The sequence below is a fragment of the Nicotiana tomentosiformis genome, chromosome 10, assembly GCF_000390325.3.
Source record: "Nicotiana tomentosiformis chromosome 10, ASM39032v3, whole genome shotgun sequence".
Classification (NCBI taxonomy): Eukaryota; Viridiplantae; Streptophyta; class Magnoliopsida; order Solanales; family Solanaceae; genus Nicotiana; species Nicotiana tomentosiformis.
In genome coordinates, this window is record NC_090821.1 from 39,234,108 (window position 1) to 39,378,286 (window position 144,179).

The 144,179-nt window shown below is 39.2% G+C and overlaps 1 protein-coding gene across 1 annotated transcript; it reads left to right on the forward strand.

The window, feature by feature from the left end:
- The first annotated feature begins 61,420 nt into the window (after positions 1–61,420).
- On the forward strand, positions 61,421–62,397 carry LOC104091209 (uncharacterized). The gene is made up of 2 exons (XM_070186743.1): positions 61,421–61,844; positions 62,228–62,397. The coding sequence occupies exons 1-2, from the start codon at positions 61,421–61,423 to the stop codon at positions 62,395–62,397; spliced, it is 594 nt and encodes a 197-aa protein (XP_070042844.1).
- The last annotated feature ends 81,782 nt before the right edge of the window (positions 62,398–144,179 follow it).

Genomic DNA, 144,179 nt, shown 5'->3' on the forward strand with positions numbered 1-144,179 from the left:
GGGCATAACTCTCTCATAAGACCTCAAAATTCAATGATTCTTGTTGATATGGTTCCGTAATTATGATACAAATCTAATGTTTCAATACAATAACAAATCAAAGGTCATTTGCTCAATATGGTACCTTTTTATGTCAAAAGAAACGACGTTGAAACATCAAATAAGAGCGCGATACAACTTAAACACATCCGAGACACACCCGAGGTCCTCGGGACCCCGTCCAATTACACAAACCAGTCCCAAAACATTACACGAACCTTCTCGAGGCCTCAAATCACACCAAACAACATCAAAACCATGAATCGACGATCAAATCCTTCTTTTAACTTTCAAACATTCAAACTTTGACGAACACGTCCGAATTACACATAAACATTCCGGAATGACGCCACACTTTACGAACAAGTCATAAATCACGAAACGAATCTAGTCCAAGGCTCAGAACCCCAAACAGACATTGATAACACCAATGTCAACTTCAAACCAAAATGCTCTCGGACCACCCGATACTCAACCCAAACATACGCCCAAGTCCGTAATCATCATACGAACCTATTGGAACCTTCAAATCCCGATTCCGAGGTCGTTTACTCAAGAGTCAAACTTTGGTCAACTCTTCCAACTTAAAGCTTCCGAATTGAGAATTTTCATTCGAATCAACTCCGAACATTCCGAAATTAAATTCTAACAGTGCGTACAAGTCATAGAACATGAAGTGAAGCTACTCAAGGCCTTGAACCGCCGAACGACTTGCTAGAGCTCAAAACAACCGGTCGAGTCGTTACATTCTCCCCAGTTAAACATACGTTCGTACACGAATGTGCCAAGAACTGTTCTGGAGTTGTCCGAAATCAATGTATGACACCCCGTGCACCTACCCGTACCACCACAACCCACGTTAGCACATTAGCTCGAGTCACACTGAAGATCCTTCCTATAACCTTAGCTAACATGCCTTAGAACCAAATTCCAACATCCGTAATTCTCTACGAGAACTAATTCCAACATGTGAACACAGTAACAATCTCAACCCACTGTACCAAATAGGATCCTGCACTCATGCTGAGATCATACAATGCACCGCACAATTCGTATGTTCATGATAACATCCTCCCGACTACTATAGCTGCAGATTCAGGACACAGATGCCAGTAGTATATCCCATAACACATATAAGCCTAGTCTTAGCCCTCACCATATTGCAATGAGGAAAGAGATGTGCAGGAACTCATAATCACTTGACAGATAAAACAACTCATAGAGTTTCTCCGCTCGACAAAAACCATTACCTCATTCTAAACTGAATAGTAACATTTTCTCTTTAATATACATTACATAAATCCGATCGCACTGATTGCATGTCCACTAAACGCGTCTCACAAAGTACAAGCTGCTCAGGCAATAAGCCACCTCAAAAATAGACTAAATCCTATATAACGCTATCAATGCTCCAACAAGCTATAACTTGAATATGACACATAAGGGAGAACGAACTTTGTCAAGTAACTACCCAGCCCGCGTAACTAATAAAATGGTCAACATATGCTATGAACCTTTCTCAGAGATGAGGAACAAGACACACAAAAATAAGTATAGGGAACCATACTCAACATCTCACTGTTGCGGCGTGCAACCCGATCTACACATAACAATCAACAAGGAGTTACCCATCGGGCCAAAATGCTCATACCTATGTAATGCATGAATATCTACCACAAGCACGCCAAGTGCATAAATACGACCCTCGGGAGATGGACAACATCATGCGCTACAATAACCCAAGCACAACTAAGGTGGAATAAGGACAAGCTACACTGGACCACAACACACGTGCGAATAATCAAGTCATCTCACAACCCACATGGCATAATAGAGTACTACATAGGATAACTGACGACATGGCTAACATCCAATGTTCGAAGACTCCTCCATAAGTAATGCTACGCTGAACGAACACATCCGACCTGATGTATGGAATACATTCACATTAGATCTACTAACGGACCTCAAGCGGATTCCGATCATCCCATACTGGAACAATAACCTTTCAAGGACCCACAATGACCCTAGTTATGACACATAAAAGCAGTCATAAAATCCGGAACAACTCCCACAATCCGCAATCAAAGGAACAGAGCGCCTCTCAGTCATAAACTTTCCCATTGGCGATAGTACCAAAATCTTCATAAGGGTTTTCAATCTTTAACAATCGAATGACTAACACGTCACACTTATACGATCTTCCCGTGGGATATACTCCCACAACCTTTCGAATTGGGTAGAAAAATTTGAACATCAATGGCCATCGACCATGCTATTTCTGTAATGTCTGTTAAGAATCCACACATCAATGCACAATGACTCTTCCACAGAACTATGTCCTTAGGCGACATTAAGATAATGCCAGCTTACTCTGAACATCCTAATCCTTCCCCCGCTCCTCAGAACTTGAGACGTTCTTATCAAAACCGAGTCGTAACCTTGATCATCAACTTCCAATCTCCATAACCCCTGAACCACCAGTAGAATAACCACTTCGTCAGCTAGAACCCCTTTCACCCAACTCATTTCAGAAGAGAAATTGTAACACACAATCAAATTCCCATAACCGCAGAACCTTGCTGATTCAAGCGATAACTAACTGACTCAACTTTTCCCTAATTTACTCTTGACTTGCCTTTGGAATGATAGTCCTATTCAAACACATAATGGACCTCAAACAACACTCATCCCGAGTGACCCAAATCATGAGACCACATCCTCCCGATACCCATAATCCATATCAAACCCTCCTCGTGCACTCCATAGTATCTCCAAATGATACACCTGCTCAGAAAGACCTACTACGAATCCGAAGTTGTTTCTCAAATTTCTCTAACACTGCACCATGGACCCGATGATAACATAGAAATTCCCCAAGTATTCTTCACACTCTGCTGCAAAACCCATTCCTATGCCACATAACGGACCCAAAATCTTTAAACACCGCACTTTAATTTTTGAAGCCACTAGGACCATCATTAAGAGTCACGCACTTCGACCTGATCTCGAGCACATAACCAACCACCGATGCTCCGTTAGCACATGAACACTTTCAAAGAAGCAACCAGATGAATTCATTTCCTTGTACATCAAATCCACTAGAACCATAAACTTTGAGTCATCCCAACACCTGCACATGAATCGATAAGGTGAGAGGTAGCACACATTCTTCAGGTCCTTCGCCCGAATTACCCCTGAGGTTTCCTTTTCTTAGTCATAATTAGTTTACCAATGCATCGACAACCAGAAACTGCACAGGCACACCACCACATGACCCAATCATAAACGGTGGGATCCCCCACTTAGCTTTATGCTACAATTAGATAGATCCAGACTCCACAATGACTCTTCTGTCCAGTTACCATGATCCCACACCGTTGCTCGGAAACAATTCTCACAAGTTCTTGTTGCAACAATCATAACACACCCCGAATTATCATCCACCATCGCACGCTCAACCCCTTAACAGTCATACTCTCTTCTTCAAGAGATCCAAGCTCATATCGTAGTACATGCATACCATGTTGGGCCAAAAGTAGAACTTTTCGTAGGAACCTTATCAAAACCACGCAACCGTTAACTTGCTCACAGGAGATAGCCAACCTGTGTAACCTCATATCGACCTCCTCCAACGTCATTGTTATTGTTACATCCATCATGAAATTAACTAACCTCCCTGGGTCCACACTGGTCTGCCAGACGTAAGAATCCCTTCAATCCTTAACATCACCCAAAGGTTCAACAACGTGTTGGAAACGCGAAGCCGTATTGCACCCAAGACAATGATCAAATACCTCACTTTTTCCTACACTCAATTAAGCCCTACTTGTCACTTTCAAAATTCCTAAGCGTAGAAACCACCTCAGACATCATCTCTCTCGAACCATAAAACTGGAAATGCTGACTCGATCCTGAAGTCGTAACACACAACCATCCCTACTACCTTCCTCTTAGGTACCATCTCACAACACTGTGACCTGAGGCAACAAATGAAGATTGACATGCTGATGAGTCTCAATGCATTCAATCAAGGACGACGTCACCCCAAAACTCGGTGTCACAAGTGCATGGGGATCTACTAGGAAGTACAATAATAAAACATCATCTGTCTGGAATATAAGTTAGACAGGATAAAGTAAATAATTGTGATGGAAACTCTATGTGCTGTGAATCCTCGCGTGGAATACAGCCCACCATAGAGTCCCCTCAGTAGCTGCACCTCCGCGGCCAAGCGACCACGAAATGAACCTGTCCAAATCCTGCACATTTAGTGCAAAAGTGCAGCATGAGTACGTAAATCAACGTGTAACCAGTAAGTATCTAGCTGAACCCCGAAGAGGTAGTGACGAGGGGTCGACATTGACACTTACTAGTAGCCCAACAAATCAAATATAATAAGATAGGCAAATATGAAACATGGTAGGTAACAATGAGTACAGGTAAAGGCAAATAATACGGTCTACAACTGAACAGTTAACAGAAAGTCCTCGAACATCAGATACCTCTCAAATGAAGTACGTAATGGTCAATCCCAAATCAACAGTCACATCTCGAGTTTGGAAAATTCATCAATATGCGGACTTCTTATCAAGTATTTTCCACGATTCTGCCGAGGCGAGCGGTTCGATCCCATAAGAGTGGTTTTATAGAAATGCCGAGGCGAACGGCCTGATCCCATAAGAATATGATACATGATACTGCCGAGGCGAACGGCCCGATCCCATAAGAATATGATACTACTGAAGCAAACGGCCCGACCCCATAAGAGTATGATACTGCCAAGGCGAATGACTTGATCCTATAAGGAGACTTCCTCGCTCCGAAATCCTATAATTTAGAGGAGACTTCCTCGCTCCGAAATCCGATAAACGGTATAAACACCTAACTCACACCTCAAACCGATGCCAAACGATCTGAAATTTATCAAACAATGTGCAAACTAATCAAAATATATTCCAATACTCATAATTTAACTATTTGAAATAAATTCCCAACTCCTCAAGAAAAGTCAACAAAGTCAACCCCCGGGCGCACGCGTCCGGATTTTGAAAATTATTACCCATAACATATATAGTTTATAATCCGAAAATCATCCAATTACGTCAATAAATTGACCCTCAAATCAAGGATTTACCATCTCATAACTTTGGGGCTCAAAACCCTAATTTCTACAATCCAAACACGGATTAAAATGATAACCTACGAAACAAAATATAAAAAAACATTAACCTAAAGGTTATATATTTACCCCCTTGTTGGGACGAGAACAACGCCATAAAAATCACCTCAAATAGAGCTCTAGAGCTCAAGATATGCTCAAAATACTAAAATGCTCGGTCTGTCCATTTAAAACACTGTCCAGGCCATTTTTGTTCTTCGTCTTCGCGGAACACCTTCGCTTTAAAGAGCATTTTTTTGCATTGACCGGTCAACCCAAATTTCCTTCTTCGCATTCGCGGGACCTCCCTCGCGTTCGCAAAGAACAAAGTCTGCACCATACTCCAATAACAAATCAAATATTTTTTGCTCAATATGGTACCCTTTATGTCCAAAGAAACGACGTTGAAACATCAAATAAGAGCGCGATACAGCCCAAATACTTCTGAAACACACTCGAGGCCTTCGGGACCCTGTTCAATTACACAAACCATTCACAAAACATAACACGAACATACTCGAGGCCTCAAATCACACCAAACAACATCAAAACCATGAACCGACAATCAAATCCTCCTTTTAACTTTCAAACATTCAAACTTCGACGAACGCGTCTGAATTATACTTAAACATTCCGGAATAATGCCAAACTCTACGTACAAGTCATAAATCACGATACAAATCTAGTCCATGGCTCAGAACCCCAAACGGATATCGATAACACCAAAGTCTACTTCAAACCAAACTTAGAAAATTCTAAAACTTTCGAAATGCCAACTTTCCACAATAAGCGTTGAAATGCTCCCGGACAACCCGATACTCAAACCGAACATATGCCCAAGTCCGAAATCATCATACAATCCTATTAGACCATTCAAATCCCGATTCCGAAGTCGTTTACTCAAAAGTCAAACCTTGGTTAACTCTTCCAACTTAAAACTTCCGAATTGAGAATTTTACATCCGAATCAACTACGAACTTCCCGAAATAAAATTCTGACCACGCATACAAGTCATAGAACATGAAGTGAAGCGGACTCAAACTGCCGAATGACGCACTAGAGCTAAAACCGACCGGCCAGATTGTTATATTCTCCCCCACTTAAACATATGTTCGTCCTCGAACGTGCCAAGAATCGTTCCGGAGTTCTCCAAAATTACTGTTTGATACCTCGTGCACCTACCCGTGCCACCATAACCCACGTGAGCACAATAGCTCGAGCCAGACTGAAGATCCTCCCTATAACCTTAGCTAACAAGCCTTAGAACCAAATTCCAACATTCAAAATTCTCCACGAGACCTGATTCCAACATGTGAACACCATAACAATCTCAACCCACTGTACGAAATTGGATCCTACACCCATGCTGAAATCACACAATGCACCGCATAATTCGTATGTTCATGATAACATCCTCCGACTACAATAGCTGCAGATTCACAAACCAGATGCCCGTAGTATATCCCATAACACATATAAGCCCAGTGTCAACCCTCACCATACTGCAACGAGGAAAGAGATAAGCAGTAACTCATAATCACCCGTTAGAACAAAAACTCACGGAGTTTCTCCACTAGACAAAAACCATTACCTCATTATAAACTGATAGTGATATTTTCTCTTTAATATACCTTACATAAATCTGATCGCACTGATTTCAGGTCCAATAATCTTGTCTCACCCAGTACAAGCTGCTCAGGCAATAAGCCACCTCAAACACTAACTAAATCCTATATGACGCCATAAATTCTCCAATAAGCTACAACTCGAATATCACACATAAGGGAGAATGAACTCTTGCAAAGAACTACACAGCCCGCGTAACGAATAAAATGGCCATCAGATGCTATGAACCTTTCTCAAAGATGAGTAACAAGACACACAAAAATAAGTATAGGGAATCGTGCTCAACATCTCACTGTTGCGGCGTACAACCTGATCTACACATAACAATCAATAAGGAGATACCCATCAAGCCAAAATGCTCATACCTATGTAATGTCCAAATATCTACCACAATCACGCCAAGTGCATAAATACGACCCTGGGGAGACAGACAACACCATGAGCTACGAAAACTCAAGCACGACTAAGGTGCAATAACGACAAGCTACACTGGACCATAACACACATGCGAATAATCAAGCCGTCTCACAACCCACATGGCAAAATAGAGTATTACAGAGGATAGTTTACGACATCGATAACATCTAACGCTCGAAGACTCCTCCATAGGCAATGCTACACTAAATGAACACATCCGACCTAATGTAAGGCATACATTCACATTAGATATACTAACGGACCTCAAGCCGATTCCGATCATTCCATACTGGGCCAATAACCTTTCAAGGACCCACAATGACCCTATTCATGACACATACAAGAAGTCGTCAAATTCAGAGCAACTCCCACAATTCGCAATCAAAGGAACAGAGCGCCTCTCAGTCATACCCTCTCCCATTGGCGACAGTACCAAAATCATCATATGGGATTTCAATCTCTAACAATCGAATGACTAACACGTCACACTTATACGACCTTCCCGTGGGACATACTCCCACAACCTTTCGAACAGGGTAGAAAAATCTGAACATTAATGGCCATCGACCATCGTATTTCTGTAATGCCTGTTAAGAATCCACACATCAATGTACAATGACTCTTCCACAGAACTCCGTCCTTAGGCGACATTAAGATAATGCCAGCTTACTTTGAACATCTGAATCCTCCCCCCGCTCCTTCGAACTCGCAATGTTATTATCAAAACCTAACTGTAACCTTGACCATAAAATTCTAATCTCCATGTCACTCACTGCACCTATCATGCAGCTATGCAAATTTAATCATAACCCCTGAACCACCAGTAGAATAACCACTTCGTCAGCTAGAATCCCTTTCACCCAACTCATTTCAGAAGAGCAATTGTAACACGTAACCAAATTCCCATAACCGCAGAACCATGTTGATTCAAGCGATAACTAACTGACTCAACTTTTCCATAATTTACTCTTGACTTGCCCTTGGAATTATAATCCTATTCATACACATAACGGACCTAAAAAAACACTCATCTCAAGTGACCCAAATCACGAGACCACGTCGTCCCGATACCCATAAGTCATCTCATACCCTCCTTGTGCACTACATAGAATCTCTAACTGATACACCCGCTCTAAAAGACCTACTGCAAATCCGAAGTTGTTTCTCACATTTCTCTAATATTGCACCATAGACCCGATGATAACATAGAAATTCCCCAAGAACTCTTCACACTCTGCTGCAAAACCCAGTCCTCAGCCACGTAACGAAACCAAAATCTTTAAACACCGCACTTTTAATTCTTGCACCCACTAGGACCAATGTTAAGAGTCTGCCACTCCGACCTAATCCCGAGCACATAACCAACCATGGGTGTTCCGTTAGCGCATGAACACTTTCAAAGAAGCAACCAGATGAATTCTTTTCCTTGTACATCATATCCACTAGAAGCATAAACTCCAAGTCATCCCAACACATGCACATGAATTGATAAGGCGAGAGGTAGCACACATTCCTCAAGTCCTTTTCCCATATTACCCCTGAGATTTCCTTTCCTAAGTCATAATTAGTCTACCAATGCACCGACAACCAGAAACTGCACAGGCACACCACCATGTGACCCAATGATGTTTGGTTATAATTACATATTTTTAGTGCATTACTTACCTTACATTTTGGGGCTTTAATGCTAAACTATACTATATTTGTGCTTAATTGAGTCTATTTTATATGTAGGTGAATTGGAGATGAAAGTAGAAGAAAATGGAGACCTACAAGTCGAAAGCATGCGTAGGAGCAGTTAATGAGAGAACCCGGCGACGCCATGCTTGAAGCTGGCTTTAGGCTGGCTTTGCAAGGCTAAAGCCAGGCTGAAGCTGGCATTAAGCTGGCAACGCCTGGTCCGGGGCCTGGTACAATCCGAGTTTTGAAGACTTAATTTGTTTCCGGGTTTGACTAGGACTTGTCCTACACGTTTAGGTCTTTTCCTAGACATATAAATAGACCTAAAAACATACTTGGGGAGAACAGACCGGAAGAGAACATACTTGGGGAGGATATTTTTTTGAGAGGAAAACACAAGCACAGAGCCGTCGTAGAGGCCGAAATTCATTAAGTTCCATCTTTCTCCCACCAAACTTTGTAATTTTTATGTTTCTCTGTATGATTTGTTGTTTGGCTACCATATCTCTGTGGAGCTAAACTTCACGTTCTAGGGTTGTTGTTCTTTCATGACCATTATTATTCGGCTACCATCTCTATGTGGAGCTAAACTTCACGTTCTACCATATCTTGCGCTTAATTATTTAATTGCTTGATCACTAATTAAATACTATCTACGAATCTAGAATTGAACTCGAAAGTGGGAATTCTAGATTGCATATAGGATTGAGTAGGGCAAGTTCTTGAACTCGGGCATCGTGGAACAGATTCGTGGTTAGGATAGACATATACCTAATTGCCTTGCTTGATTGATTTACATGAATTATAAATGCGTTCTTGTTGATTCTAACTCCATAGACATATAGGCGTTAGGTTAACTTGAATAGGCGAGTAAGAACTCGACAGATTCTTATGAGCAATATTAATCCTGTCAACCAATAAGCTAGATAAATTAGTCGGTCAATTCAATTGAAGAACACAATAGGATTGTTAGATAGCCCATAACCCTAGATCGTTTTCATTACATTGATATCATAAAAATCTTCTCTTTCTCTGTTCAAAGTTCATTATTTATATTTTTTTATTTAATTAGTTTAGAATCAAATATTTTTAGGTTTAATTCTTGTTTAGATAATTAGGATAGTCTAGTTTAGTTAATAGTTAATCATAAATCCTCGTGGGTTCGACATCCGGCTTTTAGTCGCTTTATTACTTGACGACCGCGTATACTTGCGTGTGCGTTTGGCCGCAATAAGTTTTTGACGCCATTGCCGGGGACTTAGAAATTAGCTACTTGACTGAGTTAAGCTTTTTATTAGTTATTTGTTCAAGCTCTAATTTTTAGTTTACCTTGTTTGTGTTAACGCAGGCTCTTCTCTTAAATGCGGAGGAGTAGAAGCGCAAACAATCTCCTTCCTCTTGATCCTGAAATTGAACGAACACTTCACAGAGTGAGGAGGGAAGTCGAAGCAAGAACTAGAATAGAGGGAGAGTTGGACATCGTAGTTCAACCACAGCCAACAGAGATGGCAGGTAATGAAGACCGTGCAGTGATAGAAGCCGCAAGGCCCAATCTTGCTAATATGACTCAGGCTATTGTGAAGCCTGATATCACAGGGCATTTTGAACTCAAACAATACATGGTACAACTGATTCAGTCCACAGAGAAATATATGGGTTTATCTCATGATGACCCGCTGAGGCACATTTAGAATTTCCTGGAAATTATGGACACCTATAATTATCCAAATGTTTCCAAGGACTATGTGAGGCTGACACTATTTCCCTTTTCACTGCTAGGGGAAGCTAAGGAATGGTTATAAAAGGAGCCCGCGATCAATCCACACTTGGGATGATTTAGCAAGGAAATTTTTAATCAAATTTTTCCCCACTAAGAAGACAAAATCGTTGAGGAGACAAATTCTTGGGTTCCAACAACAGGATGGAGAGACACTTCGTCAAGCTTGGGAAAGATACAAAAAGCTACTCAGAGATTTCCCGCATCATTATCAGACTGATAAGGTATTGGGTCACACTTTTGTTGATGGTCTAGATGAGGCATCAAAGATGAATCTTGATTTAGCTTGTGGGGGTAGTTGCATGGCTAGGCCGTATAGTGAAATGCAACTCTTGCTAAATAACTTCACTGCTAATGACCATAATTGGCAAGGAGATGGGGACTCACGAAGAGCAATTAAATAGAAGGCAGCCTGATTGATTGAGCTTGATGACTTCTCAGCCATGAGAGCCGATATAGCAAAATTGGCAAATCAGATGAATAAAATGACAATGCAACAAACACAACAGATGCAACATGTACAATAGATGTCTATTTGCTGTGAACTATGTGGTGATAGTCATATGAGTGACACGTGCCCCACGAATCCTGAATCTATATACTATGTGGGGCAACAGAGCAGAAGTCCAATGAATCAGCATGCACAATATGGGAATACTTACCATCCAAATTGGAGGAATCATCCTAACTTCTCATGGGGCGGAAATCAACATAATCAGAATCAGTATAGGCCTCAAGGAAATTTCAATCAACCTCAGAAACCACCCTTACAAACAGAAGAGATTACAAATGACTTGCTGAAGAAGTTGTTGCTTGACAATCAACAGCTCAGGGCCGATTTCAGAAATCTTGAGAAGCAAATGGGACAGTTAGCAGCAAATAAAAACACTAGACCTGCATGCGCTCTTCCCAGTGATACAGTGAAGAACCCTCAAGTTAATGCAGTTACACTTAGAAATGGGAGGGAACTAGAATAAGTGCCAAAGAAGATAAAGGACAAGCCTATACCTGAGGGGGAGCTGATCCCTAAGGCAATACAAGAGTCAAAGAAAAATGATGTAGGTTCAGAGTCAGTGGAGGCTGCAAGGCCACCACCACCTTTCCCCCAGAGATTGCAGAAAAAGAATGATGATCGCATGTTCAACAAATTTCTCTCTATGTTGAGCTAGGTTCAATTGAATATTCCTTTAGTGGAAGTACTTCGTGAAATTCCAAAATATGCTAAGTACATAAAAGATATAGTGGCTCACAAGAGAAAATTGACTGAGTTCGAGACAGTTGCACTTACTGAGGAGTGCACTTCAAGGGTCTAAAACAAGCTTCCTCAAAAGCTTAAGGATCCTGGCAGCTTCACCATCCCTGTGCTAATTGGTAATATTGACGTGGGTCGTGCTCTTTGTGATTTGGGGGCGAGCATAAATCTAATGCCCTATCCTTGTTTAAGAAATTAGGTCTGGGATCTCCAAGACCAACCACTGTGATGTTGCAATTAGTTGATAGGTCCATAGCCTACCCTGAAGGAGTGATTGAAGATGTGTTGCTGCAAATTGGGAAATTTATCTTCCCAGCTGACTTCATTATTCTAGATTTTGAGGCTGATGAACAAGTTCCAATCATATTGGGATGACCTCTCTTGGCTACTGGTGATGCAATAATTAAAGCGAGATAGGGAAAATGATTATGAGGGTGGACAACAAGGAAGTAGTTTTTAATGTCTACAAAGCGATCCAACTTCCCCGCCACTATGCGGAGCTCTCTATGATATCTATTGTGGAGGTGGATGAGCAACTTCTTGACACGAGTGTATATCTAGACAATTCTCTAGAAAAAGCACTCATGTTGTTCGATAGCTTGGAGATTGATGATGAGGTTAAGGAGATGATGCATATTCTAGATGCATCATGTGCTTACATGCATGGAATACACCCCTTTGAGCCCCCGAATAGGCCAAGTGGGTCTCCTCTAAATCCGTCAATTGAAGAAGCTCCAAAATTGGAGCTTAAACCCCTACCCCCTCACCTTCAATATGCTTATTTGGGTAGTTCTGACACTTTTCCTGTTATTGTTTCTTTTGACTTGTCTAAATTGCAGGAAGCAAAGTTGTTGAGAGTGCTACGTGAGCACAAGCGAGCAATTGGTTGGATGATGTCTGACATTAAAGGCATTAGTCCAACTTTCTGCATGCATAAAATCCTCATGGAGGACGGACACAAGCAAAGTGTAGAGCAACAACGCCGCCTAAATCCAATCATGAAAAAGGTGGTAAGAAAAGAAGTGATTAAGTGGCTTGATGCAGGTATTATATTCCCAATCTCTGATAGCAAATGGGTAAGCCCTGTTCAATGTGTGCCTAAGAAAGGGGGGATGACTGTAGTGGTTAATGAAAATAATAACTTAATTCCTACAAGAACTGTCACTGGGTAGAGAATTTGCATAGATTATGGAAAATTGAACAATGCCACCCGAAAGGATCACTTTCCCCTCCCTTTCATTGACCAAATGCTTGATAGGTTAGCTGGTCAGGAATACTACTGTTTTCTAGATGGTTATTCGGGGTATAATCAGATTGCTATAGCCCCAAAGGACTAAGATAAAACCACATTTACGTGTCCCTATGGCACGTATGCGTTCAAGAGAATGCCCTTTGGTATCTGTAATGCACCTGCGACTTTTCAAAGGTGTATGATAGCTATTTTTACTGATATGGTTGAAAGATTTATGGAAGTGTTCATGGATGATTTTTCTTGTGTTTGGGTGTTCTTTTGATAATTGTTTAATGAACCTTGATAAAGTGCTTGCTAGGTGTGAAGAGACAAACTTGGTACTAAACTGGGAAAAGTGCCATTTCATGGTACGTGAAGGTATAGTCTTGGGGCACAAGGTGTCAAAAAATGGTCTGCAGGTGGATAAAGCAAAGGTGGAATTGAAAAATTGCCCCCGCCGACATCCGACAAAGGCATTCACAATTTCTTGAGCCATGCATGTTTTTATCGTCGATTCATTAAAGATTTTTCGAAAATTTCTTCTCCTTTGTGCAGGCTTCTAGAGAAAGATGTCGCCTTCAAGTTTGATAATGCATGTATGAAAGCATTTGAGGAGCCGAAGGGCAGGTTGGTGACTGCACCAATTATCATCGCTCCAGATTGGGGACAACCATATGAGTTGATGTGCGATGTAAGTGACATAGCAATCGGAGCTGTTTTGTGGCAGATGATGGATAAAATCTTTCACTCCATTTATTATGTGGGCAAAACTATGAATCCAGCTCAGATGAATTACACAATTACTGAAAAAGAGTTGCTTGCAGTAGTGTGGGCGTTTGACAAGTTCAGATCTTATCTAGTGGGAACTAAAGTTATCATCTACACAGATCATTCAGCTATCAGCTACTTGTTTGAAAAGAAAGACGCCAAGCCCAGGCTGATTCATTGGGTCCTCCTATTACAAGAATTTGACTTAGAAATCTGAGTTCGAAAAGGAATTGAGAATCAAGTAGCTGATTACTTGTCTAGATTTGAAAATCAGAACCATGTAACAGAAGCGGGGTTGATCATAGAAACATTTCCTGATGAGCAGTTATTAGCAGTCAGCTCAAGTGAAGCCCCGTGGTATGCAGATTATGTGAATTTTATTGCAAGTGGGGTGACACCACCAGAATTGACACCTGACAATGGAAGAAGATTCCTACATGATGTGAGGCTCTACATGTGGGATGAGCCATTCCTGTATAGGCAGTGCGCAGATCAGTTGGTGCGAAGGTGTGTTCCTGAGGAAGAGATGAATGCAATATTGCATGGCTGTCATGCTTTGCCATATGGAGGTCATCACGGTGGGGATAGAACTGCCCAAAAAGTGTTGCAATCAGGTTTCTATTGGCCAAAATTATTTAAGGATGCACATGCCTTTGTTAAAACGTGTGACAGATGCCAAAGAACCGGAACTATCACTAGAAAGCACGAAATGCCTTTGCAAAATATTCTGGCAGTAGAACTTTTTGATGTTTGGGGGATTGATTTCATTGGACCATTCCCATATTCTAATGGTCATAGGTAAATCTTGGTGGCGGTTGACTATGTTTCTAAGTGGGTGGAGGCCATTGCTCTTCCTACTAATGACGCAAAGGTAGTGGTAAGCTTTGTAAAGAAGCACATCTTCACGCGCTTTGGGACTCCAAGAGTTTTAATAAGCGACGGAGGAACTCACTTTTGTAACAAATTGCTGAATAATGTTCTTGCAAAGTATGGAGTTAAGCACAATGTTTCCACTGCCTATCATCCCCAAACGAGTGGTCAAGTAGAAGTTTCAAACAGAGAGGTAAAGCAGATTCTGAAGAAAACAGTAAGTGAAAATAGAAAAGGCTGGGCGGGGAAGCTGGATGATGCATTATGGGCATATCGAACTGCATACAAGACTACCATAAGTACTTCTCCGTATAGGTTGGTTTATGGGAAGGCATGCCACTTGCCCGTCGAGCTTGAACATAAAGCTTATTGGGCGATCAAAAAGCTAAATATGGATATGGACTCAGCTGGTGAGAATAGGTTGCTACAACTCAACAAGCTTGATGAGTTTCGATTGCACGCATATGAAAATGCCAAATTATATAAAGAAAAGACGAAGAGGTGGCATGACAAGCACATCCAACATCGAGAGTTTGAGCTGGGTCAGGAAGTTCTCTTGTTCAATTCGAGGTTGAAGCTATTCCCTGGAAAGCTTAAGTCTCGTTGGGCAGGTCCTTTTGTTGTGGTAAGTGTGAGGCCTCACAGAGAGGTGGAACTGCGTGATACGAGCTCAAGTGATACCTTCTTGGTAAATGGCCAGAGAATAAAACATTATTGGGGTGGTGACATTGCACGTCACAAGACCTCAGTGGACTTGGCAGATGTTTAAACACGTGTTGAGTCGTGCCGCGACGTTAAATCAGGCGCTTGTTGGGAGGCAACCCAACTTTACTACTTTCTTTTATTTTTATTTTTATTATATTATTTTGTAGTGTTTGTTTTGATTTTGTAGGATGATAAGCATAGGAAACAAAGTCATTGGAACAGTGAAAAATTGAGTTAGATGGTGATAACTAAGTGTGGGGTGCCCACACAAAGGACCATACTTGGGAGAAGTCTGAGTATCCCGTGAGCTGCTAATTCTTCGGCCTTCGGCCTACCAGGGAGTTTCTTTGTTTTCCTTCTTGTTATTTATAGTGTGCATTGAGGACATTGCACAATTTTAAGTGTGGGGTGAGGAGATTGTCTGGGTGTTTTTCTGTGCTATCTTAGCTTAGTTGTAGTACTCGCTCTTAGTTATCAAGAAAAAACAACTTTCATAAAATTTTTGACTTTTCCCGACGATGGATCTCATTCAAAAGTTTTCTTGAGGGATTTAAGTTGAAAAACAGATTTCCTTTTGTTAGGTAGTGTAATAATTCTCCCTTGGGTTTTCTTTGTGTCGCGGTTCTTTTTCAAGGGTTTTATTTGAACCGGGTGTAGGTAGTTTTATATTTTTTTGGAGTAGGAGACACTGTGAGATGAATTGAATTAGAGTAATATCTCTTAACTTTGTTATGCCTTGAGAATAGTGAGTACTTTAGGTGTGACGCTTAGGCTCAGTTTTTGACTCTTGTATAAGTAGCTTAAATCATATGATCTTAACTTTGCTTAATTGCTTTGACTAGAATGTCTTGATGAGTCCAATCCTAAGTGAGTTATGTGCCATGTGTGTGTGAGGTTTGTGTGTAATTCTGTGCATTGCATTTGATGTCTAGAACTTGCCCCGTGTGTTTGCAAAGCGAAATAGTAATTTTGTTCAGTCTTGGAAGTAATATTGGCGTTTCTTTGTTGAACCAGTTATATAATTTACCCTCTTTATTGCTATGTATCATAGTTAACCCCTTTGAGCCTGTAATCTTGTTTCTTTGAAAACCATATTACAGGCCTTACCTATTTGGTTAAATTAACCATCTATTTGAACCTTTTCACCTCTCATGAGCACTTGAATTGTTATGAACTTTATAAAAGTTAAAGTGTGGGGTGGTTGGTTTGGCTTTTGAGTGGAACTAATGAAATAAGGAGAAAGGTGCACTGTTTTGAAATAAAAAATAAAAAAATAAGAAAAGCCACTTGAATTGAAAAAGAAAGAAAAGAAATGAAACAATAGTTGTATTGCTGTGAAAAATATTCCTTGATAGTGGTGACTCTTGATATAATTGTGCTTAAAGAAGTATGGAGTTAATATATATTGATGTGAAGGTGGAGTTATGGTTTGACATAAGTGTGGGGTTAAATGTTAAAGTATATGTATTAAAGTGCTTAGGGAGGTGTAGTCACTCTTATATCCAAATTTATCCTACCGACCCGTAGCCTACATTACAACCAATTAAAGTCCTACTTGATCCTAGACTGAATAAGCTAAATTAGTAGAGTAGTACACTACGGGCAAGCCTATGGCGCATCTTTTGTGGCATATGAATGTTATTTCTAAGAGTGAGTGAATTTTTTCTATCTTGAGTTCCTAATTGTTCTTAAATTTTTATTGTGTGTGGAACTACTCTCTTTTGTTGTGTGAGGGCACTTGATTCATAAAGAAAAGGTAATGTCATTGACCTCTATGTTAGAGTAAGTGAGTGAGTTGTGAATAAGGCGTGGTACTTGTGAGTCAAATTTTAAGGTGAAGAGGTTATACTCTTGTGCTTAGTCTATTTTAAAGATTCTTGGTGTGATGAGTTAGGAAAATTGTTTAAAAAGGTCGTGTCTATATAAAGTGTAGTTTGATTGCTCGAGGAGGAGCAAGAGTTTAAGTGTGGGGTAGTGATGTTTGGTTATGATTACATATTTTTAGTGCATTACTTACCTTACATTTTGGGACTTTAATGCTAAACTATACTATATTTGTGCTTAATTGACTCTATTTTATGTGTAGGTGAATCGGAGATGAAAGTAGAAGACAAAGGAGACCTACAAGTCGAAAGCGTGCGCAGGAGCAGTCGGTCAATTCAATTGAAGAACACAATAGGATTGTTAGATAGCCCATAACCCTAGATTGTTTTCATTACATTGATATCATAAAAATCTTCTCTTTCTCTGTTCAAAGTTCATTATTTATATTTTTTTATTTAATTAGTTTAGAATCAAATATTTTTCGGTTTAATTCTTATTTAGATAATTAGGATAGTCTAGTTTAGTTAATAGTTAATCACAAGTACTCGTGGGTTCAACATCCGACTTTTAGTCACTTTATTACTTGACGACCGCGTATACTTGCGTGTGCGTTTGGCCGCAACACCCAATCCTAAATGGTGGGCTCCCCTACTTAGCTTTACGCTACAAACACAGAGATCCAAACTCCACAACGACCGCTTCTGCCCAGTTACCATGATCCCACACCGTTGCTTGGCCAAAATGCTCATAAGTTCTTGTTGCACCAATCATAACACATCCCAAATTATCAGCCACCATCGCATGCTCAACCCCTTAACAGTCATACCATCTTCTTCAAGCAATCCAATCTCACATCGTAGTACATGCATACCATGTTGGGCCGAAAGTAGAACTCTTCATAGGAACCTCATCAAAACCACGCTACTGCTAACCTGCTCACAAGAGATAGCCCACCTGTGTAACCTCATATCGACCTCCTCCAACATCATTGTTATAGTTACATCCATCATGAAATCAACTAATCTCCCAGGGTCCACACTAGTCCGCCAGCCATTAGAATCCCTTCAATCCTTAACATCACCCGAAGGTCTAACAACGTGTTAGAAACTCGAAGCCGTATTGCACCCTAGACAATGATCGAATACCTCATTTTTTCTTGCACTCAATCAGGCCCTCCTCGTCACTTTCAAAATTCCTAAGTGTAGAAACCACCTCAGAGATCAACTCCCTTATACTATCAACACTGGAAATGCCGACTTGATCCTGATATCGCAACACACAACCATCCCTGCTACCTTCCTATTAGGTTCCATCTCACAACACCGTGCCCTGAGGTAACAAATGAATACTGACATGCCGATGAGTCTCAATGCATTCCACCAAGGACGACTTCATCACAATATTAACAAGAATAGCACCAAATGTGGAGGTATCAAGTCTCGACCGTAGTCAATACCAACACTGGGCTGAAATGACAGAATATCCCATCACAAGGCGATGTTAATAGTCCGCCCACATTCGTAGGAAAAAATATCATGTACCGCATCTGTAGCATCTTCACAACTAGTCGGTGCCCAATTGATAACAAGCACTCCACACCGTATAAGAATGAGTACAAAGGAAATGAAGGCCTAAGGTCCAATGGAATCAAATCGCACTACGAAGAATCAAGAAGGGAAGGGCTCCTGACAGCCCTATAGCTTCTCGAAGATAAGTACAAACATCTCCGTACCGATCCGCAAGGCCCTAGACTTGCTCATGACTCGTGAGACCTAAGTGAACCTAATGCTCTAATACCAAAGTGGCATGACCCAAAACCCACTATAGGTCATGATGGTGCCCAACGTCGCCGTTAGGCAAGCTAACAGTGAACTACCAACTTAATTGTTCATTTTATTATTATTGAAATCATGAATCTTATTAGATAGAGAGATCAATGTATCAAAAAACGTGCATACGTATGATTTAAGTAAAATATAAAGTAGAAGTGTCTCAATGGTAAGCAAAATCATAAACAAATTCTAGAACACCCCAAAACCTGGTGTCACAAGTGCATGGGCATCTACTAGGAAGTATAACAACAAAACATCATCTGTCTAGAATACAAGGTAGACAGGATAAAGTAAACAATTGTAATGGAAACTCTATGTGCTGCGAATAGTGGCATGGAATACATCTCACAATAGAGTCCCCTCAGTAGTTGCGCCTCCGCGCCCAAGCAACCACCAAATGAACATGTCCAAATCCTGCAAATTTAGTGCAGAAGTGCAACATGTGTACGTAAATCAACGTGTACCGAGTAAGTATCTAGCCTAACTCCGAAGAAGTAGTGATGGGGAGTCGACATTGACACTTACTAGTGGTCCAGCAAATCAAATATAATGAAATAGGCAAATATGAAACATGGTAGGTAACAATGAATACAGGTAAAGGCAAATAATACAGTTTACAGTTGAACAGTAAACAAAAAGTTTTCAAACGACCCGATAAGAATACGATACTACCGAGGTGAACGACTTGATCCCATAAGTGTGTTTTACAAGATACTGCCGAGGCGAACAGCCCGATCCCATAAGAATATGATATTGCTGAGGAGAACGACTTGACCCCATAAAAGTGTGCTATATAATACTGCCGAGGCGAACGAACCGATCCCATAAGAGTATTTCATGAAGTTTTCGAGGTGAACGGCCTGATCCTATTAGCATATGAAGCTTTTATGGGTCTTTGACCCTACTCACGAATATACATATGAGTTATGAGATTCAAGAAAACTTTCTGATCGATACACACAACACGGAAGAAATTAGTAAGGTAAGTACAAATTATACGGCTGAACAAGTAGCTTGTCAAGTATCTAAAATAGCGAGTCTATTACTTTGCACGAGTCTAGTCTCAGGTCATAATGCGAATTAAAGAAATTGAACAAGCAAGAATAACACACATAATACAATTAAAGCATGGCGAGAGTCTATGTCTACCCGGACATAATCAGGAATTCTAGCATACGCACGGACACTCATCACCTCATATGTGCGCAGCTCCCACAACATGTAGCACATAACAAATATAACACCTACGGGGTAATTGTCCCCTCACAAGGTTACACAGGAGACTTACCTAGCTCCGAAATCCGATAATCGAATTCAACGCCTTTCTAACACCTCAAACATATGCCAAACGATCCGAAACTAATAAAAAAATGTGCAAACCAATCAAAATATACTCCAATACTCGTAATTTAACAATTAGAAATAAATTCCCAACTCCTCAAGAAATGTCAACTAAGTTAACCCCCTGGCCCACGCGTCCGGATTAAAAAAATTATCCAAAATAATTATTACCCATAACTTATATATCTTATATTCCAAAAATCATCCAATTTGATCCATGAATTGACCCTTGAATCAAGGATTTATCATCTCATAACTTTGGAGCTCAAAACACCAATTTCTTCAATCCAAACACGGATAAAAATGATAACCAACGAAAATAAGCATGGAAAAACATCAAAATAAAACGAGAACAACGCCGTGAAAAGCACCTCAAATGGATCTCTAGAACTCAAGATATGCTTAAAATACTAAAATGCTCGGTCTGTCCATTTAAAACGATGTCCAGGCGATTTTTGTTCTTCGCCTTCGTGGAACACCTTCGCATTTATGGAACACTTTCGTGTTCCCGAAGAGCAAATTTTCGCATTGACCAGTCAACCCAAATTTCCTTCTTCCCATTCGCGAAGAACAAAGTCCGCACCAGAAACCAAAAATCTTTTCCGAAACAGAAATGTGCATAATTCTCTCATACGACCTCGAAGATCGACGATTCTTGTTGCTATGGTTCTGTTATTTCGATACGGAAAAAAATGGTTCAATCCAATCACAAATCAAAGTCCGTTTTCCCAATATGGTACCCTTTATGTCCAAAGAAACGATGTTGAAACATCAAATAAGAGCGCGATACAACCCAAACACACCTGATGCCATCAGGACCGTATCCAATTACAAAAACCAGTCCCAAAATATAACACGAACCTACTCGAGGCCTCAAATCACACCAAACAACATCAAAACCATGAATCGACGATCAAATCCTCCTTTTAACTTTCAAATATTCAATCTTCAATGAATGCGCCCGAATTACACTTGAACATTCTGGAATGATGCCAAACTTTATGTACAAGTCATAAATCACGATACGAACCTATTCCAAGGCTTAGAACCTCAAACATACATCGATAATACCAAATCCCACTTCAAACCAAACTTAAAAAATTCTAAAACCTTCGAATTTCCAACTTTCCACAATAAGCGTCGAAATGCTCCCAGACCACCCGATATTCAATCCGAACATACACCCAAGTCTGAAATCATCATACGAACCTATTGGAACCTTTAAATCCCAATTTCGAGGCCGTTTATTCAAAATTCAAACCTTGATCAACTCTTCCAACTTAAAGCTTTCGTATTTAGAATTTTACATCTGAATCAACTCTGAACTTCCCAAAATTACATTCTGACCACGCGTACAAGTAATAGAACATGAAGTGAAGCTACTCAAGGCCTATAACCTCCGAACGACATGCTAGAGCTCAAAATAACTGGTCGGGTCATTACACTCGAGTTGGTCCAGATTATGTTTATGGACATATTGGTATATTTGGACGGGGTCCTAGTGGCTCGGGTGAGTTTCGGACCACCTGGAGCATGTTCAAAGTTGACAGATTTTTTGCTGGTGCTAGTGTGCTTTGTGATCGCAAGGCAAGTCTCTTGTCTAGTCTTATAAAAAAGAACTTATCCCCGTAGGTATTCTAATTGCTACATGTTACGTGTTGTGGGTGCTAAGCACGTATGAGATGACGAGCATCCGTGCGTATGATAGATTCTTGATTATCCGGGTAGACATAGACTCACACCTTACTTTAACTATACTACATGAGTTATTCTTATCTGTTTAAGTTCTTCAATTTATGACTTAGCCTCAGACTGGGCTTGCGTAGTTTACCGAGCCTTGATACTTTAAGAACATAGCGGGATACTTGATTATTCATAGAGTTATTCTTTCTATTACGTATATATACTTTTGTTGTGCTTATTTGATTGGTAATTTAGTGATTACTTGACTCACATATTTTTTTGCGATTCGGTCTAGCGGCATGTTGAAAGTTTCATTACTCATATGGGATCGGGCTTTTCACCTCAACAATACTCTTATGGGATAAGGACATGCGCCTTGACAGTATCATATAATAACACTCTTATGGGATTGAGACGTTACCCTCGGTAGTATCATGTAATAACACTCTCATGGGATCAGGCCGTTTGCCTTGGCAGTATCATGTAATAATACTCTTATGGGATCGAGTTGTTTTCCTCGGCGGGGTCATGTAACACCATTCTTATGGAATCGATCCATTCGCCTCAGCACTGTCATGTAAAATATCTCGATAGGTAGTCCATGCATAGTTGAGTATCTTAACGGATTTGTACCTGTTTTCTTTTATTGAAATTCATGTTGTACATATTTATCTGATTTGCTGCTACTTGTCATGTCTCTTACATGACTATAATCTTTTATGCACATTGATGTTTGGACCACTAGTAAGTGTCTATGTCGACCCCTTGCCACTACTTCGTCAAGGTAAGACTAGATACTTACTAGGTACACGTTGATTTATGTAATCATACAACACTTATGCGCTAATTATACAGGTACTTCTGGTGGTCACATAGGCGCGCAGATGCATTTGTCGGGAGACTTAGTGGTGATCTGCGTTCTATGTTTCGGCCTGCAACACATACAGTCTCCTTCCTTTATATATACTGTATTTTGTCTATTTTTCATTTCAGACAATAGTTGCTGTAGTTTTGTATATTCTAGTAGATGATCGTGCACTTATGACATCCGTTTTTGGGGATTTTAGCAGATGTTCATCATTCTATTTGGTGTTATATCATTCAGATTTATGTTTTTGTTCATGCTTCGTACCTTAGCAAAGATATTGGCATTTTATCAAGATTTCTAAATCTATTTCTGCTTATTTATTTTCATTACTTAATTTTAAAATTTATGAGCAATCAATTATTGTGATGATTTATTATTCATTTGCCTGGCAGCAATATTGGATTCCATCATGACTTATGGTGAGAATTCGATCATGACATAATCATGTACTAACAGATGCCAAGAAACGAAGTGACGAAGAAGAGCAAGCTACAATGTAAAGGCTTCAATTTTATTCTTGAAAAGTTTTCCAAGGATCAAATCTCCTATGTTGTTATCTCTCTGACATCGGCATATCAAGCAATTATCTTCAACTATCAAGGATCCTAACTTGCTCAAAATCAAGTCTATAAAGGCAAAGAAGTTCAGAAGAAAGAGTTCCGGTCCAAGGCGAAATCGACTTCTCAAAGTTAGAAACCCCTTGATTTAGGCTCCACTCTAAAGAGTTTTCCTCTTCTAAAATTAAATTTTTGGATGATATCAAAAGTTCCAATGACAAAGCTTTAGGGAAACAGCCTATGGAATACCCGAATTTCTTGCCCACATCGTTGCCACAACTATTCTTCCTAGAACTGGCTCAATCTCTACATTATTTCAACGAGACACATTCTTGATCTACTGCTTGCTCACTAAGCACAAAGTCCAACTATACTCTTGGGTAATTACCTTTATTCTTGAAAGTACTGATGATTCATCTAGTCTGCCTTACTGTATAATAATCATTTATCTTCTAGAGACCCGCAATATCACTCTTTCAAATTTTTCTTTCCTCTACATAATGAAGTGCTACAACTCTACGGTGTTTGAGAGAATAGGATATATCTCTGTATCGGGGTCCTGGATAAAGAAGCATGAAAATAAAGCCAAAGCTATTTCTATAACACCCAAAATCAAAGCTTCTACTTCTCTAGGTTCTTAATTTAACTTGGTTGCTAAATTAGCCGCTATTGATGAGAAGCTGAATGTTGTTAAAGAATTGCTCAACGTTAATGGTTGAGAACATTAAAGACACCACAAAGAAAACATGTTCTGATGTATCAAAGATATGAGTCAAGCTAGAATGGATAGCACAAAAGGAAGTTGGAGCATTCTGGGAAGTCTGTGACAAGAATGATGGATTCTCAATCACAATGAATGCAAACTTCACTCGACTGAAGTATGTTGTCCGCAATACTCTTACTTATTTCCTCTGCTAATTTTATATTTGTGTTGGTTGTTCATAAAATTTATGACTTCTAGACTATTTTTTTGTTGTTTTGTTTTGAATTTAGGCCCAAGTAGACTAGTTGCACTCTTTTAGCCTTGGCTATCTGGTTCATAATCGACTTATATATCATTATTTTCCTTCTTCATTGTTAGTTCTGCATACTTATTTACACACGTTACAGATTCAGGGGGAGCTTCCATCCTCTGTATAGTTTCTATAGTTGCTATTTTCTCTGGATTTTTTCCTTATTGCTGATGTCAAAAAGGAGAAAGAAATCAAGCGGATATACAAATTCATGGGTAGTACGCATTCAGGAAGGAAAAGTTTTCAAATTTAGGTGAACTACACATGATCAGGAAAAGTACCCAAAATATTCAAACTGTAAATTTATTAATTGTTGTAATCATCAAAATATGAGAGATTGTTAACTTTCCATTTTAATGATGATAATTAAATAAGAATTGGCTCTTCTCTCTCGTCTCTCTCTCTCCTTCTCTCTCACTCTCTCTCCCTCCAACGGTAACAACCATTGTTGCAAATCTTTGTCTTCATCATCTCTTCTTGTCGACTACACAGCTAAGGTCCTCTCTTTCTTTCTTTCTTTCTCTATCTCTCTCTCACTCATTGTTTATCTTTTTTTCCTCTTTTTCTTCTTTTTCTTTGCTGGTCAGAGTCCGGTGTGGTCATTCTTGCCGGTTATCTCCTTCCTTCTCAACTTTTCCCGTACTCATTCTCCTCTATCTATATCTCTCTCTGTCTATCTCTCTCTATTGATGTATGTGTGTGTATTTGCGGCTGTGGGCATCAACAAGTCGGTCGAGCCAGATATAATCTGGCGAGAAATTAGTCATGCGCCAATGTATGTGCATCTGGACAACAGATTCCCAACGATAATTTCCCTCTCCAGTGGTCGCCTATTTAGATCGATCGGCCCCACCAATTTCTCCAGTCGATTCCAACGTGTTCCAGTTTTTTTCCAGCGAGCCTATAGTGAGCTTAACTATTATGATGACCTCCAGGTTCTATCTATCTTTCTCTGCTATATACTGTTACGCTTGTTTGTATTTTCATGCTTGTTCTATATTATTGATTCGTATATTTAGTTAGAATTGCCTGCCTATAACCTTAGAATCACCACTTGCTCTAGTTATTAGTCGTCTCTTTTTGACTCTTTGATTGTACTGTGATAATGCTTACTTAACATTCCTATAGTGGCAGTGGTGAACAATGGTAGAGTAAGGTCATATCCTCGGGTGGGGCTGGGGTTGGGGGCAAGGGTGGTAAGGGTGCCTCTAGGTTGAGGGTAGGGTCCTGGAACATAGGGACATTAATAGAGAAATCTAATGAGTTATCTAAGATTTTTTATAAGAGAAAGATCAATATATATTGTGTCCAGGAGACTAGATGGTACTCAAACGGCGTGAGGGGCATGCACAAGTTAGGTATTTGGGTTGATAGGGAACTTAGGGAGCTAGAGGTAGATGTTAAGTAGGTGAACGACATACTGATGGCTATTAAGCTAGTTGTTGGAGGGTGAACGATTCACATTATTAGTGCTTACGCACCTCAAGAGGGTATGGACATTGAGGTCAAAAGGTACTTCTAGGAAGAATTGGATGAGGTTGTGCTAGGGGTCCCACACTTTGACAAGCTATTCATAGGTGGAGATTTCAGTGGACCTGGGGCGACTTCTAGGGGTTATGACGAAGTGCATGGAGGCTTTGGTTTTGGAGATAGAAACGAAGGAGGAACTTTGTTGCTAGATTTTTCTAAAGACTTTGATTTAGTTATAGCTAACTTATATTTTTAGAAGAGGGAGCAATGTTTGGTCACCTTCCAAAGTATGGTGGACAAGGCCCAGATCAATTAGCTTCTCTTCAGAAGGTGTGATAGAGGTTTATGCTAGGATTGCAAGGTTATTCCGAGCAAGAACATCATGACCCAACATAGGCTCTTGGTTATGGACTTAGAGATTAAGAAGAGGAGGAGTAAGAGAGCGGTGTTTGGAAATCCTAAGATCAAGTGGAGAACCTTGGCTAAGGATTTATCCCTACATTTGGGGGAGATGTTACAGGCAATGGGGGCCTGGAGGAGTAGTGGGGACGCGAATATTATGTGGACCTCGACAGAAAATTGCATTCGTGTAACTACCCGACCGGTCGTTTTGAGCTTTAGCATTTTGTTTGGTAGTTTGAGACTTTGAGTAGCTTCATATGATGCATCATGACTTGCGTGTATAGTTACTTTTTATTTGTATAATTCTCAATTAGGAAGCCTTAAGTTGGAAGGGTTGACCAAGATTTGACTTTTGAGTTTACAACCTCGAAATCGGGATTTGATGGTTTCAATAGGTTCGTGTGATGATTTTTGACTTGCACATATGTTCAGATTTGAATTTGAATATTCCTAGAAGCTTATGGCCCTATTTTTCAAAATTTTGCAATTTGGGAACTAGAGAGTTCATAGGTTTGACTGGAATTTGACTTTGGTGTTATCGGATACCTATTGTGGTTTTGAGACTCTGGTTGGATTCATTTGGTTGATTGGAACTTGTGTACAAAGTTTGGTTGTAATCCGGAATGCCTAAGTATGATTAAGACGAGTTTCATAAAGTTGGAATGTTTGAAGTTAAGAGAATGATTTTATTTCCGATTCTTGCTTTTGATATTGTGTGTGGTGTTTTGAGACTTTGGATAAGTTTGGATAATGTATTGGGACTTGTTGGCATGATTGGACAGGGTCCCGGGAGGCTTGGGTGTGTTTTGAAATGATTCCGAAGCATTTTAGTGGACTTTGAGTAGTTCTGGTTCTGGTGCTTCGCACCTCCATAGGTGTGGTCCCAGTTGCGGACACGCTTATGCAAGGATTTGTTCGCTTTTGAAAAGTGGAAGTGTTATGGGAACTTTCCACTTTTGCGCATGAGGGAATGTAGGTACAAGGCCGCATGTGCGGTGTTGTTGTTCGCAGATGAGAGGGTGAAGCCTGAGATAGGAGTCTGCCGTTGCGGAGCATCTGGCGCAGATGCGAAGGTGCTTCTGCATGATTTGTTGTACACCTGCAGTGTTATAGATGCAGAGAATGATCCACAGATGCGGGGTTGGCCAGCTGCAGCTTGGTTTGAAGATGCGAGCCAGGGCCTACAAATGCAAGGTCAAACGTGCAGTCCGCACTTGCGGAATAGTTGGCAGACTTTATAATTTCGAGGGTTAGCTCATTTTTCACTATTTTGAGTTTTGGAGCTCGTCTATAGGCAATATTTGGGTGGATTTTCATCACCACTTTGAGGGTGAGTGACTTCTACTTAATTTTGAAAATATATCTTGTTTCTCCATGGATTACAACCCGGAGATCATGGAATTTGAAAGAGAAATTTGGGATTTTTGTCTACACTTTAAGAGAGTATATTTTGGGAATTTGAGAACTGATTTGAACTTGATTTTTGTAACTAAATATATAGTTGGACTAGGAAAGTTATGGGACATCGGATTTTCGTATTGGTTTCGGATTTTGGGAACACGGGCCCGATTGACTTTTGTTGACTTTTAGGAATTTCTTCAAAGATCAAAGCTTTATGGATTAAGATTGCTTCCTAAATCATTGTTGACTTACTTGGATGATTTTTGGGTTGGATTTGCACGATTGGAGTGATAGAACAAGGTTTTAACGCGATTCGAGGTTAAAAACTAGCTCAGATGAGCTAATTATCTTGCATAGGCTTGGATTGAGAGTATTTCCCCGTTAGCTATGATACTTGTTATATGTTGGGGGTGATGTATATGAGAGGTGATGAGTTTATATACGTGCACTGTGGTTATTCATGATCAGGGTAGATCTTAGGTGATTATATGTCTTGTTTTGCTATCATTCCTCTTTGATATCGTGTTTTCTCCACATGTACGACTATGTGAGCTATTATTCATGCTAGAAAATATTTCTAGGCTATTTTCTTATCTGTTGAGACATGATAGGGCTAATATTTCTATGTTGAGCTAATTGCCTTATCCATAGTCATATTTTTCAGTTATGATATTATATATGCGTGTTATATCTCTGTCTCTGTGCACTTTTTATATGTTATCTCACATGTTATTAATGTCCTTGTGTGTGACATGGGTTTTAGTGGAGTTCTGGCATGTTGGTATCTTTCATGCCTTATATTGGCTATGATATTGTGAGATGTTGGCATATTGAGACTTGAGGAGATTGATGATGATTTTGGGCCATAGAGCCATATTGACCGGATTGATGATTGATCTTGGGCCATATAGCCATGTTGATATTGATTGTGAGGAGACACTTACATCAAGGCCTCATATTGGGCTAAGTGATATTGATCGCTGACATTTGATCTGATCAGCGCTTAAACTAGGATCTGCCCCTTTGGAGTCAGGTGATAACCCATGCTACTTTGGGCCCTGTTTGTTTAGACATATGATATATGCTTAGTGAGATGCTTAAGCCAGGAACCCATTATGGGTGTGTGTGTGTGATGATTCAGGGGCATTTTGCCAGACACCTTGAGAGAGCTGAGCATATGATTCAGGGGCATTTTGCTAGGCACCGTGAGAGTGCTGTGAGAGTGTTGTGAGTATGATTGAGGGTACCTATTCCATGCACTATGAATGTGATGAGATTGTGTATACATGATGATTCAACTATGAAATTATTGACTTGGCATGTATATCTGACATGCAGGCATATAGTTGTATTTTTCTCATGCTAATTGGTATTTGATGTCTCTATTTGATGGTTAGGGCTTGAAACCACAATTTATCTAGATAAATCCATGTCTAAGTGATTTATGTGGAAACGTTGATGCCTTTACTGACATACCTTAAAAGCATGCCTATTTCTCTTCTTATTGTGTTAGAGTTAAGCTTGTATTATTTGAGATGCTTTTATACCATTATTCTATTGTTATTATTGTTGTCGGCTGTTGAAACTGAGCATCAAACTTTGCCAACCTCGCCACTGCTATCTCTTAGGTTAGGCTTTGTACTTATTGAGTAGATGGGGTCAGTTGTACTCATGAAGTGCAGACTCAGGTGTCGTTGATAGCTAGTGATCTATTTATTCAAATTTTCTTTGAGATTTAGAGGTAGCACTGTAGTTCCGTTCATAGGCCTTGAAGTCCCCTCCTTTATCTATTGTTATTACTACTTAGTCTTTAGGACATTATTGTATTTTTTTCAAACTTTGCATTTAGTATTCTGTAGAGCTCATCACTCGATAACACCAGATTTTGGGTGGCTTCAGTTGTATTGTCACTTGGACTTCAATTATTTATGCTATTCCACTATTGAGGCTATTTCTTATTTTTGTTGAAGTTTGATTTTGCATATCTATTGTTGGCTTCCATATCAGGCGTCGTTAGGCGCTATCATGGTTTCGATGAGATTTTGGGTAGTGACAAGTTGGTATCTGAGCACTAGGTTCACAGAGGTCTCACAAGTCATGAGCAGGCCTAGTAGAGTCTAGTGGATCGGTATGGAGACGTCCGTACTTATCTTCGAGAGGCTATAAGACTTTAGGAACATTTCCTTTCTTGCTTACGTATCGTGTGACTTTATCTCGGCTTAAAGCCTATATTTTGAGTTCTTTTCCATTCATTCGTATGCGATGTTGAGTACTTGATATTTGTTGGGCACCAACGAGTTGTGATGATGATACAGATGTGGTGCGAGATGTTTTTCCTTATGTTATGAGGGTAGATTACTATTGTCACTTTGTAGAGGAGTCGTCATCGATTGCAGACCTAGTGTTGGTGTTGCCCACGGGTTTAGGGCCTTATAGCAGTTATTGAGATGATTCACATGGTGGTCTTGACGCGGTATTGGTGTAGAATGGTAGGGTGATTTCTTAAGCTTGTGGAAATAGAAACCCCATGAGAAAGATTATCTAGTTCATTATTTGGATTTGGTATTTATTCCAGGGATGAAGAAGAACATTATTGGGAAAGTTTCACGGTGATTGGATTGCCAGCAGGTCGAGAATGAGCATCAAAGATCGAGTGGTTTACTTTGGAAGATGGCTATACCAGAGTGGGAATAAGAGCGTATCATTATGGGTTTATTTGGTAGAGTTGACATATATTTCGAGGAAGTTTGATGCTATTTGGGTCATTATAGACAATTGAGGACATTTCATATTGGTGGTGACTTCTTACATTTAGTGAGTTCGAATTTGACGAGAAGAGTTTGCTTGAGCTACTAAGGGATTGTGAATGCTTGATTATCATCTTGGTGTGAAATACTATCTTGAGTTGGGATGTCTTGATAGGTCTTCTAGTTGTTCATTGGTAGAAAGAAACACACTTTTCCAGCCTATGGGCGAGTGTGGATTTGGGAGGATTATATGATTACATAGAAAATGTACCCATGGTAAGTCATAGAAAGATGTTGATATGAGGTTACACATGTGGGCTATCTCATGTGAGAAGGTTGGGGGTTGCATGATTTCTTATGAGGTTTCTATGCAAAGTTTTACCTTTTACCCAGTGGGATGCATGTGCTACGATATGGGTTTGGATCGCTTGAGGAAGATGGCAATTGTCACGAGATTGAGTGTTCATTTGTGCTGGTAATTTTGGATGTGTTATGATTGGTGCAACATTAGCTTATGAGAAATTCAGCTGAGTAATAGTGTGGGATCATGGAAGTTAAAGAGGAGACGTCATTATAGGTTCCTGGGTTATGTGATTGTAGCTTAAAGCCAAGTGGGGGAGTCTACCATCAATGATTGTGTCACCTAGTCATGTGTTGTTATGCATTCTAGACTAAGGAATGCTTGTGGATTAGATATGATTTAAGGAGGATGACTTCGATGATAATTCGGGCAAGGAATTGCTCGGTGCGTGTTGAATTTCAACTTAGTGATATATAGAGGTTGTGGGAGGACTCAAGTTCAATATTCTGCCGTGGAGGTAGTGTGCAAGGGAAATGATTTGATCGGTTGTTTACTGTTTAGGGTATTCATGTACTAGCGGAGCACTAGACATTTGACATGTTTGGCAATGCATTCCAGACTAGGTTAGAGTGAACGACTCTCAAGAAGGATCTAATGGGTTCAAGATTCAGTATGTTGTATCTAAGGATTTTCGGATTTGTGTGTGACTAAGGATATGAGTTTTGCGTTGGATTGTGCAAGAGACTTGTAGAATTTCTGTATCATTATCGGTTCTACGAAGAAATGTTTGAGAGATGGAAGTAGCAACTTCATATTCATAGAAGGCATCTTTAGAGCAGGTATTTCGGTTTGAGGTACTATTGGTGTATAAGAGGGAACAAAGTGGCTTACGAGTCTCAGGATAATGAGATTTCATGTTGGATTACTTGAGATGAGATTTTATTGAGGTCCATAGTGTACTAGGAAGGAGTAATGTTGACGTGAAGTTGGGTCATGAGTAATATGAAGAAGTTCGGTCTATTTTGTAGTGGTTGGGATCAGCATGGTAATAAGGACGATCGATTCCTTTGGTAAAATAGGGCTTTTTAGGTGTTTTGTGGTAACACTCATGGGTTTGTCAGTATGTGTGACTAAGTTTATTATAATCATTCAGTTCTGATGTCTACGTTATGTGCATATCATTCTGAAGCGTTTACGATGATTTTGACCACAACTTGTGGTTCATGCGTTCTACAGGCATGGACACATTTTTACGTGTTGTGATTTTCTCATGAATTGAGCTAAGTGGAAGGTTTTTGGTTGATGGAGTGTGTATCCTATTCGTGATTTATAGTTGATAATGGGATTCTCATATTTTGCATATTAGAATGATAGATTCAATGAGATGTGTGGAATTGGGATTGAATGGAGAAGGTTGCAACGCAGTTTTAAAAGAAATGTCATGAGTTCTAGATATCGTGAGGCATTTCAGATGATTAAAAGTGTGCTAGCACTATTTTTTTATCGTGTGAGTACTTATTGCTCAAACTTTGATAAAATGTCTGAAACCTTCAAAATAGAGTACTTATAATCACTGAACAACAATCCCCATCATGATCGCGAAGAATAAATTAAACTGCCACGAAAAATGCTCTACTCGTTCGCGATACTGCCCGCGCGAATGTGATGACCATATACATCTACATTACGCGATCACGAAGCAGCTTACGCGAACTCGTTGAAGAAGTCCCTAGCTCTCAACTTAGATTTAGAGTAGCGCGAATGCTTTTCTGATGACACGAACACGAAGAAGAAAGTTTCTCAGCTCCAGAATTCATCTACACGATCGCGAGCCAGGCTCCGCGATCGCGATGCTCTGCAGACACACTAGCAATCAGCAATACAACAACCATCCGGAATGATCTGAATCACGTCTGAAACTCACCCGAGCCCCTAGAGACCCCATTTGAACATACTAACAAGTCCCATAACATAACACAGACTTACTCGAGGCCTCAAATAATGCATTACAATATCAAAACCATGAATCGTACGTCAAATCAAACATAATGAACTTTTGAACATTCAACTTCCAAAACTCATGCCGAACCATATCAAATCAACTCGGAATGACCTCAAATTTTGCATATAAGTCCCGAATGACATAATGAAAATATTCCACTTCCCGGAACCACAATATGAATCTGATATCATCAAGGCTAACTCCCGGTCAAACTTATGAACATTCTAAATCTTCAAATTGCCAACTTTCGCCAAATAGTGCCGAAACCTTCTAGAAATATCCAAATGAAAATCGTGGTATACGCCAAATTACAAAATCACCATCCAAACCTAACGGAACCATCAAAACTTCGATCCGGGGTCAAATATAAAAAAATCAAACTTGATCAGCTCTTCCAACTTAAAGCTTCCTTGCTGAGAATCTTTCTTCCAAATCAATCTCGAATCACCTAAAAACCAAAACCGGCGATTCATACAAGTCATAATACATCATATGAAGCTACTCAAGACTTCAAACAGCTAAACAGAATACAAATGCTCAAAATTTCCGGTTGGGTCGTTACACACACTTCATTTACAATCACTCTCCCTCACAAGCACGACAACACCTTTCATGTTGAAGCAAGGTATGAAGCATATTCAACATTAATAGTAGTATTTGAACATAACTCGTCATTTGAGAATTTACCAACAACTTAACACCAACAACCAAATCAACAATTCCATGATCTGCATGCCCAATATCTTAACAATCTCATCATAGGAAGTAAAATGGATACGAGAAATCGAAGAATTATACAATCTATCTAAATCATAGAAGACATAATACACAAAGTAACATGGCACAAATAAGGCTAACTCTACTCGTATGCTTATCTCATTACCAATGCATATACACTCATCATCTTGCATATACGCCTCCCCCAACACATAGATCACTTAGAAAATAGACTCGATTATACTCTATTTCCCTCAAATTAAGGTTAACCAAGATACTTACCTCTTTTCGGAACAAGATTAACAATCCAACATGGCCTTTTCTTTGGAAAAAGCCTCCAAACCACCCGAATCTAGTCAACTATTACTTACAAAAGTCAAAATAAGCTTTAGAAGCTAGCCTCGTTTGAAAAAGGTTCGATCTTTAACACTATTGATAAAGTCAACAAAAAGTCAATCCGGGCCCACATGGTCGAAATTCAAAATTAAGACCAAATCTCGATTATGCATTTACCACCATGCCCGAATATGTGATTTGTTTCAAAATCTAACCTCAATTTGAGGTATAAATCGTAATTTTACAAAATTACTAATTTCTACCCAAAACCCCAAATTTCTACTCTATGAATCTTAGATTTGATTGTGACATTCATGAAAAAGTAATGGAAATTGAATGAAAATAAATTAAATTTACTAACCTATGAAGTTAGGAAGAAACTTCTGTCCAAAAATTACCTCTATGGAGTCTAGGTCTCAAAAATGGTGTAAAATGAGCTAATTCCCAAAATTTCCAACTTTTACCCAACCGCAGATACTTATTCGCAATTGCAATGTTTGCAAAAGCGAACCACTATTCACAAAATCGAACAGTGTCTGAGTCTCCCAAGTGTCGCACATGTGGCAATACCTATGCATTTGCAAATGCCCCCTTTCCGCAAAAGAGATCTAGGCTTCGGAATTGCAAAGTTGTTCTCAGACTCCACAGTGTCGTAAATGCAACACACTAATCCCAAATGCGAGGACATCTCTCATCGCAAATACGAGCAGAGCTTTGCACATGCGAAGCTGCCATTCTTATCCTAGTTCGCAAATGCGAGAAGAGCTTTGCAGATGCAAAGCTGCCAATCTTATCCCAATTCGCAAATGCAAGCTAGCATTTTGCAAATGTGAGGCTCGCATTTGCAAATAGAATCTCGCAAATACGAGATCTGATCCCAATTACACCAGCAAATCCTTGCTATGCCAAAATCAGTCCGTAACCTATCCGAAACTCACCCACGGGCTCTAATGCGAATATTCACACAAGTGTAATAACATCATACAAAGTCGCTCGCAACCACAAATCATCAAAATAACTTCTAAAATCAAGAATCGTTCCTTAAAACTCAAGATTTTCAAAGTTCAACTCAATTTTCCAACTTTCCACATAAAGCATCGAAACGGCTTCTGGTCAACCGGGATCCTAACCAAATATGTGTACAAGTCCAAAATCATCATACGAACCTACCGGAATCATCAAAATATTGATCCAAGATCGTTTACCAAAAATGTTTGACCATGGTCAACTCTAGCCACTTTTAAAGCCAAAATTACATTTTCTTCAAATATTCACATCTAAAATTTACGAAATCAATAGGGACCATGTACGCAAGTTATAAATCATCAAATAGAGCTACAAAGGGTCTCAAAACATAAAATGGGGAGCTAGTACTCAAAACAACCTATCGGGCTAGTATACTAGGTAGACGTTAGGCGATTATATGCCTTGTTTTGCTGTCATGCCTCTTTGATATCGTGTTTTCTCTGTTTGTATGACTACATAAGCTATTAATAATGCTAGAAATCATATCTACGTTATTTTCTTATCTATTGAGATATGATAAGGATATTTTTGTTATGTTGAGCTATTTGCCTTGGTCGTAGTCATATTTTTAAGTCATGATGTTATATCCGCGTGTTAGATTTCTATCTCTGTGTACTTTTTATATGTTATCTTACATGTTGTAAGTATCCTTATGTTTGACACGGGTTTAAGCTGAGCTATGGTACGTTGGTATATTCTGCGCGGTATATTGATTAGGATATTGTGAGATGTTGGTATATTCAGACTTGAGGAGATTGATGATTTATTTTGGTTCAAAGAGCCATATTAAGAGGATTGATGACTGATCTTGGGCCATAGAACCATATTGTGGGATGTTGGTATATTCATACTTGAGGAGATTGATGATTTATTTTGGTTCAATGGCCACAAAAATTACATCCTCTCAAGGAGATGTTGGTATATTCAGACTTGAGAGGATTGATGACTGATCTTGGGGTGAGTGATATTAATCATTGACTTTTAATTCGATTAGCACTTGGTCTAGGATCTGCCCCTCCAAAGTCAAGTGATAACCCATGTTACTTTGGGCTCTGTGAGTGCAGATACACTATATTTGCTTAGTAAGGGCCTTATTCCAAACGCCCGTACATTGTTGTGTATGTGTGTGTGTATGATGATTAAGGGGCCTTTTTTCAGGCACCGTGAGAGTGCTGAGAGTGCTGAGAGTATGATTGAGGGACATTATGCCAGGCATTGTGAAAGTACTAAGAGTATGATTGAGGGGTACTTGTGTCAGGCACTATGAATGGACTAAGTTGTGTATACTTGTTGATTTAACTGTGAAATTGTTGATTTGGCATGTATATTTGAAATGCAGGCGTAGAGTTGTATTTTTTTCATGCTAATTGGTATTTAATGTCTCTATTTGATGTTTAGAGCTTGAAATCACAGTTTATCTTAATAAGTCCCTGTCTAAGTGATTTTTGTGGAAACGTTGATGCCTTGACTGATATACCCAAAAAGCATGTTTGTTTCTCCTCTTATTATGTTAGAGTTGAGCCTGTATTATTTGAGATGTTTTTACTTATAAGATATTATTCTGCTATTATTATTGTTGTTGGTTATTGAAAGTAATCATCAGACTTTACCAACCTCACCACTGCTTTCTCCGAGGTTAGGCTTGCTACTTATTGAGTACACGAGCTCATGCACTCGGTGACAATACATTTTGGGTGGTTTCAGTAATATTGTCATTTAGATTTCAATTGTTTATGGTATTGCACTATTGATTTTATTTCTTATTGTTGTTGAAGTTTAATTCTGCATATCTGTTGTTGGCTTGCCTAGCAAGCGGTGTTTGGCACTATCATGGCTCCGGTGGGAGTTTGGGTCGTGATAATTCGGGAAGCGTCTAGAGAAGTATTAGAGTCTCGAAGGGTTACCCTAGTGGACACAGAGGGGACTGGTGGTGCAATGGACAAGTCAGAGGAAAATTAAAAGCAAATAATGCGGCATACTTGAAACTAGCGGAGACCAAAGACGAGGAGTATAGGGGTATGAATAGGGAAGAGTATATGAAGGCTATGAAAGAGGCGAAGATAGCCGTTACAGAGGCTAAAAGTGCAGCATTTGGAAATTTGTGAAGATCTTGGGGCCAAAAGTGGGGACAAGAAGCTGTACAACTAGCCAGGATGAGAGAGAGGAAGGCTCATGACCTAGATCATGTGAGGTGAATCAAATATGAGGATTGCAAGGTTTTGGAAGATGACACACATATTAGATGAAGATGGCATATGTACTTTCATGGACTCGTGAAAAAAGAGGGGAATATGAACATTGTGCTGGGGGACTTGGAGAATTTTGAGAGTAGTCGTGATTTTGGGTATTGCAAGCGTATCAAGGTTGAAGAGGTTATGTGGGCTATGCAAAAAATGAGCAGGAGTAGATCGGTCGGGCCAGACGAGATCTTGGTAGAATTTTAGAAGAACGCGGACAGAGTAAGCTTTGAGTGGAGTACGATGATTCCAATATACAAGAATAAGGGTGATATCCAAAATTGCAACATCTGTAGGGGTATCAAGCTGGTAAGTCACACTATGAAAATTTGAGAGAGGGTGGTGGAGGTAAGGGTGTAGAGAAATGTATCTATTTTTGAGAACCAGTTCGGACTCATGCCGGGGCGTTCGACTACTGAAGCCATTCACCTTATTAGGAGACTGGTGGAGCAATATAGGGACAAGAAGAGGGACTTGCACATGGTATTTATTGACCTGAAGAAAGCTTACGATAAAGACCTGAGGGAGGTTCTTCGGAAATGTATGAAGGATAGAAGGGTGCCTATAGCATATATTATAGTGATCCAGGACATGTATGATGGCGTTATGACCCGGTTAGGATGGTGGGAGGAGACTTAGAATAATTTCCAGCCATGGTGGGATTGCATTAGGGATCCGCGCTTAGCATGTTTTTATTTACCTTGACGATGAATAGTCAGACGCATCACTTTCAAGGGGAGATGCCATGGTGCATGTTATTTGTGGATGATATAGTACTGATTGATGAGACACGAAGAGGTTTTAACGCGAATCTAGAGGTTTGGAGACAGACCCTGGAGGTATAAGGTTTGATGTTGAACATGAGTAAAATAGAGTAATTGGAATACAAGTTAAAAAGCGTGGCACCTGAAAAGGACGTGGATGTGAAGCTAGATTCACTAGTCATCCCCAAGAAAGAGAGTTTCAAGTACATCAGATCTATTATCCAAGGTAATGAAGATACTGATGAGGATGTCACACATCAGATCAAAGGGGGGTGGATAAAATGGAGGCTAGCTTCTAGAGTTTTGTGTGATAAGAAGGTGCCACTAGAACATAAAGGTAAGTTCTACAGAGTGGTGGTTAGACCGATTATGTTGTATAGAGCGGAGTGTCGTCCTATCAAGAACACCCATGTCCAGAAGATGAAAGTAGCAGAAATAAGAATGTTGAGATGGATATATGGGCATACCAGGAGAGATAAGATTAGAAATGAAGGTTTTGGGACAAGATGAGAGTGGCCCCCCGTGGAAGACAAGATGCGTGAAGCTAGGCTGAAATGGTACGGTCATGTGAATAGAAGGGGCATAGGTGCCTCAATGAGGAGGTGTGAGAGGTTAGTCATAGTGGGGCTTAGGAGAGGTATAGGTAGGCCTAAGAAGTATTGGGAGAGGTGATTAGGCATAACATGACGCTACTCTAGCTTACTGAGGACATTACCCTTGATAAACGGGCGTGGAGATTGGGGATTAGGGTAGAAGGTTAGTAGTTAGGCCTGCATGTCTCATTTTCATGGCGGTATCATTAATATTAATCTAGATCATTGTAGCTTCCTATCCGCATATTCTTTTTGCTATATGATGTTTCTTTCGCTTTGATTATGCTATCACCTTATCCTTTTATCTGACTTTTATTACTACTTGTTGTGTATGTCTCTTTTAAATTTTCTTTGAGCTGGGGTATATCAAAAAGAACCTATTTACCTTCACAAGATCGGATTAAGGGTTGCATACATTCTACTCTCCTCAGACCCTACTTTGTAGAATTACATAGGATATGTTGTTGTAACTAATAAATTTAATAATAAGTGTATACTTGTGAATGTGCAGCAATAAAGGAAAGAAAAACAAACAGTCGAGAGTTGACGCTGTTGACACTCAATTTTGGGCCTGCGTATTTAAAAATTAACTTCTGCAGGCTTCCTAATCATTAATAATAAAATATAGCATTTTTGTAATTTTTAATTTCAAAGCAATTTATTGATTATTATTCCTATTTTTTTTGTAAAATATAGAAATTTTTATCATTTTATTGCAATTAGTTAAATACTACTATTTTATGCATTTTCTTAACTTTCAAAGTAATTTATTGATAAATTTTTTATTTTTCAAATACTATGATTTTCTATAAATTTATTATTATTTAAAAAATAAAAATAATAATTACTACAATCTTGTAGTAGTTGGCACTTTTAATAAACTACAAGCCATAGTTTCTAATTACATAATTATCTTTCAATTCATAGCACATTCTATTAATTACATGAAAGTCTATAGAATTTATTTTAAAATACGAATTAAATCCAGTCAAACCCAATATCCCGTCAACATCCGATGTGATAATACATCATGATGTGACAAGACATCTTGATGTGACTTGGCCTCCTTTTATCCAATGGGTAAAAATTTCTACCTAATGGTTAAAGACCATTATTTTATCTTTTTCTAAAGCTTAATAGGTAAGCTAACTACATTAGACCGATGGCGCCATCCGCTATCGTGGGAAAAAAAGAAAAACTTAGGATAGGAAGCTCTATTTGATCGAAGGGATGGCTAAAAGGCCAAATCCGCCTAAAAACAAACAGAAGAGATCAAGGAGAGGGAGCTAGACGAGCACTTGTAAGAGAGCGACCGACATATCTAAATATTCTATAGTATAGTAGAATGAAAGTACATACGTACACAAATAAAAAAGAGAATATACTGTATTATAGCATATAATATTAGGAGTACATGATTTTTGCACATGGTTTTAAAGTAGCACTTTTATATATTGACCACATATATATTCCTTTTTATAATTACCTTTTATTTATACTTAAATGAGGCCCACATATATTTTTACACACATACTCATTATATAAAACAACACTTACATGCACATACACTTGGGGGTTTTATTATCAGATTTTATAAGGGCATTAAAACCCTAGATAACATTTTTTGGGGTCTCTCATCTCTGTTTTGAGAACTAGGCACCGACTTCTCATACCGAAGCTCTCTCTTCTCTCTAGCTACATCCACTGCCGCCGCCGAAGTTGACCACCGGTTGGCTGACAACGATTGTCCTCTCTCCTCTCATCTTCTCTATTTGTTTGTGTAATCACCCGACTGGTTGTTTTGAATATCTAAGACATGTTTCCTCTATTTGATGCTTTACGCATGTGTATTTTTGGTTACATGAGTTGCGGGGATGGTTGATTTGGTTTCAGGGAGATTTTTGATTGATTTAGGACACAGTCCCTTGGTTGGAGGCTTAAGTTATAAGACTTGACATAAGTTTGACCCTCGGAAGGTTTGACCGAGGGTTGACTGTGATGATATCAGATTTGGATTATGGTTACGAGAGTTGGAATAGGTCCGTTGTATCATTTGGGACTTACATATAAAATATGAGATAATTCCGAGGTGTTTAGGCATGTTCGGTGTATGTTTTGAATTTGGAAATTTGGATTAGATCCTTATACTTGAATTGAGGTGCGATTCGTGGTTTCGATATTGTTTTGTGTGATTTGAGACCTAGAGTAGGTTCGTGTTATATTATGGTATTGGTTAGTGTGATTGAACAGGGTCCGGGGGGCCTCGGGTGAGTTTCGGATGGGCTCAAATCATTTGGGGTGGGTTTGGCAGCTTAGTTCTGGTGCTTTCGCACCTGCGGCATTTGGTCCGCATGTGTGAGTCCGCAGAAGCACACATGGGACCGCAGATGCAGCATTAATTGAGCTCAAGGTTTCCGCAGATGCGGTAGTGAGTGGCAGAAGCGCGATCGCAAGTGCATGTTTGGCTATGCATAAGCGGCTCCGCAGGTGCATGTGATGGTCTGTTGAAGTGTAATTTTGGGAATTAAGTGGAGGCCGCATTTGCGATGATTTTTCCATAGACAACTTAGGGACCGCAGAAGTGAAAATGATGGGCAGAATATATCTTGAACAAGGGTTTAATTTCTTTTATCACATTTTGGGATTGGGAGCTCGGATTTGGGTGATCTTGGAGGGGATTTTCATGATTTGGATTAGGGTAAGTATTTTTGACTCGGATTTGTTTATTATTCCTGATTCCAACATTGATTTTAGCGATTGATCGATGAATCTAATTGAAAAAATTGGGGATTTTAGTAAAAACATTTCTAAAGTAAAAATTGACGATTTGAGGATCGATTTGTGGTCGAATTTGGATGAAACACATATATTATGAGTTTCTAGGAATTTGTGAGTTTTGTCGGGTTACAAGGTGCGAGCTCGGGGTTGAGTTTGCATAATTGAACCAAGATCATAGCTTTATCGTTTAGGCTTGTTTTCTATGGCTTTTATTGATATTATTAAGTTATTTTGGCTAGATTCAAGCCGACAGGAGGTTGATTCATATGGGAAGGGCTTCTTAGAGTATTGATTAGCCTTGTTTGAGGTAAGTATCTTGCCTAACTCTGTATGAGGGAATTCCCCCTTTGAATTTGGTCTAATCTGCATTATTTATGCTATGTGAAGTGACGTGTACATAAGGTGACGACTGTGTACATGGACGTATGTGTTATTTGTGACCGGATTCTACCTTAGATTATAGATATGCCTTAATTTGGAGTTATTTGTTATATGAAGCATGTTTTTATGTTGTTGTTTACTCCCTGTGCCCTTATACTATTGTTATTATTCTTGTACACATTGTTGTTGAGCTGTGGGCTATATTGCAGTGATGTTGTGGCACATGTGTACATGTTGTGTGGGTTGATTGTTATTGTGTGGAGTATAAGGCTGGCGAGATGCGCATGCGGCAACATAAAGATGGTGTTATTGATGCGCATGCGGCGAGATTAGGGGGCTTATGCGCGTGTTGCAAATAAGGGGAATACTTCATTGTGATGCGCACGCAGCGACATAAGGGAGCTTATGCGCGTGAAGCTACATAAGGGGAAATATTTCATTGTGAAGCTCACGCGGCATCATAAGGGTGTCTTGTTGATTATGTTATGTGGTATTTCGGGGCGATTCTTGATATTATTCTGGGGGTTTGAATGGGTTGATTATGTGAACATATTATTGTTTTCCTTAAATGATTTCATTTTGTGATTTATGAGTTGTTGGTTAATTTTGTCATTTTAACACCTGCCCCCCCCCCCCTGTTGATATTTATTTTGTCATGCTTTCTATTGTTAGTTTTATATTGATATTTTACACATGTTTCTTGACTAGTGAGTGTCTTGACTTGAATTTCATCACTACTCTGCCGAGCTTAGTCTTGATATTTACTGTGTATCGATTGTGTTGTACTCATACTGTGCTTCTGCACATTTTGTACAGATCCAGGTACCTCGGATCGTGCTTGTCGCTAGAGTGTTGAGCTAGAGTTGTGGAGACTTCAAGTTATACTTGTTAATCTGCTTGCAAGCCTCGGATTGACCTTCTATTGCTTCTTTAGTATTGTTTATGTATACCAAACAGTGATGTATACTTTGAGACTTATTATGTACTTCATGTAGAGCTTATGACTTAGTATTACCGGGTTTTGGGATTTATTACTAATGTATTCCGGTTTAGGTTATATTATGGTACTATCACTTTTCATTAATATTTTAATTGATATTTTGTGTTGATCTCGTTATGTGATAGGCTTACCTAGTCCTAGGAATTAGGTTCCATCACGATCCGCAATGTGAGATTTTGGGTTGTAATAAGTTGGTATTAGAGCCAACAAGTCATAACCAACTTTAGTAGAGTCTTGCGTATTTGTACGGAGACATCTGTACATATCTTCGAGAGGCTACAAAACTAATAAGAAATTTTACTTCTTCCATTCCCTATCGTGCGGATTTATTGATTTTAGAAATTGAGCATTTGTGTTTCTATTCTCTCACATATGGTGAGGATATGAGCTTCAGTTACCGATGATGCTGCCCCCGGTGCCGGTGTTGCTAGAGGTTGGGGAAGAGGCAGAGGCAGAGCACGTGCTGCAGCAAGGGGCCATGCTAGGGCCGCGGCTGAGGAGCCACCAGTAGCTTCGGTTAGGGAGTAGGCACCTGAGGTGCATTTTGCTACTCCTGGACTTTGGGAGACTTTGGCGCATCTTTTGAGCATGTTTGGTACCATGGCTTAGGCGGGGTTGTTCCCAGTTGCATCAGCTACTTCAGAGGCTGGGGGAGGAGCTCAGACTCCCGCCGCCCGTACTCCAAAGCAACGGGCTCATGTTGATCAGGCTCCGGGTGTTATGCTGGTGCAGCCCGTGATTGCGGTTCAGCCCAAGGTTAGGCCAGTGGAGTCAGAGGAGAAGCAGAAGAGGTTAGAGAGGTTCAAGAAGTATTTTCCTCCTACTTTCAGTGGCATAGCTTTTGAGGATGCATATGGTTTTCTAGACCAGTGTCACCATATTCTGCGCACTATGGGCATAGTAGAGTTGAGCGGGGTCGACCTTATTACTTTCTGACTTACGGGGATGGCATACAGATAGAGGCAGGCTTATAAGGAGAGTAGGCCAACCAATGCAACGTCACTCACTTAGGCTCAGTTCAATGATCTCTTTTTTAGGGAGTTTGTTCCACAGACCCTCAGGGATGCGCGAGCAGTTGCGCCAGGGGACTACGAATGTGTCCCAGTATGCCATGAGGCTTAGTGAGTCATCTCGTCATGCACCTGCTTTGGTTTCCACGGTTAGAGAGAGAGTCCTCAGATTGCTTGAGGGACTCGGTTATGGTCTCAAATTTGGAACAGATACTCCATTTCAGCAGGTTATAGAGATCGTCATGAGGTTGGAGCGTATCCGCGATTAGGAGAGAGGGATAGGGAGGACAAGAGGCTGTTACGCCGCGACCTCGGGGAGTGCAACCAGCGCTCAACCGAGATACCTCGGTCGAGCAAGCCTACACAATACCGTCTACCCGACTCACCCAAGAATAAAGAGAAGATACATTTCATTAACTAGACAATAAGAAGGTCATGTGAACAATATCACTTCATCACCATTGGTTAATTCATTTATAAGTATCAAAATACATTACACATTCATAGTTTAAAGTGGCACACGTGATACAAATACAAAATTCTTAGTTTGATTTTCCCAACACCAATATACAACCCATACAATGTCTATAGGGCCTCTAGCAGAAACCAAAAGGTGTTATAAATGTGCCGGTAGCAAGGCCTCGGCTATACCTCAAAATGCTATGTACAGAGGACAAATGAGGAGTGGGTGTATTGCTATCACTTCTCAATGCCACCCGCTGTGGAACCACCTTCATCCATTAAAGATGCAGCACTGCCGGCAAAAGGGGTGTTAGTACATATGGAATAGTGCTAGTATGAAAACTAAACACCCCCTCAATAGAACGAGTATCAGTACAATGATAAAGAAACATGAAATCAATGAGGGCCTCATCAATATTAAAGTAACAAGTTAGGAGAAAGAATAAATTTCAAGTAAGTTTCAATATATTAAGTTGGGAGATCTTTAGTACTGATACACCACCGTGCTTTTAGCACGGAGTCCGATCTCAGCCCGATCGACTAAGTCGTCTCACCCGAGACGTCCACTCACAATACCACCATGTGCGTGGCATGGCATTCGATCTCAGCCCGATTGGCTAAGCCATCACATCACAAAGCCATGTGGGTCGACGTCACCTCACATTCCGCTAGCAATCATCTCATCCCATATAAGGGTATTTACCTCAACACATTAATGTCATCCCATATTGAGGGAAAATTCTCATCACCTTACATGTGGATTTTACCCCTCACTCACTCCTACACCGGCATATGTAGTTTCAGGGTTAGGTTATTTCAACCTACCCTTCCTCAGTGACTAAGCGATATTCCCAAGGCATTTATTATTTAAAGAATTTATAGCCCATTTCAATGTCTTTTACACTTCTCTTCATTTCATTGGCACTAGTGGCCTCTATTGTAATATCACTCTCGGCACGTTGACCGTGTTTCATATCTCATGCTCACTTATGTTGTTTTCAAACACCATTAAGGAATTATCAACAACAAGGCATTTCTATTCAAGACCTTAAGTACACATGTGAGCAAATAAGAGTCTTAAGCACAATGAGATTTCTTACACAATTCAACATTATAGCTTTCATTATAATCACGTCTTGAAGTAATAACATGTTAACACACATCCCATACTTAGATCACATCCCCGAAGGATAACATAATAAGATAAAAGCATTTGGAATAGTCACATTTATAATGATCAACCCGGGGCTTACAAGAACAGCGTGGGATCCAATTCTAAGAGAGAAATTTATCTAACACACCTCGCCTTGAGCGTCCTTAAATCACTACAGTGTTCCGGATGAAGACCTAGTGAGCTTTCCTTCTTAATCCTCCAAGCCTTGAGCAAGAATTGATGAACAATTAGTTTAGGAACCCCTCTCACTCTAGAGCACTCCCTCACTCTCAAAATATCAGATTTTTTGAGAGTAGGGTCGGGTTATAAAAACTAAATAATGGACCCTCCAAACATAGCTCTGCGGTGGCAGAACGGATATGCGATCCACAAAATGGGCCGCAGAAGTGATTTCAAGAACTGGATGGTTGGGGTTAGGTATATGGCGGGTCTGCAGTCTGCAGACCAGTTCTTCGATCGCATAATGCACCGCAGACCAGTTCTGCGGTCGCATAATGCACCGCAGACCAGTTCTGTGATCGCATAATGTGCCGCAGAACTCCCCTCCAAAATTTTTTATACTGGATCTATGATGGATTGTGTGGCTCGCGAAAGTATTATACGATCGCATATTGGACTGCAAAATGACCCTCCAAAATTGTCCATTTTCCTGTTGCACTCTACGGCCGATCTGCGGTGCGGTCTCAGAGTGGACTACATTAATGTCTTGCTCTACTAAAAAGTCTGTATCGCAGTGAGCTTGCTCGCCGCGAAGAATCTCTACAATTATCAACACATAAGCTACATAGGCATCACGAAAACCACGGTTCTAGGTCAATTTTTTTTACGAGGCCTTACATCCTCCTCCGCTTAAGATTATTCATCCTCGAATGAGGGTCAAAATACGTCATTAGTATCCAATGTGACTCAGCTGCTATTTCACTCACCAACAGTTCCAAATTTTTGACTAACTCCCTAAATTTTCAAAGATTTCGGCAGAGTATTCCCTGTAACTGAGCCTATCCACCTGTCATAGAATCCAAGAAACCATTCCTAACAACATATAGATAATCCAACAATGCAACATAACATGAAATTAACACCAACCGTGGCTCATGGACAATATATTATCAGAAAGGAATACCCTAAGCATATATTGTACAAGTGATAAATAATGATAATTAATAGTGGAAAACTTTGTAGAAACGATTACATAACTATTCAAACAAATGAGGGTACTTCTTCTTCATTTCTTCCCCGGTCTCCCATGTGGCCTCTTCAAGCTGTTGGTTTCGCCATAGCACTTTCACGGAGGCAATCTCTTTATTTCTTAACTTTCGAACCTGCCTATGAAGAATGGCAATTGGAATTTCTTCATAAGTCAGTTCTTCATTAATCTCTAGAGTCTCAACCGGAATAATAAGAGACGGATCTCTAACCACCTTATTCAACAGGAATACATGAAACACCAGGTACACTAAAGACATTTCTGGAGATAGTTCAAGCCTGTAAGTTGTGTCCGAATATAACTTCTGACGGCTCTAAGCTACCTTGGCATCACGAAAACCCGAGTCTAGGTGATATTTGTTTTTACGGGGCCTTACAGAGGCTTTGAGATTTTGGAGGGCTTAAAGGTTCCCTCTCTGTAGTTTTAGCTCGTCGTGGAAAAGGTTTTATCACTCGACCAGTTCAATCTGCACTTTAGGTTACCTGCAGTGCTCCAGTTGTTCAGAGATCTCAGAGTACCCATTTTGGACAACCATTTCTAGTGCACCTCTTACATAGGGTTCCTATATCGGTTATTCTATTCGTTCGGGTCAGACTTAGTACCATCAGCCATGCCTGCAGAGAGGTTGTTTCGAGTGTGGTGATACTAGGCACACGGTGAGGGATTGTCCCAGATTTAGGATGGGTGGACCTCCGCAGGGTACTCAGGCTATGGTTTCTACTCCAGCTGTTACTCCACCTACACAGCTAGCTAGGGTGGTGGAAAAACGGGTAGAGATGTCCTAGAGGGGGAGGTTATGCCCGTTGTTATGCTTTTCCTTGTAGAACTGAGGTCGTTGTATCAGATGTTGTCATTATAGGTATTGTTCTGATTTTTCATAAAGATGCATCCATTTTATTTAATCCGGGTTCCACTTATTCATATGTGTCATCCTTTTTTGTTTTATATTTGGATATGTCTCATGATTCTTTGAGTACCACTGTTTTTATGTCTACGTCAGTTGGTGATTCTATTATGGTAGAATGGGTCTATCATTCTTATTTGGTCACAATCAAGGGCTATAAGACTAGGTATGACCTTCTATTACTCAATATGGTGGATTTTGATGTGATTTTGGCTATGGATTGGTTGTCACCATATCATGCAATTCTTTATTGTCACGCCAAGACCGTGACGTTGGCTATGCCGGGTCTGCTGAGGTTGGAGTGCAGAGGTTCATTGGATCACGTTCCAAATAGGGTGGTGTCTTTCCTGAAGGGACAAGAAATGGTTAAGAAGGGGTGCTTGGCATACTTAGCCTTTGTGAGGAATGTTAGTGCTAATACTCCATCCGTAGAATCAGTTTTGGTAGTGAGAGAGTTTCCAGATTTGTTTCCAGCAGACCTACCGGGCATGCCAACAGATAGGGATATCAAATGTGGTATTGACTTGGGGTCGGGCACTCAGCCCATATCCATTCCACCATATCACATGGCACTAGCGAAGTTGAAGGAATTAAAGAAATAGCTTCATGAGTTGCTTGATAATGGTTTCATCAGATCGAGTGTTTCATCTTGGGGTGCTCCAGTTCTATTTGTGATGAAGAAAGCCGGTTATATGAAGATGTGTATTGACTACAGGCAGCTAAACAAGTTTACTATCAAGAACAAGTACCCACTACTGCATATTGATTATTTATTTGATCAGCTTCAGGGTGATAGGGCATTCTCGAAGATTGATTTGAGATCAGGGTACCATCAATTGAAGATCCGGGCTGAAGATATTCTGAATATGACTTTCAGGACTCGTTACGGTCACTATAAGTTCTTGGTGATCTCTTTTGGGCTAACCAATGTCACAGAAGCCTTTATGCAGTTGATGAACAACGTGTTTTAGCCAGGAAGATCACGAGGGACATTTGAGGATTGTGCTTCAGACCTTGAGGGAGAAGAAGTTATATGCTAAATTCTCCAAGTGTGAGTTTTGGCTTGATTCAGTGGAATTATTGGGCTACGTGGTGTCATGTTAGGGGATTAAGGTGGATTTGAAGAAGATTGAGGCAGTTCAGAGTTGGCCTCGACCTTCTACCTCTACTGAGATTCGTAGTTTCTAGGCTTGGTTGGGTATTATCACCATTCCGTGGAGGGGTTTTCATCTATAGAAGCCCTATTTACTAGATTGACTTAGGAGGGTGCCACATTCAGGTGGTCTGACAAGTGTGAGGAGAGCTTTTAGGAACTCAAGACTACCTTGACTACAGCTCTAGTTCTGGTTTTGCCTTCCACATTCGATTCTTATACAGTCTATTATGATGGTTAATTGATTGGCATTGGATGTATGTTGATGCATGAGGGTAGAGTGATTGATTATGTTTCGCATTAGTTGAAACCTCATGAGAAGAATTACCCAATACACGATTTGGAGGCATTATCTCTACGACGTGTCATATGAGGTGTTGGCGGATTCATGGTGGGTATGAGGGTTCTACTTAAAGTTTCTCCCATGAAGGGTATGATGAGGTTCGGGAAGAAGGGCAAGTTGAGCCATTGATATATTGGTCCTTTTGAGATTCTTGAGAGAGTTGGTGAGGTGGCCTACAGACTTGCATTGCCACAGCTTATCGGGAGTTCACCTGGTGTTTTATGTTTCCATGTTCCGAAAGTATTATGTTGACCTGTCACATGTGTTGGATTTTAGCTCAGTGTAATTGGACAAGGTTTTGATCTATATTGAGGAGCTGATGGCTATTTTGGACAAGCAGGTCCGTAAATCGAGGTTGAAGAACATTGCATTGGTGAAGGTTCAGTGGGGAGGTCAATAGGATGAGGAGGCGACTTGGGAGACCGAGTGTGATATGTTGATCCGATATCCTGACCCTTTTGGCACTTTAGGTATTTCTCTATACTCGTTTGAGGATGAACGTTTATTTAAGAGGGGTAGAATGTAATAACCCGACCGGTCATTTTATGTTTAGCCTTTTTTCCTATATTTGATGCTTTACGCATGTGTATTTGTGGTTACGTGACTTACGGGGATGGTTGGTATGGTTTCGGGGAGGTTTTGGATTGATTTGGGACACTTAGTCCCTTGGTTGGAGGCTTAAGTCGTAAATATTGACCGGAGTTTGACTTTTGTTTAGACGACTCCAAAATGGTATTATGATGGTCCCAATATCTTCGTATGGAAATTTCAGACTTAGGAATATGTCTGAATTTGGATTTGGAGGTTCCTAGGTTGTTATGGCTTGAATTAGCAAAAGTTGAAAATGTTGAAGGTTTGGACAGTTGATAGGTTTTATCGAGGGTAGACTTTGATGATATCAAGTATGTATTGTGGTTTCTGGAGTTGGAATAGGTCTGTTGTGTCATTTGGGACTTGCATGCAAAATTTGAGGTCATTCCAAGGTGTTTAGACATGTTCGACATATATTTTGAATTTTGACATTTTGATTAGTTCCTTAGGCTTGAATTGAGGTACGATTCGTGGTTTCGATGTTGTTTTGTGTGATTTCAGGCCTCGAGTAGGTTCGTGTTATGCTATGGGATTGGTTGGTGTGATTGGACAGGGTACTGGGGGCCTCAGGTGAGTTTGGGAGGGGCTTTAGATAATTTAGGGTGGTTTTGGCAGCTCAGTTCTGGTGCTTTCGCACCTGCAACAGTTGGTCTGTAGGTACGTTTCCACATAAGCGGACATAGTACCGCAGATGTTGCATTAGTTGAGCTTAGGGGTTTCCGCAGATAAAGAAGTGTGTGCACAAAAGCATGATCGCAGGTGCGCATTTGGGTCCGCAGAAGTGGCTTCGCAGGTGCGTGTGATGGTCCGCAAAAGCGGAATTTTGGGACTTAAGTGGAGTCCATATCAGCTCACCACAAAGTTTCCATGTAAGCTCCTAAATATCTAGATAGGTAAGACTAGCACCTGTCTCAAAGTCTGCACAAAAATGTGTAGAAGTGTAGCATGAGTATAAAACTATGGTACTCAGTAAGTATCAGATCTAGCCTCGAAGAAGCAGTGACGAGGGATCGATACTGACACTTACTAGTAGTTTAATAAACAAGTAAAAATTTAAATAGATCAGGGAAATAAGGCATGATATCATCAAAAAGGCACAAAGGTAAAGGCACAGTAAATTCAGAATTTAAACATGCTTTTCAGACAAAAGAAATACAATACGATGTCAAATATCTCATTTCCTTTTTATAATCATGATATGAATCAATAAATGTTTACATATAAGAGATAATGCATGAGTCTAGGATGCAAATGCATTCTAATGATCTAACCTCAATATCTCACAGCACAAAACCATATGCCTGATATTGGCCAAGTGTCCAAACTAAGCACCAAGCTGGCTGACTCCGGAGGAATGGATCCATATTCAAGCACTGTTGCAGCGTGCAAACCAATCCAATCATAAAACCATCAATATTCAATCACCAATATCCGCTCACAATATCCTTAGTGCCAAAATCCTCAATTTTCCTCAATAACCAACTCTTCAACTCATGCATATGCTTATGAAATGATCTAAAAAAAATACATTAGGATATAATAATAAAATGCGAATGAATATTTACATGAATAAGAGATGGCTTTGGAAAATCATGTATTTAAACTTTTTATAACAATTCAATATGTTAATTTCCTATTCTTAAGTATGATCATGATCTTAACAACAGCAAAGTAAGACAATAGCCATTAAATCACAAATCAAGTAAGGAAATTGTATGAATACGGTTAAATTAGAAAGTCCAACATGGTGGAAGAATTTTGTCATATCCAAATCAACAAGTCATAACTTTAGAATGGTCCCTAATCATGATTAAGATTCATCATGTAGTCATAACATCAATGAAACAAGGATAAATAATTTACATAGCCCAAACAAGGCATATTATAAGCCTAACACAATCTAGTTATGGTCACAACCTAGCTACGGATATACGCTCGTTACCTCGCATATAAGTGGCACCTAAATCGTGTAACAAGTATAAAATAGATCACCTATGGGGTGAAATTTCTCTTATAAGGATAGACAAGAAAACCTTCAACCTTGTAAACCTACATTTCTTTGCAATATCTACCTACAAACGACTCAAATCTAGCCAAATATTACTTAAATAAGTTAATACAAGCCTTAGAAATTGATTTTATATTAAAAAGATTTAATCATTAACCCAAATCAAAAAGTCAACCTCGGCCACGGGCCTGGAATCCAAAATTGATCATAGATATAGTTCACCTATAACCCCATGATGCTAAATATATAATTAGATTCCAAAATTGGGTTCCAATTTCATGTTCAAAATCACTCTCTTAAGTTCAAACCAAAAACCTCAATTTCTGCACTTTAAATCCTTAATTTTGGGGTTAAACACTCATGTATATTCCTGAAATATAATCACAAATGAGTAAAAATCACTTATCCTCTTGCCGTGGGTTAAACTCCTCTTGCAAATTACCCCTCTAAATATGAGAGAATGGGAAAAAAATCCCAAAATCACCACTTAAATATTTTTCCCAGTGATACGTTTCGCGAATGTGACCTCAGCTCCACGTTCGCAAAGCAAAAAACTCTATTGTCAAAAAAGCCTTCACTGCAAACGAGACAAGACCCTTGCGAGCGCAAAGACCGGCAGACTCCTCCTACGTGAACAACGATAACACCTTCGCAAACGCAAAGGCCAAATTTCCCAAGTCAGACTCCTCTCCTTTGCAAATGAGAACTCCTACACGCGAACGTGATACCTAGCTCCACAATCCTACGCAAATGTGATGAATAAATCTATGCGGTGAATAATCCTTCTACGTGATTGTGAGACTCTTCTCCGCGATCGCAAAACATTGCTGCACACCAGCAAATTCAGTAGTGCACAACTCAATCGAAATGATCCGAAACTACCCCGAATTACACGCGAGCCCCCTGGAACCCCGTCCAACAAGTCCATATACTTCCTAGAAGCTTTTACCAAGCTTTAAATATTTAAAACAACAACAAAAGTAAGAATTGAAGATCAAATCCATCTCTTAGATTTCAAACATTCCAACTTCACTAAATATGTCGGAATCATACTTTTACATTCCGGATTACAATAAAACTTTGCACACAAGTTTGTATCAATTATTAGGACCTATCTTAGGTTTCAAAAAAAAATTAAATCTCATTATCCCAAAAGTCAACTATCGGTCCAACTTATGAACTCTCCAATTCTTCAAAAAGTCAACTTTAGACAAATAGAGTCAAAATCTTCTAGGAATATCCAAATCCTAAATTTGAATATACACGTAAGTCTAAAATTACCATACGAACTTATTGAAACCATCAAATAACAAATCTGAGGTCGTTTACTCAAAAGCCAAACCTTGATCAACCCTTACAACTTAAGCTTCAAAAAATGAAACTATGTGTTCCAATACACTCACTGTAATGACCTGACCAATCATTTTGATTATTGGCATTCCATTTAGTGGTTTGAGGTTTTGAGTAGCTTCAAATAATATAGTATAACTTACGTGCATGGTTGGTTTTGATTTTTTGGAAGTTTGAAAGTAATTCGGAAGAGTAATTCTCAATTTGAAAGCTTTGATTGAAGAGTTGACCTAGGTTTGACTTGTATGCAAACGGTCTCGGATTCATGTTTTGAGGGTTCCAATATGTTTGTATGGTGATTTTCGAGTTTAGCGTATGCCTAAATTTAGATTTGGAGGTCCCTAGGTTGATTTGCCCCTTTTGCCGAACGTTGGGAATTTAAAGGTTTAAATTTTTTTTAAGTTTGACCAAGACTTGACTTTGTGGCTATCAGGTTTGGATTTTAATTTTGGGACTTAGAATTGGTCCATTTTGTCATTTAGAACCTATGTACAAAGTTTTGTCTGATTCCGAGTTGGTTTGATGGGAATCAGACGCTTGGTTGTTATTTTAGATATTCTTGAGTTTCATAGTTTGCATTATGCGTTTTGGTGTTTGATTCGTAGTTTATATGTTAATTTTATAATCCGAGCACATGCGAGCGAGTTTGTATAAGGTTATTGTACTTGTGTGAACGTTTGGTGAGGGGTCGAGCGGCTCAGGTGCATTTTGTATTTATTTCAGAGTGTTTTGGCTTGTTTCAGATTTTCTGATGCTGCAGACCTCGCATTTGCGAAGGTGGGGAGGCATCTGGGACTTCCCATTTTCAAAGAGGTCACCTCATTTGCGATGTTGGAGGGGGCAGTGGGTCTTCGCAATTGCGAAGTGCTTGGTTGTGATTGTGACATCCGCTGGGCTTGACTATCTTAGCATTTGCGATCACTTGGTCGCATTTGAAGTGGTTGCATTTGCGAACCTCTGGTCACCAATGCGACATCTTCAGCTCGTTTATATTTGGTTATTTCAGGATTTAATCTTATTTTATTGCATTTTGAGCTTTAGACTTGGTGGGAGGCGATTTTTGAAGGAGATATTTACACATATCTATTAGGTAAGTGATTTGCACTAAATTTTGATGATATAACTTGATTTCTAATGGATTTCTACACCTAAATCATGTGTTTTGAAAGGAATTTTTAGGGATTTTGAATATGTTTTAAAAAATAAAATTTTGGTTATTTGAGAGTCGATTTGGACACGGTTTTGAAAACTAAATATTTAGACTCGTAGGGTTATGGATAGTCGAGATCTACCCTTTAACTCGGGTTTTGACCACGTAGGCCCGGAGTTGATTTTTATTGACTTTATGGGAATTGGGTAAAGATTGGGCCTTTATTGTTTGAAATTGATTGTTATAGCATTGTTTGATATTATTGAGTCATTTTTGGCTAGATTTGGGCCGGACGGAGGTGAATTTCAAAGAAAAAGCTTTTTTGGAGTATTATATTGGCTTGTTTGAGATAATTATCTTGTCTAATCTTGTGTGGCAGAATACCCCTAGTATTTTGGACTTAGTTGTTTATTCTTGTTATGTGAAAAGAGTCGTTTATACGAGGTGATGAGCGTGTACACGGGTGCTATGTGTGATTTATGGCTGGATTAGACCATAGGCTATATTATATGCCTTAATTTGATAATGTTATTTATATGAAATATGCTTAAACCACTTTGCGACTACATGATCATTATCGCTACATTCGACTTATCTATAGTCATACTTTATTTGTTGAACACCCATTCACACTTTTAGGTTATTGTCATGTTCTTGTACACTTTGTTGTTAGGTTGTGAGCTTACATCTGGATGAAACTTTGGTTTTGTGTTGTTTAGTGATATTGTGGCGCATGTCAACCTGTTTTGTGGGTTGATTCATGTTGTGTGGAGTATAAGGGTGGCATTTCACTATTGATGTTCTTGTGGCGAAATAAGGGTCGCAATATGCGCATGCGGCGAAACAAGGGAGGCATTTCGTTGTTATGTAAATGCGGCAAAATAAGGGAGGCATTTCATTGTTATGTGCATTCGCCGAAGTAAGCCTAGCATTGTTGGTGATATTATGTGATGATTCGGGGGTGTCTTTCTTGATATTGTTTACGTGTTAAAACGTGGTTGATATTTGGATTACGTACATGTTATCTAAACATTTCCATCTTGTATTTTTAATAAGTTGTTTGTTGAACTTGACATGCTATCACATGCCCCACCTCTTTTGATGATTTGTTGACAAATATATGTTTTTCTACACTGAGTTATCATCACATGCCCTAGGAGATGGTTGATATTGTTTTCTCTTATATATTCTGTTACCAGTTATTGATATATTGCGCAGGGGTGAGTGTGAATTATATATTGGCACTAGGTCTTTGCCGAGCGGGTGTGACTTATGTTGTGGCATGAGGTCTTTGCTGTGAGAGTGTGATTTATAGTGTGGCATGAGGTCTTTGTTGTACGAGTGTTATTTATATTGTGGCATGAGTTCTTTGCCATGGGAGTGTGATTTATGCTTTGGCACGAGGTCTTTGTCGTACGAGTGTGACTTATGTTGTGGCACTAGGTCTTCGTTGTGCGAGTGTTATTGCTAATATGGGCATGAGGTGCCAGATGTGTGCGTTTCTATGTGATGACTTGTTGTTGAAGCTGAGCCTTTACTTGTATTGAGTTGTTATTACTTGTTCAGATGAGATTATAGTTATTGTTTTCTCCTATTCTTTATGTTGCTAGTCTTTGATATATTGCACAGGTTATTTGACTAGTAAATAACAAATGACTTGAACCTCATCGCTGCTTTACCGAGGTTAGTCTTCATACTTACAGGGTACCGACTGTGATGTACTCATACTATACTTTTGCATGTTGTGTGCAGATTCTTGAAGCTGAGCTGCTGTGGACGACAAAGGTAGGCATTAAAGTTGTTACCGCATCCCAGATTCGAGCTACCATTTGTTCATGGTAGATTGGGACTTCATCTCTATTTATGTAACCTTCAAATGGATTTGTACTAATTTCTTTTACCAGCTTTGCAAATCTAAATCTTAGTGGCTCATGACTTGTACTACTAGTTCTTGGGATAGTTGTATTGAATTCTTTACAAATTTTATTATTAAAAGTTGATGATTTCTCATTATGGTTGTACCTTATACTACTTGGCTTACCTAGCAAGCTGGGTTAGGTGCCATTACAACTTGGTGGAGTTTTGGGTCCTGACAAGTAGGTATTAGAGCTCTAGGTTCAAAGGTTCTACGAGTCATGAGCAAGTGTCTTGTAGAGTCTTACAAATCAGCATGATGATGTCCATACCTATCTTCGAAAGGCTACAAGGCCTCTAGGAAACTTCCCTTTTTTCTTTCCTTATCGTGCGACCTCATGTCAACTTGAATCCAAATCTCTAGATTCTTTCTCTTCGACTCGTGTGCGATATTGAGTAATCGGTATCCGTTGTGCACCGATGGCTCATGATATTGCGGATGAGCTACGAGGGGCAATGAATGCTTGTTCACTGTCTCAATGTATTGTACGATTTTGAGAAGTGGGTGTGTCGCTGGATCTTTAGGTTGTTCATTTGAGGAATGAAGTTGATTCTTATATCTTGTTAACGTGAGTTGACTTGGGAGGATTAATTGGTTGCCTAGTTGTTGTAACCATGGTAGGGTCATGGGAAGATGTTAATTTGAGTCTAGCCAATGGGTTATCTCCTGCAAGAAGATTTGTGATTGTTTGTTTTGTAAGAAGCTTTTATTCAGTGAAATGCATATGCTACTATTTCGCAAGGCTTAAGGAAGTTCGCACAACTGTCATAAATATGAGTATGCACTTGGCAGTCATTGGAGTGTTTTATAACTGGTGTTACATGAGTTTATGAAGTATTCAGCTTATTAATGGTATGAGATCAGGGCATTTATGAAGGAAGGGTACTATGGGTTACAAATGATGTGTTCTATGGCTCCGAGCCAGGTGGGGGAGTCTGCTATCGATGATCGAATTGCATGTTCATGCGTTATATTAGTTCTTGGACTAAGGGACACTTGTGGACACTTGAAGAGGTTAATTTCGAGGATGACTCGAGCAAGGAAATTGCCGGATGCGTGTTGTACTACACTTTATGGATATATCAAAATATTGGAATGATTTAGGTTTGTTATTCGTTTTAGATGTAGTGTGCACGGAAGAGAATCGCTTGGTTGCTTCTATTTTTAGATATTCATGTGGTAGTGGAGCACGGGTTGCTCGATGCATGCTGGCTATGCATTGGAGATTAGAGCAAGGTGAATGACTATCGAGAAGGTTCTGATGAGTTCAAGATTCATATGTGGTATTTAAGCATTTTCGAATTTGTGTATGTCTAAGACTTAGGGTTTGCGTTGGATGGTACCGAGACTTGCGGTATTTTTATATCATTATCGATTCTGCATTGCGGCATTAGGAATATAAAAGAAACAACTTCAGATTAATTAAAGGGTTCTTCAATGCAGGCACTTTCATGTTGAGGTACTCTTGGTTTTAGCAGCCAACTTGACTCAGTTGATTTAGAGGGACTTAGTTCTAATAGGCTTGGTTATGTGCAAATGGGTTTCGAAGAGTTTACAATGGTTTGGCCACAACTTGCGGTTGATGTTCTCTACAGACATGCGGAGTCCATTATGTGTTGTGATTTTGTTCTACGGGATTGGGCTAGTGGAAGTTTTTCGGTTGATGGGATGTCTACCCTACATGTGATTCAAAGTTGAGAATAGGATCCTTGTATTTTCATATGATAGCATGATAAAGGTGGTGCGCCATATGGGATTGAGATTTCATGGGCAAGGTTCCAATTCGATTTTGAAAGTAAGGTCATGAGTTTGAGACGACATGGGAGATTTCAGATGTTTAGAGGATGTTAGTATTACATTGTATCGCTTAAGAAGGGTGTGCGTGTTAGGGATGCATTGTGTTTTTGAGTTGCGGATACTTGACTAGTATTAAGATAATCGCCTTGATGTTGGTTGCGGAGGTTCAGTTTTTGCTACGTGGCGCAGAAGAAGTATGGGAGTATTTTCTGTGAGATGATTGTGTATGAGTGACATGTCAGCCATTTGAGTGGTGGAGTTGGGATCGGATATAGAGGTTCTTGTATTCTAGAGGTTTAGAGACAGGATGTTCTTAGAGGCAAACTATTGTCACGACCCAAAATCCCGCCTTAGGCGTCTTGATGGCACCTAGTCTCTATGACTAGGTATGCCGATTACTTACAACAATTAAGACAATTTAAAAATGATATTTTAAAATAGAGATTTATATAAATACCGAAATAAATGTGAAATAAGACTATGCGGCAATAACCACTACAACCTCCCAAGACTAGGTAATATAGAGTCATGAACTCTAGCTGAATACATAGAAAGATCTCAAAAATCAAAATACAATACTGTTCGGATAATAAGATGATACTACAATAAAAGGAAAGGACTCCAAGGGACTACGACGACCAAGAAGCTCTACCTTGAATCCTCGCGATCAATAAGCTAACTCTTCCTGAGTTCGATATCTCCAATACCTAGATCTGCACAAAAATATGCAGAAGTGTAGTATGAGTAAACCACGGTCGGTACCCAGTAAGTATCAAGACTAACCTCGGTGGAGTAGTGACGAGGTACAAGACAATACACCTACTAGTCAAATAACCTGTGCAATGTAGAAGTATAAAGCTAATAATGAAAGTACAAATTAGTAAATGGCAACAAGAATCAACATATGATATAAACAGTAAAGTAATAAGAATACCGTTAAAGTACCAGTAAAAACATATAAGGAAAACAAATGACAACCAATTAATCAAGCCATTCAAACACATTCTCACAATGAATTACTCCGAGATACCTCATCTCATAATCACAAGTCACTAGTCTTAAACCACAAATCATATTCTCATTGCAACTTGTGCCCACATTACAAATCACAACTGCACACACAACTCACATGCCAATATCTCAATCCGCCTGGCATGATCACAGGCTCAATATCACAATGAAAGCAGATAATGCAAGAATACATATGCATGATCAATAAATGTCAAGTTTCATAATCCTGAATTGGCATAAGTGGCATGCTACGGTGTATACTTGTGAGAGTATACAATTATAGCCCAAGTCAACGAGTAATATCAAAGACATCGAGTAGCTAATTGAAAGCAACACAAAAAGTCACTTAAGGTGCATGACATACATAAAGGAAATAACACCATCACACAAATATCATCAACATAATGCCCCCAGGCCATCACACATCATCCCTGACATTGCCACCCTTATCTCTCCGATTTAATATCATCATAATAGCCACCCTTATCGCTCCGCCCGAACATATAACATAATAGCCACCCGTATCACTCCGATAGCCACCTGCATCATTTCGATAGCCACCCATATCACTCTGCCCTGACAATATCGTTAGCCACCAGTATCACTCTACAAAATCATTAACAGTGAGATGCCACCCTTATGCTCCACATAACGACAATAGTGAGATGACACCTTTATGCTCTGCATAACAATAATCAATCCACACAACAAGTTCACATGTGCTAACATCAAAACAACATGACATATCAACTCGTACCACAAGTACCCATAAGCCACAACCTCTTAACAACAACAATACAATATCACTACAACACATAGCCCACGACTCAAACGCGATGTGTACAAAATCTCAATAACAACGAAATGAACGGGGAAAGTAACTCAACAATGAACAACATGCCATTAAATAACAACCTCAACTACAATGGTTTAATGACTTTTAATAACTTCAACTTCAATTGATTGCTTAAGAATAAACTCAATAATGAAGGTATTTCCATGAAATGACAAACTTTAAATTCTAGTGTGTAAAATAAGCTAACAACTTACGCATGAGAATGCCCAGACAACGAACTTATATCATGTAACAACAACATCAATTAAGAATAACACATAAATAAAGGAAGTCTCATAATAATAAAAGTGGTAACAAATTCAGATAAAGCATATAAGAGTAAATTTGACAAGTAAAAGATATGAAATGTGCCAACAACTTCAAATAATACATGAAATAACAACTTGACAAATAAAAGATATAACGCATGCTAACAACTTTAAATAAATACATGGACGAACAAACTTGATAAAAATAAGATATAAGGTATGCTAACAACTTTCAATAAATACATGAAAGAAGCCTAAGAGTCTAACCAGTCAATTTTCAGATATAAATATGAGTACGCACTCGTCAACTCACGTACACGTCTGTCACATAATTTAATTAATACAATAAATTCCAAATCCTTAGGGGTAGCTCCCCCACACAAAGTTAAGTAAGATGATTACCTCAAAGAAGCTAAATCAATACTCTAAAATGACCTTCTCATGTGAAATAACCGCCGGACGGCTCGAATCTAGCCAAAATAACTTAATATCATAAATAAAAGCCATATAAAACAATTTAGATAATAAAGCTTCGATCATTAATGAAAAACAAAAGTCAACCCTGAGCGCGCACCTTGTAACGTGAAAAAACTCACAAAATCCGATCACCCATCCCGATACGAGTCCAACCATACCAAAATTATTCAATTCTGACATCAAATCGGCATTTATATCATCATTTCATATTTTGGAAAGTTTTTACAAAAATTCCGTGATGCGCAAATGCGATCATAGTCTCGCAAATGCGAGACCTGAGACATCTGTGTAAAAACAAGCAATGCTAGAATTCTTCCAAACACTCTGATATGCATCTGAAACTCACCTGAGCCCTCGGGGCTCCAAACCAAATATCAATACAAGTCTAAAAACATAACATGAACTCTCGCGTGCAATCAAACCATCAAAATAACATCTGAAACCATGAATCTGACCTCCAAAACACATGAACTCTACAATGAAACTCAATAATTTCTAAAAACACAACTGCGCGTCTAATTCCTATCAAATCTACACGGAATGACGCCAAACTTTACAGACAAATTCAAAATAATAAAATGGACCTATTTCAAGTCCCGAAATAGAAATCCAAGTATGATAGGTATGAAGTCAACCTACGGTCAAACTTTTAAACCTCAAGTTGCCATTTTTCGGCAAAACAACCCAAATCAACCTACGGACCTCCGAATTCGATTTCAGGAATACGCCCAAGTCCAAAATCATGATACAAAATTATAGGAGCCATTAAAACACCGTTCCAGGCTCAATTTCATAAAAGTTAAACCTCTATCAACATTTCAAACTTAAGCTTCTAAAGGAGAATCACTCACCAAAATAGATCCCAAAACATCAGAAAATCGAATCCAACCTAGAACACAAGTCATAATACACCATATGAAGCCACTCAAAACCTCGAACTACTCAACGGAATGCTAAAGCTTAAAATGACTGGTCGGATCGTTACAACTTTGGCACTCTGGACACGCAGGGGGAAGAACGGGGTATCGTTCTTTGTTGATAGGGATCTCTGTGAGCTGATGGTGGACATTAGGAGGGTGAACGATAAGCTGATGTGCATTAAGCTAGGTTTTGGGGGTTCTACTTTAAACGTGATTAGTGCATATGCACCTCAAGTGGGCCTGGATGAGGAGGTTAAAAGGCACTTCTGGGAGGAGTTGGATGAGTCTGTGCGTGGTATTCCATACATTGAGAAGATCTTCATAGGAGGAGATTTCAATAGTGACAATTGGGCGATGTCATTGGGTTATGATGACGTGCATGGAGGCTTTGGTTTTGGATTTATAAATGGGGGTGGAACTTCACTGCTGGAATTTGCTAAGGAATTTGAGTTGGTGATAGCTAACTCAAGTTTCCCAAAGAAGGAGGATCACTTAGTTACTTTTCAAAGATCGGTACCCAGGAGTTGGGGGATACGTTATTGGCTTTGAGGCCATGGAAGAGTAGTAGGGAAGTGAGTGGTATGTGGACCGCGACTGCTAATTGTATTAGGGAGGTTGCTAGAGAGGTTTTGGGTCTCGAAGGGCTCCTCTCGTGGCTGCAAAGGGGACTGGTGGTGGAGTACTGATGTCCAAGGAAAAGTGGAAGCCAAGAAAGCAACATATTTGAAGCTTTTGTAGAGCGTGGACGAGGAGGAGATGAAGTCGAACAGGGAGTGGTATAAGGTGGATAGAAGGAAGCGAAGTTAGCGGTTACTACTGCTAAGAATACCACGTTTGAACATTTGTATGAAGAACTTGGAGGCAAAGGAGTGAGTAAGAAGTTTTATATGCTAGATAAGGTGCGAGAAAGGAAGGCTCGTTACCTGGACCAAGTGAAGTACATCAAGGACAAAGAAGGCAGAGTTTTGTTGGATGAGGAACTATTCGACGGAGATAGCAGACTTACTTCCATAAACTCTTGAATGAAGAAAAGGATAGGAACATTGTGTTGGGTGGCTTAGAAAATTCTGATAGTCGTTGAAAATTTGGGTATTGTAGGGGGCTATGTGTAAGATGAGAAAGGGGAGAGCGACCGGGCGAGAAGACATTTCGGGGAAATTTTGGATGAGTGTGGGTAGGGTGGGCTTGGAGTGGCTTACTGGGTTATTTAATATCATTTTTAGGACGAAGGAGATGCTCAAAGAATAGAGATGGAGCAAAATGATTCCGATGTATATGAACAAGGGTGATATCCAAAATTGTAACAACTATCAGGGTATCAAGTTACTAAGTCAGACCATGAAAGTTTGGGAGAGGGTGGTTGAGTTGAGGGTAAGGAGGATTGTGTCTATTTTTGAGAACCAATTCGGATTTATGCTAGGACGTTAAACCATGGAAGCCATTCACATTGTGAGGAGATTGATGGTGCAGTATTAGGAGAGGAACATAAATTTACACATTCTGTGGCGATGTTTGGAGGCTAGAGGTGTTCCCGTTGCATACATTATGGCTATTAAGAAATTTGTATGATGGAGGTAAGACTCAAGTGAGGACAGTGGGAGAGGACTCGGAACACTTCCCAGTTATGATGGCGTTGTACTAGGGGTCAACCCTCAACCCTTTTCTATTTTCTCTAGCAATCGATGCATTAACGCACCACATTCAGGGGGAGGTGTCATGGTATATGTTATTTGCAGATGACATTGTGCTGATTGAAGAGACGCGCGGTGCTGTTAAGGAGAGATTAGAGGTTTAGAGGCAAATCCAGGAGTCTAAAGGTTTCAAGTTGAGCAGGACCAAAATATAGTACCTGGAGTGCAAGTTCAGTGGTGTGACTCAAGTAGTGGACGAAGATGTGAGGATTGATTGGCAAGTCAAAATTACGATAGAGAGTTTCAAGTATTTTGGGTCTGTTATTTAAGGGAATGGGGAGATCGATGAGGATCTCACACATTGTATTGAGGCAGGATGGATGAAATAAGGGTTTGCTTCCGGTGTCTTATGTGATAAAGAATATGCCACCAAGACTTAAAGGGAAGTTCTAAAGAGCGATGGTCAGAATGACTATGTTGTATAGGGTGGAGTGTTGGCCAGTCAAGAACTCCCATGTCTAGAAGATGAAGATGACTGATATAAGGATGTTAATATGAATATGCGGGCATACCAGGTTAGAACAAATTAGAAATGAAGTCATCTTGGACAAGGTGGGTATGGCCTCTGTGGAGGACAAGATGTGGGAGGCAAGACTAAGATGGTTCGGACGTGTGAAGAAGAGAGGCACAAATGCACCAGTGAGGAGGTGTGAGAGGTTGTCTTTGGAGGGCCAAAAGAGATGTAGAGGGAGGCCGAAGAAGTATTGGGAGAGGTGATTAGGAAATATATAGTGTTTATCCAGTTACTGAGCACATGACCATGGATAGGAAGGTGTGGAGTTTGAGAATTAGGGTATAGGCTTAGGTAGTAGAGCTTTGTCTTTGTTTATTACAGTAGCTTTAGTATACCAAAAGATTCTATCAGAGTTTGACTTTTGTGTAGATGACTCCAGAATGGAGTTTTGGTGGTTCCAATAGCTTCATATAGTGATTATGGAATTAGGCGTATGTTCGAATATTGATTTGGAGGTCCGTAGGTCGTTTTGGCTTGAATTGGCGAAAGTTGGAAAGTTAAAGGTTTGGAAGGTTGAGAGGTTTGACTGAGAGTTGACTTTATTGATATAGGGTTCGGATATTGGTTCTGGGAATTGGAATAGATCTGTTGTGTCATTTGGGACTAGTGTGCAAAATTTGACGTCATTTAGAATTGATTTGATATGGTTCGGCACTGGTTTTAGAAGTTGGAAGTTCATTAGTTTCATTAGGCTTGAATTGGGGTGTGATTCCTGATTGCGATGTTGATTTGAGGCTTCAAATAAGTTCTTGTCATGTTTTAGGACCTGTTGGTATGTTTGGATGGGGCCTCGAGCGTAATTCAAATGAAGTTCAATTTTATTTTTATCTTGAGGAACTGTTGATCTGATATATGGTGTATCTTTCATCGCGATTGCGACATGGTGGTCGCATTCACGTAGTGATACTCAGTGGCAGGTGGTTTTGTTCTACGAGTTCGCAAAGGTTTAGAGGGGTTGTGAATTTCAATCACGAGAGGAGTGATGTGTTCGCGTAGAAGGGTGAGGACAACTTGGGCACTATGCCTTAAGCCTTCGCGTTCGCGGTCAGGGGGGCGCGTTCGCTTAGTCTTAGCACAGTGAGGCATCGCGTTCGCGTAAGAGGTTTTGTCAGCTGGTATCTTCTGTGCTTCGTGAATGCGAGCCATTTTTTGCATTCGCGAAAAGGAACACCTGGGCAGCAGATTTAAAATCCCATTTCGAGGGTTAGAGTTATTATTTCATATTTTGAGGTGTAGAGCTCGGCTTTGAGCGATTTTGGAGGGGATTTTCAAGATTTTGATCGGGGTAAGTGTTTTTTACTCGGATTTGTTATTATTTAATGATTCTATATTTGTTTTTAGCATTTAAATAGTGAATCAAAGTGAACAAATGGGGGATTTTGTCGAAACCTTTCAAAAATGAAAAATGGAGGTTTGAAGGTCGATTTGCGGTCAGAATTAGATGATTTTAGTATGGTTGGACTCGTAATCGAACGAGTGTATGGAATTTGTGAATTTTGTTGGGTTTTAAAGTTCGGGACAAGGGTTGATTTTTAGGGTTGACATTTTGATTTTTGATAAAGATCAGCATTATTTGTTGATATTGAGTTGTTTGTGACTAGATTCGAGTCGTTTGGAGGTCGATACACATGGGAAGGGCTTGTCGAAGTTTTGATTTGCGTGTGTTGAGGTAATTAACACATCTAAACTTTGATTTGAGGGTATTTAACCTTGAGGTTTATGTTATAGGAAAGATATTGGGGTGACGTATACGTTAGGTGACCGGTGTGTGTGCGTGCACTAGTGTGTTCATGGTTTGGGGAGGCCTATAGGCTATTACCGGTCTTGGTTTGCTCCCATATCATGTTAGCCCCAAATTTACTCTAATTTTTTGATTATTTGAACTGTGATTCATGTTAGACATCATATTTAGGTTAAATGCTAACTGTATGAGACTTGATAGTGATATTCTTGTTGTCTCTGAGTTATATACCTTATTTTCACACATGCTCTCAGTCATGATACTATATCCGTGTACGATATCTCTGTATTAGTACTTCTTATTTGATTCCTTACATGTTGTTGATACAACTTAAGGGCAATACTGTCAAACTGAGTATCTGAGACTTGAACGGCAAATGATTGAGTTTGGGCCTTAGAGCTGGTTTGGTACTTATTTTGAGGTGATGTGTACGCCAGGCCCATATTGGGCTAAGTGTTATTATTTAGGGGCAACGCGTGCACCAGGCCTCACTATTGGGCTAAATGATTATGATTAGCACTTGGGCAGGATCTGCCCCTCCGGAGTCTGACATCCCAGCAGTGGGCGCAGGCATAGTATTTTATATACGTGCTTGGTGATGGGCAGTTATTATTGATGGATCCACTATGATACTGTTGATTGGCATGTATACCTGACATGTAGGCACATAGATGTACTTTCCTCATGCTAATTGATAATTGACCTGTTTTATCCGTGTTGGGCTTTAACTGTTATACTTGAAAGTATGTCTAACTTTCAAAATGTGAACAAACTGAACAGGTTAGGCACCTGATCAACAAGCCACATCAAACGCCATCCAACACATACATCTCAATCCAAACCCAACAAGCATAACTCGAATACGACTGAATATGAAAATAGGAACACATGAGATAACCATAAAAACAGGTCCAACAGGAACGACTCCCCATCAATACCATATTGAGAATCCAATCCACAAGGGAGAATCAAGACACACGCAACAACCACAACGAATCTCACCCTAACATAAGCCCACCACGGAGCATATCGCGGTACAACCACACCTATATACAAATAACACTAGGTCCCTATGCTCCCCACGGAATCACGAGTAAGATAAAAATCTGAGCAACTAGACCACTCTACTAAATCAATCTCGTAGAACCAAAATCACAACACGTAATAGACTCCCATACCTGTAGAACACCCAAATCACCCACTCAGAAATTGCATCAAAACCTACGGTATTAACTAACAGAAAGTTCTCCCATGACCCTCAATACCAACCAAACCAGAATGATAGACATGGGATATCATCATAAAATCCCCCAATTAGCATTAACACATGAACAGAGTACAAAAATAACAAAACACAACCATATCTGAAGCAAGGTAAGACGAATCTTACCAATAAATAGGATCAGATCAAAATAAAACAAATGCATCTCTATGATCAACGAAACCATACCTATAATGATATGATCTGGTGCATCAGCCTCCACTTAACCAGGAAGAGCATAATAATGGGCCCGGCCTCCCCCTCTAAGATGACCTCTACCCGCCTAATCTCCACCCCTAGCTGGTAGTGCAGGTATAGCAGCAAGTGGAGTAGAACTCATAGCATGAATACCCCATTGTGACATAACTGTCTAGAGTCCGGGACAATCTCTCACCATGTGTCATGTATCCCCACACTCAAAGCAGCTTCTCCGCTGACATGGTTGTGGAAGTTGTCCGGTACTGGTACTCTGGGATCCATGGATATCTGATATACCATGTGAATCCTGAAGAGGAAACTGAACTAGATGATCCACAAAGCCTCTATCATGACGTGTCCTGCCTCAAAAATAGGGATCAGTAGATCCTCCCGATCCACGAGGCCTCTTAGTCTCCCTATACTTTCTCCCTCCTGGCCCCTCACACCCTCTAATATGCGAGTGATCTCTCACCTACTAAAACAGAACATCCATCTCCAACTCCCAAGCCATACTTAATCGGATACCATAATTGAGCCCCTCAATGAACCTGCGGACTCACTCTCTAACTGTAGAAACCAAAGCAGGTGTGTGACGGGACAACTCACTAAATCTGATGGCATACTCTGATACTGTCATAGTTCCTTGATGCAGTTGTTCGAACTCTGTGCGCCACGGAACAATATCCCTCAAAAACATTTTTGAAAATTGAGCCCAAGTCAGTGGCGCTGCATCCGCTAGCCTACCCTCCTCATAAGCCTAATACCACTGATATGCTACTCTAGAAAACTCAAAAGTAGTAACAGCAACTCCGCTCATATCCACAATACCCATGGTGCGGATAATACGGTGGCACTTCTCTAGAATACCGTGCACATCCTAGGTAGCTAGGCCACTATAGGTTAGAGGATGATACTTCTTGAACCTATCAAGCCTCTTCTTCTTCTCCTCTGATGCCCCTAGCCTGAACTCAGGCTGAACTGGAATAACAGGTTGTGCTGGCATAACACCTGACCAATGTGGACCCGCTACTCTGGAGTATGGGCGGCGGGAGGCTGAGCTCCTCCCCAGGTCTGTGAAGTAGCTGGTGCAACCAAAATTAATCCCACCTGAGCCAATGTGCCAAACATGCTCGCGAACTACGCTAAAGTCTCTTAAAGTCTCGGTGTAGCAATAGAAGCCTCTGGTGCCTGTCCCCCAACCAGAGCTACTGGTGGCTCCTCAACTGCTCTGGAACGTGCTCTATCTGTAGCAGGTGCTCGTCCTCAGCCTCTGCCTCTGTCTCTGCACCGACCCCTAGCAACACCGGCTCTAGGGGCAGCGTCATCAGTAACTGCATCTCTTATCCTCACCATATAGGAGAGAATAGATTGACAAAGTCTCAAACTCTGAAATCAATAAACTTGCACGATAGGAATGAAAGAAGTGAAGTTTTCTATTAGTTTTGTAGCCCCTTGAAGATAAGTACAGACGTCTCCATACCGATCTGCAAGACTCTACTAAACTAGCTTATGACTCGTAGCACCTATGAACCTAGAGCTCTGATACTAACTTTTCACGACCCAATATCCCTTTTTAGGAGTCGTGATGGCATCTAGTCCCTAGGACTAGGTAAGCCTAACACATAGAGAGTTATCAATAGATTTAAACCAGGTAATTATTAAACATGAACCGAAAATGTCTATACAAAGCCAACAATCCCAACTAGCTATACAATATCACAAAACAAGTAGTACAAGTCACAAGCCTTTCTATGAATAACTAAGAATATCAAATACATTAATGTTTGGAATAGAAATAACAGTATAAAGTAAACCTTCAAAATGTGACTCTTAGGTGACATGCTACATTGTATGCTTGTGCAAGTGCACTATCACAGCTCAAACCAACAGGTAAGATCAGAGACGCCAAGTATCACATTGGAAATAACACAACAAAACTTGTAATATGCATGACACACACAAGAAGGTCACACCACCACACAATTATCATCAATAATAATGCCCCCAGGTCATCACAAATCATCTCCGACATAGCCCCCTTGTCTCACCGCATGTACAACAATAAAGTAAATGCCCGCATTGTCTCGCCACACGTTCATAAAAATTATCCTACCTTGTCTCGCCACATGCGCAAACCCAACATATATAGCCTGCCTTGTCACGCCGCATGTGAAAATATCAATAGTAATAATAGCACAGACAACTCACTTACAAACACCTCGAAAATTCTCTCAACAATCACATATGTGCCAAAAAAACATAACAACACAATATAACAACCTGCACTACATGTGCCCTTATACCACAATGTTTCCATAACAACATTTCCAATATCACAACCACACATAGCCCATGACTCAACAACATCGAGTGCAACCAGAACAATAATAACACGAGGTACAACATGTAAATCAACACAAAAATGAAAATAATACAATAAAACGGAAGAATAAGCTCAACAATGAAAGACATAACAAGTAATAATGACTTCAATTAAGGATAATCAACCACAGAAGAGATAACATGTAACAATAACATCAAATAAGGATAATCAACTACGGAAGCGATAACATGTAACAATAACATCACATAAGGATAATCAGCTAAGGGAACGATAACATGTAATAATAACTTCAATTAAGAATAATTCAACTATGAAAGAGGTAACACGACAATAAAGAGGCAACAATTATAATTAAAGTATGTATGAGTATATTTGGAAATAAAAGATAGAACATGAACCAACAACTTCAAATGAGGCATACAAGAGGGAATTTAACAATAGAGGACATAACATGATAGAGAAACTTCAATTTGGTGTGCATAAGAACCCTAAGAGTCTAAACCGGTCAAATTTGCACATATAAGGTCATGTACACACTCGTCACCTCGAGTACACGTCTTTCACGTAGTTCAAATAGTGCAAACAAACCAAACCATATGGGGTATTTCATCCGCACAAAGTTAGGCAAGATACTTACCTCAAAAGCCCTCACTCATTACTCTAAAATAGCTTTTCCTTTACAATTCACCTCCGCTCGGCTCAAATCTAACCAAAATCAACTTAATAATATCAAATAATGCGGAAAAAAATAATTCCAATAAATAAAGCTATGATCTTTCCACAATTCCTCAAAAGTCAACAAAGGTCAACCTCGGGATCGCCCGGTCAAAACCCGGGTCAAAGAGTAGATTTTGACTATTCATAATCCCACGAGTCTATATATGTGTTTTGATTCAAAATCCGAGTCTAAATCGACTCTCAAAACGTAAATTCTCATTTTTCAAAACATAGACAAAGTTTCTCAAAATTTCACTTTGATTCTTAAAATTTTGATGTTAAATCTCACATATAATCATATAAAATAGTTGGAAATTGATCAAAATCACTTACCCAATAATTGTAGATGAAAATCCCTCGCCTTCTACCCAGTCTAGGGTTCCAAAATATAAAAATAAGACCAAAATCCCGTCCCTCAGGTTACGTGTATGGTAAGTTTATACCATGATTTGATGACTTGGGAAAATGTAACGATCGGTCATTTTGAGTTTTAGCATTCCATTCACTGGGTCGAGATCTTTAGTGGCTTCATATTGTATATTATAACTTGCATGCATGGTCGGATTCGATTTTCGGATGTTTCGGGGATCTATTTTGGTGAGTGATTCTCATTTTAGAAGCTTAAGTTAGAAATATTGACCGAGGTTTGACTTTTATGAAAATGACCCCAGAACGGTGTTTTAATGGCTCGGATAAGTTCGTATCGTGATTTTGACTTGGGCGTATACCCGAAATCGAATTCGGAGGTCCGTAGGTTGATTTTTGTTGTTTTGCCGAAATTGGCAACTTGAGATTTAGAAGTTTTACCGTAGGTTGACTTTATAGCTATCGTGTTTGGATTTCTGTTTCGGGACTTGGAATAGGTCCATTTTTTTATTTGGAACTTGTCTATAAAGTTTGGCGTCATTCGAGTTGATTTGATAGGAATCGGACGTGTGATTGTATTTTTAAAAGTTCTTGAGTTTCATTATAGATTTCATGTGTTTTGGAGGTCCGATTCATGGTTTCGGATGTTATTTTGATGGTTTGATCGCACGAGCGAGTTCATGCTTTGTTTCTAGACTTATATTGATATTTGGTTTGGAGCCCCAACATTTCGGGTGAGTTTCGGATGCGTATCAAAGTGTTTGGAAGAATTATATCATAGTTAGTTTTTGCACAGATGCCTCAGGTCTCGCATTTACGAGACTATGATCGTATTTGCGGCATCACAATTGCAGGGGGGATATAGCATTTTGGGGGAGGGGGGAGGACATCAAATTTGCGATATTAGCTGGACTCTGTAATGTTCACATTTGCGAACCCTGTATTCGCATTTGCGAAGGGGCCTAGGCTGGGGGAGTTCTGCTACCCTTGGACCCGAAATTTGACCTGGCGAGCCCGGGGTTGACTTTTGTTAATTTTTGAGGAATTGTGCAAAGATCATAACTTTATTTATTTGAATTGATTTCCTTCATATTATTTAATGTTATTAAGTCAACTTTGGTTTGATTTGAGCCGAGCGGAGGTGAATTGTAAAGGAAAAGCTATTTTAGAGTTTTGATTGAGGGATTTTGAGGTAAGTATCTTGCCTAATTTTGTGCGGGGGAACTACCCTGTAGGGTTTAGTTTGTTTGCACCATTGAATAGCGTGAAAGACGTGTACTCGAGGTGATGAGTGTGCACAAGGCCTTATATATGTAAATTTGACCGGTTTAGACTCTTATGGTTCTTATGCACACCAAATTGAAGTTGCTATATCATGTTAGGTCCTCCGTTGTTAAATTCCCTCTTATATGCCTCATTTGAAGTTGTTGGTTCATGTTCTATCTTTTATTTCCAAGTATACTCATACATGATTTAATTATAATTGTTGCCTCTTTATTATTGTGTTACCTCTTTCATAGTTGAATTATTCTTAATTAAAGTTATTGTTACATGTTATCTCTTACGTAGTTGATTATCCTTATTTGAAGTTATTGATACATGTTATCTCTTCCGTAGTTGATTATCCTTATTTGAAGCTATTGTTAAATATTATCTCTCTTATTGTTGAACTACTCTTACTTGAAGTCAATATTACTTGTTTTGTCTTTCATTGTTGAGCTTATTCTTTCATTTGATTGTATTATTGTCATTCTTGTGTTGATTTACTTGTCGTACCTCGTGTTATTGTTCTTCTTGTTGCACTCGGCGTTGTTGAGCCGTGGGCTATGTGTGGTTGTGGTATTCGAAATGTTGTTATGGACACATTGTGGTATATGGCCACATGTGCTGGGGTGTTTGCACCTGAGTTGTCCATGCTCTATTTATATTTGCACATGCGGCGTGACAAGGGGGGCTATATATGTTGGATTTGTGCATATGGCGAGACAAGGTGGGATAATTGTTATGCACGTGTGGCTAGACATGGCGGGCATTTACTTTATTGTTGCGCACGCGGGGAGACAAGGGGGCTTATATTGAGGATGATTTGTGATGGCCTAAGGGCATTGTTATTGATGGCAATTGTGTAGTGGTGTGACCTTCTTGTGTGTGTCATGCATATTACAAGTTTTGTTGTGTTGTTTCCAATGTGCTACTCGGTGTCTCTGATCTTACCTATTGGTTTGAGCTGTGATAGTAAACTTGCACAAGCATATATTGTAGCATGTCACCTAAATCAGTTCAGGAGTATAAATCTTGATGTTAATTGATCATGTATGTGTAGTCTTGTATACTTGCTTTCCGTGTGATGACTAGACTGTTGGCACCTGAGTTGTTCGTGCAGCTACAAGGTATTAATGTGTCACGACCTAAAATTCGGCTAGTCGTGATGGCACCAAACCCAACCCGATAGGTAAGCCAATTAACCACTAACCAATTCCTATAACAATTATTAAAGCAATTTAAGCAAAGAAAAATCTTAATTTTATACATTCCCCAAGAACTGGTAGTATAAATCATGAGCTTCTAAGAATAGAGTTTATAAAGCGGAAATGAAATAAATACATGGTCTGTTTGAATAGTACATAAACAGAGTTTTACAAATCTAAAGCTATCACGAACAAGAGGCAGCTACAACTGGGACGTAGGTACATCTTCAATCCAGCTCCCATCGAGCACAGAAACATCAACAGCCAACATCTGCACGCAAGGTGCAGAAGTGTAGTATGAGTACAACCGACCCCATGTACTCAATAAGTAACAAACCTAAGCTTAGGTTGAAAGTAGTGACGAGCTTGTACCAAGGTCGGGTCCCAACTTCAATAACCAACAATAGTTCATAACAACATAAAACAAGTAATACCAAAAGTAACTCAACAATCAAATGCTCAACAAAAACATGATTTCTGAATATAGTTCTGCCTTTCAAGTACTTCAATGAAAACCTAAATCGTTTACTAGAGTTACCAAAAATATGAATAAGTTTGAAAACAATAATGTTCCCAAAATCCTTTCCATAATAAATAAAATGTTTCATTTTCTTTCCAGATACCTAGTGTAAAACAAATGCATCGCTATGCCCATCTTTCAACATGTGTGAGAAATCATGAATGATGTGATACCGTACAGCATGAGAAAAATACATCTATATGCATGTATGTCATGTATGCATGTCAATGCAATGTATCTCAGAGATGAACTCATGTACTCACACTCTCAGAGTACTCAATCTCACTGTCTCGCATTCTTTCTCATTATACTCAAAGCTCAGCACACTCAATCACTCAGCGCTGTACAATACCTGCTACGACGTGCAGCCCGATCCATATATGACCATAAGGCCCGTTGCGGTGTGCAACCCGATCCACATATATGTAGTCAACTGCACTCACTGGGGGTGTGCAGACTCCGGAGAGGCTCCTTCAGCCCAAGCGCTATATTGCTGCGGCATGCAGCCCGATCCAATATTTTTGCGGCGTGCAACCCGATCCAATAATATATATATATATATATATATAGCCCGAAGGCTCGTTGTGTCATGCAACCCGATCCATATAAAATATAATCAATATAATATGCTACGGCGTGCAGCCCGGTCCCAAAATATCACTCTCACTCAGTTATCAAAGCTCTCCAGTCTCACTCACGGGCTCACAATGTCATGAAACTAGCCCGACAATAATGATATGATGTATCAATAAATAATATTTGAAACTCAGATATGGTATGAATGTATGAATATGACTGAGTACAAAATATCGATGAAATCAGTGAGATGACACTAAGAAATGACCACTATGGTTCCAAACAATATCAGCATAAAGCCTAAACATGATATCTAGCATGATTGTCCGCTCAATTACTTTATCACATGGTGAAAACACAGATATCAACAAAATAGGGCAACTATTCAATGCCATGGAAACAACAGAGTCCCAATTCACATTGTGCACACCCACACACCCGTCACCTAGCATGTGCGTCACCTCAACACAAATCACATAACACGTATTTCGGGGTTTCATACCCTCAGCACTAAGATTAGAAGAGTTACTTACCTCGAACAAGCCAATTCTAACACCAAGCAAGCCAAGCGATGCTCCAAAATTCCATCCCGCTCGTTCCGACCTCTGAACGGCTCTAAAACTAACCAAAAACATCTCAAATACATCAAACAATGCTAAAGGAACAATTCCCAATCGAAAAAATCAAATCTTAAATCAAAAACCCAAAATCGGCCAAAAGCCCAACCCGGACCCGTACCTTGGAACGCGACAAAATTTACAAAATTCAACAACCCATTCAATCATGAGTCCAACAATACTAGTTTCACTCAAATCCGACTCCAATTCGATGTCCAAAACCAAAAAAAATCATATTATGAAACTTTAGGCCAAAACTCCCAATTTCCTCTTAAACATTCACAATCCAATTACCAAAAACGATGGTATATTCATGAAATATAACTAAAACCGAGTAGAGAACACTTACCCCAATCCTTGTGATGAAAATTGCTCCAAGAATCGCCTCAATCTGAGCTCCATAGCTCCCAAAATGTAAAATTGTTGGAAACCTTCGAAATAGAGTACTATATACACTGCCCATACGTCTGCTTTCGCGAATGCAGGAAAACCGTCGTGTTCGCGATGAATAAAACTCACACTGCCACAAAATTCTCTACGCGTTCGTGATGCACCCCACGTGAACGCGATGAACAGTGCTACCAAAGCTTCGCGAACACGACTAACCTTACGCGATCGCTTAGAAGAACGCTCAAACTCCCAGCTGCCAACCTCAACACTACGCAAACGTGATCCTCCATATGCGAACGCGAAGAAGACTTGCCCCAACTCTACGCGAATGCGAGACATACTTTGCGATCGCGAATAATAATTTGCTGCTGCCATGAAAATACAATACGCGTTCACTACACTTGCCACGCAAACGCGATGAAGGACTGAGATACCAGAAACCAGCATGACACAGCAGTGTCAACATGAAAGAAAATGATCTGAAACATACCAACAACTCCCCTAACATAACATGGACCTACTCGAGGACTCAAAACACACATAACAACATCAAAACGACAAATCACACCTCAATTTGAAATCAATGAACTTTGAAACTTCACACTTCCACAACCAATGTCGAAACCGATCAAATCACGTCCGATTGACCTTAGATTTTGCATACAAGTCACATTTGACATTACAGACCTATTACAACTTCCTGAATCGTAATCCGACCCTGATATCAAAAAGTCTACTCCCGGTCAAACTTTCCAAAATTTCAATTTTCGCCATTTCGAGCCAAATTCAACCACGGACCTCCAAATCACAATCTGGACGCGCTCCTAAGTCCAAAATCACCCAATGGAGCTAACGGAACCATCAAAATTTTAATTCGAGGTCAAATGCTAAAAAGTCAAACTTGGTCAACTCTCCCAATTTAAAGCTTCAACCATGAAATCCATTCTTCCAAATTTGATTCCGAATGACCTGAAACCAAAACCGATGATTCACATAAGTCATAATACATCATACAGAGCTACCCATGTCCTCAAACAACCGAGAGAATTGTAAATTTTAAAAATGACCGGTCGGGACATTACATCCTCCCCCACTTAAACATACGTTCGTCTTCGAACGTGCCAAGAGTTGTTCCAAAAGCCATCAAATCGCCGTGTAACCTTACCATGCACATACCCGGGGTGATCTCATGTCACCTAATCCCATATAGGCTCGACAACACATCATAACTATAGTTTCTTAATTCAACCTAGCCCATAAACCTTAGAATCCAATTCCCAACATCCGAAATTTCTATAAGATCATAATCTCGCATCTACACACTGTATAAGTCTAAACAAGCTATATCAAGCCTTCACCATAACCCAAGATGTAATCACATGATGTACCACATAACTTAAATACTCATAGTGATAATTTCAAATCACAGTAGCTGCTCAAAACAACCCAATACCGGTAATAAACCTCATATCAAACAAAACCTCATTCTAGAACCTTCATACACTGCCAATGATGATAAAAACACACGGGAACTCATAACCATTCATCAGACAAACAAGTCATGGAGCTCTCTCTCTTTATACAAGAACTATAGCCAATTTCTAAGCCTACTTCCGATATTATCCTTCCAAATATACCACAATCAAATCCGATAGCATCCATTCTAGGTCCAATGACTTCATCCCATCCAACACGACCACTCTAGTGACATGACACACCCATACAATCTAAAGCCACAACCCGTGCAATCCGTGTATAAATAAGCAATATTCCAAATGTACTCAATCACGAAAATAACTCAAATAAGAGAACCGTCCCGCAAGCTCGATGGGTACCACCCCGACGCAATGCTAAGAACCCATCACACACTGTAGAACCATAACACACGAATCTAACACCAAGGATCATATCTCAACATAACTCTATCGCAATGCGCGACCCCATCCAAGCACTGATCCCTATGAGATACCTCAAGCACCATGCTCAAAATCAATAACCACGTGTAATTCAACATTAAGTACTCAACGTGCATTGACATGACCACGGAGAAGAAGATGACACAATGCCACACAAAACCCGAAAGAACATAACCCATACGCCATCAACCTTGTAATACCCAATTACTCATCTCGCTCAAATTCCGCTATAAGGCCCCAATAGAACCGCACCATGTGTGCATATAACCAACGAATCACAACTCCTAGTAGCATAGAAGAGTAACTCACATATCATCTCAGAACAGAATAAGCTCAACAACAACTGAATGGCGCATCCCTTAACAATAGCAGTATGGAGCCAACCAATCCGGCTCAGTGTAGAATACTCATCCTAGTTGGGCCTAACAATGGGCCCCCAAATCGACTCTGGTCGTCCACCAATAGATAAATAACTATCTGAAAGTCCACAATGACTGAATCATAACACATACTATCATCTGGCTAGCTTCGGCTACAACCTTACAGTCCACAACCATGAAACAATCTGCTCCTGATAACTCCCAGTCTTTAAATCCATAAAACACACGAATCACCATATATGATTCCATCTCCACTGCCCGAATGTCTAACACATCTCTCATACACGATCATCCCACGAGGAATACTTCTAAAATTCTTCCGTGCCACCTAGCAAAATTTGAATATCAGCAGTCGATCAATCAAGAGAATGTCGCAATACTCGTGAAATATCTATAAATCAAAACACATTATCCCTTCTAAAATGTATACTCTCATCAAGCCATACCGGTTAGTAATATCATTCACCTAGTCATCTGAAACCGTCTATGATGCCTAAGAATTCAGGATCTTCCTTTCAAAAACAAATTGTGATATTGCACCTACAAATCTCAATCCTACACAATGCACCGCATCTATCATGCCATCATATGAAAAATACGAGAACCTCATAACCATTCTGAGTCACAAGTAGAATACATATCCGATCAGCAGGAAGCCTTCCATTTGATATCATCCCGGAGAAAATCACTCTATACCACATTCTCCTCACGCCAGTAAGTAATATACCCCTCTAACTGTGGTAGAAACCATTGAGAACCCTTCAAAGTCCATTTGCACAAAATCATGCCATCAGAACTAAATATCTCTAGCTCAACCAAGCCACGCAAGTCGCTAAAATCCAAGAGCATTGCCACGAAACACCTGTAGAGACTAGCCACATCATAAGTACCCAAAGAACCGATTATATCCATTACTGTGCTGATCTAACCTACTACCACGCTGTCCTATTTCTCAAAGTCCCTTCCAAATTACCTTCAAATTAATACTTCTCCTTGCTGGAACACTACGATCCTTAACCAACATTCACTACACGAGAGACCCTAGTATAAAACCACAATGCCCTACAACCAAGACACCCATTCTAAAGAGACCTTATGTGAACCTAAAACTGTTTCCTTCACCTTCTTGATGCTGAAATGCATAATCCACAATGGTATAAAAATACCATAAGTCTCGATACTATCCAATGTAACTCTTAGTTTCTAGCTATATACAAATCTTGAAAATTCCAAATCACTACATATAAATCTTAAATCCATTAGAACCATTCTCGAGAGTCATCCACCCTACTCAAATCTCAAATAAATCGACCAAACGGAATGAACGACCTGTACCCCATTAGCACACTAACACCTAAGGGAGTAGCCCTCACTCCTAAGCAACTAAGCAGATTCCTACTCCATGTACACTATACCCTACATGAATAACCTCTCAGTTATTTTATGATTTCCATATACCCATAGAGTGTAATACAACCTGTATCCCGAATTTCCTTTACTTGAGTCATCCTCGATCTCTACCTCTACAGTCATATCTGATTCACCAGTATACCGCAAACCGAAACTAATACAACATATAATTGTGCAATCAACTTGTCGATGGCAGACTCCCCCACTTGGCTCAAAGCCATAGATAAAAACACACAACTCACAATGTCCATACTCTATTACTGCCATAATACCACAGCGAGATTCAACCAAATCCTTCCTGAGCTCCTGTAACACAAACCATCTAATACTTCACATTATCTGCAAATCTCGCATTCACCCTTGTAATAGTCAAGCCAACTTCCATAAGCGATCCAAATTTAAATTGTAACATCTATCATTCACTGGTAAAAGAGAACTTTTTACAAAACATCATAAGGACCATACAACATCAGGACACCTCGCAGGAGATAACCTACCTGCTCTGCCTCAAACTGACATCTCTCTATCCCCTTCCATAGTCACGACTACTACGTAATCACTTAATCTTCTTGATTCTGAACTCATCAACAAGACATGAGAATCTACTTTACTCCACAACTAAACAACATGAGAGATCCATCAACACACCCATAACTTGAGACCATACGCCATATCAAGATAGAAATCAAACACCCAATAGTCCTTGCTACCTCTCAAGTAAACTCTTCTCGTCACATTCGAACAATCTGAACACATCTCGCACTCACATCATACTCACCACATAGCCATTTCACCGCTCATCGAGCCACAAATTCCTCTCGTAGGGACATTACCATACATATGACTCCAAATGTAAAAGTTACAACTGAAGCTACCAAGCCTAAGCTGCGGTCTAAACTTGGCTTCAAGTCCTCCAGACTGGCCCATCACCAAAACACAGAATACACATCTCGAACCTCGTTCATAGAATCACAAGTCGTCGGTGCACAGCCGATACCGAGTGCTCACATGCGCATACGAATGCATGGAAGGAATTCAAAGAGTTACACTTTAAGCTGAACCAATGTCGCACGATAAGGAAAGAAAGATGAGAAATATATCAAAAATGTCCTGTAGCCTCACGAAGATAGGTATGGAAGTCATCATACGAAGTCATCATATCGATCCGCAAGACTTTACAAGACATTTGCTCATGTCTTGTAAAACCGGAACCTAGAGCTCGGATACTACCTTGTCACGACCTAAAATTCGACTAGTCGTGATGGCACCTAACCCAACCCGCTAGGTAAGACAATTAACCACTAACCAATTCCAATAACAATTATTAAAGCAATTTAAGCAAAGAAAAATTTGAATCTTATACATTCCCCAAGAACTGGTAGTACAAATCATGAGCTTCTAAAAATAGAGTTTACAAAGAGGAAATGAAATAAATACATGGTCTGTTTGAATAGTACATAAATAGAGTTTTACAGATCTAAAGCTACCACGAACAAGAGGCAGCTACAGTTGGGATGTAGGTACATCTTCAATCCAACTCCCATCGAATACAGCAACATCAATAGCCAACATTTGCATGCAAGGTGCAGAAGTGTAGTATGAGTACAACCGATCCCATGTACTCAATAAGTAACAAACCTAACCTTAGGTTGAAAGTAGTGATGAGCTTGTACCAAGGTCGGGTCCCAACTTCAATAACCAATAATAGTTCATAACAACATAAAACAGGTAATACCAGAAGTAACTCAACAATCAAATGCTCAACAAAAACATGATTTCTGAAAATAGTTCTGCCTTTCAAGTACTTCAATGAAAACCCAAATCGTTTACCAGAGTTACCAAAAATATGAATAAGATTGAAAATAATAATTTTTCCAAAATCCTTTCAATAATAAATATAATGTTTCATTTGCTTTCTAGATACCCAGTGTAAAATAAACGCATCACTAAGCCCATTTGTCAATATGTGTGAGAAATCATGAATGATGTGATACCATACAGCATGAGGAAAATACATCTATATGCCTGTATGTCATGTGTGCATGTCAATGCAATGTATCTCAGAGATGAACTCATGTACTCACACTCTCGGAGTACTCAATCTCACAGTCTCGCATTCTTTCTCACTATGCTCAAGGCTCAGCACACTCAATCACTCAGTGTTGTACAATACCTGATGTGGCGTGCAACCCGATCCATATATGACCATAAGGCCCATTGTGGCGTGCAACCGGATCCATATATATATAGTCGACTGCGCTTACTAGGGGTGTACAGACTCCGGAGGGGCTCCTTCAGCCCAAGTGCTATATTGTTGCGGCGTGCAGCCCGATCTAATACTGTTGCGGCGTGCAACTCGATCTAATAATATATATATATATATATATATATATATATATAGACCAAAGGCTCGTTGCGGCGTGCAACCCGATCCATATAAAATATAATAAATATAATATACTGCGGCGTGCAGCCCGATCCCAAAATGTCACTCTCACTTAGTCATCAAAGCTCTCTAGTCTCACTCACGGGCTCACAATGTCATGAAACAATCTCAACAATAATGATATGATGTATCAATAAATAATATCTGAGATATGGTATGAATATATGAATATGACTGAGTATGAAATATCAATAAATCAGTGAGATGACTGTAAGAAACGACCACTATGGGTCCAAACAATCTCGGCATAAAGCCTAAACATGATATCTAGCATGATTGACATCTCAATTACTTTATCAGATGGTGAAAACATGGATATCAACAAAATAGGGCCACTACTCAATGCCATGGAAATAACAGAATCCCAATTCGCATGGTGCACGCCCACACGCCCGTCACCTAGCATGTGTGTCACCTCAACACAAATCACATAACACGTATTTCGGGGTTTTATACCCTTAGCACTAAGATTAGAAGAGTTACTTACCTCAAACAATCCAATTCCAACACCGATCAAGCCAAGCGATGCTCCAATATGCCATCCCACACGTTCCGACCTCCAAACGGCTAAAAAACTAACCAAAAACAACTCAAATACATCAAACAATGCTAAAGGAACCAATCCCGATCAAAAAAATCAAATCTTGAATCAATAGCCCTAAATCGGCCAAAATCTTAACCCGGGCCCGCACCTCGAAACCCGACAAAATTTAAAAAATTCAACAACCCATTCAATTACGAGTCCAAGCATACTAGTTTCACTCAAATCCGACTCCAATTCGATGTTCAAAACTTAAAAATTTATATTATGAAACTTTAGGCCAAAACCCCCAATTTTCTCTTAAACATTCACAATCCAATTACCAAAAACGAGGGTAGATTCATGAAATATAACAAAATCCGAGTAGAGAACACTTACCCCCAATCCTTGTGATGCAAATTACTCCAAGAATCGCTTCAATATGGGCTCCATAGCTCCCAAAATATAACAATGTCTGAAACCTTCAGAATAGAGTACTATATATACTGCCCAGATGTCCTCTTTCGCGAACGCGGGAAACTATCACGTTCACGATGAATAAAACGCACACTACCACAAAAGTCTCTATGCGTTCGCGATGCACCCCATGCGAACATGATGAATACTTCTTCCAAAGCTTCGCGAACGCGACTAACCTTATGTGATCGCATAGAATAATGCTCAAATTCCCAGTTGCCAACCTCAACACTTCACGAACGCGATCCTCCATACGCGAACGCGAAGAGGACTTGCCCCAACTCTATGCGAACGCGAGACTTACTCCATGATCACGAAGAAAAATTTGATGCTGCCATCAAAATACACTACGCATTTGTGACACTTGCCACGCGAATGCGATGAAGGACTGAGACACAAGAAACCAGCAGGACACAGCAGTGTAAACATGAAGGAAAATGATCTTAAATCAATATGAAACACGCCTGAGCCCCTCGGGACCATGTCCAAATATACCAAAAAGTCCCCTAACATAACACGGACCTACTCGAGGCCTCAAAACACACATAACAACATTGAAACGACGAATCACACCTTAATTCGAAATCAATGAACTTTAAAACTTTATGCTTTCACAACTAATGTCGAAACCTATCAAATCATGTCCAATTGACCTAAAAGTATGCACACAAGTCATATTTCACATTACATACCTGTAACAACTTCCGGAATCGTAATCCGACCCTGATATCAAAAAGTCCACTCCCGGTCAAACTTTCCAAAATTTCAACTTTCGCCATTTCGAGCCAAATTCAACCACGGACATCCAAATCACAATCTGCACGTGCTCCTAAGTCCAAAATAACCCAACAAAGCTAACAGAACCATCAAAATTCCAATCTGAGGTCAAATGCTAAAAAGTCAAACTTGGTCAACTCTCCTAATTTAAAGCTTCAACCATGAAATTCATTCTTCCACATTCGATTCCGAATGACCTGAAACCAAAAATGATGATTCACATAAGTCATAATATATTATATAGAGCTACTCATGCACTCAAACAACCAAGCAAAGTGTAAATGCTCAAAACGACCGGTCGGGTCGTTACATAATAATATTGGCATGTGAGTTGTCTGTGCAACACGTGAGTTGTCCGTGCGATTTTGATTGGTAATGTGGGGACGAGATTCCAAGTGATTAAGGATCATGATTTGGTAATCGTGATTTGTGATTATGAGGTGTGGTACCTCGGGGTAATTCTTGTATAAACCTTGTGTGAGAGCGGTAGATTATTGGGTTGTTACTTGTTTTTCCTTACTTGGTTTCAATAGACTTTAACTGTATGCTGCGTACTTTACGGCATTATTACATGTTTACTCCTTGTTGCTAATTGTTGCTTCTAGTTCCACTTGTTTAGCTTTATATTTATATCGTTCCCTATTATTTTTATATTCATACATGTACAGATTATTATGTCTAGTAGGTGTCTTGATTGTTCCTCGTCACTACTCTACCGAGGTTAGTCTTGATACTTACTGGGTACCGAAGTGGTGTACTCATGCTATGCTTGCTGCACATTTTTGTGCAGATCTAGGTACCTTGGGGCATGATGGTCATAAGATAGATGATCGAGTATTGCGGTGAAGACTTCAAGGTATACCTGCCATCGCGTTCGCAGGCCTCGGAATCACCTTCTGAAGTTTTACTTTTTACTGTTTATTTCTATTCCAAACAATGATGTATTTGATATTCTTAGTTATTCTTAGAAAGGATTATGACTTGTACTACCGATTTTGGGATGTTATATATATACTTATGCCATTCTGCGGCCGCATAAGTGGTCTGTGGACCGCAGACCTATCGCAGAGTTATCCAGACCATCCCAGTTTTTGGGCATCAGTTTTGTGGTCCATTTTTCGGATCGCATGTCCATTATACGGTCCATTCTGCGACCGCAAACCTAAGTTTGGAGGATCCATTTTCCTATTTTATAACCCGACCCTATTTCGATAAATAGACTTAATGGATCATTTTTGAAGGGGAATTCTGATATTTTAAGAGGGAGGGGAGGAACTAGAGAGAGAAGGAGGAGCTCCAACACCTGCCACTTCAATTCCTTGCAAACATTGGAGAATTCAATAAGAAAGGTAGCAAAATTATCTACTAAAGAGGTAAGTTTCTAGCCTTAGCCTTCAATTTCGAAATTTGGGCTAGGAATAGGTAATGGGAAAAATGGTTTTGAGAAGAAGAGTTTGTTAATGATGCATGCATGTTCCAATGAAGGGGTAGGGAGGTTGTGGAGTATATATTGGTGACCTATTAAAGTGGGGATTACTTGTGGGGTGAAGGAACATCACCATAGGACCCTATAGTCGAATGTGCCCACCTAGTGTTTGATGAAATGCTTAAATGAGTTGAACACATGAATATCTTCCTAATTATTGTTCAATTTTATTATGTCTCTAAATAGATTGATGTTTCTAGGATTTCTGGAATATTGTAGTGATTTAAGTAAACCTCAAAGCGAGGTATATTGGCTAAACTCCCCTTTTAGAATTGAACCCCACAATGGCCTTGTAAGTCCCGTGTTGCTTATTATAAATTGATTATTCCGAACAAGCCTTGTGTCACAAGATATATGCGTTCAATTTGTATTCCAAACATTCTTGTTATGTTGAGTTACTATTTGAGAAGGTGTTTAAGCATGGGTTGTGTGTTAATATGTTATGATTTGAGAATGTGATTTTAATGAAAACTAGCATGTTGAATTGTCTAAGAAATAACATGTGCCTAAGACCCTTAATTTGGTTAGTTTCTCAAATGTTTATTTAAAGTGTTGAGTAGAAATATCTTGTTATTGATAATCTATAAGGATGCTTGAATGTGAAAGAATTGGGTTGGAGATATAAAGTGTGGCCAACGTGCCAAGAATGAAAATTATACTTGTGGTCAATGGTACCGAGATTATGAAATGATGTGAGAAAGGTTATGACATAGGCCTTGATTTAACTGCCCCAAACTGACCTCGAAAATAGATTTGCCTAAAAGATTTTGTACCCAAGTTATGCCCAAATGTGATTGTTTTAACTAATATTATACTTTGTAAGTATTGCCAATGGGTGTTAAGCTCTTACATATTCATGAGTTAAAATTGTGCATTGTCCTTATTGGGGGAAAAGTATTTCAAAAATAAATGATGTATTACTCATTTATGATTTTAACTTGTGCTTCGATTGCCAATCCTTTACTCCATTTCTTGGAAAGAAATCCATTGTGTTTAAAGTCTTCATTACTAATGAACTTAAAGTTGTTATTTCCGGAATATTCTATATGTTGATGTTTATGTTGACGATCCTTAAAAGTAAAGAAATGAAAGTGTAGAATATAAGATACGGCCACTGTGCCTTGGGATGAGGAATCATAAGTATTGCCAAGAGAGCCAATGACATTATAATGATGTTGTGAATGGTTGAAGTTACTAACGAGGCTATATATAGTGTGAAAGGTAATGAGGTGAATATAAAAATATATTTGTGCTTTTGTTTTCCTTGTGCGCAAACCAAAAATATTTTTAGGAGTATCATTAGCAAACTGAGGAAGGGTGGGTCATAAGGCTCATACCCAAAACTACACGTGCCGGTGTAGGGGTGGATTGTGATTATTCCCCTTTTTTGGGATGAGATTGACATATTGATATGATTGTAGTTATTCCACTTCATTGGGATGAGGTTGATATTAGCTGTGAATTGGAAAGTCAACCCACACGGCATATGTGGGAAGGCGGCCTAGCTGATCGGGTAGAGATCGGATGCCATGTTACGCACACGATGGTACTACTCTTGCTAACACCTTTCTTTCGCACCACATGTCAAACCACATTGTTCATGGGGAGATGGCCTAGTTGATCAGGCGCGATCGGACTCCGTGCTAAAACCACGGTAGTATATCAGTGCTAATGATCTCCCAAACAAAAATATATATATTGTTTTCGTATTTTGAAAGTTGTTATGTTTTAACTGGGCATTTGGATATTGCTAATTGTGACTTGCTATTTCTATGGTTTTCTCTTTCTTATATTGGAATTCTATTTTGAAAGAGGACATTTAGATTTACATACTAGTACTATTCCATATGTACTAACGTCCCTTTTACCAGGGTGCTGCATCTTCAATGGATTCAGGTGGATTCATCAGCAGACAGTTTTGATCCTCGTTAGTAGTTACTCTCTATTCAGTAGATTTTAGTGAGCCCTACTCTGTTCCGAGCTTCATGTCATTTGACGTTGTACTTTATGTTTTGGGGTATAGCCGGGGCCTTGTATCCGACACATCCATTCTTCACTTCTGTTGTACATAGAGGCTCCGTAGATAGTTTGTGGGTGGTATTCGATGTTGGAAATTGAACTAGAAATGTTGGTATTTGGGAAACAGTTTGTGGGTGGTATTCGATGTTGGGAATTGAACTAGAAATGTTGGTATTTGGAAAATATATTTTTCATTACATCTATAAACTTGTAGTATTTTAGGAATCATAAATGAATATCCTTTGAGTACTGGAAAAAGAACGAGGAATACTTGATTTTTTTTCTCATGTCTATCACTTGTATTGATTCTTATATTGTTAATGGGTAAGATTGGGTAGAAGGCATCTAGCAGGCTTGCTCGCCCGGGATATCTCGGTTTAGCGTCGGTCGCGCTTCCGAGGTCGGGGAATGACAGCTTACCTAGTCCTAGGGACCATGTGCCATCACGACACCTAATGAGGGATTTTGGGTCGTGACAAAAGTTTAAACCCGTCCACATTCCATGCCTGATCTCCCACCCACCTAGTCTCCTGGAGACAAGTTATATTGATCTTCCTCTTGTGGAGAATCTTCGCTAACTCTATAGACTTCCCCTTCAAAGTCCCTATGTTCCAAGATTAAATTCTCATCCTGAAGACACACTTACCCCCCCCCCCTCTGTCCCTACCCCAACCCCTTAGGAACCCCCTCTCGAGGAAATGACCTTACACTATCGTCGTTCCGTGCAGCCACTATAATTTACGACACACTAAATAGAGGCTACGAATATCGAGAATACAGTTTGAAACTAAAAGGTACACAAGTAGAGAAAAACTAATATACTAGGAGTGGTGGTAGAATCAAGGTATGCAGAAATGTAAGTCAAGTAATGTACTAAAAATACAGAATTATAGCCAAACATCAATTATTGATGGTATTGTGATTGGATCGGGTTGCACGCCGCAACGATGTTATTAATGGATCGGGTTGGACGCTGCAATAATGCTTGAATTGGAGTTATTCCTCCAAAGTTAAGTTTACCTATGTTACCATGGGAACTACGAGTGCTAGCATCCAGATTGGTGTTTGGTTTTGACACTTGGCCAGCATCGGAATATGATTTTGTGCTGAGAGATATTAAGATTGGATCATAAGCATGCACTGGTAGCTTAGACTCATGCAGTGATTGTTACTTGTATATGATTGATGATTTGTGCAGTGAGGTATTGGTATTGGATCATGAGCATGCATTGGTAGCCTAGACTCATGCAGTGACACTTATGTATGTATGAACAATGACTGACTCATATCATGATTATGAAAAGAATTGAGATAACTAATATTGTTCTCTATTTCTCGTCTAAAAAAGCATGTCTACATTCCACATCTTAGTATGCCTTTGCTGTTATGCCTATCTGATGATATCATGCCTTATCTCTTGTTATATTTATGCTCTTACTTGCTTATTAAACTGTTAGTAAGTGTCAGCGTTGATCCCTCGCAACTACATTTTTGAGGTTTAACTTGATTATTACTAAATTTCGTAGTTTTATACTCATACAATATTTCTATATACTTTTGTGCAGTTTATGCGGCAGGTACTAGTGGTACCATACAGCAGAGTAGCCAAAAGCGGAACCAGAATGTGAGTACGATGGGAGCACACTGTCTTTAGATATGCTAATTACTAGCGATAAATTTGGGCATGCAACTCTTTAAAAACTTATCAATTATGATAACTTATCAACAAAGTATAAATTCTCAGTCACATACGCCGAAATCAATAGATACTGCTACTTTATCGAAGTGATGGAGAAAGGTTTGTAATTTTCTATTCGCAGAATTATGAGCTACGGTTTGGAGATTTTGATTTTGTTGGAGGGACTTGAAAGAATAACATTAATTAAGTTGATTATTATGATTAAGTATTAAATGATAATTGAATTTTAAAAATAAAATAAAACAAATAAATCAGTTGACTACTAAGGGTGTGTTTGGTATGAAGGAAACCATTTTTTGAAAAATACTTTTCAATTTTCCCATGTTGGCTTAAATATTTTGAAAAATATTTTCCTCATGAACTCATTTTCGTTCAATTAGAGGAAAATATTTTCCCTATCAAGAGAAGGGAAAATATTTTTCAAAACTCTTTTTCAACCTTCCCCAACCTATTCCACATCCCCACCAATCCACCCCACCCCCATTGTTTGTTTCATGTTTGGTTGGATTAAATATTTTGAAAAATATTTTCCTCACCCCACCCTAAATAGAAATATTATTAATAGTACTTTCTTTTCATGTTAAAGATAGAGTACCTTTTTTTTCATTTCAACAAGTGATTATTTTCTTTTTATGATATAAAAAGGGTATTTTTTTAATTTTAATAAAAAAAAGTACTCTCTTTTCATGATATAGAAAAATAATTTTATTTTATTTCAATAAAATAATGTAGTAAAAAATATTTTCTTTCATTTCAACAAAAAGAGTATTTTCTTTTTATGATGTAGAAAAAATATTTTCTTTCATTTCAATAAAATGAGAACTTTATTTTCATGATGTAGAAAAAGTATTTTCATTCATTGCAATAAAATGAGTACTTTATTTTCATGTTGTAGAAAGAGTACTTTCTTTTTCAACCAAAAAAAAAGTATTTTCTTTTTAATTATGGAGCACAAATTTTAACATTGTTTTTGCGTAAAAAAGTAAATCGACACATTAGTTCCTTTGGGTTTGTATGAATTATTAGAAGAATAATTAAATTTTTGAAGAAAATAAAGTCCTGAAAATGTTGGGTATTTGGAAGGGGGGGAGGGGAGTAGCACAAAAAAAAAATTTCCTAAAAAATATTTATACTCTCTAACCAAACACTAGAAAATATTTTTCGAAAAAAGTTATTCACTGACCAACCAAACAAAGAAAAAATAAGTGATAAAACTACTCATTTTCCATGAATAACATTTTTCTTCGTACCAAACATACCCTAAGTATAACAATCATTGAAATAAGTAAAGTAAAAAAGAAAACCTAAAAAGCAGGAGTTGAAATTCGATCCCAAGAAAACAAGCGCAAGTAGGAGGCTTCAGCAGTACACTCAACCAACTTTATCGTGCGGTCTTTTGTGCGTCTGGGGCACCAGTAAAATATTTAAGAGGTCCTCCATGTATATACCTATATACACAAAAAATATTTACAGTGACTTTGCCGAGGACAATGAGTTCCCGCGACACCCCTGCCCCTAAAGTACGTCCGCCCCTACCAGTAGGTGTATTTATTGGAGATTGTGTGTTGAGCTCCCCTACTTATCTATTTTTGTATATGTACTTTCTTTCTGGACATATGTTGTTAACTAGTAGAAATTATTTACTCTTATTAGATGCTCGTGATATTGTGACACCAGGTCTTGGAATAATTTGCGAGACAATTGTAATTGTGCTTAGACCATGTCTTTAATTTATACAATACTGATATAATTTGAGGTTTATTCCGCATTGTTATTCATATCGTAATGTTGTTAATGGCTTAGTGATTGGCTTAGTGATTAACTTGATATTGAGTATTGGCTTACCTAGCAAGCAGGTTAGGCGCCATCACAACCGTTGGGGATTTTGAATCGTGATATTTAATAACTAAATATTTAGTAACGTGATATTACATATTATAAGAAGATTGATCCTACATACAACAACCAAAAAAATTCATTAAACTGAAAAACACAAAATAAAGCATCAAGAGGAAATGGCAAATAGTTCAAAGAAATTGAACATCAATAACTTAGCCAAAATGGAGTACATATTTCATAATGAAGTTCTTCATTATAAAATGACTATACCACTACATTGTACTGCTTATTACTGAATTTTGTTGACACCAGCATAAATTAAATTTCCTAATACACCTCTATCATAAGTCAATGTCAGTAACACAAAATAAAAGTTATCAAAGACTGGGTCATCAAAAGTCAAATTAGATGTTGTTCTTTTCAGGAAATAAGATTATCAATACACTATGAAACCCTCAAAACATTCCTTGCATTCACTAAGGTTTCAGTTCTCTAGTCTTAAGAAAATATCTATAACAAGTTTCACATCAAATAACCTCTAAATGAGGATACCTTCGTAGGGTGATTCTCAAGATTCTAAAGATTTTTAACAAGCACAAGTAGTGGAGACAAAATAGTTATTACTGAATTATGTTTAACATATATAATAGACCAATTAAACTAAAAAGAAATTCAAGTGAAATACATATAAAGGATTATAGACTCATTCTTAGTACACTAAAGCCATAAAACTTTGTATTCAGTTCAAGATTCATTATTCTATTGTGTCTTAATACTTTATTTCATTTTCTAAACACAGTACTTCCCCACTTACACTTTCCATCTAAAAAGATCAACAAATCTCTACCTCCAACCCCCCCAATCCTTCTTCTTTTTCCATGTTAAATCCAAACAGCAAACGGAAAAGGATTGGAAAAGAATAAAATAAATTATCAGATTTCAGATGCGAAAAGAATGAACCATGAATATCTGGTAAGAGCTCATAGAAGATACATATAGTACTGTCTGTTGTAACGACTCGGCTAGTCATTTTGATTATTTTAGCCCTATTTCCCTATTTATTGTCTCCTCTATATTATATAGTGGTTATGTAACTTGTCGGGGAGGTTGGTTTTGGTTGCGGGTGAGTTTCGAAATGAAATGGGATACTTAGTCTCAAAGTTGGAAGCTTAAGTTGAAAGAATTGACCAGAGTTTAACTTTTGTATAGATGACTCCGGAATGGAGTTTTGACAGTTTCGATAGTTTCGTATGGTAATTTTGAACATAGGAGCATGTACGGATATTGATTTGGAAGTCCACATGTCGTTTTGGCTTGAATTGGCGAAAGTTAGAAAGTTGAAGGGTTGGAAGGTTGAGAAGGTCGACCTGGAGTTGACTTTATTTATATCGAGGTCGGATTCCGATTTCAGAAACAAGAATAGGTCTGTTATGTCATTTATGACTTGTGTGCAAAAATTTGAGGTCAATCGGAGTTGGTTTGGTATGAATCGACGTTAGTTTTGGAAGTTGGATGTTCATGGTTTCAATAGGTTTGAATTGGGTTGCGATTTATAGAATCGATGTTGTTTAATGTGATTTTAGGCCTCGAGTAGATTTGTTATGTGTTTTGGAACTTTTTGGTATATTCAGACGGGGTCCAGGGGGGCCCGAGTGTGAATCGAATTGAAATCGGCATCAATTTTGGACTTAGAGGATTGCTAAAGCAGCTGAAGTCTGGTGTCATCGCACATGCGGTGGGAGTGTGGTGGAGTCATCGCAGATGCGAGATGGGGCTGGGTGAGCTAAGTCCGCAGGTACGGAGATCCTCGCGCAGGTGCGCAATCGCAGATGTGGTTTTCCTTCCGCAGAAGCGGAGACTTGCCTGTTGACTTGGGACCGCAGGTGCGGTCATTGTTCGCAGAAGCAAACGCGCAAAAGTGCCTTATGTCCAAATGCTGAGCCTTAATGAAGCCGCATTTGCGATGGTTTTTCTGGAGATGCGTAGTCGCAGAAGCGACCTATATTCCACAGAAGCGGAAATCGCTGGGCATAAAAGTATAGAAATAAGGATTTTATTTCATTCTTCATCTTTTTAATTAGAGAGCTCGAATTTGGGCGATTTTTAGAGGGATTTTCAAGGAATTGACCTTGGTAAGTGATTGTAACTCGGATTTGGCTATTGTACATGTGTCCATCGTTGTTTTTATTATTTAATTAGTATTTTGAGTTGGAAACAATGAGAAAATTTGTGAAAACTTCATAAACTATATTTTGAGGATTTGAAGGTCGATTTGAGATCATAATTGACTAATTTTAGTACGGTTGGACTCATTATTGAATAGGTATTCGGATTTTGTAAGTTTGGTCGGGTTCCGAGACGCGAGCGCGGGTTGGCCTTTTGAGTTGACTTTTTGATTTTCTTTAAAGATTTAAACTTTATTATCCAGAATACTTTCCTATGGTTTGTATTTATGGTATAAATTTATTTTGGCTAGATCTGAGCCGTTCGGAGTTGGATATTCGCGAAAAAGACTTACTAGTAGATTGAGTTAGCGTGATTTGAGGTAAGTGTCATGCCTAACTTTGTATGGGGGAATTACCCCTTAGAATTGGTATTATTTGTATTAATTGTTGTACGTGAAAGCCTTGTACGAAAGTTGACGAGGGGGTACATGGGCTAAATATGGTAATTGACCGGTTTGAGCTATATAGATTCTTTTTATGCCTTTAATTGAATGGTCATAACATGCTATATTCATCATCGTTACTATATCCTTACATGTTTTACTTGACATTGTTAATACTTGTCTCATCTCTTACTTTTTATATGCCCTTACATGCTTAGTTGAAGTTACTATTTTCTCATTTTCTTGTTAAATATTTAACTGTTGAATTACCTTACTTAAAGTCGTTATTTCTTGCAATATCTTATTGTTGGGTTTTGGTGTTGAAGTTATAAAAGCCGTGATCACATTGAGGCAAAGTTGTAAATTATTGAAATATCATTCTTGTTGAGTTATTCACTTTCGGTTGCTATTGTTGAGACGTTTTTACATGTTGTGGTTGAGCTATTGGCTATTCATTGTGAAAACATTATTATTGTTGACTTCTTTGAAAAGTTGTGGTATTGGGTACTTGAGGTGCGATCTGGGATAAGTTGTGATATTGATGTGCATACGGTGGTATAAGGATAGGGGCTAATACGCATACGGTGAGATAAGGTGGTCTTGATACGGGTATTGCTAGGAGGGTAACTACTTGAAGCCACACAGTGTGATAAGGTGGGAAAAAATGCGAGTAGCTATTTCGGGAAAAATAATTTTGAAATCTAAATGTACAGCTCTCGCGGTAATATAAGGAAAGATTGTGGTTGTGATTGTGAATTGAGATACGAGGCAGTACCTCGGACATGATTCTTGTCATTATCTTTCATTTTCATCACTTGTGTTTTGTTTGCATCGTTTCCTTGATGTTCTTGTTATGTGTTTTCTCCCTTGATGCCTTTATTGCCTTAACATTTAGTGTAGCTTATCTTGATGTATTTCTTCATTGTTATGTTGTACCATACATGTTTAGCTTCTTTATTTATTCCAGTAGGTGTCTTAACCTGAGTTGAGCTTGTATTGGAGACTTCAATGTATACATGCCGGCGTTCGCAGGCCTCAGAGTCACCCTCTATCTTAGTTTCTATTGCATACTCCTATTATAGATATTGATGTATTAGGGATGTTTCAGTATACTCGTGTAGAGCTTATGACTCGGTCTTACCACATTTTGGGAGTTATTGTAAGTTCTGTTGAGGAATTATTTTCTGATAGTCGGTAGGTTAGATTAAAGTTCTTTTATTATTTCTGTTATTTCTTCACGTATATAAGGCTTACCTAGTCTTAAATACTAGGTGCTATCATGACATCCTACGGAGGGAGTTTGGGATCGTGACAAGTTGGTATCAGAGCTCTAGGTTCATAGGTGTTACAAGTCATAAGCAGATTTAGTAGAGTCTCGTGGATCGGTTCGGAGATGTCTGTACTTATCTTCGAGAGGCTATGGAACTGTTAGGAACTTCACTTCTTTGATTTCTTATCATGCGAATTTGTTTACTTTAAAATTCTGAATCTGTCTTTCTATTCTCTCACAGATGGTAAGGACATGCACCGCTGGATCCGACGATCCGACACTCGTGCCCCATGCTAGATCTGCGAGAATCCGGGGCCGGGGCAAAGGCTGAGGAGGGGCACGTACCGCAGCCAGAGCACTTGCCCGAGCTGCGACAGAGGAGCCACTAGTAGCTCCAATTGGGGGCCGGCACCTGAGGCGCCTATTGCTACCCCTGCAGTTCAAGATACCCTCGGACAGTTCTTGAGCATGTCTGGTACTCTAGCTCATACGGGGTTGAATCCACTTGCACCAGCCACATCTCAGGCTGAGGGAGGAGCTTAGACTCCCGCGACCCGTACCCTAGTGTAGCGGGTCTATGTTGACCGGGTCCCAGAGGTTATACCAGTGCATCTGGTTGTTCCAGTTCAGCCTGAGGTTAGGGCAGCAACATCTGAGGCGGAGCAACTTCGATTTGAAAGGTACAAGAAGTACTACCCTCTTACTTTCAGTGGCCTAGCTATAGAGGATGCACAGGGTTTCTAGAGAAGTGTCATTGTTTTCTCCACACCAAGGGTATTGTGGAGACGAGTGGGTTTGCTTTTACTACATTCCATCTATTGGGACCAGCGTACCAGTGGAGGCAGGCTTATGAGGAGGGTAGCCAAGCCGGTGCAGCTTCACTTACATGGGCTTTGTTTTTAGAGATGTTTTTGAGAGAGTTTGTTCCCCAGAGCCTTTGAGATGCGTGGAGCACGGAGTTTGAGTAGCTGCGCCAGGGTACTATGACCGTGTCAGAGTATGTTGTCAGATTTAGTGAGTTGTCCAAACATGCACCTACCTTGGTTTCCACAGTTAGAGAGCGAGTATGTCAATTTATCGAGGGGATCAACTATGGGATTAGATTCAACATGGCTCGAGAGTTGGATACAGATACCTCATGCCAGCAGGTGGTAGAGAACATAGGGAAAGTTGAGGGTATGTGGGGCCGGGAGAGAGGGGATGGGGAGGCCAAGAGGCCTCGAGATTCTGGCCAATATATTGGTGTATGTTCCCTAGTTGCAGCCCGTCATGGTAGAGGCTATGTGAGCCGTCCAGTTCATTCAGCACTTCCAGCTTCCAGTCGTACTCTGGCTACTCCCAGGTCTCAGGTTGCCCATTATGCACCACCACTGTCTAGTGCACCTCCTGCACGGGGTGCTTTCAGCGGTCAGTCCAGCCGACTAAGCCCGGGCCAGTTTTAATAGCCACGCCCTCCGAAAGCTTGTTTCGAGTGTGGTGATACTTATCATATGATGAAGGAATGCCCCAGACTCGGGATAGGTGCACCTTCACCGACTACTCAGGATCTATGTATTCCACAGGGTCCCTACACTTCTTAGGTCATGGTTACTGCTCCAGTTGCAGCTCCACCTGCACATCCACCTAGGGGTGGAAGTCAGGCAGGTAGGGGTCCCCAAGAGGGGGAGGCTAGGCTAGATGTTATGCTTTTCTGGGTAGGACGGAGGCGGTTGCATCAGACCCAGTTATCACACGTATTGTTTCAGTTTGTCATAGAGATGCATAAATCTTATTTGGTCCAGGATCCACTTACCTATATGTATCATCTTACTTTGCTCCGTATTTGGGTATATCTCGTGATTCTTTGAATTTTTTTATTTATGTGTCCACGCCTGTGGGAGATTCTATTATTATTGAATGTGTGTATCGGTCGTGTCTAGTTATTATTGGTGGTTTTGAGACCAGAGTTGATCTATTGTTACTTAGCATGGTAGACTTTGATGTTATTTTGGGCATGGACTAGTAATCACCCTATCATGCTATTCTTGATTGTCACGCCAAGACGGTGACATTGGCTATGCTAGGTTTACCGCAATTGGAGTGGAGGGGTACTTTGAATTATGTTTCTAGCAGGGTTGTGTCCTTCCTAAGGCATATCGGATGGTTGAGAAGGGGTTTGACGCATATCTATCCTTTGTGAGAGATGTTAGTGTTGATACTCCTACGGTTGAGTCAGTTCCGGTAGTGAGAGGCTATCCAGATATATTTTCGGTAGATCTTTCGGGCATGCCGCCCAATAGTGATAACGATTTTGGTATTGACTTGTTGCTGAGCACTCAGACCATTTCTATTCCACCATATCATATGGCCCTAGTAGAGTTGAAGGATTTAAATGAGCAGTTGCAACAGTTGCTTGATAAGGGTTTCATTGTGTTTATTGACGACATCATGGTCTATTCCAGTAGCCGGGAGGATCATGAGCAACATTTGAGGATTGTACTACAGACCTTGAGAGAAAAGAAATTGTATGCAAAATTCTCGAAGTGTGAATTTTGGCTTGATTTGGTGGTATTTTTTGGAGCATGTGGTGTCGAGTGAGGGGATCAAGGTAGATTTGAAGAAGATTGAAGCAGTGCAGAGTTGGCCCAGACCGTCTTCAGCTACTGAGATCCGGAGTTTTCTTGGTTTGGTTGGGTATTATCATCGTTTCGTAGAGGGTTTCTCATCTATTATTGCTCCTATGACCATATGGACCCAGAAGGGTGCCCCTTTCAGGTGGTCCGAGGAGTATGAGGAGAGCTTTCAAAATCTCAAGACAGCTTTGACTACAACCTCAGTATTGGTGTTGTCTGCGGGTTCGGGTCTTACACTGTGTACTATGACGTGTCACGTGTTGGCCTTGGCGTGGTGTTGATGCAAGACAGTAGGGTGATTGCCAATGCATCTCGGCAGCTGAAGACTCACGAGAAGAATTATCCGGTCCACGACTTGTAATTAGCAGCTATTGTTCATGCCTTGAATATTTGGCGGCACTATTTGTACGGTGTCCCTTGTGAGGTCTATACCAACCACTAGAGTTTACAACATCTGTTCAAACAGAAAGATCTTAACTTGCGGCAGCGGAGATGGTTAGAGTTGCTTAAAGACTATGATATCACCATTCTATATCATCTCGGGAAGGCCAATGTGGTGGCCGATGCCTTGAGTCTAAAGGGGGAGACCTTAAGAAGTTTAGCATATCTACCGTCAACAGAGAGGCTGTTACAACCCAAATTCGCATATCATTGATCACGCCGTAATGTAGTCGACGTAAATCCAAGAAGAGATTATCTTTGAGATGATAATAAGTTAATCCTATTGGTCTTAAACGATACAAGGGTGTATAAGAGTGATTAACAAGTATTTGAAGTTAAGCTAATCAAGGATGTTGTAACCCGTATTTTCGGATAACACTAGAGGTGATTAACTGTCCCAAGAGGTCTTGTTTTAATGTATTTGAATCATATAATATCCGCATCATAAGTCTTGAAGTCAAGCGAGTTATGAAATAAAAGTCGATAAAAGTTGTCGCAACTTAGGTTTATAATTTTACTTAAACTTTAGGTCAAATGTTACTGCATTTTACTCCCAATGTGCTTGGAATTATGGAGTGATCTACCTATCAAATTGAAGATCTATGAGTCTAGTTTCCAACGCATTAAACCGTTCGTCGATACGATCTCGGAATAGAGAGATATTCGCGTTTCCGCGAGAGTGCGCCAATCTGCTCTCTATGGGGCCCACAAAGGCGGTTTAAGACATTTGGACATATATAAGATAACTCAACCCCGTTTTAAGTCATTATTTTTCAGTATATTCAGACCTTATAACCCTAAAAACATTATCTCAAGGTTCTCTCATGATCCAAGACCCAAACAAAGGGCAAACAACACAAATCAAATGTCGGGAATCCCGTGGTGCTAGTAAGTTTCTTGTTTTTCTTGTTGTTGCTGATTTTTGTGTTGTTCCAGCTCGTGTGGGAGGTTGTTTTAAGTGCTTTATGTTCTGTAAATACACCTTCAAGTTTTTAATATCAACCCTAGGTGATTTCAAGTCTTCTAAAGTAATTCTAGTGCCGAAAAACCCGAATTAATTGCTAGTTTCGCTTCCTTGTTCTTGTGGCAGAATTGAAGGGATATTTCGAGGAAAATTAAGGTCAAATTGGAGTTGTTCTTTCTGTTTAAAGGTAATGAACCTCTTACTCTATATATATTTAAGATTATCCAAGTTGTGGCTAAGTCGTTGATGCTAGAACTTGTGAAATATATATCGAAAGGCTTGGTAGTAATGTTGTTAGTTGGTGGACTGTTTTGGAGGCTCAATATGATTATTAATGATGTTGTTTGGGCTGTTTGGTGATTTTATTGACTTGTGTGAAGTCATATAAATAGGGGAGGTGCTGTCCGTTTCATCGTAAAATAGGTTGCGGTCGATACATAATAGTTACGACGCTTAAACGATAATGATAGTGTCATTTCTTTTATTGTAGACTAAGGAGTCGTGACATTTGCATAGCTTGAGGTTGGGCAGTATATACAAGGTATGTGAGGCTATCCCCTTCATTCTTTTGCACGACTCCGATTGTACATAATGTAATGAACGAGCTCCCAAAGATACTCTACTCTTAGAAGCTAGCAGTACTTACATTGCTGCCCTTCTTATGAAACGATTGGTATTGATGTTACTTCTCTTATTCTTATATTATCAATGTTGTTGGTAGTTCCTGATTCTTATAAGTTTCTTGATGAAGAGTTAATCCTAATAACGTGTACGAAGGATACCGACCTTACGTCACTCCGAAAGGTTCAAAATGTGATTCCAATGAGTCCAGCATGCATCATATATATGTATCTATTTTACTCTACCGAGCCGCGCTATAGTTGGCCGGGTATGGCACCTATTGTGCAACCACTGATCAGTTGGGTTTTACCGAGCTCCACGTGGCCGGGTACGATTCTACCGAGCCCTATGATGGCCGGGTACGTTTTACCGAGCCTATTATGGCCGGGTACGATATGATGATGATGATGCCCACAAAGGCATATGTTTTAAACATTTATGTATATATATATGTATGTATCATGTATTTCATGTCAGTAGCCCTCAGAGGTACCCAGATATCACAGGTTGTATATTCCCTATCACTGTTTATATTATTGTTCTTACTTATGCTATTCTGCCTTACATACTCAGTACTTTATTCGTACTGACGTCCTTTTTATTTGTGGACGCTGCATGTCGTGCTGCAGGTCCTGATAGACGGGTAGACGCAGCTCCCCCATCACAGTAGGCTATCCGGTTCAGCGTTATTGGCAAGATCCTTTCTCCGGACTTGCCGTGGTCTTGGTATGCATTTTTGTTATAGACATTATGGGTATGTCGGGGCCCTGTTCCGGCAATGTTGTAGCACTTATGTTCTTTTAGAGGCTCATAGACAGGTGTCGACTCATGTATGGTTTGGAATGCCTTGTCGGCTGATTTTTGTTGTATAGTCTTTCATGGCACCATGGTAGCTCGTACCTTATATATAGTTTCTTGACAGTCTTGTCGTCCCATGTTACGTATGTTCATGACATTATCTTTCATTGTTGGATGTTCATGATCCATGTCTTTCATTTATATTGGTCTTGTCGGCCCTTAAAGATAATAAGGAAGGTTAGATAAAATGTACGTTGGTGCTCGGCAAGTATGGCCCGGGTGCTAGTCATGACCCTCCAGTTGGGTCCTGACAGAGGCCATTAGCATTGGATGTTCAGGCCTTGGCCAACCAGTTTGTTATATTGGATATTTCAGAGCCCACTCGAGTTCTTGCTTGCGTGGTTTCTCAGTCTTCTCTATATGATTGCATCACAGAGCGTCAGTATGATGACCCCCATTTTCTTGTCCTTAAGGACACGGTACGGCACGGCGATGCCAAGGAGGTTTCTATTAGAGATGTCGGTGTGTTGCAGATGCAGGGCCGATTATGTGTGCCCAATATGGATGGGTTATGTGAGTTGATTCTTCAGGAGGCCCACAGTTCGCGGTACTCCATTCATCCGGGTGCTGCTAAGATGTATCATAATTTTAGGCAGCACTTTTGATGGAGGAGGATGAAGAAAGACATAGTGGAGTATGTAGCTCGGTGCGTAAATTGTCAGCAGGTGAAGTATGAGCATCAGAGGCCTGACAGTTTGCTTCAGAGACTTGAGATTCCTGAGTGGAAATGGGAGTGTGTCACAATGGATTTCGTTGTTGGGCTCTCACGGACTCAGAAGAAATTTGACATAGTATGGGTGATTGTAGATAGGTTGACCAAGTCGGCTCATTTCATTCCGGTAATGACTACCTATTCTTTAGAGCAGTTGGTAAGATCTATATTCGCGAGATTATCCGACTTCATGGCGTGCTGGTATCCATCATCTCCGACTGGGGCACGCAGTTTACATCGCACTTTTGGAGAGCCATACAATGTGAGTTAGGCATACGAGATGAGTTAAGTGCAGCATTCCAACCCCAGACGTACGGGCAGTCCGAGCGCACCACTCAAATATTGGAGGATATGCTTTGTTCCTGTGTTATGGAGTTCGGGGGTTCTTGGGATCAGTTCTTACCGCTTGCGGAGTTTGCCTACAACAACAACTACAAATCGAGAATTCATATGGCTCCTTTTGAGGCCCTATATGGGATATGGTGTCGTTCCCCAGTTGGTTGGTTTGAGCCGGGAGAGGCTAAGCTATTAGGCACAGATTTGGTTCGAGATGCCTTGGAGAAGGTCAAGTTGATCCAGGATCGGCTTCGTATAGCCCAATATGACAGAAGAGTTATGCGGATCGGAAGGTTCGTGATATTGCATTCATGGTTGGAGAGCGAGTCTTGCTCTGGGTTTCACCCATAAAGGGTGTGATGAGGTTCGGGAAGAAGGGAAAGTTAAGCCCTAGGTATATCAGACCTTTTGAGATTCTTTAGATGATTGGTGTGGTGGCCTACAAGCTTGAATTTCCACCTAGTCTATCTGTAGTTCATCCGGTTTTCCATGTTTCTATGCTCCGGAAGTATTACGGTGATCCGTCCCATTTGTTAGATTTCAGCTCAGTCCAATTTGACAAGGATTTGTCTTATGTTGTGGAGCCGGTGGCCATCTTGGACAGGCAGGTCCGAAAGTTGAGGTCAAAGAGCATTGCTTCAGTAAAGGTTAAGTAGAGAGGTAAACCAGTTGAGGAGGTAACTTGGGAGACCGAGCATGATATGCGTAGCTGTCATTCTCATCTTTTCATCACTTCAGGAATGTCTCTATACTAATTCGAGGATGAACGTTTGTTTTAAGAGGGGGAGGATGCAATGACCCGGCCAGTTGTTTTGAGTATTTTAGCCTCGTTTACCTATTTATTTCCTCCTCTATGTTATATTGTAGTTATGTAACTTGCCAGGGTGGATGGTTTTGGTTACGGGTGAGTTTCGGAGTGAAATGGGACACTTAGTGCCAAAGTTGGAAGCTTAAGTTGAAAGAGTTGATCAGTGTTTGACTTTTGTGTAGACGACTTCGGAATGGAGTTTTGATGGTTTCGATAGCTTTGTATGGTGATTTTAGAATTAGGAGCATGTTCGGATATTGATTTGAAGATCTGTAGGTCGTTTTGGCTTGAATTGGCGAAAGTTAGAAAGTTGAAGGTTTGAAAGGTTGAGAAGTTTGACCAGGAATTGACTTTATTGATATCGGGGTCACATTCCAATTTCGGAAATTAGAATAGGTCCGTTGTGTCATTTGTGACTTGTGTGCAAAATTTGAGGTCAATCGGAGTTGGTTTGGTATGAATCGGCATTAGTTTTAGAAGTTGGATGTTCATGGTTTCAATAGGTTTGAATTAGGTTGCGATTTGTAGAATCGATATTGTTTGATATGATTTTAGGCCTCAAGTAGGTTTGTTATGTATTTAGAAACTTGTTGGTATATTCGAACGGGGTCCCAGGGGCCCCGGGTGTGGATCGAACTGAAATCGGGATAAATTTTGGACTTAGAGGATTGCTGAAGCAGATAAAGTCTGGTGTCATCGCACCTGCAGTGGTAGTGGCCGCGGGTGCAGACACGTAGGTGTGGGGGAGTCATTGCAGAAGCAAGATAGGTCAGGGTGAGCTAGGTTCGCAGGTGCAGAGATCGTCGCGTAGATGTGCAACCGCAGATGCGGTTTTCCTTCCGCAGAAGCCTAGACTTGCTTGTTGACTTAGGACCGCCGATGCAGTCTTTGTTCGCAGAAGCGTCAAGCGCAGAAGTACCTTATGTCCGCAGAAGCGGAAGAGCAAATGTGCTTGGTGGACCACATAAGCAGAATTTGCTGAGCCTTAATGAAGCCATATATGCGATGATTTTTCCGCAGATGTGGAGTCGCAAAAGCGACCTATATTCCGCAGACAAAAAAGGATAGAAACGAGGGTTTATTTCATTCTTCGTCTTTTGACTTAGAGAGCTCGGTTTTGGGAAATTTTGAGAGGGATTTTCAAGGAATTGATCAAGGTAAATAATTCTAACTCGAATTTGGCTATTATACATAAATCCATCGTTGTTTTTCTCATTTAATTAGTGTTTAGAGTTGGAATAATGGAAAAAATTTGTGAAAACTTCATAGACTATACTTTGAGTATTTAAAGGGCTATTTGAGATCGAAATTGAGTAATTTTAACATGGTTGGACTCGTTATTGAATAGAGTTCAGATTTTGAAAGTTTGGTGAAGTTCCGAGATGCGAGTCTGGGGTTGACTTTTTTAGTTGACTTTTTGCTTTTCTTTAACGATTTTAACTTTTTCATTCAGAAGAGTTTACTATGGTTTGTATTTATGGTGTAAAGTTATTTTGGCTAGATTCGAGCCCTCCAGAGTTGAATATTCGCGGAAAAGGCTTATTAATGGATTGAGTTAGCGTTATTTGAAGTAAGTGTCTTGTCTAACTTTGTGTGGGGAATTACCCCGTAGGCTTGGTGTTATTTGTATTGATTATGGTACGTGAAAGTCATGTACTCAAGGTGACGAGTGGGTACATAGGCTAAATATTGTAATTGACCGGTTTAAGCTATGTAAATTATTTTTATATCTTTAATTGAATGGTTATAATATGCTATATTCATCATCGTTACTCTATTCTTACATGCTTTACTTGACATTGTTAATACTTGTCTCATCTCTTATATGTTATATGGCCTTACATGCTTAGTTGAAGTTACTGTTTTCTCATTTCCTTGTTAAATACATAACTGTTGAATTACCTTACTTGAAGTTTTTATTTCTTGGAATATCTTATTGCTGAGTTTTGGTGTTGAAGTTATAAAAGCCGTGATCACATTGAGGCAAAGTTGTAAATTGTTGAAATACCATTCTTGTTGAGTTATTCACTTTCGTTTGCTATTAATGAGACTTTTGTACATGTTGTGGTTGAGCCATGGGCTATTCATTGTGGAAACATTATTATTGTTGACTTCTTTGGCAAGTTGTAGTATTTGACACTTGAGGTACGATCTGTGATATGTTGTGATATTGATACGCATGTGGTGGTATAAGAATAGGAGTTAATATGCATGCGGTGAGATAAGGTGGGCTTGATACGCGTGTTGCTAGTAAGGAAACTACTTGAAGCCACACGGTGTGATAAGATGGGATAAAATGCGGGTAGCTATTTCGGAAAAAATAATTTTTAAAACTAAATGTAATACTCCTACGGTAATATAAAGAAAGATTATGATTGTGATTGTTAAATGAGATACGAGGCGGTACCTTGGACATGATTCGTGTTGTTATCTTTCATTTTCATCACTTGTGTTTTGTTTGCATCGTTCCTTGGTGTTCTTGTTATGTGTTTTCCTCCCTTGATGCCTTTATTGCCTTAACTTCGGTGTAGCTTATCTTGATATATTTCTTCATTGTTTCATTTTCTTGTTTCTATTATTATATTTTACCATATATATTTAGCTTCTTTATTTATTCCAGTAGGTGTCTTGACCTAACCTCGTCATTACTCTACCGAGGTTAGGCTTGATACTTACTGGGTACCGTTATGGTGTACTCATACGATGCTTCTTCACATCTTTTTGTGCAGATCCAGGTACTTCATACTAGGCTAGGCATCCGTGAGTTGAGCTTGGATAAGAGACTTTAACGTATACCTGCCGGCGTTCGCAGGTCTCGGAGTCATCCTCTATCTTAGTTTCTAATGCATACTCCTGTTATAGATATTGATGTATTTGGGATATTTTAGTATACTCGTGTAGAGCTTATGACTCAGCCTCACCAGATTTTGGGATTTATTGTCAGTTATATTGAGAAATTATTTTATGATAGCTGGTTGGTTAGATTGAAGTTCTTTTATTATTTCTGTTATTTTTTCATGTATGTTAGACTTGCCTAGTTTTAGAGACTAGGTGCCATCATGACATCCTACGGAGGGAGATTGAGGTCGTAACATCTGATCTACTAAGATTAACCTTAATACACAAATTGATTTGTGAGATATCGTTGTATAATGCCCATAGAGTAATTCTTGGCCGGAGCAAGTTATCAAGTTAAACAGGCGTGTGTTCTTCAAAACAAGGTTATGAAGCGTTGCTTCTCTTTGTATGCATTAAGTTTTTAAAACTAAATGGGATATTTAAATTAAAAGGAATGGCATTATAGTAATTTAACTTTTTCACTCAAATTTGAGATCTCATTGAGGAAGAGTCCATCGTCTACAATTTGAGAAGGAAACAAACTCCATAAATCCGTTAATATAGATTCAATTAAGATTCTTAAGATTTTATTACTAAATAAAAATGATTTTTCACTGTGTTGGTTAATTTCACTTAATTTAGACGGTGTTGGTTAATCTACGAAGAGGACTTAATTACCATCACTGTAATATCAAGCTTTTCCTTCGTCGTGTCTTTTGATTGATTGGCTTGGACGTGATAAGAACATCTATTAGCGTCTCAAAGAATTTATAATAATCATTAATGCAGTATACGCCGTTGTGCAGCATTATATTCTTAGCAGTTTTCACCAAGTTTTGTACCCAAGAAGTAGATCTCATCATCTCACATATATATGTTGACCAAAACAAATCTCACAAATCTCTTGTGACAAAGTAATCAGGTGCTTTATTTCTTTAACAATACCAAAAGCCAATCAACTTTGTTTCCTTCATTGAGAGATTAGACCCTGAAACCAAAAGCACATATCAAGGAGTCTACTGGACAACAATCTCAATTAAATCACACACACAAACAAAGATGAAGAATAAAGGCAGAGATTATTAGAAGTAAATATAAAATCTTTAGAAAACTTGGATGGAAGTAAAGGAAAAGAAATTCACAGACAATTGGCATAAATAATTAGAATGGTGCAAGAAATTCGCTTAACTTGTTCAATTATGGAATAACTTTTCTCTCTTCTTCTTCCAATCTTCATCTAGCGAAAATCATGACCAAATTTTGGAAGTCTAAGGATGAAACAATCTTCAAGCGATAATTTAAAAAATTTAAGATTGCAAATAATAACAAATTTTCCCGCATGTGCATGGGGCGATGGCTGATAAAGCCGATTATGGAAGAATTCATTGGGCAAGGAAACCATTCATATAGTGGTAAGAAAGCTTAAAGTCCTTGTCAATGTGGAATTCGTTTAGAACGTTAAGAATAGGTAGGACATTATATCTTAAAAATTGGAAGTTGATCGGTTACATGTAAATTTTTAGTATTACAATTTTGTCCATCAAGGAATTATTTATTGAAGAAATTGTTTATGTTGTGAAGGACATAAAAGTCGATTAATATTTCGAGATTATTTTTGTCGTTCAACATTTAGCGTTCACTATTCGTGCTTTTATAATAAAACTAGTTTTAGAGTACGCGCTTTGCGCGTGTACCTTATCTCAATAAGTATGGAAGTTTTTAAAAAGTCACATAAATATTATTTTATAAATTATGTTTGAGACATCTATTAAAGTTAAACGAAGAAAGTGTAAAATCATGAAAATAATGATCAATGTCGATATTTAATTAACTCAATAAAGAAAGAAACTCTACCTCATAAAAATTCTTAAAATCTTAAATATTAGTTCCACTAAAAATAAATTATTAATTATAATTACGATTTTTATTCAACACAAACGGCACTTATAATGATTATGAAGGGTAAAGTTGATAAACATTTTATGTTAATATTTCATATTTTTATGATATATAGTGTGAAATATAGATAGATAGATTAGACTCGTCTATCGAAAAGTTTTTAGTGCAGACACTGAGTCTTAAATCATATTCTATAAATTAGAGTGAAATTTAATTAGTTGGATTCAAAATTTTAAATATTACATAAAATTTTAAATGTTAATATAATTTTTTAACATGGAATTATTTGTTGAAGGAGCGGTTTAGTTTTTAAAGTTACAAAAGTGAAGAAGTCGACCAACTGCATATAAATTACTTCACAAATTTTTAGATTGCAGGTACCTTAAATATTTTACTTTTAGCTAGGTTTATTTCCAGAACTTTATAGTTATTTTATACTTTCAGATTTGTTTTTCAAAATTAACATATAAAAAATAACTATTTAGGTATTTTGAAAATCATTCGTAGAAACCACAATAACTAATATTTCCAAAGCAAAAAGGGATTTTTTTTCCTTCCTATATAATATTTTAAATTTATTTACTAAAATTGTCCTAATTTTGTATATTACCCGCCCTAAACAAGGATTACTTGCAAATTATATACAATCAATTATTAATACCTTAAATTAGGGGATTTAGTTACATCCCTTTTTCCTATTTTCTCTCTGCACCTCTTTAAATAAGCATTTTCCTTTCCAAATTCAATCAAACAGATGACCGCGAGAACCATATGAGATAAAATCTACTAATAGATTTTGATCAACAGTCTGTTCCCCTTTCAAGAAATGTAGGAAAAATTAAAAAAAGAAAGAAATATTAGAACAGGTAAAGACATTGATGAGAATATTTACCACATTTCCAAATATTTCAAGAAATTGTCCGTACAAGTGATAAGCGAACCTTTCTCCACTTTTGGCAGCCAAACCAGTAACGACTTCATCATTGAGTCCAAGGTTCAAGACAGTATCCATCATCCCATGTATAGAAATCTATAAGTAGATGTCACGACCCAAAATCCAACTAGTCGTGATGGCACCTAACCCAACCCGCTAGGTAAGCCAATTAACAACTATCCAATTCCAATGATATTTAATAAGACAGTTAAGTAAAGAAATTATCTGAATCTTATACATTTCCCAAGGACTGGTAGTACAAATCATGAGCTTCTAAGAATAGAGTTTACAAAGCTGAAATAAAGTAAATACATCATCTGTTTGTAAAATACATTAATAGAGTTTTATAGATCTAAGGCTACCATGAACAAGAGGCAGCTACAACCGGGACACAGGTACATCTTCAAATCCAGCTCCTATCGAACACAGCAATATCAACAGCCAACATCTGCACGCAAGGTGCAGAAGTGTAGTATGAGTGCAACCGACCTCATGTACTCAGTAAGTAACAAACCTAACATTAGGTTGAAAGTAGTGACGAGCTAACACAAAGGTCGGGTCCAACACCAATATTCCACAACAATTCATAACATCATAGTACAAGTAATAAAATAGGTATCTCATAAATAAAATGCTTAGTTCGTTCACAATTCCAGAAAATAGGCATTTCTTTTCAAGTATCTGAGTGAAAGCCCAAATCTTTTACCGAAAATGCCAAAATACGAGTAATTTTGAAAACTGTGATTTTCTCCAAAACTCCTTTCAATAATAAGTAAGATGTGTCATTTTCATATAGCATGAGGAAAGTACGTCTCTATGCCTACATGTCAAGATACAGGTAAAATCATGAATGTCATCAAAACCGGGTAGTAGAAGAAAATGCATCTCTATGCATGTATCTCAAGTACGCATGTCAAATGCAATGCATCTCAATGATGAGATCATGTACTCACACTCTCAGAGTACTCAATCTCACTGTCTCGCATTCCTTCTCACTATGCTCAATGCCCATCACACCCAATCACTCAGCACTGTACAATACCTGTTGCGGCGTGCGGCCCGATCCACATATGACCATAAGGCCTGTTGCGGCGTGCAACCCAATACACATATATATAGCCATAAGGCTTTTTGCGGCATGCAACCCGATCCATATACATATATATAATGAACTGCGCTCACTAGGGTTGTGCAGACTGCGGAGGGGCTCCTACAGCCCAAGCGCTATAATCCGCACGGATAACTCACATGTTGCACGGACAACTCGCGTGCCATAATATCAATATCTAGATCCGTACGGATAACTCACGTGCTGCACGGATAACTCACGTGCCATAATATCAATATCTGGATCCGCACGGACAACTCACGTGCTAAGTATCAATATCCTCACAAACAGGCCCCCGGCCTCACTCAGTCATCAATCTCACCAGTCTCACTCACGGCTCACATTGTCATAAAACTAGCCCGACAACAATTATATGATGTATCAATAAATAACAACTGAGTCTGAGATATGATATGAATGCATGAATATGACTGAGTACGAGATATCAATGAAATGCCAGGAAGAAACGACCATTATGGGTCCTAGCAGTATTGTCATAAAGCCTAAACATGATATCTAGCATGATTGACAGCTCAATTACTTTATCATATGGTGAAAACACGGACATCAACAAAGTAGGACCACTATGGAAACAACAGAGTCCCAATTAATATGGTGCACGCCCACACGCCCGTCACCTAGCATGTGCGTCACTTCAATACTAATCATGTAACACGTATTTTGGGATTTCATACCCTCAGCACTAAGTTTATAAGAGTTACTTACCTCGAACAAGCCAATATCAATGCCGAGCAAGCCAAGTGATGCTCCAAAGATGCCATTACGGGCGTAGCGACCTCCGAGCGGCTCAAAACTAGCCAAAAGCAACTCAAATACATCTAATAAACCCCAAGGAAACAATTCCAAATGATAAAGATCGAATCCTTAATCAAAATCCAAAATCAACCAAAATTCACACCCGGGCCTGTGCCTCGTAACCAAACAAAACTCACAAAATCGGATAATCCATTCAATTATGAGTCCAAGCATACTAGTTTTACTCAAATCCGACACCAATTCGATGTTCAAAACTTAAAATTTTATATTATGAAACTTTATGCCAAAACCCCAAATTTCCTCTTTAAAATTAACAATCCAATTACTAAAAATGAAGGTAGATTCATGAAATATAACAAACACCGAGTAGAGAACACTTACCCCAATCCTTGTGATGAAAATTGCTCCAAAAATTGCCTCAATCCGAGTCCCACATCTCAAAATAAGAAGAAAGAACCAAAGCCTCGATTTTACGGTTTCTGCCCAGCATTTTCGCATATGCGGTTAAAATGTTGAATATGCGACCTCTGCTTCTGCGAATAGAATCTCGCCTTTGCGAAGCCCGTGGAGGCCGCACCTTCTGCAACTGCGGACATTCTCCGCCTCTGCGAACGCTCGGGTGTGCCAACTAACTCCCGCTCCTGCGCCACTCGCCGCTTCTGCGACTAATCTTACGCTTCTGCGGACGCGCAGATGCGCCCTTACTTCCGCTTCTATGGTCTTCCTCAGCAGCTCACACCTCGCTTCTACGACTCCTCTGTCACTTCTGCGACTATTGCACCTGCGCAAACCAGTCGCAGGTGCGATCACAGCAGAACCAGTATCTTATTAAAATCCAATATTGCAATGAAATGATGAAAACCTCATCCGAAACTCACCTGAGCCCCTCGGGACCCCGTACGAACATGCCAACAAGTTCCATAACACAATACGAACCTACTCAAGTCATAAAAACACACATAACAACATCAAAATGACGAATCACACCTCAAATCGAAATTTATGAACTTTGAACTTTTCAACTTCAATAACTCGTGCCGAAACATAGCAAATCAACCCGGAATGAACCCAAATTTTGCACACAAGTCCCGAATAATATAACGAAGCTATTCCAATTCCCGGAACCACAATCCGAATCCGATATCTGCAAAGTCAACTTCCAGTCTAACTTTTGAACTTTCCAAACCTTCAAATTTTTAATTTTTGCCAACTTGTGCCGAAACCTTCTAGAAATATCCAAATGCAAATCCGGACATACGCCCGAGTCCAAAATTACCATATGGACCTATAGGAACCATCAAACTCCGTTCAGGGTTCAAATTCATAAAAAGTCAAACTTGGTCAACTCTCCCAATTTAAAGCTTCAACCATGAATTTCATTCTTCCAATTCGATTCCGAATAACCTGAAAACCAAAACCGATGATTCACATAAGTCATAATACATCATACGAAGCTACACATGCCCGTAAACTACCTAGCGAAGTGCAGATACTCAAAATAACCGGTTGGATCGTTATAGTAGATAAAGAAAAAATTATTAGAGGAATAAATAGAAATTATGTAAACTGCATACATTAAGAGGTAAAGTCACTTTTATTTTTTTGCAAACTTTACTTTCCACGAACAATTTCCAGTTCGATCAGATTTGAAGTCTATAGGCTGAAACATGTATGTCATGAATCAGTGCACATGAGTCAATTTGGAATTCACTCTCTACTTTTCTTTCTTTAACAAATCGAATAAAAAAAGTATAATGTATCATACAACAACATACAACATATTTACAACTTATCTGCAACTTTCGTACATCATTTTTACCCAGTTTAATATATCTAAAACATCATAAAACTTAAATATTGTAACTACCCGACTTGTCGTTTTAAGAATTAATGCCCCGTTCAGTGACTTAAGGTCTCGAGCAGCTTCAAAATATGTATTATGACCCACGGTTGTGGTTGAGTTTGATTTACTGAAGATTCGGAATTAAATTAAAAGAACAATCCTTATTTAGAAGCATAAATGGAAAGAGTTGACCAGAGAGTTGACTTTTGAGTAAACAATCTCGGATTCAAATTCCCATGGTTCCAATAGCTCTATATGGTACTTTTGGATATAGGAGCGTGTCCGGAAAATTATTTGGAAGTACGTAGTGGAATTTGGCTTGAAATGGTGAAAATAGAATTTTTGGAAAGTTTGAACAGGGAGTTGACTTTTTAATATCGGGGTCGGAATCCAGTTCTGAAAATTCGTATAGGTTTGTTATGTCATTTATGACTTGTGTTCAAAATTTGAGGTCAATCGTACGTGATTTGATAGGTTTCGGCATTAAATGTAGAAGTTGAAATTTCTTAGTTTCATTAAGCTTGAATTGGGGTATGATTCGTGGTTCTAGCATTGTTCGATGTAATTTGAAGTTTCGACTAAGTTCGTATGATGTTTTAGGACTTATTGGTATGATTTGACGGGTCCCGAGGGGCTTAGGTGTATTTTTTGATCATTGGTTGAAAGACTAGTAAAGTTAAGAAATTTAGGAGTTTGACCATCGTCAATATCAGGTCAATACGACCTCCTTTCAGTGTTTTGACTATGTGAGCAGGTCCGTAGCATATTTTATGATTGAAATTCATACATGGTTTGTGTCCGGGAGGTTCCGGATGAGTTTCAAGGTGGTTTCAGATCATTTCGGAGAAGTTTGAGTTTGCTGTTTTGTGGTGAAACACTATTCATTCGCAATTGCGAACCATTTATGGCAATTGCAAAAACAATGTTCATTCGCAATTGCGAACCATTTATGGCAATTGCGAAAACACTATTCATTCGCAATTGCGAAAACACTGTTCATGTGAGGTATTGTTCATTCGCAAATGCGAAGTTTTTGTCCGCAAATACGAACCTGGGCAGAAACTTAAGGATTGAAAATATGTCATTTCTTCATTTTCGATTGGGATTTTTGGAGCTCGGTTTTGGACGATTTTGAGGATTTCTTCACGATTTCGACTGGGGTAAGTGTTCTATATCCTAAAGTGATTATATTTCATAAATCTATGATTAAATCCATCGTTTAATTCGGATTTAAATGAAAAAAATCAAGATTTTTACAAAATCTTCCAAAAAGGAAAATTTAAGATTTGGAGGTCGAGTTGTTATTGGAATTCGATAAAATTGGTATGGTTGAACTCGTATCGGAATGGGTGTTCGGATTTTATGAAAATTATGTTGGGTTCCGAGGGGCGAGACCCGTGTTGACTTTTGTTGACTTTTTGGAATAAAATTTTAAGTCGACGTATTATTATCCAGAATTATTTCCGATGAATTTTAATGAAGTTATACAATTAATCTGGATAGATTTGAGTTGTCCGGAGGACAATTCAAGCAAGAAGACTATTTTGGAATATCGGTCTAACTTCAAAAAGGTAAGTGTCTTGCTTAACCTCGAGTGGGGGAATTACCCCTTAGGCATTGAGTCTTATGTGCCATTTGTGAAATGTGAAAAGCCGTGTACGCGAGGTGACGAGTACGTACTCGGGCTTATACGTGCAAAATTTATTGAAATAAAGTCTTAGGCATTATTGCGTAGTAAATTGGGAAATTGTGGAAAATTATTAAATCATCTGTTTGCCATACCTAAATCCTTATTGTTGAATTTGTTTTAATATGATAATTTGATGTGATTGTTACCTGAAATATTTATGAAATTTCGTGAGTATTGTTGTTTAATATTTCTTGAAAATTAATTCCAATATGAATTTTCTTATGCAAATAATTAATTTAAGCGAGCCTAAGAATAAGTGTTAATATAATTATCTGAATTTGCATTAATGAAGGTTTTGCTTTATGCTGAGTAATTTCTATCTCAATTGATTATTTGTGGGTGTTATATACATTGTGTGGAGTCTTGGGCTATTTGTTGTGAAATTAATTGATTTTGTTATATCTTTAGAATTTGGTTGTGGCCATTGGGCAAATTGTGATATGAATTGATTTTACTATATTGTCGTGTTACTTTCCCGTGTAAATTATTGTGTTGTATGAGTTACTATTTTGGGGAGATAAGGGTGGTATTTCACTGTTGATATTATATGGGTATAAGGGTGACATTTTACTGTTGTTGTGTTTGTTGGAATATTATCTGGGCGGAGCGATAAGGGTGGCAATAGGAGCGATAAGGGTGGCTATTGTCAGGGACGATATGTGATGATGTGGGGTTGTGGCGTTGATAATTTTCATGTGATGTTGTGATTTTCTTGTGTTTATTTCTATACCTTGTACAACTTGTCTTGTTGTTGGTAAATTGATAATAATCTGATTTATGTTGAAATTGAGAGCCTATGACTGTTTCCAGGCGGATTATAAAATAAAATATGGGCACGAGGTGCCGTGAGTAAATAATTAGAATATTTGGCACGTGAATTGTCCGTGCAGTTGTGATATGAAATGTAGGCACGAGGTGTTGTGATGAAATGATAATGATAATTGGCACGTGAATTGTCCATGCAGTTGTGATATGAAATGAGGGCACGAGGTGCCAGGAAAATATGATGATTTAATTATGGGCACGAGGTGCCGTGAAAATATGAAAATGGGCTGAGACCCGTGTTTACAAAAAATATGAAAATGGGCCGAGACCCGTATTTTTATGATTATAAAATGAGGTGTCACATGGTGACTTTTTAATTGAAAGAATTATATTCAAAATATTTATTTGGAAGGATTTTTACTTAGAAAGTATTATATGAAATAATTTTATTTGAAAGATATTTATTTGAGGAAATTATATTTGAAAAAATTTATTGAAAGAATTATATTTGAAAAATAATTATTTGAGAAAATTATATTTGAAAGAGAGTTATCTGAAAGAATTATATGTGAAAGACATTTATTTGAAGGACTTGATTTAATTGGGTGTACTTGTGTTTATTAATTGTGGAGTGATATTAATGGTATTCTTGTTGTCTGTTGTGCATATCACTAGTTTTTCCATGTTGTCCTATTGTTAATGTTTCCTATTATTTTGTATATTATATTGCACAGGTTATTAGACTAGTGAGTGTCTTGACTGTACCTCGTCTCTACTCCATTGAGGTTAATCTTGATACTTACTGGGTACCGACCGTGGCGTACTCATACTATTCTTATGCACATTTTTGTGCAGAGCCAGGTATTAAAGATATCGGACTTGAGCAGAGTTAAAGTGCGATCATAAGGATTCAAGGTAGAGCTGTTTGGCCATCGCTGTCCCTTGGAGTCTTTTTATTTCATTGTACTGTTAATTTGTAATCAAACATTATTGTATATTCGGTCCTCGTGATCATTTCATGTATTCAGTTAGAGTTCGTGACTCAATACTACCAGTCTTGGGAGGTTTTGTATTGTAATTATTTTTGCTGTTAGATTTTAATTCGAAAAAATGGCTTCAAAATGTAATAGAAATCGGCTTACCTAGTCTTAGAGACTAGGTGCCATCACGACGCCTGTGGTGGTATTTTGGGTCGTGACAAATATAATTTTCATACAAATTTTACACAATATGTCTTCTGTATGTATTTTGTAAAAGATTTGTATATATTTTGTATGTAGTGTGTTCTTCTTCCTCTCTGAAATTTTAATCAAAATTTCCTCTTTTAATACAATTTTGATACATATCAACATTTTTATGTAGAAAGATAGTATTTATAACTTAAATATATTTTTTATACAACGATTCATACATTATACAACTATGTTTTAATTTTCATATAATATTTAAATAAAAAAATATATAACTACAATAGAATACAACTTAAATACAATTTACATACAATTATAATACAACTTTGATACAATTTCGTATGTATATTGTATGTCATGTGTTTTTCTTTATCTTCTTCTTCTTCTTCTTCTTCTTCTTCTTCTTCTTCTTCTTCTTCTTCTTCTTCTTCTTCTTCTTCGAGTTTCAATCTGAAACTCGACCAAAATCAAATCTAATCTTTATTAAATACACTCAAAATTGAGATATAAACTCCAAACAATATTCCCAATTGTCTGCAACAACACCCAATCCAAACAAATAATGGTTTTTAAAAACCCATATTCAAATTCAAAGCTTCAAAGCTTTTTAATGGATGTCAATGGTGGAGAGTCAAACAATTTCAAAATTTATTGATTGACAATCTCAATTTGAACACCAATTGTGCAACATGAAAGGAAATTGCTAAGTTAAAATTCTATAGTAAAACGATTTAAATACATTGATGAATTCCATTAAAAATATATACAACATGAAAGGATAAAAAGTAGAGAACATCAAAGTAAGAAATATTGAGGAAAGAACAGAGAGAGAGAGAGAGAGAGAGAGAGAGAGAGAGAGAGAGAGAGAGAGAGAGAGAGAGAGAGAGAGAGAGAGAGAGCAGGAGAGAAAGAACATGGATGGAAAATAACTGATTCATTATTCAATTCCTAATATAAAGGGATACTCATTTAAAACTAATTTGTATATAATTGATAAATTGTATATGGCCATGTAATTAAGTTAAAACTTGATTAGGGAGGGTAATAAAGTTTTATATGTAGTATAGGAAGGTAAAAATCCCAAGCAAAAAATCCTCGTTGTCTCCAATCAATAATATTTTTGGCTTTGTTTATGCTTTTAGGTTTTATAATGTTTAGGTAAACATACTCATAATTATAATATCATAAATTATGTCTACCTAATGTGAGAGCGTTAATATTTTTGGAATTAAGATTAGTTGTTTTACCAATTCAAATAACGAATGTACTTATATATATATATATATATATATATATATATATATATATATATATATATATATATATATATATATATGTTTATTAGACTTTAAATTCCTAAATCTTAGGAGTTTCTACACAGTTCAAATAAGGAACGACTTAATAGTTAAAATTTTATTTATTTTAAAATTCTAAATATTAGGTAAATAATTAAATGACGATTTTGTCCAATGTAAAATTAATTTTTATTGGATAAAAAAGGCGAATGACATTTCGCTAAGGGCTTTCGTGCTTTTAATATAGTGTGTATATATATATATATATATATATATATATATATATATATATATATATATATATATATATATATATATATATATATATATATATATATATATATATAGAGAAGACTTAGGGTACACACATCGTGCGTTCTCTATGTTAATTAATACAATTTTATTTATTTAAAATTACATAAATATTATAGCTAAATGTTATGTTCGGTTGTTGCTCCCAAAAGCGCACCCAAATATACGCGATCGACAAGTAATATTGGATTGTAAAGACCAGATATCATACTCACAGGGACTTGTGATTAAATATTTACTAAATTGAACTAAACAATTAAATTATCCAAGCAATTTTCTAAAGATTATTAACTACAACTAATCTAGAGTCGAAAACTAAAAAATTAAAGAAAACAAGTCGGCAAGCTTAGATATGAATTTAATGGGAGAAAATATTCCAGAGCTATGGGTTAGTTAACAATCCCTCTGAGTTTTTCAATGACTAATTACTTTATCTGGTTTATTGATTGGTAGGGTTAATATTACTCGTAGTATTCTCCCGAAGTACTACTCGCCTATTCAAGCTAACCTAATGCCTATATTCCTATGGAATTAGGATTAACAAGAAAGCATTAATAATTCCTGTATAGTAACCAAGCAAGCCGATTAGGTATATCCCTATCCTAACCGCATATCCATTCCCGATATTCAGGTTCAAGATCTCGCTCTACTCAATCTTATATGCAATCTAGAATTTTTTTCTCCCGGGTTCAATCCTAGATTCGTAGATAATATTCAATTGGTGATCAAGTAATCAAATAATTACATGCAAGATTGAATAAATAAACCACTATTATAAAATAATAAGAACAATTCAAGTTTCAAACTACAACGTTCATGTAGCACCCAACACTCTAGAACTAATAAACTATGAGATTAAAAGAAGAGAAGAGAACAAAAACTAGTTAGAAGCCTCCTCCAAGCGTGGTTTGTGTTCCCGTAAGTGCATTCTCCTTCAAAGTCTGTTAGATCCCCTCCTAATTAGATTTAGTACTCCTTTTATACGAGTTGGGATCGTGTAGGGCTGAAATAATCTTGTCCCGAACGAAGTTGGAAAAATCCCGCACGCTGGGTCCAGGCCAGCACGACGCGCTGGCCTTAGCGCCGGAGGCAGTAGCGTTTTCCACAATTTTTTTTTTAATTTTTATTTTTATTTATTTATTATTTTTTAAACCCCTCCCATATTAGGAGGATCTATAGTGTTTCCTCACTTCCCCTCCAGTGTGACTCGAACCCAGGACCTAACGGTCGTGGGTGGAGGTGCTTTTACCAACTGAGCAAGCCTCACTTGTCTTTTTAGATTTCAATTCTAATTCCTTTCTTAGATTTGTATCCCTTCTTTTTGTTGTCTTCCACTTGGGGGGACAAAACCCAAAGGGTGTCCCCCTTTGCCTCCCTCTTTTCAATTGTTTTATTTTCTTTCTTTTTCTTTCTCGTTTTATTCAACGTTGCTCCAAATCTCTTCATCTTCATATCGCTTTATTCATACACAGTTAAAATATAATATTAAGCATAAAGTAATATAATTAATATTAAAAAGATGATTAAAAGTACTAGAATATGATGTAACAATGGTTAAATATTGTTTACCCGTGAAACGGTACAGTTAAATTTATATGTGGTTTCTAGACAAGTGAACTAATTTGATCCTAAAATAATATAATAATCGAAGAAATACACAGTACTTAGCCTTGGAATGTATACGAAATAGCAAAGATAGTGATTCCGTGAACACGGTTTCCGAACACATCAATGATGAGATCAAAAAGCAAGAGAGTGAAATTGTATAAAGCTTTGTGTAGAATATAGAATATATTTTTTCTAGAAAATTCATATCCATTACAATGGTAACTGAGCTCACTATTTATAACTATGCCTAGGGAAAGAGGTCCTAGGATCATGCCGTCCTTTAATTCCAATTATGAAGGTCATTGATGAAGATGTAACGTTGAGCGTAATTGCCAAATTCTTTGTAACGGGCCGTCCCTCTTAATACTGTAGAATATTTCTTAGTAAATGCTACCGGACACAGAGCATTTAATACACTTTTATGAACGTTATATGTTCCAGTGACAAGAACAGTGGCTGCGTTCGCTCCTCAGCCATTCCATCTTGGATTCTACGTGTCCTCATTTTAGTCAGCCACGTGTCATATCATATTTTACCTTATACAAATAGTCCCCCTGCTTTCCGGTGACATAACTTTGTATTACTGGGAAGTTGGTAGAAACATATATTTGGCGGGAATTACTATAATTCCTTTTGAAGGTCTCTAACAGTTGATTAGACGCACGTCTCTCCGTATTTAATGACCCAAACATGCGTCATCCCATGATTCAGCACAACTTTTGTCGATTATCGAGGTAATCATTGCCATGAATTTAGCTGCCAAAATTTTACTTATACACAACTTCCTTTTCCTTTACGTTTCACAATTGCTCGAGCTTCTGATTTGCATCCTTGTTTTCAATCCCTTTTCTAATTTTCTTCAAACACAAAACATTTTTCATCTCCTTTTTCAATGGCTTCTTCCTCTAACCATGCTGGTTCTTCAAATAATAAGAACAAAATCGAGGATTCCGTTCCTCCGGCAGTGGGTTCCATAATCCCAAGAAAGATTAGTACTTCGAAGGATTTTGAAGAGAAATTTTCTACTGCTAACTCTTGTACATGGGTTGTTAGTAGGTACCCTTCTTCTATTCGTCCTTCCAGTATTCCTGCTGCAAAGGAGGACTGCCGCTGCAATGAGTTGGAAATCATTGCTCTTGATATATCGGAGCGAGTGACCCTTCCCAAGGAAGGTTTTACATACTTTTTTACGTACCCCTTTACTTTGGGTGCGTTTTCTTTAAGTGGAGAGCTTGATTCCATGATTACGGAATTTTGCCTTAGCTACCAGGTGTGTTTGGCACAGGTAAGTCCTTCAGTGTGGAGGACGATTGCCTGCCTCCGGCGTTTGTGCCAAGAAACTGGAAATGAGCTAACCTTAGCTCATATGATGGATCTTTATTCCCCCAAAATCTTCTGCGGGGGAATGATAAACCTTTGCAAGTGTGGCAACCATGCTTTGTTGTCTAGCATGGATGATGACAAACCACCGTGGGTGGATGTAACGGTTCGTTGCAGTTGCCACTAATGACATTATTCCGACAACGGCTTCATCCTTTCCGGTTGCTTGGAACCGCACTCGTAAGTTCTTTGTATAATATTCCTGTTACTAGATATTCTTCTAGGGCTGTATCATCTCTTCACCCTTCGCATGTTTCAACAACTCGATGGCTCCCACCTATCGTAGAAGGTTTGAACTGGTGGGTTCAGAAGATTTCGGACGTCATAACCCCCGAAACTCATTCGTGGAAAGAATTGGCCCTTAAATCCGGGTGGAAGGCCAAAAATCTTGGTAACTCTAATTTACCTTGCTTCCATTTTTGTATAAGAAGAACTTGGTTGAACCCTTCTGACTTTGTTCATGGAATTAGGTCTACCTGCGGGCTCTGTTGCTGTCCCCGAGGAGGATGTTCTGGCTGATCCTGCTGATGCAGCGAGGCTGCATCAGGAAGCACTTACTCGAACAGGTATTTTCGGGCTTGTTTCGTGTGAAAATATTTATTTACGGATTCCCCGGCCGGAGGATAAACAAATAAAGAGAAGACGCTCCTCCGCGGCTGGGGAAAAGAATAAAAAGGCAAAGGTTGATGCCCCCGAATCATCTCTAGTGGTGATGATGATCGGTCCTCCTTCTGGGATGGTCGTAGACACCGTGATGATTGATGATGATGAAGAAACTGTTGATGAGGGAGCTTCGTTACACAGAAGGAGACGATCCTCATCATCTCAACAGGATGCTCGACTTGTTGAGGTAGTTACAATAACTGAAGACGATGTCTCAGCACTTTGGGGAGAATGTGATTTGGTAGAATATGCCAACTCCCGTTTTTGGGCCCCAATAGCTGCAACCGGTGCTGCGGAGCTGAGTACCAGGTCCTTACCGTCTTTGGTTGGCGAGCATCAAACAACCAGCACTGTATTTGATGCAGCTGCTTCTCACTCTTCAACTCCATCAGCTTCATCTCCACCTTCACCAACACCAGCAACCGCTACATCATTTCCATCTTCGTCTACTCTTCCACCAACAGTTGCTACACCATCTCTATCGGGCGCACCTGACCATGAAGAAGGTGTTCCTCATCCACAGTCCCCAGTACATGGGAACTTGGGGCAAAATTATGCTGCTCCTTCTGAAGATCCACAAAGGAGGAGGAACATCATTCTTTCGATCTCTATCGGGTGCAACCTGCTATCGTGGCCGGTGGAGCTTGCTAATTACCTGAAGCCTTTGGCTTCAGAAAAATACTGGGAAAAGATTCAGACACTCTCGGGAGAGTGTTTGTTGAACAATGCTATGTATAACGCCGCAATGGTACATTCCTTCCTTCCTTTGTTATTTTTTCTACTTTGAACGAATGTATTCTAAATTTTACCTCTTCTTATTTTATAGGCCAACTTTCTTGCTTCTGAGGGCCTTCAAAGGATGATTCGTGAGAAGGAAGAACTTACTTCGAAATGGGATTAGTTTTTGGCGGAACAGGACCAGACTGTTCTCCGCCTCTCGGAACTGGAAACCAGAGCTACTGAGGCCGTTGTTTTGGGGGCTTCCTTGCAGCAAAGTGAGCAAGAAGTGGTAATCCTTAGCCAAAATATTGGGCCGTTGAGGGTTAGATTTGATGAGGCCAAGGACAAATGGGCAGAAGTCCAGAACGTCATTCTTGCTACAGCCGACCGTGAGGCTGCCTCCGCTGAAAGAGTGATTAACTTGGAGGCAGCCTTGAACTCCAAAAGTGAAGAGCTTGCTGTCATGGAGGTGAAACATGCCCAACTAGAAGAGAAGTACCGGAAAACTATTGAGCATAATATGCTCCACGAGCTTGACATCAGCCTCAAATCTGCTAGAACCGCCCGAAAAAACCTTTCCGCCGAGGTTACTCAACTCAAAGAAGAACTTAAGTGTCGAGAAGCTTCCCTCATTGCTGAAAAAACTTATTCCATGTATAGCATAAGGAGAAAAACCTTGGAAGAGGCCAAAGATGGTATCATTGATGTTGATGCCGTAACTACTAGGGCCCGAGAGCTTGAGTTGGCTGCAAAAAAAGGACTCCCGGTGCAGTCTGATGCTCCAGGTTCTTCTAATTCCAGTTGCGAGTTTTCGGAAACTGAAGAAGGATCGGAAGGCGATGAGGCTGAAGACCAAATTGGGGAAAGCGTTGAGCCATTGGCGGAACCACCTACTCTTCGCGGCAATGCAAATACTTCTCTTCCTCCTAGTTCTGGAGGTGCTACAGTTTATTTCCCATTTTGTACTTGTAACGTTTTGGCCCATTCTTGTAAATAAAGACATATTTTCTTCTTTTTTTTCAAATGCCGTTTGAGTCTTACTTTCGATTGAATATCCATGCAAGCCTTTAACTTTTGCATTTGCTCAAGTATTTTCTGCGCATGTTGTTCAATTCGCGCTTTACTATGTGTAGTCTCGGATGCCTTTTCTTCGAAGTATTTTGGTTCCGAGTATTATCCCTTTTATGTGAGGGGTTTTATGAATATTTGCACAAGTTTCCCTTTTACCTGAGGGTCTCTATGAATATTCGCGCAAGTTTCCCTTTTACATGAGGGTCTCTATGAAACTTTGTGCAAGTTTCACTTTTACATGAAGGTTTCTATGAATATTTGCACAAGTTTGCTTTTTGCATCCTTTTCATATGCGGCTTTGGGTGTATTTTTCCCCTATGGCATTTTGGATTTGGGGCATTGATTCTTCTGGAACCAATCCTTTAAAGTGAGAGTTTTTATAAGAGAAGGCCCTTTTATGTTTACGGTGCTCTTGAAGAGGACGCCTCATGTTCATTATGGCACTAACTTTTGAAGTACTTGTTTAACTTTCAAATGACAAAGTTAGCTCATCGTTCAGACAAAAAACAAGATAAAAGCAAAAGGACTTCATTTTATTCCTTATATTTTCAGAAATTACATAAGCATTTTGCTATGCAGAAAAGAAATTGCCATTACTTATGGCTATCTTGTACAACTTGTTTCTACGGGGCTGGATGCGCTATCTCCGGTCCCGATGATGCATTTTGTTTCTGGATTTTCATTCTAGGTTGACGTGACAGTCATTGTTGCCATATCCTCATATCATTCCCCCCCTCCCCCCCAGCGTTTGAATGCGAAAAATGCAAATTCGAACATTGAAAGTCTTGTATCTTCGAAGGTCCCACCAATGAATTGCTAGGTAATACTTCAATCGGAAACATATCTTGTTTCCCCTTAGGAATCCATGCTATCGAGCGAGAGAATACCTAACAGTCCTCTGGCGGTTTGTGCCCGTGAACGGTCGGGTAACCTCTGTTTGGTAGCAAACTTAACTTCCCGGTGGGAATTTGCTATCGAACCAAAGATTACCTAATCATCCCCGAGTGGGAGCTTGTTCATTTGTCTTGATATCAAAGGTCTAATTGCTGCTGTCTTTATAGTATGCTTTCTGTTGCTGCTTTGTAAAAAACCTTGCCAGAAAAACCCACTTGGGACAAAAACTGAACGAAGGGAAAAAGAGTTCAGCACATACTTTTTGTTTGAGTGTTGTTCATCAGCAATAATATCTTTTGAGGTGTGCCACGTTCCAGTTGTTGGGCAACTTGTCCCCATTATGGTTCTTCAACTCGTATGAACCTTTCCCAGTGGCAACTGAAATCCGGTAAGGACCTTCCCACGTTGGACCTAGCTTTCCCGTGTTGAGCTCCCGGGTATTTTGTGTTACTTTCCTTAGAACCAAGTCTCCTACTTTGAAAAACGGAAATTGGATCTTCGATTATAATATCGCTCCATCCTCTGCTTTTGAGCTGACATTCTTACATGAGCCAAGTCCCTGCGTCCCTCGAGCAGTTCCAAGTTGATTAGCATTGCTTCATCGTTCGATTCTTCATCTGTCTAAGAATATCTCAAAGTGGGTTCGCCCACTTCAATCGGGATTAGGGCTTCAGCACCGTACACGAGGGAAAAAGGAGTTTCTCCTGTACTTGATTTGGCCGTTGTTCGGTAGGCCTATAGAACTCCGGGCAACTCTTTAGGCCATTTGCCTTTTGCTGCTTCCAACATTTTCTTGAGGTTTTGAATGATCACTTTATTTGTTGACTCTGCTTGACCATTTGCGCTCGAATGATAAGGCGAGGATGTGATTCTCTTTATTTTTACACCTTCGAACAACTTTGTAACTTTTGCATCGATAAACTGTGGCCCATTGTCGCATGCTATCTCTTTTGGTATTTCGAACCTGTAAATTATATTTTCCCACAGTAAATCGACCACTTCGCGTTCTCCGATCTTCTAATAACAACCTGCTTCCACCCATTTAGAAAAATAATCAGTCAAAATTAAAAGAAATCTTAGCTTTCCGAGAGCCGGTGACAGCGGTCTAACGATGTCCACCTCCCTTATTAGGAATGGCCAAGGGAACAGAACCGAGTGTAAAGGTTCTACCGGTTGATGTACTAGTGATGCGTAGAGTTGGCACTTATCATATATTCGTACGAAATCTTTGGCGTCTTGTTCCATGCGAGGCCAATAATATCCTACCCGTACCAATTTCAGCACCAAAGACTTTGCGCCTGAGTGATTGCCGCATATCCCTTCGTGGATTTATCTCATTACATAGTCAACTTCTGATGCTCCTAAGCACCGGGCCAGCGGGCCTTGGAAAGACTTTCTATACAATTGGCCTTTCCTGAAGCTATAACGTGCAGCTTTGGTGCGTAACGCTCGTGACACTTTGGGATCGTCGGGCAACTTTCCGTGCTCGAGGTAGTTGATTATTTCATTTCTCCAGTCCCAGACCAGACTAGCCGAATTCACTTCATAGTAACCATCCGTATCAAGGACTAAACTCATCAGTTGTACCACCATTCCAAACTCCAATCCCGTTATTTCCGTCGATAAACCTAAGATTGCTAATGCATCCACTTCTACATTATCCTCTCTCGGTATATGAGTGATTGACCACTCATAGAATCGTTCCAAAAGAGCCTGGACCTTTATCACGTATTGCTGCATACGTTCTTCTTTGGTATGAAAGATCCCGTAAACCTGATTTACCACCAGTTGTGAATCACATTTGATTTCGATAACCTCGAAATCAAGTACCCGGGATAATTCGAGCCCTACAATCAAAGCTTCATACTGTGCTTCATTGTTAGTTAAAGGAATTGTTCTGATAGCCTGCCTTAAGGTTTCCCCCGAAGGCATGAATAAAACTATTCCTAGACCGGACCCTTTTACGTTCGAAGCTTCGTCCATAAATAAGGTCCAAATCCCTGATGTCGATTCTGACACCATGACTACCTCCTTGGTTGCCAAAGGTAGCAGTACCGGACTAAAATATGCCACAAAGTCAGCCAAGATTTGTGACTTAATTGAAGTCCTCGGTTTATATTCAATATGAACGATATTTCGCAAAGGGAAAGTAGTCGCCACATCAAATGAGGGTAGCGAGTTTTTGCTCCCATTAAAATTTTTCTAACGTAATAAATAGGAAACTGCGTACCTTCGTCCACGCGGAAAAAAATCTCACTTACTGCAACTTCTGAAATCGCGAGGTAGACTAGCAATGTTTCGCCTTCTTTTGGTTTCAAGAGCAATGGAGGGTTTGATAAGTACTTCTTCAGGTCAATCAAAGCCTGTTGGCACTCCGGCGTCCATTCAAAATTGTTTTTCTTTTTGAGCAATGTAAATAAGCAATCACACTTTTCTGACAACCGGGAAATGAACCTGCTCAAAGCCGCTAACCTTCTTGTGAGTCTTTGGACTTCTTTCACGTTTGATAATTAATCTGGGATATCATTTATGGCCTTTATTTTGTTAGGGTTTACCTCAATTCCCCTTTGTGAGACCACAAACCCCAGGAATTTACCGAAGCTGACCCGAACGCGCACTTTTTGGGGTTAAGTTTCATGTTATGTTTCCTCAGGATATCAAATATTTCTTTCAAATGCTTAAGGTGGTCACCAGCATTCAAAGACTTAACGAGCATATCGTCTATATAAACTTCCATGGTTTTTCCTATTTGCTTTTCAAACTTCTTATTTACGAACCGTTGATAAGTGGCTCCGGCATTTTTCAACCCGAAAGGTATTACATTGTAACAATATTTACCGAAATGTGTTATAAATGAAGTCTTTTCCTGATCTTCTGGGTTCATTTTAATTTGGTTGTACCTAAAATAAGCATCAACGAAACTCATCATTTCGTGCCCGATCATGGCATCAATCATTTGATCGATATTTGGTAGTGGAAACGAATCTTTCGGGCACGCCTTATTAAGATCTTTATAATCTACACATATACGAAATTTATTGTTCTTCTTAGGAACTACTACTACTACATTGGCTAGCCATTCTAGATATCTTACCTCTCTGACTGAACCGATTTTGTGCAAGCAGGTTACCTCTTCTTTGACGAATTTATTCCTGGCCTCGGCAATAGGGCGCTTCTTTTGTCGTACCGGTGGTACATTGGGATCCAGTCTCAGCTTGTGCACAACTATTTCTGTTGGGATACCTGTCATATACTTATGCGACCATGCAAAACAATCAACGTTAATTTTAAGGAATTCAATAAAACCAGACCAGAGCTCGGGGTGCAGTCCTATTCCCAGGTGAAATTTTCTTTCTAACAATTCTTCAAATAATGACACTTGCTCTATTTCCTCTGTTGTGGATTTCGTTGCATCCGTTTCTTCCGGAACTTGGAAATATCTTGGCACCTAATATTGTTCTGATGATTTTACCCCTAGAATAACCTCATCTAACTCGGGAGTAGGCGCCGGTTCCTGTAATTTTCTATGGTGTGCGCTCCTTCCCTTTGCTACTAGAAACTGAGATTACATTCATCTCCCTCGCTGTCGGTTAGTCACCTCTTATCTGCTTGATTCCTTTGGGCGTTGGAAACTTCAGCAATTAGTGATACGTCGAAGGTACAACTTTCATCTCGTGTAACCATGGCCTTCCTAAGATGATGTTGTATCCCATATCACCATCCACTACTTCGAAGAGAGTTGTTTTCATTACTCCTTCAGCATTCGTGAGCATCAATATCTCTCCCCAGGTCATCACGCTAGCAAGGTTTAATCCAGCGAGGAGTTTTGTCGCCGGAATAATGCTTCCGGTGAGTTTAGCTTGTTCCAATACACTCCATTGTATGATATCAACCAAACTTCCTGGATCCACTAGGACACGCTTAATTTTAAAATCTAACATATTTAAAGAGATTACTAGTGCATCGTTGTGTTGTAACAGGAATCCGTCTGGGTCTTCCTCCGTAAAAGTGATATTGTCCTCCTAGAGTCTTTTGCTATGAGTTATCGATATTTTAGTCCTTTTTGCCGCCAAAAAGGTGACCCTGTTAATCTCGTTCCCCCCAACATCATGTTGATCGTTTGGCATTTCGTTTCTTCTCCTACTTTTGAGGATTCCGTGTTGTCTCTGTTGCGACAGTAATTGTTCTTAGCTCGATCACTCAAGAATTCTCAGAGATGACCATTCTTCAATAGCATTGCCACCTCCTCCCAAAGATGTCGGTAGACCCCTGTTCGGTGACCGTTCGTCTCGTGGTATTCGCACGATAAATTGGGATCCCTCTGGCTGGAATCGGACCTTATAGGTCTTGGGAGTCGTGCTTATTTAATGTTCCTCATGGCTGGCACCAGTTCCACTACACTGACGTTGAAGTTATTTTCTGATATCCTAAGGTAGGAAAGATCTCGATACCCCGACGTTTGTTTATCTTGAAGTGATCTATTATTTCGCCCACGATCAGTTCCTCCGTCAACGATGAACTTGTTTGCTTCTCGAAAGTTTCTGCCACGGCCTTCGGTATGCTTATAGGGAAAAAACTGACCCCTCATAGTTCTACTATCCGTGTCGTATTCATCCTTTGATTTTTCTCTCTTCTTCTCCCATCCTTTGTTAGCTGATGTAGAACCGACCTGGTCATCTTCGATCCTTATCTTCCACTCATACCTATTGTGAACATCTTCCCAGGTTGTTGCTTGAAACTCAAGCAGGCTCTCCCCCAGCTTCCGGGAAGCGTCTGAACTTCTCGGATTCAATCCTTTGGTGAATGCTTCACCTGCCCATTCATCCGGGATGACCAGGAGAAACATTATTTCTTTCTGGAATCGAATAACAAACTCTCGTACTAATTCTGATTCTCTTTGTGCGATTTTGAATATGTCGGACTTTCGGGCTTGCACCTTTCTGGCCCTGGCATGAGCTTTAATGAAACAATCCGCGAGCATGTCAAAAAAATCTAAGTAATGCTCTGGCAATAATGAATACCACGTTAAGGCTCCCCTCGTGAGAGTTTTGCCGAATTGCTTTAGCAACACAGATTCAATTTCGTGAGGAGCTAGATCATTTCCTTTCACCACCGTTGTGTAAGTGGTAATATGTTCCTGCGGGTCTGAAGTTCCATCATACTTTGGGACTTCGGGCATTTTGAAGCGCTTCGGGATTAGTTCTAGTGCCACACTTGTATTGTATGGTAATTGAACATATTTCTTCGAGTTCGGGCCTTTCAATACTGGTGGCGCACCCGGAATTTGATCCATGCGGGCGTTTACTTCCCTCATGAACCATAAAAGCTCATCTTTGAATGAATCATTCTCATTGTTAAGACCTGATCTGCTCCCCCAACCCCATCGGAGCCAACTTCACCTCTGGGAGTGTTGTTGTCGACTATATCCATTGTTTGGTCTGCGGGAACAATGGGAGGAAGTGGATCGTGCCTGTTTGCATTATTCGAAGCACCTGATAGCGCCTGCTTCAGTTATGTCATAACCTGATCCTACCGCATGGGATGGCCTATGATGATTGCATGTTGCTCTTGTGGGATCCTCACAGTATCCGCTACTTGCTCCTCGTCAGCATCATCAAGAGTTATCTCTCGAACCCTTCAAGGGTATCGCCTGTCATGAACCGGTGTGGCGTCATTCCCCTCATTACGGGTGCCACTAATCAAGTCCACGAAATGAGGCTGATCCCCTCGCATTTCAGGGTTGTGTGTATCGTTAACAGTGTTATCTGTCATTTTTTGTGATTTTTTCTAAGAAAATAATCAAAACACGTTAGTAAAAAAGGCAAGGATCAATTTAATTGCATGACTGTCTAGGCCCCACGGTGGGCGCCAAACTGTTTACCCGTAAAATGGTATAGTTGAATTTATACGTGGTTTCTAGACAAGTGAACTAATTTGATCCTGGAATAATATAATAATCGAAGAAATACACAGTACTTAGCCTTGGAATGTAGACGAAATAGCAAAGATAGTGATTCCGTGAACACGGTTTCCGAATACATCAATGATGAGTATATGTTTTGTGTAGAATATAGTATATGTTTTTTCCAGAAAATTCGTATCCATTACAATGGTAACTGAGTTCACTATTTACAGTTATGCCTAGGGAAAGAGGTCCTAGGATCATGCCCTCCTTTAATGCCAATTATGAGGGTCATTGATGAAGATGTAACGTTGAGTGTAAATGCCAAATTCTTTGTAACGAACCATCTCTCTTAACGCTGTAGAATATTCCTTAGTAAATTCTACCGGGCGCATAACATTTAATACACTTTTATGAACGTTATCTTTTCCGATGAAAAGCGTAGTAGCTGCGTTCGGTCATTAGCCATTCCATCTTGTATTCCACGTGTCCTCCTTTACGTCAGCCACGTGCCATATCATATTTTACCATATACAAATATATGCATTTTTGGCCAAACATCACCACCCCACACTTAAACTCTTGCTCGTCCTCGAGTAAGCATTAAAATCACTCTCAATAAATCAAGCCTAGAAGCACAACCACTTCGATGGATACTAACAATTAAGCCATATAGCAACTCAAACCATCAGATATACACCTCCTGATCATCATGAAAGATATACAAGTCACAAACAAACAACAAACTTCTAACCTCCTAACCTTAGAGAGGGACACTAACTCACCAAATTTAACCTCGCTCACCTACTCTGTCAAATACAGCTAATAACATCACCTATCTGTCATGAAAGCCCTCACAATAATAAATAGTCCATACACTCAAATCAAAGTATGAATATAATTTAAGGAATTAGCATCAAAGAACAACTCTCTCACTCACAAACGAAAAGAACCATAGGCTTGCCCATTATGTACATCTCTACTAATTAAGTGTGCTCGACTAGAATCAAATAGGACTTTAACGGGTTGTAATATTGGCTCAGGGACGGGTTAGAGAATTGTATAATAGTGACTTATACTTCCCTATGCACTTTTCAATTTTAGACTTCATCACCCATTATTTTCTACTCTTTTCTTTATTTTTTAGCCCTCTCTTCATCAAATATTTCAAAAGTATTTTCCCTCATATCAAGAACATTTCATATTTTTTTTCAAAGAAATTTTTTTATTCTCTTTTTTTTTAGTCACATTCTTTTCAAGAGGGCCCTTTCATCACTTTGCAGCTATCATTCGTCACCATTTTTAACTTAATCATCCCTTTCTTCAAAAACTAGGGCTTCAACAAAAGGATCAAGGCAAAAATACGACTTCCAAACAAAAGGCTACAGGCTCAATGAGCTAATTAGTGGTACAATATCTGAAAATGCTAAAATTCACAAGACATATCAAAGAAAGCCTATTATCATCTTCTAAACAGAGCAACACTTTTATTTCGCTTCAATAACATGCAGGGCAAGTTCTAGACTAAGATGCAAACCATGGAATATATGTACGAAATCCTCACCCCAAATGGCACAAGTATCAATCAAGATAGATCAATTCTACTCTAAGACAGATAAGATCATAGTGAACGACAAAATAAGAATAAGCTATATACAGATTCACAACCCTGAGCCTAGGTATTAGAAAGTCTGCTATTTTATTCATTACTCAAGCACTCAGAGGAAAATACTACTCAAGCTTAGGCCTAAATATGCTAGTATCAAACATGTCACAAAGGTTTTTCTTCTCCCTCTTCTACTACCCCTAAAAAAATCTAATCCTAAAAATAAAAAAATTTTACCCGGTACATCCCCTAGAAAAGAACAGATGCAAAAAGAAAAACTAATAGAGATTATTATCTAACTAAAACTAACTATAACAAAAAGAAAATATTTTTGAATTTTTTTTCATTGGACCTTAATCCCTCAAGAGAGCTGTCCACAAAATCCATCATCGGGAAAAGTCCAAATTTTGTGAATTTTTTTCTTTTTCATTTTTTTTCAACTTTTTAAATTTTTTTTACAAAAATCATTATACTAAGAAAGAGTACTATAACAAAGCTAAGATAGCACAGAAAACAACCCGACAATCTCCTCACCCCACACTTAAAATAGTGCAATGTCCTCAATGCATCCAATAAATAACAAGAGGGTAAAAGAGACTTCATGGTAGGCCAAAGGTCGAAGCATTAGCATCTCACTGGATACTAAGACTTCTCCCAGGTATGGTCCTTTGTGCAGGTACCCCACACTTAGTTCCACCCAACACTCACTTTTTCACACACTTAATAGCTTTGACACCATGCTCCTACTCCTACAAAAAAAAAAAACAATACTACAAAGATAACACAATAAAAAAATAAACAAAAGTAAAAAAGAAAAAAATAGAATTAGGTTGCCTCCCAACAAGCGCTTGATTTAACGTCGCGGCACGACACCATCACTTTTATAACTTTTTCTTTCACTTTTAGGATATGAATTGCGCCCCCACTTTTGCATCAATTATTCTGTCATGTTCCTGAGGCGGTGGTGTGAAAATAAAGGAACCAAGCAATTGCACTTCTTGACCTTCAAGTGAGGGATGTCATTTTGTCTCCTTGGCATCATAAATTTCAAAATGTATGCAATTTGTTCCCTATCCATTGACTCCTCCATATGCTCGAATGGATCAATTCTCGTGTCACCAACTAAACACAATTTTGAAAACTGTTTAGAATGAGGGTCAATGCGCTCCAACTCTAGAATCGCTTCACTTTTAACATCCTCACTTTTACACACTTCGTCAACCTTGGCATCATCAACAAAATTTTGGTTGAATGGTTGGAATTACCCTTTTTGCTCCATAAGTTGGCCAGTATCTACAAAATTGGTTGTTGGGCATCAGACACCTCAACTTTTTTATGTAAGATAAATAAATCACAGTCATAATAGAGATTAAGACACAATTATGCAATTAATCTAGAGTTAGAGTTTAAGGAAGCGTACCGTTAAACTCCATGGATTTAGCAGCGACAACAACCAAAGATCAAGCCTGAGACCAACTTCCACGATCCACTTGCTACGCGCTCTCACAGTCCGGAGAACTTGACTGATGGGACGTCTACCGTTACCATGTATTCAAGAGGAAAAATACTCTAGGGTTTTTCTGATAGCTAGGGAAAGGGGGTTGGCCTCTATTTATAAAGAGTGTCTACCCATCACAGGCCAATTATTATTAGGCCTCATTTATCCACACACATAGTACTTAATATTAGGCCTTTTATTTATCCACCACTTGGGCCACGTCACTATCCTTTCAGGCTATAACCAATTAACGCAAGTTCAAATTCTAACATTCTCCTACTTGGACGCCAACGTTAATTGAGGACAAGAAAATAATTTTAAAAAAGATTTTAGACTCTATAGTGGCCACATTACTCACATAGCCAAGGATAGAATGACCCATATAGCAATCCATCTAGTCTCAATAGAGAACACTAACAATGAATCATAGCAGGCATCACACCATTTCAAGGTATGAATTTGTAAGAACTCTATTCAGGATATAGGTAGCTGTTTTTAAGGCTTCACCCCCAAAGAGACTCGGGCAGGCTATTCCTTGAGATCATACTTCTCACCATTTCCATGAGAGTACGATTTCGTCTTTCAGCCACACCATTCTGCTCAGGAGTACCTGGCTTGGTATATTATGCTATTATCCCACATTCTTGCAAAAATAAAGCGAAATGCCTCATACATTGACCAGACTCATCATATTTTTTGTAGTACTCACTAACACGACCAGACCTCACTATCTTAATGGACTTCCCATGCCATTTTTCAACTTCAGTCTTGTAAATTTTAAACTTTTCAAGTGTTTCAGATTTTTCTTTGAAAAGATATATATAACAGTATCTTGAAAAGTCATCAATAAAAGTAATAAAATACTTATGATTTGTCAAAGTACGTACATAAGGTTCACTAATATCAGTATGAATAATTTCTAAGAGTTCAGAGCTCCTAATGGAACCCTTTCTCTTAACCTTGGTAATTTTATCCTTAACACAATCAATACAAGTTTTAAAATCTTTTGGATCAAGAACAGGTAAATATTTTCCTTTACCAATCATTAATTTCTTTCTTTAGATATATGATCAAGATGCCTATGCCATACCAGGTAAGACGTTTTACTCATAACAAACCTTTCGTGGGCAATATTTTTAACATGCATTGCAGAAAGAATTTCATTCAACACATTCAAGCGATATAGACCATCCCTTAAAAAAGCATCAGTAGCAACATGTGAATCATAGGAAATTTTAATATTACCATTATTTTGTTGAAATAAATAACAAGCTTTGTCCAAAAGGGAAACCAAAACTAATTTTCGTCCCATAGACGGTACAAAAATAGTATTTTCCAAACGAATACTAGAATTATTTATAAAAGGTATTCTAGATGTCCCTATTTACTCCTCTTTTGATTTGAGTCCATTTCCCACAACAACACTGGATTCATCCTCTTTTGGCTTCTGTCTGCTTACTAAATCCTGCAAGTCATTGGTTACATGAACAGTTGCACCACTATCCAACCAACAAGAATTTAAAGGGACATGAACAAGACTAGTTTCAAAGAAGACAAAAGCCAAAAGATTACATGATTTCTTTTTTTGGGGACAACCAGCTTTCTTATGACCTACTTGTTTCCAATTCCAGCACTTGATTTCTTTCTTAATTACAGCTTGAGGACCAAGATGATTATGAGACTGACCTTGGTTAACACCAGACTTATTAGTGTAACAACCCGGCCAGTCGTTTTGAGGAATTTAAGTCCTGTTCGGCGGAATTCGATCTTGAGCAACTTTATATTATGTGTATTGACTTGCGTGCGGGGTTGAATTCAGTTACCGGGTAATTCAGAGTCAAATCAAAAAAAGGATTCAAGTTTTGGAAGCTTAAGCGGTAAGAGTTGACCGAAATTTAACTTTTATGTAAACAGTTTTGAAATGGGTTTTGGATAATTTCAACAGCTTTGTATGATGACTTTGGACTTAGGCATGCATCCTGATCTGAATTTGGAGGTCCATAGGGTGAAGCATTTCAGCGAAAGTTGGAAAAGTGGAGAGATTTGACCAATAGTTGACTTTGGTTATATCGGGGTCAGAATGCAATTCTGAGAGTTGGAACATCTCCGTTATGTCATTTTGGACTTGTCTGCAAAATTTGACGTCATTGTGGGTTGATTTGATAGGTTTCAACACGGGTTTTTAAAGTTGTAAGATTTGAAAATTCATAAGTTCGATTCATGGTGCGATTCATAATATCGACATTGTTTGATGTGATTTGAGTCCTCGAGCGAGTCCATGTTAGGTTATGGAACTTGTTGGTATGCTTGGACGGGGCCCCGGGTGTGTTTCGGACGAGTTTTGGATGGTTTTAATAGTTTTGGACAGGTCTGATTCTGGTGTCTCGCACCTGCGAAATCTTGGAGCGCAGGTGCAGCTCCGCTTCTGCGTGAGCCTGGTCGCTTCAGTGATCGTTGAGGCCTAGGAGCTCGTTCACTTCTGCCGAAGCTGGCTCGCAGGTACGTAGACCGCTTCTGCGGTTTCGCGATCGCTTCTGCGAAGGAGTCTGCTTATGCGCTACAGTCATCACTTCTGCGGCGCCGCATGTGCGGCTATGTTGTCCGCAAATGCGGACCTAGGCCTGGTAAGTTAAGTTCGCAGATGCAAACGTTTCTCGCAAATGCGGTTCCGCAAATGCGCTTATTTGTCCGCAGATGCGGAAGTGCTGGGCAGAATCATATAAGTCGAGGGGTTGGCCATTTTCTTCAATTTTGAGTTTTAGACCTCGGTTTTGGGAGCTTCTTTGTGGGTTTTGCAAGAAAATCGATTGGGTAAATATTCTTCACCTAGTATTTATTATATTCTATGATTTTGTCTTCATTTTTATCATTTAATTTGTATTTTGAGTTGAGGAAAATTGTGGTTTTTGAAGAAAGTTTTCAAAATAAAAAATCTTGATTTGAGGGACGAATTGGTATCGGAATTTGATAATTTTAGTATGGTTTAACTTTTATCGGAATGGGTGTTCGGGTTTTGTAAAATTTGTCAGGTTTCGAGGTGCGGGCCCGGGGGTCGACTTTTGGGTCGATTTTTAGATTTTGATAAAGATTGAGACTTTATGATCTGGAATAGTTTCATATGAGTTTATTTGTGCTTTGAAGTGATTTTTGATAGATTTGAGCCATCCAGAGGTCATTTCACCCGAGAAGTTCATTTTAGAGTATCGCTTTGTCTTCTTTGAGGTAAGTATCTAGCCTAACCTTGTGTGGGGGAACTACCCCTTAGGATTTGAGTCTACTATGCTAATTGTAGTCCGTATACGTGAGGTGACGAGTACGTGCTCGGACTTAATTGTAGAAATTGGCTTTTTAGGGTTCTTAGGTCCTTGTATTCATTGAATATGCAATTGTTCTTATTATGATTACGTTCCTTAATTACTAGTTTCACCTCTACCTACTTCATTAGGATCAATTGCTTCATGATTTACTCTTATCGTTTACTTGATTCAAATATGCCTTGATTGGAACTATTATCTCTTCCCTTACCATGTTATCGTTTCCCTAACTGCTTATCTTTATTTGAAGTGGTAGTTATCCCTTTTGTAAATGTTCACCCTTAATTGAGGTTATGGTTATCTTTTCGCTGCCTACCTTTATTTGAATTTGTTGCATCTCATTCGTAATTGTCCAAACATAAAAGAAGCTTAGATATCCTATGCCTTAGTTGACTTGCCTTATTTGGAATTATTTGACTCGTGTTAGGTTCTTGTTGTTGAACCGTATATTGTGGGATCATTGTTACATATTATTTTCTTCCCTGTTGAGTTGTTCTTATTATGCCTAGTATTCTTTATTGTGGCTATTCCTTGCGAACTAGTTTTACCATTTCTTGTGATCGAAGGTTCTTGAGTTGATTTACTTGTCGTACCTTGTTTTATTGTCATTGTTGTTGTTGTATTTGTTGTGGTGATGCACGAGGTTTCTGTCGTGCGGTTGTTGTTATTGTGATGCACGAGGTTTTTGCCGTGCGGTTGTTGTTATGGGGTTGCACGAGGTTTCTGCCGTGCTGTTGTTACTATTCTTATTTGCACATGCGGTGTGACAAGGCAGTATATATCTATATGTAGGTTGCTCATGTGGCGAGACAAGGCGGGAACATTGTTATGCGTGTGTGGTAAGACAAGGCGGGCATTCAATTTACTATTGCACACGTGGCGAGATAAGTTGGGCTATGTCATGGATTAATTTGTGATGATTTGTGATGGCCTAGGGGTATTCTTGTTGTTGATATCTATGTAGTGGTACACTTACCTATGTGAGCTTTATCTTGTGAAAGTTGTGAGAAAAGATTCTACATGCTGTCTGTTCCTTTTCTTATGGTTACTAGCTGGTATAAACTATGTTAGGACACTTGCACAAGCATACACGTAGTTAAGCACTCTTATCGGTTAAGAGATTTTCTTGATATTGTTGAGTATAGATGTACACCCTTGTTACTTGCCTTCTATGTGAGAATGGCTCTATTTGGCACGTGAGTCATCACTGCGGTTATGAAGTGTAATGAGGGCACAGGATGCCAAGTGTTAGGGTTTAGTTATTGAGACCCGTGAATTGTTATTAGCCCGAGTGTCGGTACCTCGTGGAGTTTATTGACTAAAATCTATTGTGAAAGTGGTAGTTTTGTGGAGTTATTACTTGTCCCTTCTTTATCTATGATTTTTAGATTTAGGTTGTGTTTCCGTTCATTCTTCTGTGTCATTATTATGGTATTCCGCTGATAATTGTTGTTTTCCTTTCTTATTGCAATTACCGTATTGTTGGCCATTTCGCGTAGTCTTTATGTAGATATCATACTTTGTTGTTCCTATACTTATACTTGTGCATGTTATTTAGTCCAGTAGGTGTCTTGACTGTTCCTTGTCACTACTTCACTGAGGTTAGTCTTGATACTTGCTGGGTACCACTGTGGTGTACTCATACTACACTTTTGCACATTTTTGTGCAGATCCAGGTATTTCAAAGTCCGTTGAGCATTAGCTAGCTGTGCGGATTACTACTGTGGAGACTCAAGGTAAACCTGCCGCTGCGTTCGCAAGTTTTGGAGTCACCTTCTGATCTGTATTCATAGTGTTTACTTTGTTTCAAACACTTGTATTTAGAAAAATGTAGTAGAACTCTGTAGAGCTTATGACTTGTACTACCGGTTTTGTGAATTTTAAATTTGATAGAGAATTCCATTTCAAAAGTTGTTAGATGTTATTTATTATTGTTGTTATTCAGTAAATGTTAGGCTTACTGTAAGGCCCCGTAAAATTTTACAAAAGAAAAATAATGTTTCATGGTGCTAGACTAGGCTTACGTGTTTGAACAATACACCGGAAAATAAAGGAAAATATTTGGTAGAAAAATGCATTTCTGCAGTCCATTATGTGACCGCAAAATCACCCTACGGGCCGCATAATGGCCGCAGAAGTGAGGCAGGAGAGGGCCAGTTCGGATGCAATTCTGCGGTCGACTATGCGACCGCATAACTGTTCTGCTGTTCATTATGCGACCGCAGAACAGGTCTATGGGCCAAATAGTGACCGCAAACACAGATAGATTTTTGCCGGTTTTGGACAGCAATTATGCGACCGATATGCAGTCCGCATATCGATTATGCGATCGCAGACCTTGTTCCGGAGCTCCATTTTTGGGTTTTTAAAACCCGACCCTACTTCGTTTAATACATACTTTGGGCTATTTTTGAGAAAGCATCTGACATTTTATAGTGAGAGAGAGTTCCCTAGAGTGAGAAGGTATTCTTCAATAATTGTTCTTCAATTCTTGCTCTAAATTTGGAAGATTAAGAAGGGAAACTCACTAGGTCTTCATCCTAGAGGTAAGATTCTACACCCTAACTCCTAATTTCGAATTATCTAAAAATGGGTAATTAGCAAGACACTTTTTGGGCATGAAAGTTGTTTATTTTACATGCATGTGATATCAAGGGGTGCAGGAAGATTGTTGAACAAAGCATGGTAAAGATTGGGTTGTGGGATGATGGAATTCTCTATAAAAGGACCTTGAAACCTTATGCATACCTAGTGTTTGAAAAAAATGCTCAAATGAGCTAGAACCATGATCATCTTCCTAATTTTGGTTCAATTTGTTATATTTCAAAAATAGATTGAAGTTGCTAAGAATATTGGAACATTTAGAGTGTAAGGAACCTCAAGTGAGGTATGTTGGCTAAAACCTTCTTTAAGAATTGGAATTCTTACTATCCTTGTAGGTTCCAAGATGCTGATTACAATCGGGTATTCCGATAAGTTTTGTGATAAAGATATATGTTCAATAAATGTTTCAAATGCTCTAATCATATTGCATTATGAATTGAGGATGTGTTCCAAACTATGGATTGTGTATCCGCATGTTATAATTTCAAGTCGTGATTTATGTGAAGGTTATTATTCCAAGATGTGTAGAGATTTTCATTGTGATACACCTCCACCCGCATATATTGGGGTGAGGCAGCATGGCCGCTTTGTGTAGGGATTATGGTATTATGGGACTGCACCTCCACCCGCATACATTGGGGTGAGGCAGTACGACCGCTTTGTGTATAGTATTGGTATTGTTGTGGCACCTCGCAACCCATATATATATATATATATATATATATATATATATATATATATATATATATATATATATATATATATATATATATATATATATATATATATTGGGGTGAGGCGGCATAGCCGCTTTGTGTTGGTATTGGTATCGTTGATGCCTTTTCACCCGCATACATTGGGATGAGGTGGCATAGCCGCTTTGTGTAGGTTTTTTGTACTGTGGTTATACATCCACCTGAAAACATTGGGGTGAGGCGGCATGGCCGCTTGAGTAGAATTGTTTTATTATACTTACACCTCTACCTGCATTCATCGGGTAAGGCAGCGGGGCCACTTTTTGTAAAGATGGTTACATAGGATCTCATCTTAAATCCTATGAATGTTTTCTTCAGTTAGATCCTCCAGTGTTTTTGAGTACTGATCCCGAGGAGGACCCCCATGACTTCATTGATGAGATGCACAAGACTCTTTGGGTTATGCATGCTACAGAGACGGAGGGAGTGGAGTTGGCCTCCTACCGCTTGAAAGGGGTGGCATGTTCTTGGTTTGAGTTGTGGGAGGAATCCCGTGAGGAGGGAAGCCCTCCGGCAAGGTGGGGTGAGTTCACAGATGCCTTTATGGATCATTTCTTGCCTGTCGAAACTAAGGCAGCTCGTGCCACTGAGTTTGAAAGCCTGAAGCAAGGTAGTATGAATGTGTGAGAGTACCATATGGAGTTTGCGCGCCTGTCCAAGTATGCTATTCACATGTTGCCTACTATGGAGGCTAGAGTGCGCCGGTTTGTTTAGAGCCTTAGCCCCTTGGTTATTAATGAGGCCGCTACAACTGCCTTAAATTTCGATATGAACTATGGTAAGATGGTGGCATTTGCTCAAGCTACTAAGACCCGTAAATTGAAGAATAGAATGGAGCTTCAGAGTAGCAGCAAGGCCCGATCTGCGGGCAACTTTGGTTGTTCTTCCGGTGGTGGTGGTGGTAGGTCTGCAGTGAGGGGAGGGTCATCAGAACCATCCCAATCATTCGCCCAGTCTTCGATGGGTACACAGTCATCTGGACCCAGTCAGGGCAACAGGGGACCCCACCAGCAGGGTCGGCCCGACAGAAGGTGTCAGCAGCGGAGGCTTCCATGCCCTAAGTGTGGGAGGATGCACTTTGGGTCCTGCTTCATGGACCTACCCGTATGCTATGGTGTGGTGTGAGGGGTCACATTCAGAGGGATTGCCGCTCGTTCCGCCGATTTATGGGCAGAGGTGCGGCACAACCAGCTAATTCTGCAGCTACTACATCTACAACACCTCCAGCTCGAGGCACCCCAGCATCCACAAGGAGTGGTGCAGCTAGGGGTGGTGCACAGAATTCGGGAGGCTTCTCCAGATGTTGTCACTGGTATATTGTCTGTCCAATCCCATGATGTATATGCTCTTATTGATCCCGGTTCCACTTTGTCATATGTCACTCCTTATGTTGCTATGGAATTTGGGATAGAACCAGAACAACTTCATGAGTCGTTCTCTGTATCTACTCTGGTTGGTGAGTCTATTTTGGCCGTGCTAGTTTATATGGATTGTGTTGTCACGTTGTGTGGTCGGGATACTATGGCTGATCTTATTGAATTGAGAATGATCGATTTTGATGTGATAATGGGGATGGATTGGCTTTATTCTTTTTTTGCCAAGCTTGATTGCCGAACCAGGATTGTTAGGTTTGAATTTCCAAACGAGCCAGTTATTGAGTGGAAGGGTGATGATGTAGTTCCAAAGGGTAGGTTAATTTCCTATCTTAAGGACACAAAGATGATCAACAAGGAATGTATTTACCATTTGGTCCCGGTTACAGACACCGATGCTGAGGCACCTACAATTGAGTCCGTGCCTATTGTGAATGAATTTCCGGGAGTCTTTCCGGATGAACTCCCTGGGATCCCACCAGACAGGGAGATTGATTTTGGGATTGATGTGATGCCAGACACATATTCTATATCTATTCCGCCCTACATAATGGCACCGGCAGAATTGAAGGATCTAAATGAACAATTGAGAGATTTGTTAGAAAAGGGTTTTATCCGGCCAAGTGTGTCGCCGTGGGGCGCGCCGATCCTTTTTGTAAGAAAGAAAGATAGGTCACTAAGAATGTGTATTGACTATCGGCTGCTTAATAAGGTCACAATCAAGAATAAGTACCCACTGCCAATGATAGATGACTTGTTTGATCAATAGCAAGGTGGCAGGTACTTCTCCAAGATTGATTTAAGATCCGGGTATCACCAATTGAAGATCAGGGAGCGGGATATTCCAAAAACATCTTTTAGGACCCGATATGGGCATTTTGAGTTTCTAGTGATGTCTTTTGGGCTAACAAATGCCCCAGCAGCCTTCATGGATCTTATGAATTGCATTTTCAGGCCGTTCCTCGATTCTTTTGTGATAGTGTTCATTGAAGATATTCTTGTTTATTCATGAAGTCAAGAAGACCATGCCGATCATCTCAGGGTAGTTCTACAAACCCTGTATCAGCACAAGTTATATGAAAAGTTTTCAAAGTGTGAAATTTGTGTTGAATCGGTCACATTCTTGGGTCATGTTGTCTCTAGAGAGGGGATTAAGGTTGATCCTCAGAAAATTGCAGCTGTGAAGAATTGGCCGAGGCCTACAACTCCAACGGAGATTCGCAGTTTCTTAGGCTTAGCTGGATATTACTGAACATTTGTGTAGGGATTTTCTACTCTTGCCTCTCCATTGACTAAATTGACACAAAAGGCAATTAAGTCCCAATGGTCAGATGCTTGTGAAAAGAGTTTCCAGGAGTTGGAAGTAAGATTGACTACGACACCGATGTTGACTCTACTAGAGGGTATAGATGGATTTATGGTATATTGTGATGTGTATTAATGCAACATGGGAAGGTGATAGCTTATGCTTCTAGGCAATCAAAGAATCATGAAAGAACTATCCAACACATGATTTAGAACTTGTGGCAGTCGTATCTGCATTGAAAATTTGGCATCATTATTTATATGGGGTCCATGTTGATATATTCACGGACCATAAGAGCCTTCAATATATTTTCAAGTAGAAGGAATTGAATCTGAGGTCGAGAAGATGGCTTGAGTTACTCAAGGACTATGACATTGATATTCTATATCATCCGAGAAAGGCCAATGTTGTGGCAGATGCTCTTAGCCGTAAATCGATGGGTAGTTTGGCTCACTTGGAGGCATATCAAAGGCCACTGGCCAAGGAAGTTCACCGATTGGCTAGTTCGGTAGTTCGTCTTGCGGACTCTAGTGAAGGAGGGGTAATTATGCAAAATAGGACTGAATCATGTTTGTTGTGGAAGTCAAAGAGAAGTAATACAATGATCCATTGTTGGTGCAGTTGAAAGAGGGGATTCATAAACATAAGACCATGGCCTTTTCTCTTGGCATGGATGATGGTACACTAAGGTACCAAGGGCGACTAGGTGTTCCAAACGCGGATGGTCTCCATGAAAGAATTATGACTGAAGCTCACACTTCTAGGTATTCCGTGCACCCAGGTTCTACGAATATGTATCATGATCTTAAGGATGTCTATTGGTGGAATGATATGAAGAGGAATGTAGAGAAATTTGTGGCAAAGTGTACAAACTGTCAGCAAGTGAAGGCCAAATACCAATAACCCAGTGGGTTGGCACAGAACATAGAAATTCTAATGTGAAAGTGGGAAATGATTAATATGGACTTTGTGGTAGGATTACCGCGCACTCCGCGCAAGTTTGACTCAATTTGGGTGATTGTGGATCAACTCATGAAATCAACACACTTTTTGCCGATTAAGTCTACCGACACAGCGGAATAGTATACTCAGTTATATATTATAGAAATAGTCAGGTTGCATGGCACCCCAAATTTCCATCATTTCTGATCGGGGAGCACAATTCACTACTAAATTTTGGAAGAAATTTCAGCAAGACTTGGGTACTCAGCTAAATCTTAGTACATCCTTACACCCGCAGACTAACGGGCAGGCAGAACGGACTATTCCAATGCTTCAGGATATGTTGCGCGCTTGTGTTCTAGACTTCAAAAGTAGCTGGGATGATCATTTACCACTCATAGAATTTGCATACAACAATAGCCACCATGTTAGCATTCAAATGGCACCGTTCGAGGCTTTATATAGTGGGAGATGTAGATCTCCCATTGGGTGGTTTGAAATTGGGGAGGCAGAGTTGATAGGGCCAGACCTCGTGCATCATGCCATGGAAAAGGTTAAAATCATTAAGGAGAGGTTGAAGATTGCTCAGAGTCATCAAAAATCCTATTCGGATGTTCGTCGTAGGGATTTGGAGTTCAAAGAAGATGATTGGGTATTCTTGAAAGTTTCCCCCATGTATGGTGTAATGCGATTTGTTAAGAAAGGAAAATTGAGTCCGAGGTATGTCGGAACGTTCAAAATCATTCAGAGGATCGGTGAGGTGGCGTACAAGGTTGAGCTACCACCTGAGATGTCATTAGTACACCCGGTGTTTCATGTGCCTATGTTGAAGAAAGTAGTTGGATATCCGACACTCATTGTTTTGGTTGAGACTATTGAGGTTAATGAGGAATTGACTTATGAAGATATTCTAGTTTCTATTATTGATCGGCAAGTCCGAAAGTTGAGAAACAAAGAAATTGCATCCGTGAAAGTGCTATGGCGAAACCAACAAGTTTAAGAGGCTACTTGGGAGGCCGAGGAAGAAATGAAGAAAAAGTATCCTTATTTGTTTGAATGACCGTGTATTTATAATGTTGTGATCTGGGAAAATTATAATACTTACTTTGTATGAATTTTGTATCATTTGAACAATTGGCGTTAAGGGTGTTCCTTTCTGAAAATACATTCTTTATGAGGCCACAGTTGGTGTTGTTTTGTATTATGTTACATTGTTGGATTATGTATATGTTGTTAGGATGTGTTTCTGGGGCTCTCTGATAGGTGGATAGGCCTAGTTACAAGGGAAACTCTAGCAAAATTTTTGGAAATTTAGGGAGTTAGTCAAATTTTGGGTTGCTGGTATGTGGTATGAAAAACTGAGTTTCATAAGATGCTAATAACATATTTTGACCCTCATTCGAGGACGAATGATCCAAAGTGGGGGAGAATGAAAGACCCCGTAAAATTTTGCAAAAGAAAAATAATGTTTCATGGTGCCAGATTTTGACCCTCATTGGGTTGAACAATGCACCGGAAAGTAAAGGACAATTTTTGGTAGAAAAATGCTCCATTGTGTGACCGTAGAATCACTCTACGGGCCGCATAATGGCCGCAGAAGTGAGGCAGGAGAGGGCCAGTTTGGATGCAATTCTGCGGTCAACTAAGCGACCGCATAACTATTCTGCGATTCATTATGCGACCGCAAAATAAGTCTGCGGGCCGCATAGTGACCGCAGACACAGACAGATTTTTGCCGGTTCTGGACAGCAATTATGCGACCGATATGAGGTCCGCATATCGATTATGCGATCGTAGACCTTTTTCCGAAGCTTCATTTTTGGGTTTTTAAAACCTGACCCTACTTCGTTAAATACACGCTTTGGGCTATTTTTGAGCAAATATCTGACATTTTAGAGTGAGAGAGAGTGCCCTAGAGTGAGAAGGTGTTCTTCAATAATTGTTCTTCAATTCTTGCTCAAATTTTGGAATATTAAGAAGGGAAACTCACTTGGTCTTCATCCTAGAGGTAAGATTCTACACCCTAACTCCTAATTTCGAAATTATCTGGAAATGGGTAATTAGCAAGATAATTTTTGGGCATGAGAGTTGTTTATTTTACATGCATGTGATATCAAGGGGTGTAGGATGATTGTTGAACTAAGTATGGTAAAGATTGAGTTGTGGGATGATGGAATTCTCCATAAAAGGACCTTGAAACCTTATGCACACCTAGTGTTTGAAAAAAATGCCCAAATGAGCTAGAACGATGATCATCTTCCTAATTTTGTTTCAATTTTTTATATTTCAAAAATAGATTGAAGTTGCTAAGAATTCCATAACATTTAGAGTGTAAGGAAGCTCAAGCGAAGTATGTTGGCTAAACCCCTCTTTAAGAATTGGAATTACTAATATCCTTGTAGGTTCCAAGATGTTGATTACAATCGGGTATTCCGATAAGTTTTGTGATAAATATATATGTTCAATTCATGTTTCAAATGCTCTTATCATATTGCATTATAAATTGAGGATGTGTTCCAAACTATAGATTGTGTATCCGCATGTTATAATTTCAAGTCGTGATTTATGTGAAGGTTATTATGCCAAGATGTGTAGATATTGTGATTGTGATACACCTCCACCCACATATATTGGGGTGAGGCGGCATGACCGCTTTTTTTAGGGATTATGGTATTGTGGGACTGCACCTCCACCCACATATATTGGGATGAGGCGGCACGACCTCTTTGTGTATAGTACTGGTATTGTTGTGGCACCACCACCACACACACACACACACACACACACACACACACACACACACACACACATATATATATATATATATATATATATATATTGGGGTTAGGCGACATAGCCGCTTTGTGCTGGTATTGGTATCGTTGATGCATTTCCACCCGCATACATTGGGGTGA

What these genes read in the sequence shown, in the direction of transcription:
- LOC104091209 (XM_070186743.1), top strand. Translation starts at nt 61,421, where the DNA reads ATGACTGGTCGGATCGTTACAACTTTGGCACTCTGGACACGCAGGGGG. An exon ending in GTTGGTGATAGCTAACTCAA is followed by an intron (nt 61,845 to 62,227) that starts GTTTCCCAAAGA and finishes ATTTGTATGAAG; the next exon opens with AACTTGGAGGCAAAGGAGTG.